General features: G+C 38.3%; 9 protein-coding genes across 20 annotated transcripts; 5 read left to right on the top strand and 4 right to left on the bottom strand.

The window, feature by feature from the left end:
• The first annotated feature begins 291 nt into the window (after positions 1–291).
• abcf1 (ATP-binding cassette, sub-family F (GCN20), member 1) lies at positions 292–17,343 on the top strand. Of its 2 annotated transcripts, none has more exons than XM_067509668.1 (26): positions 292–495; positions 1,687–1,733; positions 1,824–1,919; positions 2,277–2,403; positions 2,492–2,526; positions 2,611–2,703; positions 4,621–4,698; positions 5,087–5,143; positions 5,418–5,492; positions 5,606–5,701; positions 7,168–7,290; positions 7,415–7,515; positions 8,399–8,484; positions 8,570–8,709; positions 9,128–9,276; positions 9,358–9,441; positions 11,138–11,262; positions 11,438–11,550; positions 11,748–11,922; positions 12,150–12,224; positions 13,498–13,568; positions 14,431–14,463; positions 15,038–15,206; positions 15,294–15,358; positions 15,437–15,509; positions 16,936–17,343. In XM_067509668.1, exons 1-26 carry the CDS (start codon positions 435–437, stop codon positions 17,100–17,102), a joined length of 2,514 nt encoding a protein of 837 aa, XP_067365769.1. In that variant the 5' UTR covers positions 292–434; the 3' UTR covers positions 17,103–17,343. The 2 variants fall into 2 exon arrangements, with proteins under 2 accessions (XP_067365769.1, XP_067365758.1); XM_067509657.1 differs by having other exon boundaries at positions 293–495; positions 1,684–1,733.
• Positions 17,344–20,694: 3,351 nt separating this feature from the next.
• Positions 20,695–23,893, bottom strand: mrps18b (mitochondrial ribosomal protein S18B). The gene is made up of 7 exons (XM_067509721.1): positions 23,711–23,893; positions 22,993–23,161; positions 22,818–22,915; positions 22,656–22,724; positions 21,890–21,956; positions 21,746–21,805; positions 20,695–21,048 (listed from the first exon to the last, which is right to left on the bottom strand). The coding sequence occupies exons 1-7, from the start codon at positions 23,789–23,791 to the stop codon at positions 20,852–20,854; spliced, it is 741 nt and encodes a 246-aa protein (XP_067365822.1). The 5' UTR covers positions 23,792–23,893; the 3' UTR covers positions 20,695–20,851.
• A 467-nt stretch (positions 23,894–24,360) lies between these two features.
• ppp1r10 (protein phosphatase 1, regulatory subunit 10) lies at positions 24,361–34,409 on the top strand. 3 transcript variants are annotated; one of them, XM_067509694.1, is made up of 18 exons: positions 24,361–24,813; positions 27,951–28,071; positions 28,170–28,256; positions 28,654–28,789; positions 28,877–28,928; positions 29,016–29,105; positions 29,197–29,325; positions 29,415–29,520; positions 29,641–29,744; positions 29,838–29,965; positions 30,164–30,323; positions 30,464–30,607; positions 31,305–31,551; positions 31,687–31,762; positions 31,848–32,066; positions 32,267–32,396; positions 32,515–32,889; positions 33,041–34,409. In XM_067509694.1, exons 2-18 carry the CDS (start codon positions 27,965–27,967, stop codon positions 33,190–33,192), a joined length of 2,442 nt encoding a protein of 813 aa, XP_067365795.1. In that variant the 5' UTR covers positions 24,361–24,813; positions 27,951–27,964; the 3' UTR covers positions 33,193–34,409. The 3 variants fall into 3 exon arrangements, with proteins under 3 accessions (XP_067365795.1, XP_067365806.1, XP_067365784.1); XM_067509705.1 differs by having other exon boundaries at positions 24,362–24,608; positions 27,963–28,071; XM_067509683.1 differs by having other exon boundaries at positions 24,362–24,813; positions 27,963–28,071.
• Positions 34,410–40,233: 5,824 nt separating this feature from the next.
• Positions 40,234–43,556, top strand: agr2 (anterior gradient 2). The gene is made up of 8 exons (XM_067509643.1): positions 40,234–40,377; positions 41,038–41,158; positions 41,251–41,314; positions 41,396–41,448; positions 41,677–41,753; positions 42,362–42,425; positions 43,111–43,194; positions 43,298–43,556. The coding sequence occupies exons 2-8, from the start codon at positions 41,050–41,052 to the stop codon at positions 43,345–43,347; spliced, it is 501 nt and encodes a 166-aa protein (XP_067365744.1). The 5' UTR covers positions 40,234–40,377; positions 41,038–41,049; the 3' UTR covers positions 43,348–43,556.
• A 4,422-nt stretch (positions 43,557–47,978) lies between these two features.
• On the bottom strand, positions 47,979–57,760 carry tspan13b (tetraspanin 13b). 2 transcript variants are annotated; one of them, XM_067509621.1, is made up of 6 exons: positions 57,530–57,758; positions 55,956–56,123; positions 53,999–54,079; positions 50,926–51,039; positions 50,644–50,754; positions 47,979–48,728 (listed from the first exon to the last, which is right to left on the bottom strand). In XM_067509621.1, the coding sequence occupies exons 1-6, from the start codon at positions 57,590–57,592 to the stop codon at positions 48,654–48,656; spliced, it is 612 nt and encodes a 203-aa protein (XP_067365722.1). In that variant the 5' UTR covers positions 57,593–57,758; the 3' UTR covers positions 47,979–48,653. The 2 variants fall into 2 exon arrangements, with proteins under 2 accessions (XP_067365722.1, XP_067365730.1); XM_067509629.1 differs by lacking the exon at positions 53,999–54,079 and having other exon boundaries at positions 55,971–56,123; positions 57,530–57,760.
• Positions 57,761–61,042: 3,282 nt separating this feature from the next.
• bzw2 (basic leucine zipper and W2 domains 2) lies at positions 61,043–76,752 on the bottom strand. 2 transcript variants are annotated; one of them, XM_067509606.1, is made up of 11 exons: positions 75,022–75,480; positions 73,486–73,556; positions 70,348–70,524; positions 69,673–69,776; positions 69,478–69,543; positions 68,529–68,664; positions 67,468–67,577; positions 67,010–67,180; positions 65,608–65,754; positions 65,256–65,394; positions 61,043–65,161 (listed from the first exon to the last, which is right to left on the bottom strand). In XM_067509606.1, the coding sequence occupies exons 2-11, from the start codon at positions 73,547–73,549 to the stop codon at positions 64,998–65,000; spliced, it is 1,278 nt and encodes a 425-aa protein (XP_067365707.1). In that variant the 5' UTR covers positions 73,550–73,556; positions 75,022–75,480; the 3' UTR covers positions 61,043–64,997. The 2 variants fall into 2 exon arrangements, with proteins under 2 accessions (XP_067365707.1, XP_067365698.1); XM_067509597.1 differs by lacking the exon at positions 75,022–75,480 and adding an exon at positions 76,374–76,752 and having other exon boundaries at positions 64,061–65,161.
• A 12,075-nt stretch (positions 76,753–88,827) lies between these two features.
• LOC137130017 (sclerostin domain-containing protein 1-like) lies at positions 88,828–92,862 on the bottom strand. The gene is made up of 2 exons (XM_067509587.1): positions 92,634–92,862; positions 88,828–91,810 (listed from the first exon to the last, which is right to left on the bottom strand). The coding sequence occupies exons 1-2, from the start codon at positions 92,833–92,835 to the stop codon at positions 91,383–91,385; spliced, it is 630 nt and encodes a 209-aa protein (XP_067365688.1). The 5' UTR covers positions 92,836–92,862; the 3' UTR covers positions 88,828–91,382.
• A 1,627-nt stretch (positions 92,863–94,489) lies between these two features.
• ssr2 (signal sequence receptor, beta) lies at positions 94,490–97,777 on the top strand. Of its 3 annotated transcripts, none has more exons than XM_067509556.1 (6): positions 94,490–94,588; positions 95,243–95,403; positions 95,724–95,822; positions 96,570–96,678; positions 96,767–96,844; positions 97,332–97,777. In XM_067509556.1, exons 2-6 carry the CDS (start codon positions 95,243–95,245, stop codon positions 97,440–97,442), a joined length of 558 nt encoding a protein of 185 aa, XP_067365657.1. In that variant the 5' UTR covers positions 94,490–94,588; the 3' UTR covers positions 97,443–97,777. The 3 variants fall into 3 exon arrangements, with proteins under 3 accessions (XP_067365657.1, XP_067365666.1, XP_067365676.1); XM_067509565.1 differs by having other exon boundaries at positions 94,555–94,687; XM_067509575.1 differs by lacking the exon at positions 94,490–94,588 and adding an exon at positions 95,113–95,136.
• A 3,374-nt stretch (positions 97,778–101,151) lies between these two features.
• Positions 101,152–120,851, top strand: si:dkey-240h12.4 (death-associated protein kinase 2). 5 transcript variants are annotated; one of them, XM_067509518.1, is made up of 12 exons: positions 101,152–101,316; positions 112,224–112,382; positions 113,172–113,393; positions 114,818–114,956; positions 115,039–115,168; positions 116,158–116,206; positions 116,594–116,620; positions 116,948–117,100; positions 118,103–118,148; positions 118,262–118,351; positions 119,217–119,303; positions 119,931–120,851. In XM_067509518.1, exons 2-12 carry the CDS (start codon positions 112,321–112,323, stop codon positions 120,009–120,011), a joined length of 1,086 nt encoding a protein of 361 aa, XP_067365619.1. In that variant the 5' UTR covers positions 101,152–101,316; positions 112,224–112,320; the 3' UTR covers positions 120,012–120,851. The 5 variants fall into 5 exon arrangements, with proteins under 5 accessions (XP_067365619.1, XP_067365609.1, XP_067365636.1 ...); XM_067509508.1 differs by lacking the exon at positions 101,152–101,316 and adding an exon at positions 101,325–101,464; XM_067509535.1 differs by lacking the exon at positions 101,152–101,316 and adding an exon at positions 101,340–101,464 and having other exon boundaries at positions 112,207–112,382.
• The last annotated feature ends 1,045 nt before the right edge of the window (positions 120,852–121,896 follow it).

Genomic DNA, 121,896 nt, shown 5'->3' with positions numbered 1-121,896 from the left:
AAACGTTATGAAAAGGTACGTTATAACTTTGTAGTATTTGTAAAGCAATTTAAAAGAGAATTTTCGTATTTTATTAGTTAAAATATATTTAGAAGTTAGAGTCCAAAATTTGTCCTAAGCAAGTTATGGATGATACCATCACAGTAAAATTGTACATGAGGAAGATATAAGACCTTTGATGGGAATAATACAGGAAAACCTAGTTGGCCAGGGAAAAAAAAACACAAAAACCTTCTGTGTACATCCGGTCACCTGACCCAATTGCGTGTTTGTCGTAGCGGTCCTTCGAGAATCTCACCCCGGTATCTGCATTGTCACATAGTTTGGGGCCGCATGACATGTGTTTGGCTGATAAACGTTAGCGTTACTGTGTAAACTAAAAGGACATATTTTTGCCTATGCTGTTTTCATAAAGCTACACCTAAAGTAACACAATGCCCAAAAAAGTGAAAGAGGAAGCAGAGTGGGTGGATGATGAAGTCGCCCCAGCAGCTGGTAAGATAAAACTACTACTGTTCATAGAGGTGTTAGCTAACGGGCTAATGGTAGCATCACAGCTTAGCTAACCTTAATGTAGTTTGGCAGGCTACATATGTTGTCAGCTATGCCACAATTCGATATTCACAATTTACTTTAAACTGTTAACTGCTAATGATTTATATCTAGACATAAATTAACGTTAGCATTACTATAGTTCTATCAGGAATATAATACATTCCGCTTTTGCTTAAATAATTTTAACTGATGGAATTAAGCACAATAAAAGTCTAAGTTTTAACGTTAGAACAGAAGGACATTGCTCATAACGTTAACACTACTGAATAATAGGTAGGGCTAACTGTCTTTATGTAATGTCGTTGTAATGCACACGTTTTCTGCTAGCGTTAAGTGTCACTAAGAAGCGATTTATGTGTAAAGATGTTGTTTGTTTAAACGGTCCACATATGTTAGACGCTGAAGAGGTTTGGCCAGAAATTCGAACTATATCCGCATAACCAGTGACGTTGGAATACAAAAACATATTTAAGTGGTAAACAAACCTTATCACATTTCAGCTAGCACCTTAGCCACAACGCATGTGTTCATGTAAGTGACGTGATTTATTTAATGTCATTTAATGTTTTAGAACCTGACGTGTGGAAATTTAAAATCTCAGTAAGGCCACCAGATACTAGTTGGACTCCAGTTGGTATAATATAAGTCAGATTTACTTTAATTTTATTAAATGAAGCAGTGACTATAAGGGAGAAAAGTGCTGACTCCGGGTGGGGGTGCAGAAGCCTACAAAAAAGCTTCAGTGCTGCTTGTCATAGCACTGCTGGAGTTATGAACAGCATTCCCCCAGAAGACCTTTCTACATGTGGCGTTTTTAATGAAGGAGGTGGAGAGTGCAGGCAGTGTTAAGACTTAACCAACTTCACTCCCCCTTTTGAAAGCAATGGACATGTTGGCCTCCATAGTGAAACTATGTTCAACAAATACTACAATTCCTATGTTGTTTATCTATAGTTGACTGTGCCTTAAAATAAAGCCAGCAATTAGCTTGTAGTACATAATACTGGTGTACAAACTCAATATGAGAGATATTCATAGACTCCTAATTTTGTCAGGAACCAATAGGCTTGCCAGTTGCCTAGATTACGGATACCCTCATATATATTTGTGAAATTTGTTGTGTTCCAGCAGAAAAAACGGTGAAAAAGGGGAAGAAAGATAAAAAGGCCAAAAAGAGTGTGAGTACTTAAAATGGCAATTTTTTTATGTGTTAAAATGCTTCATAGCTGATGTTTTATCTCTGTGCCACAATTTGTCATATTCACCAGTTTTTTGAAGAACTCGCAACAGAAAAAAACCCTGAAAAGGCAGAGGACATGGCTGTGAAAGAGACTCATGGAAAACCAGTAATGGTGACTCAAAAGGTACTGAATAAGTCTGAATAGCTTTCTAGACTTGAACCAAGTGAAAGGGCCAGTTCTGTGCTATCTGTGGAAAGGCTGTAGCATAATTTTAACAACGCATTGAGACTGCCATTTAGCCTCTTTGGCTATGTACTGTATATACACAGGTAGCAGTCTCCAAACCACTTCTCATGAAGGCAAACAAGGTCAAATGGTTAGGGTGGGCTTTCAGAGACTTTCTTTTTTATCACTTAATGTCAGGTGTTCCATTGGTATATTTAAAAAAACTGGTGTCAGTATTAACTAGTCAAATGTTTTAGAATCAAATCTGAAATGTTTGCTTACTTGTGAGTTTTCATTTGAGCTCGTTTTTTTCAGCCTCAGAAAAAGAAGAAAGACCGTCGAAAAGATAAAGGTGGAGATGCAGATAGAGACATGGATGAGGATGTGATGCTGAAACTGAAAAAGCTCTCAGTGCAAGCAAGCGATGAGGAAGAAGAATTGGGTAAAATATTTCATGAATGATCTTCAGTGAAATCATTCTTATTCTCACATTTGTACACTGATAATAAGCTTACCTTTTCTTTTCACAGTCACTGCTCCCAGTAAAAGAAATAAGACTATTAAGGTTTGTCATCAATCCACAACATGCTTCACCTCTACCCTTCTAAACTTTATTGGCAGTGTTAAACATCTCTTTTGTCACTTTCAGGGTAGAAACATCTTTGCTGCTCTCAGCCAGGCCCAGAGTGATGAGGATGAGGAATCTGATGTGGACGAAGATGAAGATAAACCAGTGAAAAAGGTACAGTGGTGTAGTTTACATGGCTTACAAATGGCCACACAACAACTCAATGTGTAGTGTCATAGACCTCAGAGCAGAAACAAACCTTTTGGAGTGGCTTACATTAAAAAAAAATAGTTGGCATTAAAACTTTGATTTTCCTTTTGAAGGAAACAACAACAAAATGTTTTTTTGTTTTTGTTTTTGACTAACTCCTGCCACCATATTTGGAAAACAAAACAATGCCACAAATGTCCAAAACTATGAAAATTTTAAAATGCCCAAGTAAAAATAAATCAAAGAGAGGGAAATACATCTTTATTGCAATGTATGCATTTATTCCATAATGGTAAATTTTAAATGACAAAATTATTTTGTTATACCTGAATTATTTCTAATTTTATAAATCTAATTTATAGCAGATTGGGATAAACTGTTAAAACACAAACCTTTTCAATTAATTAATTAATTGATTAAGCAGCAAAGAATAAGCACTATATTACATAGTGTGCATTCTTGAAGTTCAATTAACATATTGAACATGTTTCCTTCCTTTGTCAGTGTATTAAATATACAGGCCTATGATAAAACAGACCTTTCTTACCTTTTTGTAGGTATCTCATAGTAAACTAGTTTAGATCCTCTAATGCACAAAAAAATGCAAGTTTTCAATGTTAACTGTAGCAAAAACACAATGTAATACTAACTAGGACTCTGGGGGAAAAAATATTCACCCACTTAGTTTGACAGGTTTTGGGATGTAGTAGGTAACGTCCATCAGCCTGGGAAGTGTTACAAAGGTGATCCTCATGCCCTGGGACTTGACAGATCTGCAGTAAGAGACACTACTGATGGAGAAGACTTAGACCAATAGTGAACTCCTCCAGATATAGCCCACCTTCCAAAAGTAGTCCAAAAGCACAATGACCATTTATTCAAGAAGTCACAAAAGATTCAGGGGCAACATCCAAGCAACGGCAGCCTCTTTCACTTAAAACAAAGTGGTAGAAATGGCCTCATTACTGAGTTGTTCAATGAAACATGAATTTTGCTCTGAATCCTGAAAAAGAATATCAGCATTGAGAGGATGTTGGACCTGAACTAGCTATTACATTCAAGGGGCGATTACTTATTTTTGATTACTTACCTTTTTGCTTCCATAAATACAATTATCATTTCAAACTTATGTTTTGTGTTTGCTCAGGTTAGCTTTGTTTTTGTTAGATTTTATCAGAAACAGATCAAGTCCAATACACAAAGAGAGAGGAGGAATGCAGCAGTTTCCCACCCCAGGCTTGCAGAAGATTTCCCTCTTCATATGCTGCATTCATGCACACATTGCACATGCACACAATTTCCTCACTGTTGTTAACACAAATGGCAAAAAATTGCACATGTTTATAGGGCCTTAGCAGTGATTAAACTGGTCAGTAAGGTTTGACATGAACATTTCTCCATTTCCTCCAATATGAGTCATTGTAACTATTTGAAATATGTGTAACTTCGGATACCAGTAACCTGAAATGTGTTCCTTTGGAATTGGACCCTGCAGCTGCAGCTTCTTTTAATGAAGGTGTGTGAATTCATCTTTTCCCAAAGTTTTAGTTCCATTTGTGCACGTCTATGATGCATAGATACAGGAGGTTGAGAAAGGCAAGAAAACAGAAATATCTTATTCCACAAAGGTGAAGGTGGTGCTCCTTCTCCTTTTTTCCCTTTAAACTTTTCATCCACTCACGATCTCAATTACAAAATATGACTCTCAAGCTCATATTCTTTTTACAATATATTGATTTGTTTTTACTATACATCTTCTCGTGTCCCCCATGCTAATGCACAGGTCTCATCCATACCGGGATCAGTCTCTAGACATTTATAAGCTGAACCAAACTTTGCTTTCAATAATGTGTGTATGTGTGTGTGCTTTTGAAATATCAGGCTGCATCTGATGAGGAGGAGGCAGAGAAAGATGATGCTGCAGAGAAAACTACAAAGAAGACAGAAAACAAGTCTAAGGTAAGTGCTGCTGATTTTAGCACTGAATTGTCAGTTAAGTTAACTGTCCTCAAACACCAACTGTCTAGTTGTAGATAAGCAACTGTGACAGAGCTCTGCCTAGCTTTGGGTTTGTGATGTGTGCATGGGGCCTAATATGATTGATACTCTGTATTTACACAATTTGGACAAAATATTTTGTGTGTTTTTCTTTTTTTGGGTGAGGGGGGGTTAAAGAAATGCTTAAACAGAAGTTTATCAAAAATATGAAAATCTATGATCCTCAGCCGATCCTAAATATATCTAAAATCAGCTCAGGTTTTGGCACATTCATGCATCTAAATGCAAACCTGCACTTAATAATACATCACAATTGTGTATGTTGAACTAATAATATTTAATCCTTCAGTCACAGGAACATCATGATGAAGAGAAGCCAAAGAAGGGAAAGAAAGAGCAGCATAAGGTAAGTAATACGGATTGATGTTGAGGAGTCATTTTCATTTTTAGGGGCAGTCCTATTAAATTAAGTTTTTAATTTTTTCATCCTGAGTTCTGTTCTAAAATTTGTATAAAACAGTATAGCCATTTTTAATGGAAGACGAAAACAAGCTTTCCCAGGTTGTGTGACATTTGTGCTGCCCCCCAAAGAAACCCCTGTGGAAAAGTCTAGAGCCTGCCATTGGTCATTTTTAGCACCTTCCAGGTAACCATGGTGGGATTTAACTGTTTTCATCTAGAAACAAAAGCCTGCAGAGCGATCACGCAGTGAAGATGAAGAGGAGGAGGACAGTGATGGAGGTGACATGATGATGGTATGTTTGCTCTCCTTAAAGCTACCATATCTCCTCGCATTGTCTAATTTGGATCAATGTGTTTAGTCCCCTTTCTCTTTTTTTTTTCTTTTTTTTTGGGCTGTAATTATCAGAGCGCTGAGGACACCATTGCACAACAAGCCAAGGAGCAGGAAGATGACCCATATGCTAATCTTACCAAAAAGGAGAAGAAGAAGAAAAAGAAACAGGTTAGCTAAATGATGTTATAGTGCAGTAATTGTAGATGCCGCCTCTATCTGTTTTAAATGTCAAAGCCATTAGCGGGTAGTGCTGCGGTTCTTGAGCTCCTTAAACAATGGCACTCAGGGTGACTGGAAGGTAGAGCAGGAAGGTAGGATGCAGGAAGGTAGAGTGGTTGTCCACCAATCTCACAGTTGTTGGTACAATTCCAACCACCTCCAGTCATATTTCGAAGTGTCCTTGAGAAAGACAACGAACCCTAACTTAGTTGCTGCCAGTGAGTGTTGGCCAGCTGCATAGCAGCTCCCCCTTCGGTGTATGACTGTGTGTGTGATTGTGAGTGTGAATGGGTGAACAAGAAGCAGTGTAAAGCGCTTTGAGAGTGCAGACCATTTAAGTGCAGACTATTCACTCTATCCTAAGGGGTGTGCTATCCAAATATAGTTAAATTATATCCTGATAATGATATATATCGAGACCTTTTTTTTTTTTTGTAAATTTAATGACAATATCATATGGGAAGGAGTTTTTCAGCACTCCTACTGTTGCCATCTCCTTCAGTTCTGAATTTAAAAATTAATTTATTTTGGAGGAAAGAAAAAGTATACTTCTTGAATGTGGTTTAAATACTATGTTAATATAATTCTTAAATTAACACCCTAAATAAGGTATTGGGACCCACTTCAATTATAATGGTGCATACAGGAAAGTAAATGTATAGAATTTTCAGGATGGAGGCCCTGTGGTTCCAAAATAACTAGAAAGAAAATAACACAACTGAAGAGATGCATCAAGCCTGACCCACTGTAATCAACCTTTGAATTTCTGGCTTGTTTTTATATTTAATCTATTCTTCTTTTAAATTAAATTATTGTTGATACAGTTTTAGGTTAAAAGTTCTGATGAAAATTAAAGTCTTTGTTTTCTTTAAATAAGACAAAACTGAAATGTTTTAGTCGACTAAGAACTGACTAAAAATAGAAAGTATAAGGTTGAGTAAACATGACTAATTGCAAACTGAATATTTTCTTTTGGTTGGAAATTTTAATATGTTAGATGTTAAATTGGGCATAAGTAAATTGTGATTAAAATTTTTTACTGTGTTCTAGCAAACTAATATTTGATTTATTAAAACAATCAGGAGATTATTGATTATTAAAAATAGTTGTTGGTTTTCAAATCCTATATATCCTATATATAGGTCATCTAAATGTCACCTAGTTTCCAATGTCGTGGAAAATCATTAAAATGTACAGTACAAGATGAAAATAATTTACATCATAGCTGTTAAAGGTTATCTTCAAGGCAATGTAGTGTGCTACAGGATTGTTTGGGATCTATTGGTTGATATCATAGTTATCCTGTGGATCAGGGGTGGCTTAGTTAAATCTCAATATAACCTTAGTGATGTCAATGGGGTTTTCTTTTGCATTCTTGGCTTCTTACTTCTCTGTGTTGCTGTGTATTGTTAAAGATGGAGTATGAGCGTCAGGTGGCCAGTGTTCGTGCTCAGAATGCCTTGGAGGGAGATTTCTCTATTTCCCAGGCTGAGATGTCCTCCAGGCAGGCAATGTTGGAGAATGCCTCTGACATCAAGGTTAGATATTCATCACACTGTTCTCAATAAATGGCTTAATTTGTCCAAATTATGTTTTGTTTGTGAAATTATTATTTCACGTAGTGTAGGAAAAGTCTCCTAAGATCTGTTTTGTGAACTTTAGCTGGAGAGATTCAGCATATCTGCTCATGGCAAGGAGTTGTTTGTCAACGCCGACCTCCTGATTGTAGCAGGAAGAAGATATGGTTTGGTTGGACCAAATGGGTAAATATTGTTTTATTACTGGGTCTTAATACAGACACAAAGACTTTTACTTCTTATTTGATAACATTAATAAAAGGGTCTTGATTTGAACATACAGTATAATATACTTGGAATAGACAGCATGATATATACAGTATTATACCAAAAACATTTTATAATGTGCAGTTAGTCCTTTGCACTAATACAGATGTAGTCTAGTTTGTAAATGTTGGTATGTTTTCACCTTTGCCAATGTGATAAGTGTATTCATATATTTAACTAATATACTTTGAGATTAACAGATATGTAGTGGACACATGACACATATCAGCATTTAATTGATTCATTGTTTAAAATGTTTACATTCAACTGTCAACAAAGAAGGGGTACAACACATAACTATAATTTGTGCTTTCTGGTTCTGAGGCTCTGGGTGTTGTAAAACTTTGGCATCACACCCATCCATAGGGCAAGAGGTGGGGTACACCCTAGACAGGTCACTAGTCTGTCTCAGGACTAACAAAGAGACCTACACAGACAGACAGCCATTCAGACTCACATCCACACCATCGCCAATTAACCTAAAATGAGTTTTTGTACTGTGGGAGACAATGCACGGGAGCATGAGAACATGCAAACTACACAGAAAAGCCAGTCGGCTGGGAACGCGAACTTACAACTTACAACTTTGTATATGTGTGCTGCTGGCTATCACAACCATTGCTTTCATAAATAACTCATGCTGGAATATTTTTTGTCCTGGGATAACTCTTCTTGCAGAGATTATTATAGTGACTAATATGGGTCCTGAAACATATTCTTACCTAAAAGGGGATTTAACCTGTAATCTGTAATGTTTGTCATTTTATTTAGCAAATATAATAAGTCTGCACCTCTTTCTCAGCAAAGGAAAAACCACATTACTGAAGCACATAGCCAACAGAGCTCTCAGTATTCCCCCCAACATTGATGTACTACTGTGTGAGCAGGGTAAGTGACCTGTGTCTCTAAATCATCTGTCATCCATTCTGATATCGTCCACTGATTGTGTCAAACTTGTGTGTTTGTGCATTAGAGGTGGTAGCTGATGACACGCCGGCGGTGCAGGCAGTGCTGAAGGCAGATACCCGCCGACTGAAACTTTTGGAGGAGGAGAAACGACTTCAGGCTCGCTTGGAGAAAGGAGAGGACAGTGTGGCTGAGAGGCTGGACAAGGTTAGTGAGAGTTTGTATATGTGTACCACCATTCTGTGGTCTTTGAAATCCAGAAATTGTCTGTAAACTGGCAGTTTCTAATAATGGTATAGCCTTTATTTATTTTTATCTATTGTGTAATCTGAATAAATTTTATATTGTACACCTTAGTGTTCATGTAGCCCATTTGGTTTTTGCGGAAATTTTACTTGGTTTTGTTATATTGCCAAATGTACATGCCGAATGAATGGCTGAGATCTGGGAATACAGTGACGTATGACAAGCCTCACAGATCAAGACATTTCAGTGGCCAAATAAGTAGGAGACAAAGCCCAGGTTTAAAAAAAAAACTTATTTGAAAGATTAAAAAAAAAAAACTGTAAAATTATTGTCCAAACTTGAGTTTATGTTTTTGTGTTTTGTTTCTCCTCTTTGATAGGTCTATGAAGAACTGAGAGCAATAGGAGCTGCAGCAGCTGAAGCCAAAGCCAGGAGGATCCTTGCTGGTCTCTCATTTACCCCTGAAATGCAAAACCGACCCACTAAGAGGTTCTCTGGAGGGTGGAGAATGAGAGTCTCCCTCGCCAGGTACACCACATGGATGAAGCATGTCCAGCCTTGACCTCAGTTAAGTCGTCTTTCATTAACTTTGACCTTGTGTACCCACAGAGCTCTATTTATGGAACCCACCCTGCTAATGCTGGATGAACCCACCAACCACCTGGACTTGAATGCTGTCATCTGGCTCAACAAGTATGAAGTAGCGTCTAATCTCATAGGTTTCCTTGAATCATTGTGTTCCCAAATCTAATGTCTGATAGTGCTAGGTTTTATTTAGAATTAAGAATGAAAAGGAACAATTACTGTTGATTTATGTATCATGGCCACTACCAAATGAGCGAGTCAAAAGATCAACAGTCTGGACATTGAACCTCAAGATATTAAAGTTCACAGTTCAGTCATATAAGTTAAAAACAGTGTGTCAATTTGCAACCGGAAACAAATCTGAATCGGCCCTTGTAGAAGCGATCTTACTCGTATTTGGTGGTCCAACAATTATCCATTTCAGAGATCGTTGTATGACGAACGCTGAACATTTATTGAATTCCACATTTCTCAACTGAGATGATAATGGAGTAACTCCACAATGCACATTTACGAATAGTAATTTTTGAACACGTTCACAAATCAATTCCACTGAACAAGGTTAGAAACTGTGTGCCTCCACAGCTACAAACTGAACCTCTCTCTTCTGCCTTTTTGGGCTCCCCACTACCTTGTAGTCCATTCTTTCTGTCTAATAGCTGAACTTAAATCTCTAGTAGCTGTACTTTGTAGCTCCTATAGCTCTGTCTGTTCTTTCCCAAAGCTGAGATGACCTACTTCTCTTGTTGTTCTCACGTTGTTTCTATGACAACTGGTTAAACAAACTTAATAAGTGAACTTCAAAGGCAGCCATGTGATGTCATTGATGACATCATCAGTAGATTTATACATGCTTATACATGCACATCTTAATCTGACTATCTTTACAATACACAACTTGGACAAAAACAGAAGAAACCCTAGTTGGCTCATACAAACGGCTGTACGTTGACGGAACGTAAATTTAAATCTGGTGTGACTGTATAATTATACAGTATCCTAGCAGTGACTGCTTTATATTTAGTCATGAAGATCTCTAGGTAAACAGTAGAAATATGGGACTCAGTAACATACACTTTTGAGTACAATGGAACATATTCACACAGCAGCCATTTTCTATGCTCAGGGTAGGACGTTTTTCTTTTAATTATGTTAATTCGGGAAAAAAAATAAAAATAATCTGATGATAGGAGATCTTAGAATTATTAGTAATACAACCTCGGACGTGGAACAAGATATAACATTTTTTACTGTCAAGCCAAAGGAAAATAACAGGTGGGCAATACTAAGTACCCCCTTACTGTTTCCAAAGGATTTAAGAGGGAAAGTTGCAGCCAGGTGCTGCTAATTATTATTATTATTATTATTATTATTATTATTATTGTTATTATGAAGTTCAATTATGAAGTCTGCAGACATCTATAAAAGCAGAGGTTTAGGCAATTTGCTCGTCTTAAGCATCAAGTGTGTGTTAACACAATGTCAAGAGGGAAAGACATAAACCACCTAAAGTTTACACATCATATTTCATTGACTTATTGGTACATGAATCACCCCACCACAAACTGCAGACTCTTGTGTTGTTTTAATATAGGGCTACACAAAATAAGCCCTGTGTATTTTGGGAACCTGTAGCACAAAATCAAGGAATGGCTTTTTTAGCCTTATTTTAATGGTGCGCTACAGAAATCAGTCATGCAGCTGTGACATTAATAAAGCGAGTGATTGATGAAGGTATAATGTTTACAGGACATGCCTATACTGGTCCTGGAGAAAGATTTGTGTACTCTCTTCCCACTTATAGCTATCTTCAAGGCTGGAAGAAGACTCTCCTCATAGTTTCCCATGACCAGAGCTTCCTTGATGATGTATGTACAGACATCATCCACTTGGACTACCAAAAACTTTATTACTACAGAGGAAACTACTGTAAGTATTCATTTAGATAAGCCTCTTACAGATCATGAATATTTAGAGCAGCACTGCTGTGATATTTGAAATATGGCAGTGCCTAGCAGGTGTTGGGTGGTTTTATTAGAGTAAAACATGCAGCTAAAAAGTACTAAGGACAGTACTTCACATTACATTACTCTTGTACTTTAAGTGACCTTCAAGAAGATGTATGTGCAGAAGCAGAAAGAGCTGCAGAAGCAGTATGACAAGCAGGAGAAGAAACTTAAAGATCTAAAGGCTGGTGGCAAGTCCACCAAACAGGCTGTGAGTATTTCATAAATCTGAATGGTAATCCTACACATCCTACATCTGTTTTGAAGCATGTCTATAAAGTCTGTATATCTTTATTACAGACTAATATACTACTTAAACTCTGTACTCAAGCTAAGCTATTATGTTCTTTATACTTCTTCCGGTATTCCCCGTTAACTCCTCCTATTGTGTCTCATGTTTCCTCACAGGAGAAGCAGACTAAAGAGGCTCTGACAAGAAAGCAGCAGAAAGGCAAAAAGAAGGGAGGTCAGGAGGAGGAAAGCCAAGAGGCCACAGAGCTCCTGAAGAGGCCTAAAGAATACACTGTCAAGTTTACCTTCCCCAACCCACCACCACTCTCACCCCCTATACTGGGACTACACAGTAAGAATATCTGCAGACTGCTTCTGCAGATCAAGGTCTTGAATGTTACTTCCACAACTCTGCAGTGCAGTTCCATATTTGTGTGTGTATGGAATAAACAGATTTTTTCAATACCCTTATCTGAGAAATAAAAAAAGCCATAAGATACCAGACTTATTCCTGTTTCACATTATCTTGGGTTTATTTGAAAAGAGTATATGATAATTAATGGTCACCCTCCTTTGCAGGTGTTGACTTTGGCTATGACAGTCAGAAGATTCTGTTTAAAAATGTCGACTTTGGAATTGACATGGACTCCAGGAGTAAGTATTGGCTCAGACTTTTTTTTTTTTTTTTTACATAGCCCAAAATGACAAATTACAAATTTGTCTTATGTGGCTTTACAGGCTGAACATCATGCATTCTCTGTCCTCAGATTATGGATTCAGAGAATGAATAACTCCTAAAACAAAATCTTGTATCTTTTGTGTAAAGCAGTAAAGTGTGTGTTTTTGCACCACAGGAAATTAACCGAAGCTAAATTTGAACAATCAAAAATCAAATATAAAAAATAAACATTTACATTGTTTATTAACAACATTTACAAACTATACATTTTCATTTTTAAAAAACTTTTATATGTTTCAAAACTGTAGAAACTGTTAGTAGTATTAACTGCTCTGAAACACTTAATGCATGTATAGTACAGGTGCTAAACCGATACCTGCCTTACTTCCTGACCATCCCCAATTCCATTGGCATTAGCAACTCAGTGGAGTTTTACTTTAATGTAGGAAATATCCTAAGTATGACTCAAGTGCATCATTGAGCCTTTCTGTTGTGCCAAAAAATTGTCAATGTCCATAGTGTAATAATACATTGTTCATTTGATAATGTATTTTACTGTTTTTTTTAAGGCGACCCTGAACTCATGGGATAAGCAGAAAGGACAAAAAAAAATATATATATTTTTTATTTTTCAACGTCATGTTTGGATAAAATCACGATTGTCCTTTACCTGGATTTTTACTGAAAAACAAAATAGCAGAAACAGAAAGTTGCAATGGTTTTCAGAATGTGTCCACTCATCTCATTGTCGGGACAATATGGATTGTGTTTTACGTGTAATAGAGTTGGTTAGACTCAGACCAAACCACCAGTGAAAGAAAGCTAACCAGTAAAAGGACTGAAGGAAGAGTAAAACTTAAACTGATGTTCAGGGTGTAAAGAAGAGTCTTTAGTTTAAATTTTAAAGCATCTTCATAGTCAAACTGTGAAATCTTATCATGGAGGTTATAACACATGAAAGAGGCACTATAGGAAGAGGCCCTGCAGTCAACTGACTTCTCTACATGAACAGGGAGCCGATAGTAGGAAGCTAAAATTGCTATAAAAATGGTCATAGTTAAAACTGTGCTACTTATAATATAACTGTAACTGGAAGATATTGATACGAATGGGAAGCAAAGAATATACCCACTAGAGGACACATCAGGACCAAGTCACTGTTGTGAAACCATATCCTGCCCGTGAATCCTTTCCCAATGTACTGTTTCACTGTTTACTTCAATTCTGACTCCTCTGTCTTTCTTCTAGTTTGTATAGTTGGACCCAATGGTGTCGGGAAGAGTACTCTGCTACTGCTGCTAACTGGGAAATTACATCCTGTAAGTGCAAGAATAACATATTGAAAATATCTGCATCTGGTTGAAACTATTCTATACGAACAGATACGACCTATTTGGAATTACTAACTCTGAAATCGTTATCTTGTACTTCACATTAAATACATCATTCAGACATTCAGTGTAGGCTGGGAATAGAGTGGGTACTGTGTCCATTAGTGAGTTTCCAGCTGTCATGACTGCAAATACAAAACTCAGAATGATCAGTGAGGTAAAGGAGAAGCTCAGAGTAACGTGCATTGTCTTTCATGACAAGCATGGTGTAAATTCCAGGACACCACGGACAAAACAGCTGCTCTCTAGAAATAAAAAAAAGTCTGAAATTTGCCAAGAAGCAGCTAGACACTCTACAGCACTACCAGGAAAATATTTTGTTGACTGAAGAAACTAAGTTTAAATTCATCAAGACGAAGACAAAGCACTTTATGTTTATGTGATACACAGTGTTGTAAAGGAACCAGGAGTGTAAAGAATGGCTTTAAACAAAGAAAATCTGCCTTTTGGACCCAAATGAGCTCAGAGAGCCATTTACACCAGAAATCCTAAGAATAGGAAGAAGGATTTGAAATTCCTCCTGAACACTGTGTATTTCTAATCCATAGCTACTGCATAGCTTGTGTGAGGTTATTGCTACCAAAGGAGATTCAACTCATACCCCTTTTTCATCCAACAGTTCATGCCTCGTTGTTTAACGGATTTGTTCAAGGAATTTGTTTGTTTTAGCTTAAGCACACTGGTCACATTATATAACCCATAATTGCAGTAAATCAGATCATTCCAAAGGGATTGGATACTTTTTCTCAACAATGTGTACTGCTGAGTTACTGTTTTCTTTTCTGTTTAGACTAAAGGTGAGATGAGGAAGAATCATCGTCTGGTGAGTAACTTGCTGTTAGGCTTACAGTAGATACAGTACACTGTCAAAGAGTAATTGTGTTTCACTCTGAACTGATTTTCTCTGACATGGCCAGAGACCTTTGACTTTCTTCTGTAGTGAAAAAGTTATGATTTGACAAAATAAATATTTAATTTTCTAGCACTTGTTTTAGTGTTTTATCATATATGAATTTGCGTAACACAACTTATCAGTTGAGATCTAAAGGTGGAATTAGCTATTCTTGTTTTTCAGACAGACAGGCACCAGATGAAACTAGTATTCATGAAACCACATGCATTGTTAATAAGAGCTCTAACCTGTTTACCTGAGTGTTGATAAAAAACACTCAGCTGTTGATGACATGGGGAGTGCTGTGGGTAATGATGAAGTAAACTCAAATAAATAAGATATTTGCATTCATAGAACTGAACATTTTAAGTGAAATCTAGTAAAACTTGACTGACTCCACTACTATGACATTTTCTGTTCCAGCTGCTATCTACAAATTTAGCTTTAGATTATCATTCTGTTAAAATGAGGAAAAGTTGTAACTCTAGTTTTTGTCTGCATACAGAAAGTGGGCTTCTTCAACCAGCAGTATGCTGATCAGCTGAACATGGAGGAGACTGCCACAGAGTATCTGATGAGGAACTTTAACCTCCCCTACCAGGATGCCAGAAAGTGCCTGGGACGTTTTGGTCTGGAGAGTCACGCACACACCATTCAGATCTCTAAACTCTCTGGTGAGAACACAGACAGTGGGACAATGTCTTGTTGCTGAACTGACAGAAACTATTTCTAACAGTGTTTCTGCACTTTATGTTCTACAGGTGGTCAGAAGGCAAGAGTGGTGTTTGCTGAACTGTCCTGTCGTCAGCCCGATGTACTAATCTTGGTAAGGAGCACGAGTCTCTTATCCACACTGCTGATGATTAAATTCCACAACTAACTGACATTTTCCTTTTTCTCTCAGGATGAACCCACTAACAATCTGGACATTGAGTCAATCGATGCCTTGTCAGATGCCATCAATGAATACAAAGGCGGTAAGATTCTGTGGAAATCTTTATTTGCAAATGATGAACTGAAAACCAACTACAAAGATATTATAGGATATGCAGTACTGAGAGCCCAACACGTTCTCAAAAAGGTGTTGATCATCATTATGGATGTAATTTGTGCTGCTGAACAATGCAGGATTATACAGAAATGTTTATTTTATTTAGCCAAGCCTCAGTGATACACACCCTGTGTAAGATGAGTGGGCAAATATAATTTAAATATCCAGAAAATTTATACATCAACATGAATCACCACATCTATCAAAAATTCATGGATGTACCATATTTTTAAAATGTATTTTCTCTATCCTGGAAATTGTCACGGTTGGAAGGGTTTATCGAGCCATGAAAAACTGCTAACATTGTTCACAACATAATTAATTGCTAATGTTAGTTATAACTTAAACTAGACCTTCTCGCCTGGTATCCTTATGTTAGGGAAACCGTTACCTTAGTCAATTACAACTGATGCACTGACGAATCAACAGGAAACCTCTTCATGTAGCTAGCTAGAACTTCAATATTTGGCAGTTGTGGCTTTGACTCTGCATTGTTTTTTTTATGTTAACTTTTAAGATATCTTACCACCCACTACTTGGCATTTAAAGCTTTAAATGTAAAGGGAAACATCTCAATGGTGGAAAAGACAAACAGAACAGGCTGGACTTCTTAATTTGGATTTCAAAAGCAGACACTTATGTGGACAAGCTATAGTTTTCCTCTTGGCATTTTTACTGACATTGTGAAACGTAATCCAAAAGATTTACCAGATTTAAACTATCCGGATGTGTAACATCCGACTAAACCCATCTCAACACACAAGTTAAGAATCAATCAAGAGCGTTAATATCCAACTATTACAAAGCAAGGTGGGTGACCTATTATTGACTGTTGTGACAGCTACACAATAAATTCCCTGCTGGGTGTGCTGTCCCTCAATATACATCCAATATAAAGATTTCTTTATCTCAGTACATAAGCTCTGAAAAAGAGCACAAACGGCAGAATGTCTGGACCAAAACTATAGGGACAAATAAGAAATATTAGAGGGCAAAACTTGATGTCATGTGAAAAACCTCAATGCATTATTTTCATAAACAACTCAGACCATTTTGCACACTTTCCTTTTTAGATTTTATTTTAAATGGATCAAATTGTCATTTCTGCTGATCAGTGTACTTTTCCTAAGCCATTTATTTCTGCTGTGACAATGACCGTCCATATCTATATTTAGCTAAAATTGTGTGATCATATTGGTCTAGAATGTATTGATTATACTCCATGTACGTGATTGAAAGAAATCATCAATTGTCAACACTTGGAACAAGTGACATGATCAATTGACAGATACATATGTCCATGTACTGCACTGGTTGGCGTCATCACTAACAGACTGTTCCTTCTCGTCTAGCTGTCATTATTGTGAGTCATGATGCCAGGCTCATCACAGAAACGCAATGCCATTTGTGGGTAGTGGAGGACTATTCTATCAACCAGATTGATGGAGACTTTGACGATTATAAGCGGGAGGTGTTGGAGTCCCTGGGAGAGACCATGGTAAACAAAGTCAACCCATGATTACACAGATCTGCCATCAGGAACCAACGCTGTGCTCCACCATGTCCCTCCATCATGTGCTACCTATTTGTGGGGTATCTGTTCCCTCTTTTCTGGACTTTAACATCTTTAACCGGTTGGACAGATACTGGAACATAAATCTACCATTTATTTCTATGAATATTGATAACAAAAAACCCTCCTGAACACTTCCATGCAGGAGATCAACTACAGCTAAACAATAAAATTAATACATTTTTCATCATGTGGTTTGTGTAATGTGTTTATGTGTGGGGAATAATCCTGAAAGAGGACACAGGACGTTAAAAGTGATACCTGCATAGTTCTGTTACTAAAAACACCAATTACGTTCACCATCTGAGGAGCCGTTTGAAGTAAACCATGTGACTGAAGTCTGAAGTAACAAACATCACTAATATTACACAATTATGCACTTTACTAAGTTCTGCTGCTAAACCAGAGATTTGTCACCTGGTGATCAACTCAGAGACCCATAATACATTAGATCATGTGCTCACTTGGTGACTTAACAATTTGAGTGTGATTATACACCATTCCAGTTTGGGGGATAACTGCTGCAACAGTTTTACGTTCTACAAGAGAAAGCATTTATCATTGTCAATGAGTGGACCTGAGACTGGTTAATAACTTAAACTCTTAATGCCCTTACACATTTTTTTTACAATGAAAATCAGATACAGTGCATCCAGAAGGTATTCACAGCGCTTAACTTTTTCCACATTTTCTTATGTTACATCCTTATAACAAAATTGATCAAATTCATCATTTTACTCAAAATTCTAGAAACAATACCCCATAATGAAAACGTGAAAGATGTTAGTTTTAAATGACGGCTGGGATTCTTGTCCGTGTTGCCCCTGTGATCATCTCCCCGCTGTGTTGCCTAATTAGCGTCAACTTAGTTCACCTGTTGCCATCCACTTTTATGCTCCGCTTACCTGCTCCTCTCTGTCAGATCGCCGTCCTCCATTCTCTGATTCAAGTTACCGGGTTCTCCCGTGAGTTCCGAGTTTCTGCTCAGAGTTAGGTTTCATTTAGGGTTATTTGTTAGGGTTTTTGTCTGGCCTCTGGATCTGAGTTTCTCGCAGGATGACTTTTGTTCTGCCTACCTGCAAGCAATACTGAATACTATTGTTTCTCTTCGGACACTTGTTTCTGTTTCGCTGCTACTTTGAATTTGATCCCCTCACACTTTCTCAGTTATCAGCTGTGACATCCCTCAACTCACGGGATAAGCCGAAAGAACAAACAAAACAAAATCTTTCTCCCTCATTAGATTTCCCTCACTACACTTGTGTCGCTGCGTTTTGCCTGTTACTTGCCACTTGTCTTCCGTCGATCCCCAGGCCATTACCTGTCCCTCCGGCTACCGCTGCACCGCACTGCTCCCCGCCTATTACTCAACTACATTTATATTCAATTAACCATATACTGCCTTCAAACTCTTCTGCTTGTACTGCATTTTTCTGGCTCTGATAAAACGCTATATTAACCCAACAAATTTTATGGTCTAATGGAACAAAGATTGAGCTCTTTGGCCTGAATGTCAGGCATCACGTATGGAGGAAACCAGGCACCGCTCGCCACCTGGCCAATACCATCCCTACAATTAATTGGTGATGCCAGGATCATGTTGTGGGGATGTTTTTCAGTGGCAGGAACTGAGACTAGTCAGAATGGGGGCTAAGACGATGTACAGCAATGTAGAGAGACATCCGTGATGAAAACCTGTTTCAGGGCACTCTGGACCTCAGACTGGGGCGACAGTTCATCTTTCAACAGGACAAGGATTCTGAGCACTATGTAAAATGAAATGTGGAAGAAGTTAAGCACTGAATACCTACTGGATGGACTGTATGGTTCCAACAGTTCAAACACTACATTAAGAAAATAGGAGTGGTACATGAACACATCAAGCCACACAACATAATCCTGGTTAACAATCAGTTGCAGCGCTTCAAGGTAAAGCTGATCTATTGGTATCATTTAGCAGGCGCTTTGGGTCCCTGCAGTCGTCCTGGATCTTGAGTTAAACGAGGCTGTAAATACATGTTGTCTTTGCAGTGATATGAGCTTCATGACCTTGTTATAACCATTACAGAAATTGTAGAGAAGCAGGGTCAGCTTATGGTCACTTGCCAGGTTCTGGAATTTTTAACAAGCGCTATCAGACTCCCCTAGCTGTTTATGGAGGCTTAGTACACATGATAAATACATGATCACAACAGACATCTTCACCTCTCTCAAGTCTTTCCAAGAGGAGTATTCCCTCAAACTCAAGTTTCTTATAATATCCATAGAAGTTAGAACAGAGGTGGACAAGCCACTTTCAGCTCATGTTATTGAACAAAGACACACTCTACTTGATGCATATGACTGGCAGCACAACAGTGCAGCGGCCGGTCTTTTCATTACAGAGTAAGATGGTTCTGGTTTTGGACCTGCCTTTCTGTGTGGAGAAGTCTCCCCATATCTGCATCTGGGTGCTTCGGTTTTCTTCCACAGTCTTAAGACATGCATAAAATACTTAATTTAGTAAGAGTTATACATTTATATCTTATCAAGCTGACTAATATAGGGAGGTTTTAGCTTTGCTTCAGAAATGCAAAGATAGGGCAGCAAAAGGATGGAGTGGTTAGTATTGCTGCCTACAGCTAGACAGTCTCAGGTTCAAATCCACCTGCTGTCTGTGGCCTTTCTTTCTGGAGTTTGCATGTTCTCCCTTTACTTGCATAGACTACCATGCAAGAATTCCCATGAATATGTAAATCTGTAGCTGTGCAAATGGCAAAAGCACTAAAACAAACTGATATAGGTAGTTAGGTGAGCTGAACTATAATCAACTCAGTAAATATCAGAAATATACATTGTAATTTCAGACCATGTTAGGCGTTATGAGGTAAACAAAAGTTGACTATTTATAAAAAAAATAATTGATAAGAAAAGCATTTACCACAAAAACATGAAACTAAAATACAGAAGCAAACAAAACCCTCAAACATCAGTCTGCCTACTAATCCGTTCAGATTACTCAGGTGTAGCCAGCCTTTGAATACTGGACCACAGCAGTCCACAATACAGGTATACCCCAAATCTCCCATGTGATTCATATCTGATCACTGAGACTGATCAGATTACACAATGTCTAATTTCTCTGCATGTATTAGTCAGCTCTTTTACTCACATTACAGATAAATACATACTGCACATGTCAAAAGTTTTTATAATAGAGTTGGGTACACTGAACCATCAACCTAGAAAAGATAAGTTCTAACTAAAACATGGGAATCTGGCTTTAGGCCTGTGATGTGAAAGCTTTAGGGGTTTAGATTCAGCTGTATTATCACTTTGGAGGCTATGGCTTTTTTTTTTTTACGTGGATCTAACAAACTGATATCTGAGCATACAGTGGCTTCATAAGGTATTCAAACCTCTCTACTTTTCCAAGTGTTGTAGATTTAATTTAAAATGGATAAAATTCTGTTCAATCCACTCAGTATTCCACTATAACAATTTGAGTATTGTGAATGATAATGTGTGGAGAAGACCCGCTAAAGAAATACAAAATGAATAAATTTTTATCATGTGGTTTATTGTGCAACTTTTATGTCCATTCTTGGAAGATATGAAAAAAAAAATAGTCCCAAATAATTATACATATTTCAAACTAATCAAAGAGAAGTGAGCTCATAGTTTCTGTATCAGCACCTCCGCTTCTGTACTCTCAATCACTTTAGGTAAGCCTTGTACATTTTCTTGACTTTAGCCACTTGATTCTCATCAGGTGTTATCTCACCGTACCATTTATACCAAGTGTCACCAGCAGTTAAGGATGGGGGAGGTGGTGTGCAACCCACAGCATCATGGGAATTGGAGAAGTCCTCTCCTGAAAATTCCACATATGGAATCTGGAAGGAAAGTAATCCTGAAAGAGGAGACAGGATATTAAAAATGATGCATAGTTCTGTTATTAAAAACACAAATTACTTTCTCAGTCTGAAATGAAGCAAACTAAAGGAATGATGATGTATGAAGCAACAAACATCACTTATACTACACACTAATGCAGTTTACTGAGAGATCTACTGTTAAACATTAGTGGAGTCGGGTGATAATCAGTACAAAACAGGCTGGTGTAGTATTTAGTCACACCAACAACGTTTAATATGTAGTCAGTCTGAACAATGTACTAATTAATAATGATACTGTCACATTAAAAGTCAAATCTAATATTAATGCAGCATGTTTGAAATATGCAAATATTTAATACTAAATGAAATACTAATTTAAATTAATTTAAATGTAATACTCATGAGTTTGAAAATGATTTAAGTCAGCAAGATGTTAGAGTTGCGAGTCATCTTAAAGACCTACTATGACTTTTACAAACTACCAGATCTGGCTGGACTTTTCTTTTAAACCCCACCACTTCAAATAGAAACAAAGCCCTGAAAGCTACATCCACCATCACAAACTAAGCAGTCAAAAATAAATGATAAAAATATCAATAATGTTTGGTTATACAGAAGACATCCTAAGATGGAACTACAGTCCCATTTACTGTATGTTGATTAAGAATATTAGGGCTAAAAAAAAAAAAAAAAACGTTTAGTATTGTTTACCGTGATCTTGTGCTGTGTTGATGGCCTCATTCAGCTTCTTCTGCTGTTTCATGCACACTCCTGAAGACAGGAGAACAGGGCTAAGCTGGTGATCAACTCAATGACTCTTAATACATTAGATCATGTGCCAACTTGGTGACTTACCAGTTCGAGTAGGATCATACACCATTCCAGTGTGGGGGCTAATAAACTGCTGCAACAATTTCACATTCTACAACAGAATGCATGTGATTTAACATTAAACAAGTGGACCTAAGACAAATCATTATTAACTGCCAATATTTTATTGGCTTAAAACGTTTCTGCCACTACACATACTACAAACCTTTTTCATAACATCTACATTTTTTTACATTGTTTTTATGATAAAGCTTCACATTCTAAGATCAATAATATTATCAAAGTTACTTTAGAAATACTGTTTTAGTAACTAAAAGTACTTCATGTATTTGAGAAAAGTAAATTTCTATTATTAAGTAGACACTTAGAGTCTTAGAGTATTACACTTAGAGTATTAACTAGAGTCTAGTAGACACACATACTTTACACTCCATTTATATGAAAAATTTCACCAGGGCACAAAGGCAATACTGTCAAGATGAAAATGACAAACGTATTACTATTAAATGTAATACTTCAGAAAGTAATACTGTACTTACTTTTAACAGTATTAAGTAATATGTAAAATACTGTTCTACAGATGACAAGTAACTACTCCCACACTGGTTGCAACTCTAGTTAGCTTGTCATAGATGTATTGCTAACTTACAGTCAATTCAGAAAGTAATCAAACCTATTGGATTTTTGCTTGCTTTGATTTCATTGTGTTGATGTATTAAGCGCTGGTTTTGTCCACAACCACTAACCATGTTGCTAAATTGAAAACAAGAACAATGAGATGCTGAACTACCTGATGGTGGATAATAAGGTTTGGATCCCGACAAATTGGACAGGGGTTTCCACAAATCTTGTCTCCTCTCTACAGAAACATCATCAAAGTTACTTTTAGTAACAAATACAATTTATGGAACTAATGTAGAGGATCTCAGATAGATTAAAATATAAGTCTTACAATGCAGGTCTTCCGTGTCTTTTGTGGGGGAATGCCTCCTTTATGATTCCTCCTGTAGCCAGTCCACACTGAATTGGTTCCATACCTCTCGATGTATTCTGTCAGGGGAAATCAATACTGCATTACAAAACTAAATACAAGGTCCAAAGATGAGACTTAATTTACCTTTAGTTACCTTCACTTTCCAGGTAATCCCAGGGCCTCTCCTTGTAGCGGGAGAGAGCCTCAGCGGCCTGTACTGCATCCTCATCCTGGACAGATGCTGCTTTGCAGAAAGAGTGACTCCGGGGGGCAAATGAGGAAAGAGCCGGGCATGTTCTTACAGGTAACCTCTGGAGACAAGACTAAATCCAAAGAATGATCGGTTCAGCCCTGTTATCACTCCAAACACTTGGTGTTTTCTTGATCTCATTAAAGCTGCACGTTATCATCAATTAGCTTAATGAAGTCTGGAACATCTTGAACATATTTACTATTTTCTCACAAATAACCTGCAAACGCGAAATACACGTCTCCTCATTGGTGACATTAAAACGGTTACAAGAAAACAAAAGAATAGTGCGATTTAATGCCATTAAGTCGATTAAATTACTGTTTGGTGGACTAAAGATTTGCCTATTAGCAAAGCGTACTGAGCCATGTTATATCTAGTCTATACTATCGCGCGTAATATATTAAATATAATCAATGTGAAGTTCATGAAAAAGTATTTCACTAAAACGGTCCACGACGGCGTACTGCTCCTCTTGTTTAGATAATAGCTATTTCACATAGCTAGCGGCACGGCTTAGCTCCCAGTGTTTAGTTTACCTTTAACCTATATAAACCCCAAGTGCAAAGTAGAGCAATTGTTCGGATGATGGCCAAACAAAGAGTGCAATTAAACCGAATACCTGATATTGGCGTAATGGATGTAAAATTGAAGGTGATATTCCGAGCAAAACCTTGGCGATGCGCTGTATGGAGGTAGCCATTTTCCTGACATAGTTGGGTTGTAGGTGAAAGGTTAAAGATCAAGCAACGTAATAGTAATATCAGGCGCATTAAATATTTAGGTTTATTACCAATGCATCTTATAGTGTGTATAAAGCCACACGTATTTGTTTTATCGTAGTTTAATTACATGGTCGGATTTAGATTATCGTCAAATTGTTACGTTGTTGCCGACGAGTGCACGTGACCACCACGGCCCTGGCCCTGAAAGGCAAACCAGTCGCCATTTTAAAAGAATGTTATTTATTGAATTTCTACATTTGAAATTACGTAAAACCTCGCAGATTCGACAGAATGCATTAGTGGTCATTTGCATCTCTTCTATTATAAACGTTTGTAACGTTTTGAATGTGAATCTAGGTAGTAATTCAAAATAATCGTTTCCCAATTTCGACATGCGCCATTATGCCCTTGGTTGTACGAGAAGGTCAGTAATCCACCATTTTGTTTCTACGAAAATCGACAAAAAACGCTGTCAGTGACGCAAAAATCGTCACGCAGTATAAAAGCGAAGTCCCTCCTCTTCGAGCTCATTCCGGGATTTAGTCAAAGGTAAGTAAAGTCAGAAAGGCTGCGAGTTTGTTTTCAACGTTTGATCAGTATTTAATGTGACATTCCTACGGATTGTACTCACAAACAACAAAAGACTTCGGAACAGACGAAGAACGACGACATTTGTTAGAACGTGGGAATTAAATGTGTATTTTTCTGTGTTTTACAGGTATGAATTTCCTTTGCCGAAGACTGAACCGTCGAGGACTTTGAACAACTCAACTCAAATTCATATTTTTTCTTCAAGTAATGGACATTTGATTACTATTTTTGCCTCCAGTTTGTTCCTGAAGGAAAGGCTAGCCTTTAGCTATCACAGCCCCACCCATAAGAAGCCTTGATATTAAAACCATGAAATTTAACGATTCAAAGTTTATGAAATAAGAGCTATAAGTGCTTGAAAGGCACACTATAATATACCCGAGTCGCTGAGGAGCCTATAGTACCAATAGTAAGTTGAATTTTTGAAGTTAAATTGAATCGATATTCACATGAAAATAGTCGTAGATAATAGTGTGGCTAGCAGGAATACGTCAGTTAGCTTGCTTCTTGGCAAACCATTTTAAACCAACTTAGTATGAGCTCACACAGGAAAGTGGACGGAAGCACAAGGCTCCGTTTCTTTGTGTGTGAGACGGAATTGACGAATTATACAAATAAAACTAAACGTAGTTAGCAGTTTTGCAAAAATAACCATAAGCAATCTATTCATAAAGATTGCCGTAGGCATAGGACATTTTCAGATCATTAACTCGGACTTTTTGCCTGCCAAACTTCTTTTATATGGGCTGCTCCACGGAACGAACACCCACCGCAATCTATACATAAAGATTGCATTAGCTTGAGGATTGTGGACATATTTTATGAAGCACACTGTGTGGTGAAATGTTTAATCATAGTACAGGGACTTCCCGAAAACCCGCACCATGTACTCGGCAATCTGTGGATAAAGATTGCAGGATGACTCAAGCGAAGTGGCTTTTCGAAGCACAAACAGTCGGGATTGGCAAATATGGTGGACTGGTTGTGGTTTACTTTCCGGACCGCTCCGGGGACTAGCCATGTTCTCGGTGCATCATATGGGACTCTCTTTTTTTTTTAAAACCGAAATGCAGAACAAAATACACTGAGGTCTATTGTACTGTCTGACTAGCATACGCTCACGGTTCGCTAGGTATTTGTTGCTCGTCGCTTTTTCTTTCACTGAACCAGCAGAGCCATTGTTGTTTGTGTACAGATTGTGTTGCCGTGGTCGAAGTGGTTAACAGGAGGGAGGGTTCTGCTTAGCAACCAGCCGCCAACTCCCTCCCCTTTGTTGAGCAGCTTAGCGGCCGAAGCCGAGGCCTGTTTACAGCTCTGACGGTTTAAGTGAGAGCCTTTAATAGGCTGCATGAGCTGCCCCTTACATAACTGAGGGCGTTTTAGATTGTTATTTGATTAATTCTCATTTCAATGAATCTACATTACTGTTTTGTTCATAGTCAAGTTTTGTTGCACATGGGTTACAGTAAATATTGTGGAGACTTGGTAATTGAATACAGTCAGATCGTTTTGACAGATATGCCAATGATAGGGTAATAATACCATGGTATGACCAGTATCTAACTTTTTCTAATCTTCCCCACTGAACCAGGAACCAGGGTCATGTTTAACACTAATGTTGTGTATATGTGTAACAATTGTGACATTTACAGGAATTGGGTTATTTGCAGTGTTGTGGAGGTCTGAGACTATATAAAACTTCTACTACAACAGTTTTACGGGTAAGACCTAACTGATTCCTCACATCATGACATTTCCAGTGAATTGAATTTCAACCAGAGTTTCAGGATCTATACATAAAATGACAAATTGTCACAAAGAACTTTTCATTATGGAAAAACAAATGCATGCTCATAGGACTCATCAAAACAGTTAACCTGTACAATAAATCCTTTTAGGTAATTCATAAGATCTTTTGACCTGATAATTAAAAACATTCAATCGAGGGCACCCAAAAGGCCATTTAACTTACTTTTTCTGTTGTTCAGATCACATTTCAAAACAATTTTCACAGATGCGTAGATTTGTTGAAACTTATGACATATCTAGCGACTTTTACGTAATATGTTTTACAGTCAGATGGGTGTGTGATAGTTCACACCATGGCAATGTGATTTTTCGCCAACAGTTGAATAGTGTTCAAATGTAGTACATCTCTGTGTTGTGGATCTACCACAGACAACATAACTAACCAGTAGGTGGCAGTAAGTGGCCTGATTGGCCAGAGCAGCTGACACTACAGTTATAGTCCAGTATAGTGATACCTTACAATCACATCTACAAGAAAAGAGGTTATGTAACAAAGTAATTCAGTAGTTTCAAGCATTTCATTCTTCAATCATGTTCTAATTTGATGGTGCATACAATCTGAATTTGTACCTCATCTTTCAATGAAGATAGCTTTTTGTTACAAGGGATTATTGATTTTTCTGTTTCTATTCTTTTTGATTTACATTTTTGCAAATGTGAATGAATGTGATAGATATGTTATTAAAAAGATTATGCATATTTATCAGTAACATTTCTTGCAAAATCCCTGTTTAAAAATGTTGACCTTTTACCTCATGTTGTATTTCATACATAAAAGTTATAAAACACATGTAAAAGTAATAGTACTAGATGATAAATATATAACTAAAGTTAATACCTAGAAAGAATATGTTTTATTTTTTATGTAACTAAGACATTTATTAAATAAAGCCAAAAGCTTCATAACTTTTATTAATGTGCAGTTTGCTGCCCCCTCTGTAATCATAGTTGGAGCTGATATAAACAGTATCCTTCACACACACAAATAAACCCTATATCAGACTTCATGATCTGCTGTGCAAGTCAAAACTCCAGAGGGAATTCAGATACAGTGTCCAGCGTATGTCCCTGCTGAGGTGGTGTCAAGTTGTCCCCATGAAAGATTCAACAAACATCTCAAGTATGATGCATCACGCTGAAGCCACCATGCACTGTTGACTGTCACAGCCACAAGAAAATTCTTCTGTCTGGGCTTGGAGTGATTGTGTATGTGACTAGACCACTGATTTGTATACTATTAGTTTTTATATGCATCATTTTTTCCTGAATGAATACTTTGTTAGTTGGTTTGTAGGCAGTGCTCTTTGGCAGCTTGATAAATATGCTGCTGTGTGTGAATCGGTGGACTTTGTTGTTCAGTTTGTGGTGTGGCTTTCTTTATTTGGGTTTTTTTTGGATTCTTTTAGATGAAAAACCGTGAGGCAAAAAGTTTGATGGTGTCAGGTTCGAAATGGACTGTACATGGTATTTGGTGGTGAGGTGCATCTGACTTATGTTCAGATTTGTGTTTTTGACACAAACCATCTTATGAGTCTGGATAAGATTGTTTCGGAACTAAACATCTCAGAGCGTTTGAATCCTAAAGACTGGGTGTAAAATGGAGCAGTCTTCCTTTTGACAGGCAAATAGTCCTCAATAAACAGCATCTAGTGTTTGCCAAGAACAATATAGTGTCTATTCATAACAGAAAATGTAGTACACGTGTGTCCTGTTGGTATGTGTATTGATTGTTTGAAGTATTTGTTTCAGATATGGCAGGGGGACCAGTGGACCCCAGAGAGATTTTGAAGGGTGTGGAGACTCTGCTGGGGAAGGATGGAGAGCTCCGCAGCCTTGAGGGCGTCCCAAAGGTGTTTAGGTGAGAAACAGAAATAGGACCTCAAGCATTTATTTGCATTAATAGTTAAAGCTCTATTTAAGGTGATGTCTTAACATATTTGCCCTATTTTATTGCAGCCTGATGAAAGCTTCTGCTAAGATGGTCAGTAGATGTATGTACCTGAACATCCTGCTGCAAACAAAGTCCCATGATGTTCTTAACCGGTAAGCTTTTCACTCCACTTTGTATGTTGCAACTCATGTAACCATTTAGTAAAAAATTCAGTAAGTAAAAAAAAATCATATATCATACTCTTGTAGTTAGGGCTGTACACACATTATAATTATTAATCCATATTTCTTGAGTTAGTCTGTAGTTAAAATTATTAGATGAAGTGTCTTCACTATACACTTTTATGTGTCCAATCGTGTATTCAATAATTAACATTTCGCTAGTTTAGAGAAAAACACAAGTGGCTCTATCTTCTGTTTGTTTGTCCTGAATTTCCCCACTAGGATCCCTAAATTAGCTAAAAAATTGTAAAAAAGAAAGTATATATTTTTTGCAGTCACAGACTATCTCCATCATTCATTATAAATCCCTCTTGCCCCCTATAACAAGGTTTATCAGAGTTGGAGGCTACAAGCTGCTCAACTCCTGGCTCACTTACTCGAAAACAACCAACAACACCCCTCTGCTGCAGCTCATCCTGCTTACACTTCAGAAGCTGCCTCTCAAAGTGGATCACCTCAAGCAGGTACCATCTTTGTTTAACCACTTAACCTACTTCCACTGCACTATACGGACAGCTTTAATAATTAAATCTTTTTTTATGTTCTCCCAGAATAACACAGCCAAGCTGGTTAAGCAGCTGAGTAAAAGCGCAGAGACTGAAGGTCAGTTTGCTTGTAAATCAGAAATCCAAACTCTTTTCTATACACAGCACTGTGTATATCACTAAAACTCTTGTCTTTTATTTTTAGAACTACGGAAGTTGGCTTCAGTGCTGGTAGATGGCTGGATGGCTACAATCCGCTCCCAGAGTGTTTCAAGCAGTGGCAGCTCTCCAGCTGGTACATACCAACCATTTCACTTTTAAACATGTCTCCGTTTAGTATGGTTCCTCCTCGCAACAGTCTGTAACACTCTTATTTTATCTTCTAGATAAGAAAAAGAAGAAAGAGGAGAGCAAAGTGCCGGTGCGGGATATTAAAGAAAAGAGTGTAGAAGAGGAGAAGAAGAAGGAGAAACCTAAAGCACATGCACCCAGTCACGCAAAGATTCGCTCCATAGGTAAACTTAACACGATGAGCAGTGATTTGTTAAACACTGTATGCTAGTTTTGACAGTTTTGTTTTTAACATGTTTTATGTTGTATGTAGGATTGGAGATGGACACTCCCAACCCAGCCCCTGCTAAGAAGGCACCCACTGCCCCACAGCTGGGTGACAAGTATAACATCAAGCCTCCAGTCCTCAAAAGGCCCAGGTACTGCACCCTCATTATGTTTGTAAGCACAACATGGTGTGTTTGTTCAACTAGCTTATCAATGCCCTCGACGGTGATAGTACTAACATATGATCTTTTATGTCATTTGTCTCAAATCAGCTCCGGTCCATCTGACCTTCCACCTCTGGAGAAAAAATACAAACCTCTTAACACCCCGTCAAACTCCGCCAAAGAGATCAAAGTCAAGATAATTCCAGCACAGCGTAAGTTCAGTAATATGTCTTGTTTTCACTGTATTTCAAAGAGGTCATAAAAGTGTGGTGGTTAATGTTGTTTCTGTTGTTTCCTCATTGCAGCGATGGAGGCCACAGGGTTTCTAGATGCTCTGAACTCTGCCCCAGTGCCTGGAATCAAGATAAAGAAGAAGAAACCCACTGCTAGTGCTACTGCTAATACCAAGGCTGTCTCCCCTACATCTAACAAGGTACTGACTACTCTTAGCAGATTTCACCTAATATTTAATATGCATTATAGTCATGTTCAGAACAAAATATTTTCATAATTGCTCCATACAATTATTTTCTATTTTACTTTTTTCAGATCACTAGAATATATCTGTTTCTGTACATAGAACTCTTTTCAACAGTTGTTCTCATCTCACATGTTCCTTTTTTGTTCCCAGGCAAGTCCGTTTGACAGCAAACCATCTACATATTCATCGTCTTCTACTAAACCATCATCTCCAGAAACTGCTACTTCCACCACCCCTGTTGACGAAAACCAGGAGCCAGAGCAGCCTGGGACCCCTGTTCCCTCTGAGGACCCTGATGCCTCAGATAATGGTAAGTCCCTTACAAATTCTCACCTCCGTGTTTGCTGAGAAGTGTTGTGTCAAACAAACTAAATTTTTTTGTAGTTTTATTGCAAATTAATTTTCAGTTTTCTAACACTTTTCTGTCTCTCACTCTATTGTTGTTTGTAGGTGAGAAGCCTAATTCTTTGGCAGAACCACGTGGAGAAGAAGAAAGTTTGACAAAGAAAGGCAAGAAGAAGAAGACAGTTCACTGGGCTGAGGAGGAGCAGCTGAAACACTACTTCTACTTTGATCTGGATGAGACAGAGAGAGGTAAGGCGTGTGCTTCTGTTAGGGTTGAGATATACTTGCTGTTTACCAATGCACATGTGTAGACAACAGCAGAAACATCGGCATCATTGTTCACATATACTCTTTGCAAATGTGAGATATATATATATATATATATATATATATATATATATATATATATATATATATATATATATGTGTGTGTGTATGTATGTATGTATGTATGTATGTGTATATATATATATATATATATGTGTGTGTGTGTGTGTGTATGTATATATATATATATATATATATATATATATATATATATATATATATATATATATATATATATATATATATATATATATATATATATATATATATATATATATCTGGAGGATGGCTACAAGGGTGCAGATTCGGGCCTAATCATCCCTGCCAAACAATTACATTTGCCCTGGAACATCCTCCTCTTTTCCACAACATTAGTCACGGTATCACTCAATTTAATTTTATGATCATGATAGATAAAATGACAACATAAATGGTGGGTATGTAGATGCAGGTAGTTGTAGATAGGCTCATTAAGTTTTTTTCCCCCCAAAACTTTGACTATTGTTGTGATTTAAAGCTGCTGCTGACATCAACTATAAATAAGCTGTTTATTGTGTTGAGACTGTCTGTAAACCAACGGAGAAATATAATTTCTTATCATATTATTACATTTACACAGTTAATGTCAACAAGATCAAGGACTTTGGAGAGGCAGCTAAACGAGAGCTGATGATGGACAGGCACACATTTGAGATGGCCCGTCGGCTCTCTCATGACACCATGGAAGAGAGGGTTCCTTGGACGCCTCCGAGGCCCTTGACACTGGCCGGGAGCTTGGTAATCCCAGGGGCAAACAGCACAGAGAAACTAACACAGAGAGACCGTGAGATGGGCATCTTACAGGAGATCTTCCTCAACAAAGAGAGGTAGGAAACTGGTAGCAGTTTGTGTTTTTGTAGGATCAAACATGGTACAAATGCTAAGATAGGATCATGGTGTTGCTAAGACATCAGAGCCTGTGCATTGTGTCTTAATGATTTACTGTCCTCTCTTATCACTAGTGTGCCTGACAGTCCACATGAGCCAGACCCAGAACCTTATGAACCTATGCCTCCTCGACTCATCCCTTTGGATGAGGTTTGTACACAAATAATCCCACACATGACTTTCTCTTAATAAATGCCTTTTATACATGACGGTAACAGTCTGCTCTCTCCCTCAGGACTCTTCCATGCTTGATGAGGGCTATGTTGAACCCATGGATACCACATCACAGCAAGACTCAGCCATGTCTCAGAACGAGGGCTCCAAGCTGCCGCCTGTCCTGGCCAACCTCATGGTGAACTTAAGCAACACCTCTCGCAGCCCACAAGCTACAAACACTGTCAACAACCCCGTGCCTCCAACAGTCAATGTACAGGAGCTGCTTTCCTCCATTATGGTAAATACATGAGTGCACAGTCAGCAGAAGTTTGTTATTAAATGGTTATTTTGAGATTGTGGGATTCTACTTTACTTTTTAAAATTTCTAATTTATTATTTTCTGTAAAATGTAATATGTTGGGTAAAATATCTCTGCTCATTGGTAAAAATGTGTGTTGCGGTCGGATTGTGTAGCTAATAACAGTTACATGTCACCAGGGTGCTACCGGTAACCAGTCTACTGAAGACTTGATCAAGCAGCCTGACTTCTCAGACAAGATTAAACAGCTTCTGGGCTCTCTGCAGCAGACCCAGAACCAGAACCAGAATCAAGGTGGACCTCCTCCAGGTACAGTCAAGTTCTTACACAATTCGATAGCTTCATGTCCCCCCTTGTTGTAGTATCATTTCCAGCTATTCTGGTCCTACTCTGTATCATTGTTTAAATCTTTTCTTCTCTCATGTAGTCAACCAGGGTTTACTAGGCCACGGTCCAGTCATGAACAACATGAACAACATGAACAACATGAACATGCACATGCAAATGCCCATGAATGGAGGCTACCCACCCAACAACCCTCCAGGCGGTCCCCGCTTTAACCACCCCCCACCTCCTCACAGTCATGGACCACCTTTCAATGCTGGTGGAGGCCCACGCATGATGGGGCCCCCTCCAGGCCAGGGCCGTGGAGACAATGGCAACTACTGGGGAGATGATTCCATGAGAGGGGGCCCCCACAGAGGGGGTCATTTCCACCGAGGAGGCCGGGGCAGAGGAGGAGAGCCGGGCTTCAGAGGGCGAGGACGGGGAGGCCCCAGAGGAGGGCACAACAACATGAATGGTACGTGTAACATAGAAGTTAGGTCTGTCAAAATATTGACCTGTCTCTAACAGAATGAAAGCCTCTCTCCAGTTGAGGCAATGATGAGACCAGTGTTTCAGACCAGTGTGCTCATCTGTGTAATATTAACACTGTTGTTTTCTCCCACCAGACATGTCCAAGAGGCCTGTGTGTCGTCACTTTATGATGAAGGGAAGCTGCAGGTACGAGAGCAACTGTGCTTTCTACCATCCTGGAGTAAATGGACCACCACTTCCACCCAACCATCCTGCTAACAACCAGCACCCTCAGCATGGACACTAGGTCAGGCTTGTCCCCCGCCTGGGACCAGCTGTGAACCGTGGGCCTCTGGAGGAGCCATTCTCTGTGATCAAACCACTGCAGGGTGTGGGGATGCTGTTTATGACAAAAACATTTAATAGAAGAGGATGTTTTGTCCTACACTCTTTTAGAGTGTGAACTTTTTCAGGGGACTGAGCAGTGAGCTTTCCTGACCTCAGAACAAAAATAGACAGAGGTGAGATGATCACTAATGGGACTGTGTTTTTATTGTGATCATTTTAACTGTAACACTGAAACAAGCCACCACACTTGACCACTCAAATGAGTTGCTGCAGCTGCCTGCCATTCTGCTCTGTCATCTGCCACACTACTAAGATGGTCGACCAAATGGAAGTTTCCCACTAAGCACAAAGCTTTTCACAGGACTGAATTTCCTTCCGGTTGTGGTTGTTGTGATACATATGAACATGCTTTCATATTCATATTTAGTTTTGCTACTTCATCAGTTAGCTTTGTACAGAAGAGTCCAAAATATTTTCTCTACTTACATGATTCTTAAATGTGAGATAAAGATTTAAAAAGCACTTTATAAAGTTAAAGGCCAACAGAATTTAAAAAAAGAACTCCATCATATTTATCCTGTTTTATTACAGCCAATCCTGAAAAGAAACTGGAAACAATTTCTGCTGAGCTGATGAGGAAGGGCTCACTTTTTTCTTTTCTTCCATCACTTGTTGAATATGAAAATATTGCAAAGAAGCAACAGTCGCGTGCGTTGTCATATGTAAGCTTCCCACATGTGTGTTCTGCCTCACCAGCTTGCAGTCAGACTGTCATCCTGATCTGTGTGGTGAGAAAATCATGAGCAGCAAACATGCTGTGGTCCTGTCAACAGCAGCTACTCCCTGGTCCCAGAGCTGCTGCCTATGTCTTCTGAACTCCCACTTTCATATTGTCAGTGTTACTAAGTCAGATGAACAATGGAGCACTCTGCAGATCAGTTACATTGAGTGTTTTCTGTGAAAACAATGACCTTTGCGTCTCTTGTGGGACTGTAAGAATGTAATGTGTTTTGTTGTTCCCTCCAACCTTTATTGTTTTTTTGATACAATCTTGAGAATGTTAGCCCTTTTTTCAAATGGGTTTTGATTTTCTGTCAGTATGAAAGGTCATATGTCATATTTTCAGTTGAATTCTTTTCTATACAGTGTATTGAATAAATGTCCAAATATAAATAATGCTGTGTTTTTATTTTCAAAAGTGAGTTCTGAGAACATCGAGCAGATTGCACTAAGTGACCACAGTGTAACCACCTGTTTAATACCTTTTTGTTATGTAATCCCCACATAACAACACTTTAGTCCTGCTGTCTATACTGAGCCATGAGGTGATAAAATCCAACCCACTGATAAATATACTGGGAAACTGGTGTTCATCAGTCCTATGGACATTTTGCATGGACATTTCTCTTTTTTTAGCCTTAACTTGACCGGAGTTAACTACCAAATACAGATATTGCAGCAGCTCAACACTGGATTTAGTTCTGGTGTATTAGGTGTTTGTGTTGTGTAAAATGTGCAAAACTATGCCAGTGAAGGAAATATTCAAAAGTAGAAAAGATGATGCCCTTAGAGCTAAATAAATAAATAAATAAAAATAAATATACGTAAAAAGAATTAACCACACTACCTGCATGATCCTGTGGGTGGCTCTGTCCGCCTGTTGCTCTACCACTGTGGTCCATACAGAAATATTTCAACAGTAATGGGATTTATTCTAATGTGGTCTCATCAAAGATACATTCATGTTCCATCAGGATGACTTGGAACAACTGTTGATTCCCAAATCCGTTATTTAGCAATTGATGGCTCCAGGTTTTTAGATGTCTAAAACTTTTCTGACCAAATCCTCACATCAATGTGTTTAATCTTAAAAGACCAGTGGTCTTGTTTCTTCTATTTTATCTGCCATCAGCTCACAAAATATTAGAAAAATAAGAAAAAGTGAAAATTGCTTAGTCAAAAACTGAAATGAAATGTGTATTAATTATTAAAGTTATGTAATTATGTTTATAGTGGTGGATCATTTACTTAAGTAAATGTAGCAGTACTACAGAGTATTCACAGCGCTTAACTTTTTCATTTTGTCATGTTACAACCTTATTCCAAAAAGGATCAAATTCATAATGACAATATGAAAGAAAAATGGAAATCTTTGGAAAATGTATTAAAAAAAATGAAATTAGTGATTGTTCATCACTTTAATGATGTAGCTGGTAATAATGAAGCTTATTTTAATCCCCCTATTGACTGTTTTCATGATACTATGTTTTGAATCATAATTTTTTTAAGATTTGAGTTGAACAAATTAATTTACATTAAAGTTTATACTGTTCTGTAGCTTGTAAATCTCACACAGGATGAATAAGGTCAGATCGTTATACTGTATTTTGTTTTTTCATTCAGGTAAAAATAAAGAAAGAAAGAAAAACCCATCGTTTTCTTCTTTTTTTGACAAATATCATGAAAGAAAGAAAAAATGTATCACATTTTTGATTTAAAAGAACATTTTAACTATTACCCGAAAGGCCGAACCAAACAACCGTTCTCCTATTTAAATAGACTTAATGACCGATTACAAGACGTTAGCCTGCAGGAAACAGTCTGAAATATAACTATAATCCAGTTTTTGTCAAAAAATTTGTATTTGTAGTAATTAAAATATTCTGTTGACTCAAATATCAAAAGCAAATTAAAATTTTTATTCATTTTGTTTTATTATTAACTTTCTTTAAGTACTTTTGTCAGTTTTTAATTATTTCAGACAATTAAAAAAAATTATATAAGGGTAGCAATAGGTTTGTCCAAGTCTTTATGATCTTTATAATTTGTGGTAAGCCATAGTAAAATACTAATTTGATAATTATTGTCCTGTTTGACATTGTTGGTCAATTTGACTTGTAGCACAACGTCATTTTTATTCTAACATAACAGGATTATGATGTTTGGGATCACGTGACTGTACCACTGATCTATTTTTGGGTTGTGATTTTGCTGCTCTGTGTCAGACACAAGCAGCATTATCGCCACATCATGGTTCAGCTCTAGATGGGGCCCTTTGTTGCATATTTGCTGCAAAACATGGATTATTAGCAATAAAAATGTTAAATATGGGTAAATAGTTACATTTTTAATATCATAGGCTTCCATACAAACTGTGTTGTACAAAAAAGTGTTGCTACTATGTTTTAAATATTGCTTCTGTTAACAGAGGTCTAATCATTTATCATCTACAATTTACAGTAAAAGCAAAAAAGAAAAAAGAAAAAGGAAAAATGCCATAAGTGACTAAAGTGAAGTAGTAAACACAGCGAATAGGTCTGGAAAGTAAAAGACTATTGAGTGTTGTGTTAGTTTTTCTCCACTTTATCTGAATTGAGTTCAGGTGGTCAATAGCTTCTACATTGTGCTTCACTATAAGCCAGATATTTGGATCCTATTCAAGCAGGATGACCAATTGCAGTGTGTGTGTGTGTGTGTGTGTGTGTGTGTGTGTGTGTGTGTATCTACATGTGTGTGTGTGTGTGTGTGTGCAGGTGTGTTTGTGCGTGTGTAAAGAGCGTCAGATCCGTGTTATCAGGGCAGGGCTGAGTTCAGCAATTAGTAGGAGCAGCCTTTCACCCTGCCCTTTAGTTTAAATATTGACTGTGGTGCTGTGACAACACACAGTGATGGAGTCAAAGAGACATGTGGTGAAAGCCAGTACAGAGAGAGCTGGGATTAAGGACACCTCAGCACTAAACTGTCCCACATCCTGGTTACAAGCCAAAATCAACACACAGCATCAGATACTATTATTTAAGCTATTTTGGCTCATCAAACACTTTACCAGGAGAAGACAACGTAAGCAATGCAGAAATACAATGCAATGCAGCAAAAGATGGCCAGAGGAAAAAAGGGACCAAAGTGAGATTAAATATGATATATAAAAATACATGGAGTTCCTGACAGCAATATAAGTTACATAAGCAATATAAGTCTGATCATAAAGTCTGATAAAAACAATTACACCTACACATTAGATGTCAATGGTTTCTGTTTGACTGTCTGACTCACAGCAATAACTACCACATGTCAACGGTTTGAGTCCTGGTTCTTCAGTCTGTTGAAGTGTTCCTGGGCAAGACACTAAACTCCAAGCTAGATAAGATAATTTTCTGCATTTGCAGTTACAAGTCTTGCTTTTAATTCTTTGTTTTCCTTGTTCTTCATGTTATGTATTTTTCATGTTATGTATTGTTCATCCTATGTATTTCTCCACCTTTGAGGCAAACTTGTCATTTGATTTTAGCAGCTCAAACTGTAGTTATTGAGAATCTCACTGCAGACAAAGATGATCAGCCTCAGCAGGAAACAAAAGATATTGGATGTTGTTAATTACAGGAGAAGATGGACAAAGGAGATGAAGATGGTGAAGAAGAGACAACATGGTAGAATGGGTAGCGTTAGGGAAAACCATTAGTCAAAGTGATAAGCTTCTAAAGTCTGAAAAGGCGAACATCTGCTCACTACATAGCCACCATTTTGTAGTAGTGTCAAAATGTTAAGTGTGTAAATTCATCCACTCTATAGTGCCCTCAAAGTATCCCACAATGCAACACTAATAGTAGTGTACTACTTTCTGCTAACAGAAAGAAATAAACACTCTTCGGTGTTAAATCATTTCTGCTAACTCACTAATGACTGAACTTCATAATGGATATTATACCGAAAGTAGGGACTGAGTGACTAGGGAGAAATTTCGGGCGCTGCCTTAGTCTGCACCTGGGTGCCGCTCTCAATCCGAACTGCTGGTCTGTATAAATAAAGTTTGATTAAATAAGATTTAATAAACCATCAACAAAACATAGTAAGTCATTAAAATTTTAACTTGATAACAAACAGCTCTTTGAAAAGACAATTTCTGTTGCCTTGTAAAGAAGTAATCATAAAAACAATTCTGTCCTTACACTGGAGTTTTTCAGAAGGTCAAAGGTCATATAGTCCATCAGAATGATCTACGGCTTTCAGCTTGTCCCTCTCAACATGTTCCACATGTTGATTTAGCATGTGTTTTTACGCTGGATTCCCTTCCTGCCGCAGTCCTCCCATTTTATCTGGGCTTGGGACCAGCACCTAAGTTGCCCTTGGTGGCTGGGTGGGGACACACCTGGTGATCCCTTTTGCATCCCAGCCCCATGTTCTACCACTGAGCTGCTAGGCCCACTTAAATAGTCCATTAGAGCACTGGATTAAAAACAAAAGCAAATGTCCTGCTGGAAGATTTCTTTCCACAACCTGTCTAATGATATATCTGAGCACCAAAAACAACAATACTGTAATGAAACAAATATAAAAGAATACAAAAATCCCAATTTAAACACAAAAGTGTTGTTAAATATAAACATTCTATTTGAAATTTTTCTTCTTCTTCTTCTTCCGGCTGTTCCCTTTCAGGGGTCACCACAGTGAATCATGTGCCTCCATCTAACCCTGTCCTCTGCATCCTCTTCTTTCACAACAACTAACTTCATGTCCTCTCTCACTACATCCATAAATCTCCTCTTTGATCTTCCTCTTGACTTCCTGCCTGGCAGCTCCAACCTCAGCATCCTTCTACCGATATATTCACAGTTTCTCCTCTGAACATGTCTAAACCACCTCAATCTGGCCTTTGACTTTATCTCCAAAACATCTAACATGAGCTGTCTCTCTGATGTCCTCCTTCCTGACCCTGTCCATCCTCGTCACTCCCAAAGAGGACCTCAACATCTTAAAACATGTTATTGGAAAATACAAATGCAAATTAAAATTTACAACACATAAAACAAGCATCATCTGCTTTAATATTATTTGTTTCTTGTTGATTGATTTAATCTTTTACTTTACTTAACTGCGGCTTCCCTTTGGAAATAACAGTTACTTTGTGAACCTCTGAAGAGCAGCAGTGCAGGCTGGGTGTGGGGCTGAAGGGGACTGGCGGAAGAAGCTGTTCTAGGATGCAGGCAGCTGAAAGGCAGATCGGTTGTCGGGGGGCCCACACTGGGCTGAGCCTCAACAAAGCTGCCATTGATAGCGGCTGGGGGCAGGACACAGGAGCCTGTTGAGATGACTCAAGATAAAGCTGAGGCAGAATACACACAGCACGTTTAATTTGGTTCATCTTCACAGATTATGCCAACTGAACTGTAGTTTGTTGAACATTTTCTGTAATGGTAGTCTAACTAAAAGACTGTGGAGCATGAATCATGTGAGATTTCACTCCAGATGTCTGCATCGGCTTCACTTTCTGTCTTTACGGCAGCAATTAAGAAACGTCATTCATTCGTTTCCGTGACTAAATTACTGTGTTGACTTTGCAGGTAAGACACGTTCATTTGCAGCTCTGTGCCAATCACATAAAGCCTCATCACCTTTATCCAAATGTTTTTTTTTCTTTGTTCAGTTTTATGCTGACCTGTCCTTGGTTCCGAGCCACACCTTTCATCTCACTGAGTACACATGGACCCAGGCTGGGAAGCTAAAGTATGCATATTGCAATTAATATGCTAGAATTATTATTTTTCTTATAGCCAAATCAAAACCCATGCAGTTACCATCAGTTCTTCTGGGCAAAGAAAGCTGCATGAAAAAAAACCTTTAAAGATTCCCTTTATATTAAGAATGTGGAAACAGAATACATATAACATATGACTATAACACATCCCAGTCTTCTGATTGCCTAATCATTGTCATAAAAAGAAAGCTCTTCCGCATAAGATGTGTTACTTATTAAATGATTTGACCTTTATTATCCTCCCATACAGTTTAGCTCAAGAAGCCTAACAATATGACTTTTTAAAAAAGGTTACATTAATTAAAATAGATTATGGGGTGTGCTGATTTAACGTATTTCCCTTTCTGGTCTTAAACCAGGATGCATATGGAAGTACACGCGCAAATCTTAAATTACTCATTTCTCCAACTGAGTTTGGTGAGCAAACAAAATCGTTAAGAAAGTCACTGTGACATTCCAGCACAAAGGCTACCTGTGTGTGTGTGTGGAGGGTTTTGTGTGTGAGTGAGGAGGGCGGGCTCATAAGGGAACAGGTGTTTAAATACAGGACAGGTGAGAGTAGAGGTACGGCAGATCCTCGAGCTGCGGTCCACCTACAGTCTCACCTGACAGGTAAGATAACAGGGACTGTTCTCACAGGCCATTGTACTCTTTCCATGTCCTTCTGCACTGTAAAGTCTTTTTAATTGATTTGCGGTGATAAAAGCAAAAAAGGGTAGAAGTCTCCACCTGAGTTTAGTCGGCTTTTTAACTCTTAGTCGGCTCTTTAACTATATTCCAGTATTTGATTGAACTCAGTGTATTGCAGAATTTCATGTTGCCTGATTTGTGAAGCATCAAATTGTTCATTGCATTAAATATCCAAAAAGTGATGTCAAATTCTAATGGTACGGTACTTTTTTAACACGTTGTAGAAACTGTTTTTAGTTTAGTATTAACTTGTTAATGAAGGCACAGATGCAGATCCTGGGAAAGCCGAAATGCTTACATTGTGCAGCACTTGAGTACAGTGGGGAAAATTAGATTCTAGACAGGAAGCTGCATTTCATGTAATTTCTGTCTGTCTCTTCACTTGTTTCCTCTCTTTGCAAAAATATCAATGACAGAATATTATTTTAAAAATGATACAGACTCTCTTGTGGTGAAAATCATCGGAGGAAACATTTTTTATGTCATTTTAATGCTGATAATCTCAAAGGGTAAAGGTCAAACTCTTCAGATTTTTTTCTCTTCTTCCCTCCTTCCCTAAGACTGTTCTTTTCTATGTTTCAGCAAACCTGAAAGATGATCAAAGCTGTGTTCTCAGCTCTCTTGGTCCTGGTGGCTGTGACTTCCACCTTTGGGAAATACATCCCCAAGACTGGCAAGAGGATTCCTCAGACTCTGTCCAGAGGTCTGTCTGAACCACCTGCTGCTTTAGATTATATGATTGACTGATGATTGAGAAGTAAAATGTTGATCCTTAATGTTTGACGTGTCTGTCAGGTTGGGGTGATCAGCTGATCTGGGCTCAGACTTACGAGGAGGCTCTTTACTGGTCCAGGTCTAGGTAAGAAATAATTCCAAGGAAGAAACTCAAGTGTCGCTTTACTGCTAAACAATGAATAAATGTGAGTCATTTGTCGTTTAGGAACAAGCCTTTGATGGTTCTCTTTCACCTGGAGGACTGCCCACACAGCCAAGGTAAGTCTAACTCCCGGAAAGGAAAAGAAATCCAGCTGCTATTATTTGAGTTGTATAGTTACTTCTGCAGAAATTTTTTTTCTTTTGAATTAAGAGCCAAACCTGTTTAAAGAGGGAGGAGTCATTTGTTTGCCCACTTGTGACACCATCACACACACATCATGTTGCTGTATTGCACAATCAATGCTGCGCTTAGTTTCAGAATTAAAAACATATTTCATCCTGCAGCTCTGAAGAAGGTTTTCTCTGAAAACAATGAGATCCAGAAGACTTTGGATGAGAAATTCATCGTACTCAACCTGATGGTAAGTTACAAGACCTTTCAGTATTTAAAGGTGCATACCACTAATTGTATAGTCACATTTAGGCTATAACACTTAAAAAACAAAACATTATAGTATAGGTTCACATATATTTGGTGAAATAACAGTCAGGTGCCCATATGAACACTAAAACAAGTTTCACTTGCTGTAACAATATTAATAGGGGAGTTAATACGTACATATAAGTGTAATAGAAGCCAGAATTCACTGTATTCACTTAAAAAATCTTTGAGGATGACAAAAGGCTTAATACTTTCAAATAAGTCCCATTAAGTCAATATATTCCACATAAATACAAAAGTTTAATACAAAATTCACTCTTTGTGTTGCTTTCCTTCTGAAACAATAACTGGGAAACATGCCAAAGAACATAAAAAACATACCTACGTAATTTAGTTATCTCAGTTTAAAATAATGTATTCAGGAGGCATAACTGTGGCTAATAAGACCTCTTTAATTGTTCATATGGACACCTGATTGTTTTAAGACACTTAAAAACATTTGATCTTGTCCTTTGAATATATTTTATTTGCTCTTCGGTGTTAAATCCTGGCATTGATGATTAAATGTTGTTTCTTTCTCATCCTCAGTATGAAACCACAGACAAACATCTCTCTCCTGATGGACAGTATGTCCCCAGAATCATTTTTGTTGGTAAGGGCTGTGTCTTTCTTTAAGCCTATTAGCAATTAATATTCTGTAAATGCTGCTGCTACTACTACTATGACTATTTACTTTTCCTTCTGGGATTCAATAGTGTATTATTGTTAGTTATTAAAGCTTTGATGTACATGGCAATACTTGCTTGCCCAGTAACAGGAGGGAGAAATATTCCAATCTTTTAAAAATAGCAATAAATTAAGGTAAATTTAGATGTCACAGCAGCAGAGTCATTAAGGACAACAGAACAGAATCAATCTAAAAGTATTTAACAAAAGTTAAATACTTTTATTTACTTCAAACTGCTTTTGAGAGGCTCCCCCTTCCAATAAATCAGATAATTTCAATTATTTCTCTGGATTAGTAGGCTATGCAGTTTCGTATTTATTCTAAATTCACAACAACTAACACCGGAAACACTGCGTGACAGAAGGTAGCAGATTGTGGCAGAGTGAAGAGGAAGGGCCTGGTGGATGGATTGGAGTGGATTTTCACTCTCATTTCTAGCACTAGCCTGATTCCCACAAGTTGCATACTTTGGCTTTGAAAGCTGACTTATTGAAAGTGCTGCAAAGATACTAACAATTCAAACTTAGCAAACTGTACAAAGCTCTTGGCTGATTAAAGAAGGTGTTTAAATTAAATCTAGTACTCACCACATCACAATATTTCTCCCCAGATCCCACAATGACAGTGAGAGCTGACATCACCGGTCGCTATGCCAACCGTATGTATGCCTACGAACCAGGTGACATCAAACTCTGTAAGTGCTGCTGCTAACACACTTTTACACACATCCTCCACCAGCATAGTGTTTGTGTCTTTCTGCACACAGACCGTTTAAATATTTCTCTTGTTTCCCTCAGTGTCTAGCAACATGGCGAAGGCTTTGAAGCTCCTAAAGTCTGAGCTCTAAGCATGAGAATGAGACACATCAACTCGTGACCCGGATCCTGAGTTTATCCCAATAACATGCTGTCACCACATTTTACACTTGGGAAACTAAGCACTGAAAAGTTTCTCCTTTTTCACCTCCTTGTTAAATGTTCCTGTCCTGACTCTTTATTATTATCACTGTACATGCAGAATGACTTTTAAATAAATATGCAACCATTCATACATACAGATGGACTGTGGGCCTTTTTTATTTCTCTACCACTACACATAAAAAATATGAAATAAGAAATTCAAAAGAAGAAATTAATAATAGATACAAGAGCCACTTGTTAATGCTGATACCGCTATTATCAGTGCTACATGACATGTTGGAGAACTCAGGGATTTCTAATTTATCAGCTTGGGCTGCAGGTTAAATCAGCCTCTTATTCATCTGCCGCTCAGACTCAAACTTTTGTCCATGTAGATGCAGGAGGTAAATGGCTAAAATGCTGTATTCACATTGCAGTAATCCAGCTGGACTGCACACATGCATATATGTGATTGGGCAGCATAACTGGCAATGGCATCAGGATGCAAGGATCTAACATTTTTGGCAAACTGCATTCTGCAATTATTGGTTTGTCAACTTAGCTAAATTAGAGCAGTTAACTACACAGCAGCTTATTCTTTTTTAAGACCATAACTACACATAACCATAACACATTCTAACTTGTAACTCATTTAAAATGTACAAAAACCACCTACTAGTATTCTCAGGGAATTTAGCATTTTTATCCAAGCTGCAGGAGAACTGTCTTAGAAAATCTTAGGGTGGCACACCAAATCAGTTGTCCTTGTGGTAACTAAGATTCAGCTCATCCCGTGGCTGTGCACTGCAGGCCCATTGACTCTTTTATTAAAAAGACAATAGGCATCTAACACATTTACCTCAATTTTGAGAAACACTAAAATATTTCAGAAAAACACGTTTCAAATTATTTTCAATACAGCTTGATTTATTGTAGCCGTTTCAACACCTTGGCTGAAAAAAACAAAAAACAAAAAAACTAATAATAATCCATTAATACAAATTAAACAACAGGGTGTTTTCTAAAACAGAAAAGTGAATTTCTTTCAAAATAAATAAAAAACTTTCTTAAATTTCAAATTAACAGCATTCTTTTTAGAACAGCTTAATTCACCTGTTGCTATGTCTTTTTCCAAAAACACACAAAATTATTAAGATTTATGCTCCTTGTGGCTTTTTTTCAATTTAACTATTACAGCTGGATGGTTGTTCTCCTGCTTCTTCCTCTGACTTTTCGGGCGACTGCACGCCTTTGGGCACATTATCGCCCCCACAGGTGGAGGATGGAATTTATCGTTTCTTATTATATTATTGTGCCAGTGCCTCTGTTGAAATTTGTAGGTGGCAGGGGTGTATATTTATTTTACTCATGATTTATTTATTTATTCATTTGTGTACTTTTTGCTTATTGGTTTTGAATGTATGTCTTCATTGAAGATAGCTGTATGGTTTTTATAAACTGAATATGATGTATTGAGGGGGGGGGGTCTTGTCCAGGGGGGTCACTAGGGTGGCCAGCAATTTTCCAGGGATGGCCACGGCCCCAAAGTACAATAATTTGGGTCAGGTTCAGGCAATTTTTTAATGTAAAACTTTGGGTTTGGATTAGGTTCAGGTAATTTCAAATGCAATTTATTATAAGATTCTTTCTTTCTGAGTCTGTTTATGTTTATTGTGTTAAAAGTGGACACATATCTTAATTCAGGATTTCATTTCATTGAATATTTACCAAAAATTTACAGACATAAGAGTTGTGTTCGCTTTAGGGGGGGCTGTAGCTCAGTTGGTAAAGGCATCCACAGACCACAGGGTCAGTGGTCGATCCCTGGCCCTGGTTATATGTCGAAGTGTCTCTGGGCAAGACACTAAACCCTTAACAACCCATTTCCATCCCCAACTGTGCAGTGCCGGTTCAAGCCCGGTAGAAATTGGGGAAGGGCATCCGGCGTAAAAAAAAAAAAAAAAAACTGTGCCAAATCAACATGTGGACAATGATCCGCTGTAGCAACCCTGAACTCACGGCAAAAGCCGAAAGGACAAAAAAATAAAAAGAACCAGAGTTGTGTTCACTTTCACAGGTACCGCAGGAAAGAGGAGCTCATAGAGAGTGAGCCATAGAAATGCCTGCAACTCATACTAACATGAAGCCTTAGTTGGAGAGGAGGGGACGACCAGAAGCAGGTTCACTTATTAATAATGAGCTCCCACGCCAAGCTCTGGCCTTTTCTGATTGGTTAAGGGCAAGTCTCTGCATATCTCTGCACTGCTGCTATTGGCCACATGGAGGCAGTGGAACAAGCTCCAAAAAGAATGGTTGATATTGTGCAGATAGAGAGTAAAGAGTAACATGAGCATGAATCTGGAGTGCTGATGAATCTAAGGCAGTGTATATCATTCTTGGAGACTGTCCAACATGTTTTCCATCTCTCCCTGTCCAACATGTGCTGTGACCTTCAGTTTCACTATATCAGCTATACCTGTGCCAGGTGAGACAGTGAGCCACTATACAACGTTCATAGGAGTGAATGAGTGCAGTGTTCTCATCTGGTATCCACTTCTCATGTTACATCCATGAAGTGAAAAACAGAGGGAAGCCACCTGACAGACCAGTGTGCTGAAGACCAGCTCTTCAGCACAGTTTTCTCAATTCCAAAGCTATCTGGGAAGTATGCCAAAAAGCTAATATGGCACTATAATCCAAGTAGGGAATGATTTTGGCCACAGCCACTTTGTTTCTTGTTCATTAGCTTTTGTTTAGCTTGTGATTGTCCTTTTATTGTAATAATGCCCAGGTTCATATGGAAACTGAGTTAGAAAATTATTTAAATGAGTGGATCATTTAAATGAGTTATGGATGACCTATTCATATTATGTCACCGGTAGTGTGTGTGTGTGTGTGAGTGTGTGCATGTGTTTAATATCCAGGCTGGGAATGTCCACACTGCCAGCGCTGTAAGCATTCCTGTTGCTGGGTTACTGAAGCTCAACTGAGACTATTCTGCTGTATAATTGTGCTCCACAAAGCAGGGAAAGTGTGGCACATGATGGTTGGTCAGGTTCTTGATCAACATCCTTGTTTCGGTGAGAATCAAATGAGAATGCAGAGGCCTGCAAACAGCATGAATTTACCTTGCATGACCTGATTTGATTCGTGTAGGGGAGAGAAAACAATGTTAAACCCCTTTTTCTTTTTAGGTCATGATTAGCTTTGTTGACAGATCAGTCCAAAATTCAGGATTGTTTATTTATTTACTCTGTAAATGAACAAAATAATGTTCTTTTCTCTTCCTAGATGCAGCTTAAAATACATTATGAAAGCTAAAATATGTTGATGAATCCAAACACCAAGCTATCACTATTCACTTAGAGCAATACTAAACATACAACACAACATGTGAAGATGACAAATCAGATTTATATGACTGGAATGAGATTTAGACATTGTAGCAATAAGAGGACAGGTCTTACTTTCAGCGGTCAGTTTGAGGGTTAACACTTTTTTTTAAGGTTTAAGGTAGAAATAACTGAAAATTGAATCATGTCAACTACACTTTTTCTTGGTTAGACACGTTCCACTACTGAATAAAGTGCCTGGGGAACCCAGTCATATCCTACAGAGTAGACTTTGTTACACCCTGGCTTCAATAGGCTCGTTAAGGTGGGAACACGGTGAAGTCATCGAGATGCAACGATTATGACCCAAACTCCCTACAGCTCCCTAAGATGGGGGTCGTTAGGTATGGCCCTCTTAGTGGATGTGTGAAGTGGTCTTAATCTTCCTGAGGATGGATGAAAGGGCAGCATGAAAAATGGGAGACAGGTTGTGCCTGAGGCCTCCTCCTCTGCCGAGAGAAGAGAGCATAAATGGCCTTGCACCATCTGTCTTCTCTGTCGAAAATGTGGACATTGTCCTCCTCAAACGAGTGTCCTACATCCTACAGGTGTAGGAACACTACTGATTCTGGTCCTGAGGAGTTGCTTCTCTTGCGCTGGGCATATTCCTCTTGTGCAGAGGCTGTTTGGTTTCTCCAATGTAGAGCTCTGAGCACTCTTCACTGCCCTTGACTGCATACACTACATACAATCTGTTCACTTCAAACCCACCAACACACTGGGACAAAGACTTGTCCACACAAAAGACCAAACACCTAAACACAAGAAGAGCAACATAGTATATGGAGTCCAGTCCAGTGCATTGCCCTGATTTTAATAAAAAGTAAGGAAGAGTCAAGTGCACATGTGTAATATCTGAAAGCATTTGTTTTATTATTTTTTAATTTCTCGAGCAAGAGTTTTGTAATGAAAAACGTGACCCACAGTGGAGCAAAGTGTCTGGTTGATGTCTTTTTTAATAGTCTTCTGGTAGGATTACAGCACAGATAAAATTCATAAAAAATTCATTCTTGGTTTTAATGTGGTGCTTGTTGGAATTAAGACTAATTTAGAAGATGACCAAAATAATGTTTTAAGGACTGAATGATGGACAGAAATCCCTTCTGTAGTGTTGAAAATTTTGGACACTCCTAAAAACCTGATGATTTTCTGAAGAAGAAACTAAAGAAATAAAGACAGAGACACAGTTGTCTTTGTCTTTCATTAGTGTTTTATTGTGGTTTACAGTACAAAGGGTTAGACAGGTGGATGACACAATCATCACTGCAGTTCTCGTACAGTAGCTTGCAGGAGTCATGCAAAAGGCCAAAATACACAGCACGCAGTCAGGATTATTAATCAGAAGTCAAACCGGTGAGACAACCAGACACACACACATGTATTCTCCTTAGACATTATTCATACTTTCACATATTGTCACAATTATTTATTCTATTACATCAGAATGCATACACGTGGTTGAGATTTTTGTGTTCAGTGGGATTGACTGTTTTAGAAAACCAAATAAAAACAACATGAAAAAACAGTTTTCAGGGTCAACATCAGACAGGCTGCATAAATACTGGAATACACAGTAGACTGCTCTAAATCATAATTCCTCTTTTCCTCTTTTTTATTCTGTCTTATGTATGTTATGCTGAGGGCAACGTGTGCACTGTTCCTTCAAACACACACACACACACACACACACAAACACACACACACACACACACACACACACACACACAACCTAAAAACCAAGCACTTCACATTCTAACAGCATCAATGCAGCAGTCAGTAGAAACACACAGGTCAGGCTTGTATTTACAGTAAAAGTCCAGAAATACAGTGGGTGGTGAGGTGACAGTACAGCTAGAGCTGGCTCACAGGAAAGCACTGGGATTTGCTCTGGGGTCTTTCTGATTCCTGTAGCGATACGTGAGCCACACTCCCAGAATCTGACACAAAAATGTAACAACAATCATTAAGTGACAGTGGGAAAGTGACAGAAAAGTGTTTGTAAGACTGGCAGTATGTTATCTCCTAATTTTGGTCAACAAAATTGTCTGACTGTCTGCTACTAAAGAGTACTGTGTGTGTGTGTATCTAGAAGTTATATGTTTTACTTATTAGTGACATAGATCTCTTTTGTCCAAAAACTAAATAAGCCACACTGCTGCATAGGAACAAGCCTTAGCCTAACCCTATCCTAAAGCTAAACTTAACCAGGTGTTAACCCTTAAACAGCCTTCTGAAGTTGTAAGGACTGGTCCTCATTCTGGTATGAAAATACTTTCTTGGTCCCAATTAAAAAAAAACACACAAACACACACACAGTTATTTTGGGTCTGTTCCATGTACAGTCACCACCCTGCTGCCAGAAATAATCACTATAGCAGCAAATATGTATTCCTCCCTCTCTGAAAGTAGTCCCAAACATTTTCTTAAAAGTAGTGAAGCGTGATCCTTTAAAAATAACTTGATCTTTTTTGGAAAATGTTAGTTTTTAGGGTAACTAGAGCTTAAATAATTTTGGTATACTGTACACACACTTACACAGAGTTAGTTTGTATATGATATCCATACAGGTGATTTTTTCCAACATAATTCATAATATGTAATAACATTTATGAGTTTTGTCAGTTCAGATTAGATATTCAGCTCTTCTACCCTGACAATATGTTCCAACCAATAATTGATAATCCAAGGCGAATTACTTGACTCTTATCCTTAGTTCATGTGTGAAAGGAGTTGCTAATGTAGGATTCTTGTGTGAATGTGATAATTAATTATTAATTCATTTTAAGATACCGGCAAGTACTCTGTAATAGTAGGATGTAATTACTCCCCACAGGATGGTGAATTACAGGTTTTACTGAAAAGAACAGAGTCTCTCTACCTCCCTCCTTACCGCTGTCCAAAGCTCTGTGGTGCTGAAACCTACAGTCTTAAAAAGTCTTACTTTTCAATCAAGAACTTTTTGATATAATGCAAATTAATGAGAATTTACATAACGCATTTAATAGTACCTGATTAAACAGAAAGCTGTCGATCTTGCTCTCCTGACATTTAATGATGATGCTAAGCTGAAGACAAGCCCAGAGGTTTTTAATATTAGCTACAACCTGGACGGTACAATCTGTTAAAACTGACGATGAGAAACAAATCAAAACAAAAAACAAAAAAACATGATTTGACTGTCAGTCCACCACAGAGAAGACTTAGACTCTTATCTGACTATGCTAATTCTTAGTCCTAACTGCTACTACTATTATTCCAACCCATATTATTTCTGCTTCTACTATTACCACTCTTTCTGCTAAATTACTTCTTCTACTGCTTATACTATTTCTGCTACTATTTCAAGTACTTCTACTAGTACTTCTGTTATTGATATAACTATTGATGCCATCAATACTACTATCTACTACTACTACTACTACTGATAGCAATGCTACTCCTCACTCTACAAATACAGTTACTATGAAGCAAGCAGTACTAGGTTGAAACTGGATTTAATCGTGGTCCCGGGAGTTACACAGAGCCAATGACCTATATCCAGTTAATAGTCTGCTATTTTAGTGCAGCAACCTGCTCCAGTTTATGTTCTCTCTGTTTCTCAGCACAAACATTTTCTGTTGGCTTTTTCATACCCACAAGTTCTTCAATGTTCAGGGTGAAGTAAGACTTTAACACTCTCATTTACAGTCCTGCTGGAGAGCAGTAATATTATTACTGTATCTACCAATATCTACGGTTATTGCTGCTATTACCGTTGCAACTCCTGTTACAGTTTCTAGTATTAACATGAGGACTATCAATAATCTGATAATAGCTGTGCACAGCAGCAGTGTTGTAGTTGCGATGACTCACCTCAGTGAAGCTGAAAAATAGCCCGATCCCTCCTACAAAGTGCAGGACCTCTCCAACATGTTCTTGGATCTTATCTGCACAGGGCAAACACGAGTGGTTGGGGAAACAGGACTGCAGGAGAGAACAAGACACACAAGACTTAGAACTGTCTAGCAAATGCTTCCACAGCAGGGTTAGTGATTTTAAGATTTTAAAAATAAACTTTGCTATGGTTCTTTAAAACCATCAATCTATTTTAACATGCTAAAATGTCACAGGTCAGGAAACATGAGTCAAACTCACAGCGTCACATGTGTCGTTCGGGTCCACCTGTTTGAAGCCGCAGCAGTTTAGACTCTTCTCCACATCCCTCTGAGTGCTCTGAGAGTTATTCCAGCCCACCTCCAGCAAGTGATCCTGCAGCACACACACAGGAGCAACAAAATATTACTGCTCATTTCGCTGAATTTTCACATTTAGTGGCTGTGTGTTAATGACTTAGTTCCTGCAGATGATTCCATGCTCTTAATGTGGAGATTGCCCACAGTCCCCAGGGGTTTTGAAACATTGCAGCATGTTGTACTAATCATCCTGTAAAACCCTGTGACCAGATATGACATGTTCAGTGATGGTTATAAAACAAAAAATAGTAAGAGACCATTCATCCATTATCTGTAACCACTTATCCTGTCAAGGCTCTTGGGGGACCTATCCCAGCTGTCACAGTGTGAAAGGCAGGGTCCACCCTGGACAGGTCTCCAGTCTATCTCGGGGCCAACAGAAAGAGACATACACAGACAGACAACCATTCACACTCACATTCACATCTACAGGCAATTTAGATCATTTAACCTAACATGCATGTCTTTGGACTGTGAGAGAAAATCAGAGTAACCAGAAGAAACCCATGTAAGCATGGGTAGAACATGCACCACACATGCAACTCCACACAGAAACGCTGCAGACAACAAAAAGGGGACATTCTAGCTGTGAGGGGGCAGCGTTAACCACTCCACCACTGTGCTGCAAGTAACTGATCATGTTCCAGATAAAAAAATAGGAACTTTTAGCCACTAAACTATTACAACATGATTTATGTTGAACCAAAATAATGTGAGACAGAGAGACATCTTATCTGTCCCACATTCATTCTGCAGCATGACAACAAATCCAACTGAAGAGACAAGATGAACTAAAAGTCTGGCAGCAGAGGATGTCGCTCCCATAGATTCAGGAATTCTACACAGTGGAGACAGTCTGGGACTACCTGACAGGACAGAGACACTGAGGTGAACCAAACCCTCAGAAGAACTGTGACAGATTTATTAATATACTGGAAGGCTCTACGTTCCACTCAGCTCTGAGGTAGCAGTATATTGTCGTAATTTAACTTTCTGCATGAGTAGTTGAAGCAATTCTGAATCAAAGATGCTTAGAGTTCCTTTCCACTTAAAAATATATTTCCCCATCTCGTTCCTTGACAACGATGTTTGAGTTTCACTGTGCCGCAATATGTGGTATAACTGGTAATGCTTGAAGGAATTTAAATCTCTATTCCCTACATCCGATTCTCAGTTAAGTAAGAGGCGGCTAAAATGAGGGTCAGCAAGGGTCGGCAAGGTGCCGGGTTCTCTGCTAGAAACAAAGTGCATTGCTCTCTCTGGGTTAGGAATGAGTTGCTGCAACAAGTAAAGGAATATCTCAGTAGCTTAGGATCTTGTTTACAAGTGAGCAAGAGATTGACAGGTGTATCGGTACAGTGTCAGCAGTAATGTGGATATTGCATTGAACCACTGTGGTGAAGAGGAAGCTGAGCTAGCAGTCTGGAAAACTATTAAGTTGCCAGTTAACCTTGGGTAGTGACTGAAAGGAAAAATTCACACATTCAAGCAGCTAATATTATGAGATATATGTAGAGACAGGGTACGCAGTGTGGACATCCAGAAGGAGCTAAATGGTAAATGTTCTGCACTTATATAGCACTTTTCTACCTATTGGCACTCAAAGCACTTTACACTGCTTCTTATTCACCCATTCACACACACACACACACACACACACACACCGATGGGGGAGCTGCTATGCAGCTCACCAGAAGCAACTAAGCTGGGGTTCAGTGTCTTGCTTAAGCACACTTCAACATGTAATTGGAGGAGCTGGGGATTGAACCAACAACATGGGATTGGTTGATGACTGCTCAACTTTCCTCCGCCACAGTCGCCCTCCTAGCTACTAGTGAAGCTGCTGCTTCTTTGCATCAAAAGTGGTTCAGTATCTGATCAGTATCCCTCCTGGACTGAGAGGTGTTCCAGGCTTGGATCTAGCATGGGTACATTTGGAAAACTTGGAGAGGGACTAAACTGCTGAACCTATTGCCACATGGTAATCCAGCCCTGAATAAGGAGCAAAAAATGGATGGATGGAATTTAAATCTGGAATCACAGTGACAGGGAGAACATGTTCATGAAAAAACAACTGTATCTGGAGCATGTCTGCTAGGTTATGTGATGTCCATTACCAGCAGTAGTAAGGTAGTCACAGTGCTGTGTATGTCATTGTCCACAAATCACATCTGCATTACTGACACCATAAATACCAGCAGAACCACTTTCCAAGTAGGGAACATGATATTCACCACTGTCAAGAGCTGTGCTGAATTAGTGGTAGGGGAGGTTCTCTGAGGATGCTGAGGTCTTTGTCTGTTTATTATTAATTTCTGTAAATAGTGACTTCTGGCTAATGCATCACTGCTCCTCTGGGACAGGAATAAAGGAGAGGAAAACTGCTTTCTTGGCTTCATTAAGTTCATTATTCCAAAGTAAATGTTTTTGTGGCAGTGGGGGAGGGGGGTTAGCGCTGCTGCCTCACAGCTTCAAATACTCTGACCCGCTTCGGCCTTTCTACCCTAGGGGGAGGTTCTTGGACTAAGTCTACCTTACTCACTGCTAATCACCTGCATCAGGTGTGTTCAGTCAATCAGAAGCTGAAAATAGATGAGGGTGGAGAGGGTGAGGACAAAGTGAATATGTATCTTCTGGCTTTCAATTAACTGAACACACCTGATTCAGGTTATCACCAATGACTAGTGCAGGGATAGCTGGAAAGCGTGCAGAGCAGGGGTCACTGAGGACCATGAGTGAAAATCTCTGACTTAGTCAAACTCCTGTGTACAGTGTATATCTGATGAATAAACCAATAATGATTCAGTCTAAATACACACCTTTGCAGTTGCATTACATGCAAATGTATCACAAACCGTTGTTTACTGTGGCCAGTTATTAGTGCACAATTGTATACACCTTATCAAACATCAGAATGGAAGAACAGAATCTCCTAATGGCTGCTTAAATAGAGAAACTTGTGATCTTGATCTTACCTGTTGCTCTCTGTTAATGGCCAAACATGCACTGGAAACAGAGAACTGCACAATAAACACCATGAACAGGATGATCATGTACTGAGCTTCTCTGTCAAGGAACAACAACAAATACACACATTGTCTATAGAAGGCATGATCCTGTTAACAGTGTTCTTAAAGCAGAGTACATCAGGAGAATCAGTTTGGTTGAGCGAAGGCAGAGCTGTGTGTTTCTTGTCTGTATGCCTTACTACTGTGTGAAACCCGATGCTGCTTTGGATCTCATTGCACATGCATACATGAATGGAAAATGGATTTTCCAAAACACTGAGATGAAGAGAGTGTAGAGCACGGTCATAAACAAGAGACACTTTACAGGCTCATGTAACATATCTACAGAGTAAATATTTTACATAGATACCACTACAATATTCCTGTTAAGCTGGAACAAAACAATTTTGTGAAAATATTTGATAATCTCGAGAAAGGTTAATTGGAGCACTTTCCAAAAAGTTCTCTATAACCTATATTAACTTGTATTACCTATTTACCTATATTGGCCACAATATCTTAATCTTCCCAGGGTTTGGTTGTACTTTGAAATTGTAAATCACAATTCCTTCGAAGACTTTAACTCAAAGGAAGGTTCCTGGATGTAGTTCCTGAGGAAACTACAAGGATCTTCCTGGTTAGATCACCATGGTAACAGATGCTGCACATTAACCTGTTCAAGAGCAGGTTAACTTCAGGTGAACAGATGAAAACTTATCAAAATCTCATTGGCCAATTAGGTGACTGTAAAAACTTATTTATCAGGATTCTACAGGGTCCTGAAATGGACAAAAGAGTTTAAGATGAAGTGGTAACTATTAAAGAGCTGAACATACTTTCATAGCCCAGTTAAAGAGATTTGCTTCTCCAGTCTTTCCATGGGTGTCATTGGGTTTTAAAAAGGAGGTTCAGGTGTCCTCGGCTTTGGAGCTGTGTATTTTCCAGTGTGCAGCTACTGGTCCTACCAACCTGCCCAGTTTTGTTTTTGCTTTTTGCTCTTTGCTCTTTTCTTTTCTCTCTCCACTTCTACTCACCCCAACCGGTCAAGGCAGATGGCCACCCACCCTGAGCCTGGTTTTGCTGTAGGTTCCTTCTGTTAATGGTGTTTTTTCCTCTCCACTGTTGCCTAGAACTTGTTGGGTTGTCTTTATACATCTTTATAATCTTGATTTTATTCTGTAAAGTACCTTGAGATGACTTTATTGTGAAGTGGTGCTATATAAATAAAGTTGAATTGAAATTGAAAAAATAAAAAGTAGTTATTTTTGACAGGGGATGTACTGTCACACTAAATAACAACATAGTTGTAATTATCGCTGCATTTTATTTGCACAAAGACTCTTTGTTTCTGACTGGATTCCTGACAGTACTGATGCTATTAAACTCTTATTCTATCACTGCAGCTCTAAGTAACATGGGATAGTATAGTATATAACAGTATATTCTTGCCCTATCTTTTATATTTGGAAATTATTTGTAGTCTTTCTACAGCTGCTGTTTTAGTTATGTGTATACACATGGACACTCAAGTTTCATGGTACTAGATATTCAGGAGGTCAAATGTTAGGCTTAGAGTGAATCCAGATTACTCCACATGAGCCAGACTGGCTTTGTGGTGCAGGCCTCTATATAAAAAATAATAGAATTATTTTAGCTTGATATCAGCATGTTAGTCTAGATTAGTGAAGATTAGGGCACTGGCTTGTGTGTAATTGTGAAAAATCAAATCAAGCTAACTAAATTATCCACACAACAGATCCTCAACAGTGATGTCACAGCAAGTGTTCTGTCATTTCTGCATTTTTTTGTCTGCAAATGCAGACAAAAAGACTGCACTCCACTGTGGAGTTGACAGTAACTTTTTCTTGGTGGTAATATCAGAAACCACATTGTGTTGTAAAATAAGTAGCAGTGTGAAGGATACAAAGAAGAGCAGGACCTGGTGATGCTTCATGGCCCCAATGAGGCCAACCAGGGCCACGAAGAAGAGGAACACCCCTACACCGATGACACCACCTACCACCTGGAAACTGGAGACCAGGCCGAACCACTTTCCCCATGCTGCGATGCCAATCATCAGCAGACTCACCATCTGCAGGAGGGACACACAGACCATCACACACAGAATCCAAATGCTCCACTAAGTAGAAAAGTGTGAAATATGTGTTAGATAAATAATTATCATTTAAAGCATAGTATCTGCAATTCTTAATGATTTTTGTAGTTTTTAAAGTCAAAAGATTTTTAAAGTCAATATTTCCTTCAGTTTTCTGAAAGGATGAACTCCTTTCAGGAAGACAGGCAGCTGCGTCAGTTACATCTCTATAATAAACTCTGTCCTGCCTTCACAGAGAAGCTTTATCATCATGTCTAATGTGTACATGTGGACATTGATCTGAGTGAGTCAGGAGCATGCTGCCTTCACCTGGAGCAGTGACTCACAGTCAGCTGGTGGGTGCAAAACGGATGTATACATTCTGATCTGTTCTCTGTTGCTTGTTTGCAATGTATCAATAGCTGTCAAAAAATGCAGTGAAGTAAAAGTATATGCTCTTACTATATTTAATTAACTAACTAAAAAGTTATTTGGCCTGAAGTGACAACTAAAGCTTAAGAAGGCCGTAGAGGGACAGCAACATAAGAGGGAGCTTTGTCCAAGGCGGACAGGAACTTTGGGAGATAACAGACTTTGTTTGTTGAACTTATGCTAGCCTCATGCTTTTAATGTAATTTGGCACTGAATCAATAACATGGTCTGTTTTTCCTGTGTCCCTTATTTTGAAGTGGCATATATAAGGAGTCTCTTCATAGTCATTATGAACAGGATGAACTAGTAGAGTCAACAGCAACTCTGTCCTTTGACACAGTAAAACAACACTTTATCTGCGAGGATGTTGGTGCACAGATTAAAAAAACATTTTTTTAAGGATTGTCTGGAAGTGAAGGAGAACGGAAGGCTAAGTTATCAAACTGTTTGATAAATGGGCTGCATGTCTGAGATAAGTAATGATATCATAATGACATCATGCGTTATTTTCATATTACACAACACAGGCTCAATAACGTGCGAAATCAGCGGATTCCGCCTCAGAAAACGCTTTGTATCCGGTACCTTCTGAGGCCCTGCATGTGTACAGTGCCAAACGCTTGCTGGAACCTGCAAGGGTCAAACACACACCTAGTGTATAGTTGGAGCTGAGATAAGAGCTATCAGAGGCTTGAACAGATGCCAGCGTCATCAACAATGGCATAAAATGTTAAAGGAAAAATAACATTTAAAGCCGTAAAGCTAGATATTTAAATAAATAAATAAAAATAAAGGCTGCTTTTTAAATAGAGGTATTTCTCAATGGACAAAGTGAGAATCTGATCCGGTACCACAGTGAATGGACTCATTGATTAAAGCGGTGTCAGTGAGCAGAGGAATAAAACAGTGTGTCTGGGCAGAAAAGCGCAGCTCGAAGGAACCATATGGTAAATTCTGCTATGGATACTCACAACATAGAGGATGTTTAGCGCGCACAAGGAGTGTTTGGAACAGGTGAATCCAGCGCAGCCCATCTTCAAAAAATATATGTAATAATTCCTTTTTTACAAAAATGTTTAAATAAATATCACGGCTCCAGAAACCAAATCCAGATCAACAAAAGCCCGCTGGAATAGATGATCTCTCAGGTGCAGGTCTATCATGGGAAGAACGGAGCTCTGTGCGACAACAACAAGCAATAAAAGTGGAGTAAAGAGGATGTTAGTTATCGAGCCTTCAACATAAAAGTATAGACATGTCACTTCCGGAGTGTCACATCAGAGGGGAAAGTTTCTGTCTTAGCAGATTTAATGGATCAACAAAATCAATTAAAAGTCGTATATGTACGGAGATAAAGTATTAAATATCTGCATTTATTAACTGGTTTCTGAGAAATTATATTTGTATTATATTTCATGCAGGGAACTAATTAAAGCTGATGCTAGTAATTCTGAGCTAGCATCAGCTTTAGTGTTTTTATTTAACTGTGAATTTCATGACTTGTAAAAGAGATTCTTTATTTAAATCATACTTGCAGAAAATAAAGAAAATACAGTAGCGCATAATTCCTAACATTAGTAAAAAACACACTGACTGATCTGGTTTACTGTATGTGGCTATAAGAAGGGACTTTATTAAACTGTTTGATGGAGTAAGAATCCAGCGATATTTTATAGAAAAAAAGTTCTAACTCAATTAATTGTTAAATTGCATAAAAAAATCTTTTCCAACTTTGGGTGAGGAGTCTGACCAGATGGTTATATTTTGTTATTACCAAGCCAAGGTGTCTCTTCTCATTAAGTCATCATTAAAGTAAAGCCACTTTGGATCACGGAGCACTGTTCCTGTGACTTCTTATACCTTTAGGATCATGTGATCATTTCAATTTAATGACTGAATGGAAAGAGTTACAGAAATTTGATTGTATTGCTTAGTACTATGACACTGTAGAAATAGTATTGTAGCAACCCACGGTTTATGGGAGCTAACTGTGGGAGGCGGTGAAGCTAAAGCTAAGGCTAACCCTAACTGACTTAGCTAATCTAATCGGCTAGCTTGGGTGGTAGCAGGCTAACGTCAACGAACAGTTCAAAACGGCAGGCGGAAGGGAGAACACTTGCGCCCCATACACCGCACGACCCCAAGTGCCTCCAGCTGTTTGACATAAGCAATCACAACACAACTCTTGCCTTTTTACAGCTACCTCTCACAACAGAGATAGCTGAGCTTTATTTTGAACACATTTACCCATAATTCCCCCGGGGCAGATTGCATCCGCCCCCACACTAACCCACTTGCTGGGCCGTTACAGTATGTTACAAGTAAAGGTCTTGCATTTTAAATTTTACTTCAGGAAAAGTGGAAAACAATTAGCTCAAAAAAACCTTAAAGTCCCAAAACCAAAAGTTGGTCTTTGAATTTGAATTGCTTTGAATTGAATGAATCTGTACGAAAAGTGCTATATAAATAAAGATGGAAATTTGGACTTATGCAGAATGGCTCATTTTACATGAATTAATATGATATTTGATGTTATTATAGATGCATTGACATTTTCTTCATTTTGATGTTGCAATTAATACAATGGAGCTGTTTTTAATTACCTAAAATGTTGCAACCTTTGGTCACCTGACCCACCCGAACCCCAAAGACACTTCAATATTAGCCATGAGAAGTTAAGACACCTGCCTTACCAACTGATATACAGCAGCCCTAATGTACTAATGAGTAGCTTGCACACTTAACACCAGGGATCAATAAAAAATGCCACTTTTTAATCTGATTCTGAAAAGCAATTCTAGTTATTAAACAAATGTAGTGGAGTAAAAGTAAAATATCTGCCTCTGAAATGCAGGTAAGTTAAAGTATGAAGGAGCAGAAAACGGAAATAGCCAAGTAAATTATAAATATCTTAAAATTTCACTTAAGCACACTATGCCTAGCTAAGTAAATGAAGTTACTTTACAGCATTTTGTATATCTTTGACTGAGTCTAGTTACAGCACATTTGTTAAGATGTAGCTGCAGTTACAGTCTATTGTTTTAAGAACAAGTATAACATCTTGTGATATTAACAAAAGGGATCTCAGTAAAGCATTAATTATTAATTCTGATTTAATTATAAACTCAAATTATTTCCACGTTGCGGTAGTAAAATGTGCATGAGCAGATTTCACACATGTGAGCTTGTGTTGTTTCTCGGGCAATAATCTTTACTTGTAACAAAGAGGTTTGTGATGAATTTAACTAAGTTAAAAACTACCTAGATTCAGACATGGATTCTTTAATTTTAAAGGGTTTAACGAATTCATGTCCACTGAAATCGCATGCTTTTATTTTGAAGACCAATGGACATGAGTGCTGGTCTTTGCGTGGTGGCCTGTTTTACCTTGATGCCTGTTCGGTATATGACTCAGGGAGGGAGGGGCTGCAGGGCATCCAGCTTGCTGATTGGTTATCAGAGACGACCAGTTATTTCCTCTGAAATCTTCCAAAAAGAATCATGAACGGGAGGAACTTCCTGTTCCCTGCTACATAGACATGCAGTCAGGCTTAATTAGAGAAACTGAGCTGAGTCTGCTCATGTTACCCTCACACTTCATTTATGATTCATCAGTGGTTCTGGTCTGCGTCACATCACTTCTCAGCACACAGCTGCACACGAACATGTACAGAACTACAATGTGCAGGACTGGATTGTGAGGTAAAAACGAGTTCACTTGTTGTCTGGCACCAAAAACATACATATAAGTGTGTGATACTTAGGTTTTGTTGACTATTGTACATTTTCAAATGCAGATGTCAGGTTACCCCAAACTCACAAGCATCACTGACAGTATCAATCTCAGTTTCAGCCCTGGGAACCTGAATCTGATGCTACAAGAAAAGGACGGGGCTTGTGGAAAAGTCAGACCGAGAAAACTCAACATTTCCTGAATTACAAAGCTGCTATATTTTAACCCAGCAATTCATTTTATATTATTCTTCTGGGATTTCAGTGCCTCTGTGCAGGAAGAGCACAGTAACACACACTTATGTAATATTGCCTCATGCACTATCACTGGAAAAATCTTTCAAGAACAACTTAGTGCTGCAGTGAGGATAACTGTCATATGATGAGGTTTGCATGCAAATAAAAGTTCTTTGTTTGGGTAGTGGATAAATGTTTGATGTTGTTATTACTCAGACGTCCTTCCTCCCTTTATTTCCTTCCTGAGTCAAAATGCTCTGCATGTCACACAACAATGAAGGAAAATCAGTGGAGTCTGGTATCTCACAGTCTATTGTACAGAGAAACAACCGCAATGACAAGAAAAGTGTGTGAACTGCGTGAGTGAATTAATTGGTTTTCTGCAATAAATAGTCATAACATTCAATTAAATTCAATTCAACTTTATTTATATAGCACCAATTCACAACAAAGTCATCTCAAGGCACTTTACAGAATAAAGTCAACGCTATACAGACGTATAGAGAAAACCCAACAATTCCCCCTTGTGTCAGCACTAAGTCCTAGGCAACAGTGGAGAGGAAAAAATCCCTTTAACGGAAGAAACGTCCAGCAGAACGAGGTTCAGGGTGGGCAGCCATCTGCCTTGACCGGTTGGGGTGAGTGGAAAGTGGACAGAGAAAAGAAAGAGAGTAACAAGAAGCATCAACAACAAAACATCGGGCAGGTTGATAGGACCAGTAGCTGCAAACTGGAAAACACACAGCTCTAAAGCTGGACAGAGAGAGGGATACAGAGAAGGAGAAAGACAACTACTGGAGAAAACACACAGAGTTAATGTCATACAGTGGTGACAATTGTAGGGTGAGAGGAGTGGAGAGAGAGAAAAGAGGAGGAATAAGCTCAGAGCATCAGGGGGTGGGTCCCCCAGCAGTCTAAGCCTATAGCAGCATGACTATAACTAACTATAAACTTTATCAAAGAAGAAGATTTTAAGCCTAGACGTAAAAGTAGAGAGGGTGTCTGCTTCCTGAGTCTGAACTGGGAGCTGATTCCACAGGAGAGGAGCTTGAAAGCTAAAGGCTCTGCCTCCCATTCTACCTTTGGAAATTCTGGGAACCAAAAGCAGGCTTGCATTCTGAGATCGAAGTGGTCTACTGGGATGGTATGTGACATGTGGTAGGATCTCTGTTTATGTCAAAAGTATAGACAAACACAATGTGGTAATATTTAAAACTAATATATGCTTTTATTTCTTAATTAAACAAACTTATTGAACATTCACATTTTTATTGGGAAAATTTGTCTTTGTGTTATCCACAGTGCTGTGTGTTTTGCTTTGCCGAAGAGCAGCTTCACAGTCCACAACACAATGGGAAAATTATTTTGTGAACTGAGAAAGTTAAGGTTGAACACGCAAGAACCACAACTTTAAAACATCCTAATTGTGAATTAAGACGGAGGGAGCATCAAGATTTGGGGCTTTGCTGCCTGGACAACTTCATTGTGTTTAGAAAATGAATGTTTCACTAAATTATCATCATTGGTGACACAATTTCCTTATGGAATCAATAAAGTTGTTTGAATCTTGACACGTGAACCACCTGTCAGCATATAAAGTGGTTAAAATCAGTTCCATCTTTATCAATAGTGACCTCTGACCCTTAGTAGTGTGCATTTTTTGCCATAATTAGCATAAACCAAATTGTTTAAAAAACATTGGTAGTACAGAGAATAGGCTTCTAATTATTATATAAATTATTAATTATAGTATTTCCAATTCAATATTAAAGATATAGTAAATGTGAACCCCAAACAAGCTTAGTTTTTGAAATAGCATCACTATGTAAATTTTGACCCATGTTGGTGTCGAGGGACGCGATCCAGTCTGAATGAGTCTGTATTTGTGTGGGGGAAAACAACAGTGTCCACATAAATATATAAAAACATTTTATTCATAAAAACAAAGAGAGCATTGCTGAGTTAAACATGTGTGTTTCTTCCAAAATGTGTGTATGTGTATTGACTACAAATGCCATGTTCTGCCTGTGCTGAGGTGGCTGAATGTCAGTAAAACCATCCACAAATACATTTAAGTGAAAATCTTTGCATCCCCTTAAATAGCAAAAAGAAAATAAAGATTTTTAATTCATATAGTTAATAGTTAATGCATGTTCCTTCATCATCAGAGTGATCATCAAGGAGTGTATAAAAATACCTCAAAAAAAAAAAAAAGAAAAAAGAAAAAAAGAAAATTAGTAAACCATCATAGCAATCATTGTCTCCACAAGTCTGGATTGTCAAGTTGGAGTTTGCTAAGAAGCATGTGAACAAAGTAAATGAGTTTTGAAACATTATTATGTGGTGTGATGGTGAGTAATGTTAACAAGAAAAAAACTCTGCCTATGAGGAAAGGGAACACCATTATTACAGTTAACATGTTGCCTGTGTGCATCAGGCACTGGAGCTCTGCAGTGGAAGGAAGAATGAATGCTGCTCAGTATCAGCAGATTTTGATGCAAAGCATCCTCCGTCAGTGAGAAAGCTAAAAATTAAGAGGTGGTGGATCCTTCGCCAAGACAACGATCTAAAGGACAAAGCAAAGCCACATCGGGAATGGTTTAAAAGGAATATGATGACTGTTACCATAACCTTCCCTGTCTCCAGACTTAAATATTGTTGAAATATCATTTTATTACTACTGGTGATGAAGGAGCATTTGTACTAGATGAATGTGTGCTACACATTATGTTGATGAAAAAAAAAACTCTTTGTTTTTACTAGTAAAGAGATGCCAAGTTTTGCAATGTGTGACTCGTGATCCAGCATTCAGAGACCTGCTGGTCATCTATAGGGCTAGGCCTGTCATAGTAGTGGTTGGAGGGCCATCCACCTCAGCTCAGATCAATTCTACTCTAAATGTTAACTACAGCAGGTGGTGCACTGTCTGGCCACAGGATGCAGACCACAGCAACTGTTGCTGCTCCTCCACTATCCCTCTTCTCCTTCTGATTCCGACTCTGTGAGCAGAAAAAAAAAAAAAAGAAAGTCTGAGTTAACTACTCCAGCTGCTGGTTGAACTAAGAACTACAACTTATTTTGGTAGCCTACATCAGGGGTTCATAATGCCCTGCTTTGCTTGTTTTCCAACAATACCTCTCCTACAGTCTGCTCATATCCAGAATGAGGTATGTTCAGTCAATCAGAAGCTGGAAAATACTATTTCAGATGAGGGTGACATGGGGCAAGATAAAGTGATTTGGTATCAGCAGTGGGCAGTGCAGCGGTCCTTGAGAATCAGGACTGAGAACACCTCAATCCTGATTAGGATTCTCAAGACAGAATCCTAATCAGGGATTCCATTGTCAGGGATGTCTGGTTGAGCTGACAATTTAATTAAATCCTTTTTTTCTTTTTCTGATAAAATCCTATTGCAGGAGTATCCTACAGCCACAATGGCACATGTCAGTGTAGTCTAAACAAGTGAAGCATTGCCTTTTCTTTCAGTTTTAGTACAGTACACTAGTACACTATAAACATAGTTAGAAACACAGCTACAAACAAGACCTCATTGTGCCGCTGATATATAAATAACTTGCATTCTGTTGAGACTCGACATTTAAGGCACAGGTTCACATTTTTTTAAAGTTGTTCTAAAACCAACATTCGAATGTCCATATGAACAAGGAAACAGGTTTTACTTGCTGTAATCATTCCTCCTGGTCATATCGCTCATGACTAAAGACGATTTTTCGGTGCAAACATTTATTAACCGTGTCTCCAAAGCTAAAATGAGGCCTAAGTTTGTTAAATCATGTTAATATATTTCAAAGTAAAGTGTCTTTAATTCAAAACTCCCTCTTTGTGTTAAGTTGTGCTAAGTTGAAGTGACAGGGTATTAACAACTAAAAAGAAAACACTGCAACATTAAGAAGATATAAGATGTCATTTGTAACGTTGAAGCTTTTAGTTGTCTTTTTGAAACTTCTTAATACATATTTGTACAGACTGAGGAGTGGAGTTACAGCAGATAAAAGCTGTTTGAGTTTTCATTTGGGCACTGGAGAGACAACTACACACAACTACTACTGTCCTGTAAAAGTTGAGATGAGGGGGCAACAGACTGAGTAAAGCCTTTGTCAAAACACCCAGATGATCAAATTAAGTCTGGATACTATTACCATTAACAACAAAAACTCAATAACAGTGTTAGTACTGGGAAACACAGGCCTAAATATTAAACAAATGTACTTATGCTTGATGCTAAATTATAAACAATCATGAAAATAACTAAGACCTATTTAGTCTTACACTTTTAGTCCTGTTATTATCTCAGTTAAGTCATTAATATTGTCAGTATTGTGAATATTCAAATGAGGATAACAAATACAGAAAAAAACATCAACATACAATGTACGCATGATGAAATGAAAACGTATTTTTCTGCATTAAATGCATGAAATAAATATCTTTGCAGTTATTAGCAGTGCATTAAAAATGAAGTGAAATGAGGGAAGTAACATTTTTATTGCCTTCTTCAGCATTCTGGAGCCACTCAACAAACTGCTTCATCTGTTCCAAGAAGACACTCTTCCCTTTGGCAGAGTGAGCATCTTTGTACCACTTCAGGATGGCCTGCTCACTCAGGACATCCGCTGAGATGAGAGAGAGCAACATTTAGCACTGGCAGCTAAAAACATCTCATGTGTCATGCAAATGTGATGCAATATGAACGTGTGCGATGCCGACCTTTGTAGAAAAGCACCACTATCTTGGAGAATGACTTCATGAAGTGGATGTTGTCGTAGCAGTACTCTTGGATCTTCAGCAGCAGCACCAGCTCAGACTGACCACTAGTGCTGAAGACTGCGAGCAGAGGAGCATAGTGCTGCGAGGGGGAACACACGCCATTACATAGGGACCACCTGATGCTTAATAGTAGCAATATTCGTGTTAAGTCCTGTTGTAATGTCGAGGCTAATAGTAAAATAAAAATACTAGGAATATTTGTTTGGGTGGCAACAGTTCAGCTTTCAGGAGATGGAGCTGATGAGGGATGCTGTGTTGTACCTTGCAGTGTGAGACTGAGTGTGGGACGTACTTTGAGATGTTTGAGTGCCTGCTCTGTGACCAGCTCCTCCTTCTTGTTCCACTCAACAGCATTCATTAGGCAGGTCCACAACAAGCCAATGACAGCCGACTCCTGCAGCTCATTCCTCTTCATCTCCTCCTTCACATACACCACCATCTAAACCACCACACACACAGAGGGTCAATAAACTGGACTAACAACAGCTGCGATTAATTTCATCAAAACCACAAAGGGCTCAATGAAAATGATGGCTTGAGTAGAGAAAAATTATGATATTGTTAAACAGAATGTGGTGCACTGTGGTGGATTTACAGATGTATTTATACCTAAATAGTTAATTTAGTTAAATAACCTCAAGATCATTACATACAAAAATAATACAGTTGCCACCAGGACAAACACATCTGTATTACCAGCAGTGTAAAGTAACTAACTACATTACTGTACTTATGTACTGCTTTTATCTTTATCTTTGCTTTTGCTTTGCTTTCACTGCTTTTTATCTTTATCTTTATTATCTTTGAGGTATTTCTACTTTACTTGAGTATTTCCAGTTATGCCAGTTGAAATAAGCTCCATCATTACCAGCTACAACCTTAAAGTGATGAACATCAATAATTATCAAAAAACAAAACAAACAATATTAGTCATAGAGTGAATATGAAATTATATACAGTATACACATTACAATGGTGGAGTTGGAGTGTTTGTGGTGTGTTTTATGTAAATATGTATTATTGTTTATACAGTGCACAGATCATGTTGTGCAGCCATAACGGCCATGACGGTCTCTGTCTTACTTTTTACTGGATGTCAGAGCAAGTGGGAATTAGCTTGATTTTGCTCAGACCTGGCTCACGTGAGCAGATCCTCTATTACTGTATTTCCTGCATACTCTTGTTGACTAGCTGCAGGCTGTTATAGTAACAGTGATAGAGTGGCTTTTTTAACCACTTATAGTTTATCAATTTGTAGTTCAACCACTTTAAACATCACAGATATAAAAATGTCTTCACTCAACAAAATGAACATCAGTTCATATTATATTTCTGTTTTAGTGGTGAATGGGTGCTACTGGACAATTTGTGATCACTGCTCAGAAATCATTCAGAAATCAATGATTTTATGGAACCTCATATTACTGAACCTTATGATTCTAGTAAAAATTGAAGCCCTCCTGTCCACTTGTGAAGGACACTTAAAAAAATGAGGAAGCATAATAGTGTTTAGTTTCCCAAAAGTGTCTCTGATCTGACTTTTGGAACTTACTGGAATATTTAAAAAATGAACAGTAGGAGGAAACAGACCAATACCACACATCCCCAGAAGCACAGATTGATAGAAGGGTAGAAAAATGGGAAATAAAAATCTAATCCGGTAGCACAAATAGCTTTGTCTCTACTGTTTGTACCTCACTGATGGAGCACTGCTGGGATAGGCGTTCCTGCATTTCTTTCTGCAGCTCTTTGCGGGTTCCCAGGCTCTGCTGCATGCGCAGGAATTCAGAGAGCTCTTTGAGTCCGGCTTCGTTGAAGTACTTAGAGAAATGCTCCACATTCTGCTTGTTGGCAGGAAACAGCTCCTGAGGTCCACATGGTGGAAAAACACAACTGCTTATCTATGAGGAACTCAGTAAATGTAGGTATAATATAATAGCCTATTCTACCAAAGGAAGGTGCTCTGACCTGTTGTTATCACACTCGATGCACATCATGTTAAACAGCATATTATATACTGTAAATACAAATATGGTATTTCCCTTGATACGTCTACACTGCTTTCCTGAACCCTTTGTGGTTACTCTAGATGGCTTTACTAGAGAAACAAAGTTGCAGTTGAAGTACCAGTTAAGTTTAGTTGTTTTTTTACCAGAAGTCTTTTATCCATGTTTGCCTTCCTCAAGGATGAGGATACTGAATTGGAATCTTTCTCTGCAATCCATGCTTTGAACATCTTCACAGCAAATGATGCAGAGATCCCTGAAAAATGTCAAAAACATAGTTGTTGTTTGACTAGTGAAAATATTTTACTATATTATATATATATATATATATATATATATATATATATATATATATATATATATATATATATATATATATATATATATATATATATATATATATATATATATATATATATATATATATATATATATATATATACATAAAAAACTACACATACATAAAAAACTGCACATGGTGCAAGAGACAGATTGGAAGCAAATGTTCAAGATCAATAGCTTTTGACTTGTCCCTTCCCCCTTGTGTTCCACACGTAGATTGGGCATGAGTTTTTATGCTGGATGCCATTCCTGCTGCAGACCTCCCATTTTATCAAGGCAGGATGGCCCTTGATTGCAGGGTGGGGCCACACCCATTGGGATGGGATTCAAACCCACCGCCTTCTGCAACTCAGCCCAATGCTCTACAGCTGAGCCACCAGGCCCTCTTCTTTTGGCACATGTTCTTCTGTACTATTCCACACACATGTCATCAGTATCTTTAAGTAGTCGTTACAAAGTGAATCAAACAGTCCTGCGTGGTATTACTCTACACTTTACACACTTTACACTTTATTTACAACGAATTCCACTTTTCAGTTTTTTAATACGTGTTGTCATACCCCATTGTGCAAAATGTTCACAATAAAATCATGATGATTTAAAAGTGCAGTTTTTTAAATGTAAAATGTAAAATGACGGATCAGTGAAATGCAGTTCTGGTGGTCCCACCCTGATAGATCCTTGACCTTCAGAAGGTTCTACTCCTCAACCAAGGACTATTTGTGTTTAGAACTACAGCAACAACCCTCTAGTTAAAATGCAAGTAGAGTAAGTAAGTTCATCAAAGGATCCTGGTCCCCCGAAATAGGTCCACCAGTGCAGAAAAGCTTTAGGTTCAGCAGACAGCAGGGTTGTCTCAACTCACCTTCTTTGACCACACTGTCATTGAAAAGACTGGTGATGATGGGAGGTGGAAGTGTGCTGTTGGCAAGCAGGATGCCAGTCAGCACAGCTAGCTTAGTCTGCTCCGAGTCACTGAAGGCCTTCAGGAAGAGCAGCAGCTACACAACGACAGACAGCACACATTACAACCTGAATAAACCAAAAAAGAAAAAAAAACAGTAAATGTGAAAGACGGCTGCTTTGAAACAAAAGCAGTCTTTCATGCTTTATGTCCCTTTGACAAACCCAGCCTTATACAAATGATAGGAATTAGAAAATAGATTTAAGGTTGCAGCAGTCATCCTGCTGATTTATTTACATATATAATCAACAAAAAAGCAGTCTGATAGTTTAACATGTGGCCAATAATCTTTTATTAGAAGTCAATACCTGATTCAATAATGGCCCTAAAGCTGCAGCTGTTTTGCTTTGATTAACTCACAGTTTGTGAAGATGCTATTACCAAAACATTATTTCAGACCCAAACCACCATCGTCCACACACATTCTACTGTCATGGTAACAATTTAAGAAGATGTTCAAAAAGCAGGTTTGAATCCATACAAAAATGTAGTCTACTGTGTATTTTTCTCTTGGGGCATCAAGTTTGTTCAGTAAAAGTCAACTGCTCCTATTAGAGCGCTGTGTGTAAATGAAAGACATCATGACTATTCATTTAATTACATGAACTCAAAATAAAGCTGGGACCATTCTGATAGGATTGTACTTGACACATTGTTAAAGGACGGTTACAGTAGCCCTGGTGCCAAACTGTGTATCATTTTGTTGTGTTACATAATTGCAGTATTTCATCACCAAATGAAACCAGATACAAACAGTATGAAGCTGTTATGAAATTAACTGAATGGGTTGTAAGAACAGAATTGTGGATTAAAGTACATCATAAATCACTGCTTATTATAAAGTCTTCACCTTTTTAATTTCCTCCTCAAAGGCCTTCTCTAGATATTTGTATCTCCTGATGAGTTTACTGAAAACCTGCAAATATAAAGTACACACTGACATCATTAACCGAAGAAAAATGTATATGTTTACATGACAATAACAGAACTATGTCCTCTCTCCTGTTGTATGGTGCAGTAATTTTAAAGGGGAATGTGGGCGTACCTGACCATATAGGCGTAAAGCGGCATGGCTTTCCTCTGTGGTAAACACACAGTAGGTTGTCACCTTGGTCTTGTCACCCTCATCGATACGAGTACCTCCAGGAGCTGAGAGATGACGCAGGGAGTTAAATCATGAGAGTCATGTTTTTAGGTTTAGGGCCACATTATGGTCCAGTTTAGCTGTATATACTTTGCTTCCACTTAATTTAATTTCTGTTCAGTTTTCATTGTACACTGGTTTGATGTTGCCGGCTTTAATGAAGTGCACTGAAAACACATAAGTGTTATATGCAGAAACAGATTTATGATGATCTTTGGATCATTAGCAATTTGTAACTTACAAATCAAAATTCTAACAATTATGTTTCGGTACGACAGCAAACACAAATTTGTTTTGTGAGGAAAGAAACTGCAACTAGATGCAATTTTCTTTAAATATTGTGGCAATACGTTGATGGGCATTTTGGGCAATTTTTTTTTCACACTGGATTTCATGAACTTTTCCAACCCTCTTTGTAGGACTAAACTACCATCATACTACATGTTATCTACTGCTCTACCTGAAGTAATACAAATCTGTCTTTTCATGGTATTCTATTAAAATGTGAAGTTAAAGAGAAAAATTTTTTAAACTAAGGAAGAGCCACGAATAATTAACAGTCACAGTGTCTCTCACCAAGCATACTTCCTGCAATGAGGATGTCGAAGAGAGTGTCAGCATAGCGTCTGTAGTCCAGTCGTGACCCTGAGACATCCAGAAACTTGGCTACAGCATCCAGGTCACTACCTGCTTCATTAAGGCCTGCAACAATCGTGTCTCGAAAAACAGTTGGCTCAAACTTCTCCTTTTCATCTAAGACAGAGAATCTCATGGTCACTGAAATGTCTAATGATATCACACATGAACAAGAATGCTTTGACTATACAAATCAAAATGTAATCTAATGGCACATCTACACAGACACAGACAGCCTTCCAGCCACATTTATATAATCTGTCCCATGCTTGTCCCATGGAATATACACTGGCCAGCCACCATGTTAGGTACACCAATACAATCTAATCCTAATACAACAGCTCTGCCAATTCTACTTGGCTTAACCTGCTAATGTTGCAGTATGTTACAGCTGGATCTACAGTGCAGCATTCAACTGCAAGTATGAGAGAATATTTGAGTGTGCGAATGTCAAAAACAATCTCTCCAGCAAGTAAGCCCAATAAAAGACTGGCAACTTGTCTGTTGCCTTGCACCGAGTCTCACTTTGGACTGGCTTTAGCCTGCCTGCAATCTTCTACAAGATAATTAGGCTAATGGATGGGTGGATAGACATCAGCCAGTGACTTAGTGCAAGTACTGACATTGGAAAAGTGCAAAGAACAAACAAAACCTCACCTTGAAAAATAAATGTTCCAATTAAGTAGATCAAATCTGATATGTTTATGTGTCAGACACATTTTTAATAAACATTTACTGTAGGTTAATATAATAATATAATATCTATTTTCTGTCACCGCCCTGCTATCATCGGGCGAGAGACGGGGTACACCCTGGACAGATTGGCAGTCTATCTATTGGTTCACCTAACATGCATGATTTTTGGACCGTGGGAGGAAAAGGGAGTACCCGGAGGAAACCCACGCAAGCACAGGGAAAACATGCAAACTCCACACAGAAAGGCCAGCCTTCCAACTGTGAGGCGGCCGTGCAAACCACTCCACCACCTTGCTGTCCTAATAATATAATATAAGTGTCATTTTTGGCTTGTTACCAGCTAATTGTATACATTAAAGAGGCTGTATTATACTTTTCATGATCTAGTGTGACATGCACTACTTACAAAAAGTTAGGGATGTTCGACTTTCGGGGGAAATTTCAGAATGCACCTAAAATGCATTAGAATCCAGGTTTGGTTATTCGAAGATTGAATCATGTCAACTGTTCTTCTTTTCAAGGTATAACCTCAGGTCAGGTGAACTTAATTTGACCATCTCTAAACTTTTAAATGCGCATGTCCAACTGTTAAATGTTTCTGTACTTGCATAACATGCTGTTCTCAAACGAGGTGATTAACCACAAAAATAACAAGTGTCTGATCCATAAATGCACCACTAAATGTTCTTGTTCAATAACAACTTGGTGAGAGGCACCCGAGTGTCATGTCAGACCATTCGAAATTGCTTACATCAGCATGGTCTGCATGCTAGATAACCTGCAAGGGTACCTGACCACACCACCACAGGTGTCATCATCTTGCATGGGCCAGAAAGCATTTGGGCTGTTCTAAGAGCTGTTCTCTAATGAAAGTCTATTCACACTTAGCAGAAATGATGGCCCCCAACGCTGTTGGAGATGTGAAGGAGGATGCTCTGCATCAGCCACTGTTTTCTCTAGATGTGCCTTTGCAGACCTGAATCCTATAGAAAACCTATGGGATTAGCTGAGTCTTCATGTAGAGGTTCGTAACCCTGCACCCCAAAACCCCAATGACCCGAGGGCAGCCCTTCAATAGGAGCAGAATGCCATGCCTGAGCAGACAATAAGTCGACTTATGAACAGCATAAGATGTCATTGTGAAGCTGTAATTAATGCTCAAGGACATATGAAAAGTTATTGGGACATTGAGATTTTTTGATGTGGTATACCCACCACTGATAGCTTTTGTTTCAATAAGTTGTTTGAGATGAAGAATCATCTGCACAGAAGCTCCCCCATCGGTGTATGAGTGTCTGTGATTGTGAGTGTGAATGGGTGAATGAGAAACAGTGTAAGGAGCTTTGAGTACCAATAGCTATAAAAGTGCAGAACTTTTACCATTTGCCAACTACAAAGTCTTGCAAATTCACAGATAATTTCTAATGAACAACTTTGTATCATCTGCATGTTATGTTATTGTATTTGAACGCTCCAACAGACAGAGGAGAAATACAATGTAGGACAGAGTACTGGCAGACAAACCATCTAAGTAGAAGCACTGGCAACACAGACTCACTTGTCTTTGGAGTGAGGTGATCTGTTATATATTCTGCAATAAACACATATGTTTATACACGCGTAGAAGCTAACTTGGACTCCTATTAATATTTCTTTGGTTTGGGTATCTGTATAAAAACCCATAATCCCCTAAGATGGGGGTTGTTAGGTAGGGACTTCTTGGTGGATATGTTACGGTGTCTTAATCTTCCTAAAAAAATGGGAGACATGTTGTGTCTGAGGCCTCCTCCTCCCTTGTGAGAGGGACCCTGTATGTGAACTTAAATGGTTTCACGTACTCCTCTCTAATGCCATCGGTCTCCTCTGTCCAAAATGTAGAAATTATTATCATCCAATGAGTGTCCTTCAGGTGGATGTACATTGCTGATTCTGGCCCTGAGGTGTTCTTCTGTGTAGAGACTGTTTCGTTTTCAAAATGTAGAGCTCTGAAAACTCTTCACTGCACTGGAGCTAATACATTATGTTGCTCTACTTGTGGTTAGGTGTTCAGTCTTTCAGTCTAAAAAATCCTATTTAACTTTACTGATCCTCCAGCCATGTAAGGAATCCCCAGGCTTTTCATTTGAATCTAATTTCCTTCAGACTGAAGCAGCTGCTTTAATGAGAAGCAAAACGTTTCCAACCAAGAAGAAAGGATTCCAGTTAACATGACTCCACCTTCAGATAACCAAACCTTAACAACTGAGAATCTTCACAGAGATCACTCTGTATGCGTTTCAGAATTTGCAGAAAGAAACTAAATTTTCTTCTTAAGATTTGTCATAAGAGGATTTAGTGCAAATGTCATTTTTAAATAGTAAACAAATACTATGTTGTACTCACCCCTTTTCCTGGTCTTAAACCTCTGGCCTGTGAGCACTGGCTTCTGCTGCTTGCCGGTATTCATACAAATCCTGAAAGATGCCAACAAATATACAGTACTAAAACTAATAAATATACTATACATTGGCCACTTGGGTTAGAATCACTGTTGGAACTTTTGAACATGCCTCCCCTTCACCTTTATGGTACAGCTACTCATTTATTACTGTGCCATGTCATCGTATTTTGACTATTTAAGACTTTAATCAGCTTGAGCTTCTGGTAATTCTAAGTGAGATATTATGGGTCCTTGTTTTTTGATTTTCAATCTATTTGTGATTTTCATAGACAAAATTTCAAGGTTTGAGGATGAGAGTCACTGGTTTGGAGAACTCAAAGTTGGTTCTCTGCTTTTTTGCAGACGATATAGTTCTGTTAATTTCATCTGTGACTGTCATCATGCACTAGGGCAGTTTGCAGCTTGAAGCAGTGGGAAAAATACCAGTACCTCCAAGTCTGAGACCATGAAAGGCTGGTGGGGAAAGAGATGTTTGAATTTCTCTGACTAACCTTAAATGTATTAAACTAACAGTATAATTGACATTACACTACAATATTTAAGTTTAATCATAGCATTTAAATGTGGAGTAATAAGTACACACTATCAACTGCCTAATAACACTGGCAGCTGGAGTAATTTACAGAAGAACATTATCAGATCATTTATGGGATAATCCTAAAATTATTATACAATATGTTTAAAACTTCAAGCTTCCACTGCGTGCTTTGGGCCTTCTGTTGGTAAGTAATTTTCAGCAGCTACTAAGCTACCTGCCAGCTGCCTGTCTGAAACTGATGTGATGCAATTAGTTTAGATTAGTTTATCTATGGAAAGACTGTTGGTGTTTCTAAGCAACAAAAACACACGGAGAAACATATTTTGTTGAATTGAAATACTGCAGAAACCTGCATGCAGAAATATAAAGTAACTTGACAACAGCCAAGTATTTTTTTATGGTTTGGACAACTCACAGAATTAACTAATTACTGTACCACAGCTGAGTACACAATGACTGTAGAATGACAGCAACTAAGGCAGGAGGTACAATTTGTTTCATTAAATATGTACATATTTGTTTCCATTGGTCTCACACAATTTACCGAACCTAGGCAGGAATTTAAAACAGAAAAGAACATTATTGTAACAGCACATTTTTACACCTATGCAAACCTTGTTCACCACACCTAAGCCCAAAGAGTCACGTCCTAGGTTAAGTTATTCTTAAAAAGCGTTTTTGATCCAAAAAGCTTTTAAATGTTAAATGAATATGAAGCAAAGGTGAAACAATGGAAATAAAAAATTCTTTCAGACTCCTCCTAGCAACAGCACCCGATCAAGCAGCTTAGAGCATATAGCTGTTTGACGGGAGTTAAATAGCATCGATAAAACATTAATATGAATTTCTGACTACACCTGCCTCAGAAACTCTTTTACTCTTAGCCCTTACCCCCTTTTATAAAAAATAAAAAAACAGAGTTTTACATCTGCATGCTTACCAGCAGAGAGTTCCTTGTGTTGCCTGGAAATGAGTTGGACTGTTTTGACTGTCTGAGTGTGGTTCTGCCAACTAACCTGCTCTGTTCTATATATAGTGGGCTCATCCCTGCAGTTTAAAGCTGCCTCTTTCTCATAGGCACAGGATATGTGTCATATTACTTAGAGAGTGTGTCTCTAGTATGCTCTCTCAGTGTCTGTCTATTCACACAATCATATAAACATATGGTTTGTTGGAAAGATTTGAAAGACACAAGTTATATTACCAAAAGAAGCAGCCATGTCTGCTGCAGGGCTTAAAGAAGTTCACTGTGTCTGGCAGACATGCTGCAAGATGGCCAAGACAGGCTGGGTCATGGATTACAGCACTTTCTAATCCACACTATCAATCTCCGTTGTCTGGTTGTTGTCTGTGATGCTATCTCACACACACAGACAAAAGCACACACACACACACACACACACACACACACACACACACACACACACACACACACACACACACACACACCAAGGCACACACACACACGCATACACACAGAGAGACACCATCTTTCTTTCTTCTTCTAACTTCAGTGAGATTTATCTGGTTAAATAAAGGTTAAATAAATAAATAAACATATGTTAGATTTAAGATTCAAGATTTAAACCAATTTTTGTTGCCTTGTTACAGCTTCTCTCCACGTGGAAATTACCAAACTACCACCAAACCAAGAAAATTAACAAGTAAAAGTGCAAACGACTGATCAATAAGTAAGAAAAAACCCAGCTAGAGGAGTATATATAAATGAAATAATAATAATAAATGAAAAAAAAATACTATTTGTCCATTTTGACCATTTAGTCCCCCTCCTTTTTACAGAAGCAGGATGAGTTTAACAGTTTAATGGCCACTAGGAGAAAGGATGCGCTGTGGTGTTCTGTGCAGCACTTGACTGTGATCAGTCTCTGACCGAAAGTTCTCCTCTGTGCAGCCAACAGGCAGTGGAGTGGGTGGGGGGGATTGTCCAGGATTGAGAGGAGTTTGGACAACATTCTCCTCTCAGCCACAAAACGCAGAGGGTCCAGCTCCTCCCCAGAACAGAACCAGGCCTCCTTATTAGTTTATGTAGTCTGTTACTGTCTGACACCTTCATATTGCTGCCTCAGTAAACCACAGCATAGAACATGGCACTGCCTACCATGGACTCATAAAACATCTGCAGTTGAAGGGCCTTAGTCTCCATAGAAAATACAGCCTGCTCTGTGTTTTCCTGTATATTGATGCTGCATTAACTGACCAGTCCAGTTTATTATGAGGCATATAAAATCGTTTGAAAAAGGTGTTAAAATCATTAGCTCTGTCCACACTCACCTCTGTCCTCTGGCTGCTGGTCTTATATCCAGTGATGCTTTTCATGGCACTCCACAATGCTCTGGTATCCTTCTGTTGGAGCCTCCGTTCTCCTTCCCCTCTATGATGTTTACTGACAGCCGTCTCTGGACCCCCCTCACTACTTCCCTGTCACCTGACATGAACACTGCCTTCTTCTCATTTAGGATTACCCATGGCTTGTTGACAGGTTTTGTTGGTATACAGATGTCAACACAGACGTTGATGTAATCTTTAATGCAGCCTCAATGTCTTCACCATGTGTCTCACAGAGTTTTTTTTAATTCATGGCCTTAAAAAAATCCCTGCAGGGCATTTGTGGCCCCCTCAGACCTTCTTTTTACTGTTTTGGTGATGAGGGGCTGCCTTTTCTTCTCCCCTTCCCCCCCTCCCTCGTTTGTTCTCTTTTCCACCCCCCTTCTTACCAGATTTGCGACCTCTCGCTGTTTTCTTCCTTATTTTAAAGTCTTAAAGTTTAAAGTCGGAACAAAACTTAAATTCACGGTGCCGGTCTGCTGCAGCCCGATCAGCTGATTCCCAACTGTAAACAAATGCTCTATACGGCCGTTGCGCGCTGGTCACAGCTTGAAGCAGAAAAACAAAGATTAAAAACTCACTAAAACCTCATGATCAGAGAGGGTAAGCTTTACACAGCAAACTGAATACTTTACTACACTAAAAATATGAAAAGGCAAGAAACAAAGAAAAGAAAGGAGAGCAGCTGCAACAGGCTGCGGCTTGTACCGCGCATGCGCATTCAAAGTTATGCGAGATGACAATATCTTAATGTTGTATTGTGAGCTTGTTGCGCTGTATCCAAGTGGTCAAACAAATCCTAGTTAATGTTTAAAGTATAGGCAGCATGAGTATGGACACACTGACAGGTTCACTGGCACATCATTTCAAAAGTACACTCAGCTCCATATTTTACATCTCATCATTTTACATTTGTGAACCCCCTTTTAGTGGCTCATAAATATTTGGACAGTTGGGTGCTCTGCTGTTTCACGGCCATGTCACTTATATAGCACTTTTATCCAAAGCGTGTGTTTTATTATTCGTTTCATTATCATCCTGATTATTATTATTATTTAGTTTATTTACATGTAAAACAGATCAGCCATTTTTAAGCAGCCTTTTTCTATGGGAATTAATGAAATATGTAAGAAGCATTGGTAAATCTGAAAAACAGGAAGACCATATTAGAGTTTGTTAAAGACATGTTAAAAGGTCTGTGAAGGTCTAGAACAACCTTGTTTGGCAGGTGAAAACAACTTGCATCAAGGGAGAGAATGAAGAGAAGGGTTTGGGGAAGGGAAGGAGCTTCTCATGAGCGGAATTTACCACTTCATGGAAGCCTGGTGGTGGTTATGTTATGGTGTGGTGTATTTATGTGACTGCTGACAAAATGAGAGGAACGACTTCTAGTAATTCAGAATTCTGAATAAAGTGTTTAGAGATACAGTATATCTGGTGGGATTCAGAAATTCTTTAAAACTCACTGTGTTTCACAGTAGATGAATCATGTCATGAGCTGTATTGCGAAAGCAATATTTTCTATTTAATGTTGTTGTAATGATGTTTAATGTCTGCAATTGCCAAGTCTGTCACCTGATTCCAGCTGAGCAGTGCTTTTACTTGCTGAGGGTAAAACTAAAGGCAGAGGCGAGGCAGTAATAGACTGCCTGTAAATAATCAGCAAACTCAAATGGACTGATTCCATTTAAGATTATATTTTATCTCCAATTATTTTGGGGACAACCAAATTGGGGGTCTATGAATAAAAATGGCTATAGTTCATTAAGTATTTTCATTCAGAACAAAACCTGACAGTCAACACTTTAGGCACATATTGATTGTGTCATTTCAAATCCATTTTTCTGGCAGTCAGAGCAAAAGTGCTGATAACGGTGTCACTGTCCAATAATATATGTACCTGACTGCTTGTTTTTAAATTTACATTTTATTTTCACTATATTAAAATAATAATGAACATTGCTATGGGGAGTGCTCTAAACAGGTTTTTGCCATGCCTGCCATACAGCATCACCAAAGCTCTAAGATAATTACTGTATGTATAACATGAGTTCCATCTAAGGTTTGTGTACATTTTTAAAGAAAATCAATCTGTAGGTGGTACTAGGTAGAAAATAATTTTTTTGGGGGGTGAGATACAGAAGAAGTTTCCTTGTCTTCCTACAACCATAATAATCAGTAACCCAAGAGATTAATAGAAATGATGGCTATAACCCTAAACACAATAAGAATTCCTCTTAATGGCAGTAGTATGTGATATTTAGTGCTAAAGATTTTTTTCACAGTAGGGCCTGGATAGCCCAGTGTCCTTTTTTAATTCCATAAATGACTGTTGGCTTTGCCTTAGTTTACAGCTGCCACTGCAGCACCCGTCATCTAAATATATCTGACTGGGAGTCAGTTAGATATATTAGGTAGCACTTGCATGTTTTTATTATTAGAGTTTGTATAGCAGATAGCAGTGTATGTAGAAATACATCTTCTCTGTAGACAGATCAAACAGACTTTAATAATACCTTGCAGAGCTCCTAGCATGGCTGTAAACTCTCAAGTCTTTTTAAGGCTAAGTTGTTGGCTCAGCTCATTCAAACCCTCAGCAAATGCCAAGACTTTCAGCTATCAGCCTTGTATTCCGCTTTTATTGTTTTTGAATAATCATAGTTTTAGTCTTATGCAGTTTTTAGAAATTGATGCTCTCCTCCAGCAGAGTGGTGATGACGTCACACCCTCTACCTTATACTCTTCTGTTCTCCAACCTTTTCTTTGTTTTCCCCTTCTGTAGTCTTAGTTTTCAGCTTTTGCAGACTACTTGTACAATACAAATTGCCAGCTTTCAGAAAATATGTTTCGCATTTCAATGAGAGTTACAGTTTTCAAAGGATTTGGCCTAAAGCACAGTGCCAACTAATTCCCCCATTAAAAACTATGGTAAGAGGGTTCCAGAATTTTCTGAGCAGACCCAGATGACTCACAATCATAGCACTATTTTTTGTAATTTTTTCACATAAAGTATATCACTTTGTTAGGTGAAGCCTAGACTTGTAGTCTTTTACTTTATTGCACTGTTTCTAAGGCAAAGTTTTGAATCTTTTCTGACAGTTTCTTTATATAAACAAAGGTGTCTCCCACCCATCTCTCCCCCCTCTCTCTCTTTCCTCTATGGAATCAGTATTAAACAAGCAGAAACAAAGCACAAGACAGAGAGAAGAATACTGGACTGATTTGAATGATGACAAGTAATTCGTGCCTTAATCTACCCCTTGTGCCCTCTTTAGGCATTTTTGTACATTTTTCTTAACTTTTGTTTTGGATTTTAGCTGTGTTAAAGCTTAAGGCATAATTTTATTTCTTTTCTTTTTAGTAAAATTTTTTAAATCTAGTGTGTTTTCCTCTTACATGTCATTTATAATCTATTTATGCACTTGGCACTCTCTGGACACCTGTGTGGCTTTTTTACAGTTTTATAGTAAGTTTCAACTATTTCAGCAAAAACAGTTCAGCTTTTTTCAGCATTGTTTGGTAAATCCTTTTAGTGGTGAAGCATTCACAGTGCATTTTCTTTTGGAAATGCTCTTTCTAGTTCTCATATAGGTTTGATACACCTCTGCATCTTGTTTCCAAGGAAACAACCCAACAGTGTTCTTATTGTTGACCCTCCCACAGGTCACACAGGTCAGGTGGCAATTGTAGGTACCGACTATTTGACATGTGGGGCAGATAGGAAGCACCCACTTTTGAAAGAAGTAAGTTGAAATCATCACATTAGAAATCATCAGTTTAAAATAACATTTTTTTAAAAGACTATCGATCAAATGTCCTTGCTCCCTTTGTGTGTTTCTTAGTTGTAGATATCTGTCAAATAATTAAACGTAAATAAAACGTACCTAGAACATGGACAGATCATGAGAAATGGGCATCTGCAGTTTTGTGCATATGTGCACGCTTTTTTGGGTAGTTTTCTGTATATTTATGGTGATTTATGTTATGTGTCATTTTGCTCTTTTCCTGGATCATTTCAGTTTATTGCAGGCCATTAATAATCTGCATTAATAATTAGCTGTGGCCAGGCTGATAAATGACCACCTGAGTCATCATCCATTGGCTTTAAAGACACAGAAGAGGAAATATTGAAAATGTGAAAAATCTTGGGAAGTGTGGACTTAAAATAAAATGAGCTGACCAGCCCTTTCTTCTTTTCTGTGCAGCAGGATGTTACAACAGTGCTCCCTTGTGTTAGCTATATGTAACTAAGCTGTGTATATTTGCTCCTTGTTAGATGATGAAAAGGTCCTTAAGAATAGAGACAGCCAACTTCCTGTGGAGGAAAAGGTGGCTGGCTTGTCCCTCAATTAGGGGACCATCCTTTACCTCAGGGTGAGGCAAGGACCAAGGATCCTGAATCACAGTATGATTGATGACGCAAAAGTTACATATGAAGACAAGTGGCTGAACAAAAGCCCTGTAGCTCATGTTTGCAGTAAACTATTCTCAAACCCTCGTCTCCTGTATAAAAGTCTTGTTTTATTCCTCAGAAGGAGTTTTAAGCAGCTGAGAACAGTCTAAAATAAGGCTGATATTATCCTCCTTAATATTTTAGTCTTACTTAAGTTACAGCACTAGATGGCAGCTTTTTGCTATGCTTATGTTCAGACTGAACATTAGTATGAGGTAAAAAGGGGTTGAGAGTGACAAACCTGCAATAGCAAAGAGTTAGAAAAGATGTGGAAGGCAGAGACACAATAGGGGTAAAAGGAAAACTGGGGGCGGTGACCCCCAGACATCAGAGATCTCTGTCCAGAAGAAGTCCTTTACTTTACCTTTAGTGCACTAAATATTGTTAACTAACAGTCTAGATGTTAGGGGTAGGACAGTGTGAATACAAATCTTCAATGTGATGACAGAAAAGTGACCATGATAACAAAGAGGCTTCTCCTCAGCCCTACTTTCTCACACGATGAACATCCTTCGGCGATGCATTTGATTTCTATAGAGCTCTGTCTTTCTGACTGTATTGTTATCCATTTTCCACAGGTCTGCTCCCATGAGAGCACACTGACACTGACAGTAAATGCTCAGCATGCAGCAAGCATGGCCACTGTCACCCTGTCATTCCTACCATATTATCCTCTCTCTCATCATCTGTTTGTGTCACACTCACTCACACACTCAAGCATAAAAGTTCAATCTCAAATTTCCGGTTTCTGACATCTAAAAATTTACAAATACTCTGTGGGATCAAATAACTTTCATGCTCTTCTAACAAGCCCCCCAGGATCTTTTTTCTCAGCCTCCCCTCATCAATTCCACCATCATGATGATGTGATGTCACAAACACAGCCTTTTGGGGTAACTGGAGATCATCTTGAGAGCAAAAGGCGAGAAAAAACCCTCCTCACCTCTGTGTAACAATAATGGCATGAGCTGGACAGTTTTGGAGTGGATTTATTTTCAGTGGTATCAAAGAGGAGACAAGGAGAGCTGGAGTAAAGGCATTGTCAGGGAGCCCTGGGAAAGTCTTGTAAGAGGACACCTCGGGTCTTAGGGGCAAAGTTTCGGCAGGATGAATGCAGAGAGGAGGCTTTGTTTGGCTAATGTATGATTGGGATAATGGACATCTACATACATCAAGATGGTGAGGTCACCCACACAGCAACAGCACATGAAACTATATTTCACGTAATGTTTGTTGGAGGCTCTGCATGAAATTGTAGGTCTGTCCCTCCACATGTAATGCAGTACTGGAATCGACTTGTATCCCATACACACAGGCACACACTTCAAAACATATCCACATTGTAGGCTATTTAAACAGGGCTCACAAGATATCTGGTTAGAGAATATTGTCCCATTTAAATGTGCATAAAATTCAAAAAGTCTTTCAGCCATAATGTTCAAATGGACTGTTTCTCCAAACCTTGTTTAAAGAGTGCTCCCATGTATGGAGACAGGCAAGGGTGGGGGTCATCCTTTTGTTATCATTTTAGTACCAAAATGGTAGCTGCTTTTTAACAGGAGACATAGTTGTTTCACACTGGACTCAAACTGCAGTCTCATTGGGAAAATCCTTTGCTTTTCTTACCTGTCCACCCACCTCAAAATCCTCCTTACAAATGTTTCTGTGCGTACATACTAGGTGAGTCATCTGCAAAAACAAAATTGGAACAGAAAGAAATTTTGACATTTTATGCCTAGAACTACATCATTCAACACGTTGCTGTTATTTGGTTAAAGTAAAAAAGGTTAACGTGGTCCCACCAACTTGCTCAATGCTTTTCTCTCTCCACTATCCACTTACCCCAACCGGTCAAGGCAGATGGCTGCCCACCATGAGCCTGGTTCTGCTGGAGGTTTCTTCCGTTAAAGGGAGTTTTTCCTCTCTACTGTTGCCTAGGGCTTGTTCGAGGGGGAATTGTTGGGTTCTCTATACATCTTTATAGTCTTTATTATGACTTAATTATGTAAAGTGCCTAAAGATAACTTTGTTTTGAAGTGGCGCTATATAAATAAAGTTGAATTTAATTTAATTTAATGTTATTTATTGCAGAAAACCAATTAATTCACTCACGCAGTTCACACACTTTTCTTGTCACTGCGGTTGGTTCTCTTTACAAGTTGAGTTGAATTGAATTGAATTGAATCTGTTTACTGGAGGAAAGGTGAATGTTTCATCTAGTTACATTGTAATAGAAGAGGACTCATCCAATAGAAAATGCAGGTCCTAAACAAAAGCTGGAAGCATTATCAATGCTTTGAAACGTAATTTAAGAGCATGTCGGTGGTAATGCATGTTTCCATGAGGATGAGATCATCAAGAAAGCAACAAGGCTATCAAGTGGTCCTCAAGCATTCTGTGTTGTCACCTGATACCTGATGAGGAACAAACAGCACAAATTTTACCCTCCTGTCTGCAGGGGTTGTGCATGTGTGCGCGCACATATGTGTGTGTGTGTGTGTGTGTGTGTGTGTGTGTGTGTGTGTGTGTGTGTGTGTGTGTGTGCGTGCATGTGTGTGTTACAAAAAGACATCCTTGTATATAGGGAACCAAGTGTCATTTATGTGAACTGTAAATGATCTAAGTTTGTAATTTGGGAAATGAGAGCCTGTGCTGGAGTTTACTTAGAGTTTGTAAGAGAATCCACATTTCACAAAACCACTTTGAAAACCATTTCTGTCATTAAAGCACATTTCTGGAAACTAACCAGCTTATGTTGTCAAAAGACACATAAAATGCCTGAATTTCTGAAAGCTGCAGAAAAGAGCTTGAGGTGTCTATTTTGTATATCTACAGCCACTGCTCATTTTGTTAGTGGCAGTTGTGATCTTCCCATGTCTACAAATTGCTGAAAAAAGCTTTGAAACATTGTATAAGAAAATCACAGATGCAGCCATAGTGATCAGATTTAAACGGCCTTTTTTGTCACACCATCACAAAGCTACATTGTGTAACTTTTTACAAATATTCTTTTTGGAGAGAAACGCCCCAGAACTTATGTTGTTCACGGTGTCACATTCAGCCATACACAAACACACACACAGATACAGATGATGGCAGCTCCTATGCAAGGTACTTCCCTGAACCACTGGGAGCATCTTCGGATTTAGTGTTCTGTGTAAACCAGGTTTAGATTCAACTTTGATTTTTAAAATAATTTTTTATTAATTATACTATTTAATTTACCATTATCTTTTATCTCTTATTTGTGTGCTTAAGTCTTACTCTTAAAGACTTTTATGTGTTTATGAGTTGACAAGGCATCTCATTTAACATGCCTTGTCAACTTTGCTTTTTTAAAATATATTCTTGTTCTGAGGCACTATTATCACTGTTTTGAGTTTTTCTCTTTAATTGTTTTTTTTTTGTGCATCTTTCATCAACTTTTCAATTATCTGTAAAGGTCTTTGAATTGCATTAATTTGTATAAAAGATGCTATATTAATAAAGTTATGATGGATTGATTGATTGATATGTTTGTATATTTTTAATCCTGTGTGTTTAGAGCCAAAAAATAGGGTGAATGTGGCCGTCATTTTGGTGCCATTCTAAGTGACGGTGGTGGCAAAAGATTTTTCTGGTGCCAAAGATGTGCAATATTAACAAAAAAATCAAAATGTAAAGACCTGATTAATTTAATTCATACAGGCAGTTGTGGATTCATTGAGAAGATCCTGGAGTGTTTTGACACTTAGTGTGGCATGCTGGATATGTTTGATCCCACAACAGTCTTCTGGTGAATCTGGAATCGCAACCCCGAAACTTAAATACACAAGGAGGAAGCAATTCCGTGCAGAACTGCTGCTGAGTTCTCTGGGCCTAAGCTCATGTCAAATGGCCCAAAAGAGAGCAGAAACATGTTCTGTGATCTGATGAGTCCACATTTCAGCTTGATTTCAGGAAAAATCTATGTTTAAAAAAATCTAAGACTTTTGTCAGTGAAATGTGCAAAATCCGACATCTACGATGGTATAAGAGTGCATCAGTGACCCTGACATGGATTCGTAAATATGTGTGAAGGTACCATTGACAGGAGGCCTTTTGGAATTTTAGAGAGAATTATGCTGCCATCAAACCAACATCAAGGAAGTCATTAGATATGTCATCCAGGATTCATTCTGGACAAGCCACAACAGTGTGGCTTCATATACGAAGAGTGTATGTGTGTGTTTGTGTGTGTGTGTCTGTCTGCCTGCACTTCATATTGCCCTCCTATATTTTAAATGTGTAAAGCATCACAAAGAAGAGAATCAGACAGTGGAGACCAAAAATTTGAAATCATTAATAGCAAAGTGTCATTAAAAATAAATATTACTGTGGTAATATGTCTCTGTTCCAATGTTTTTAAAGTGTCTACTCTACAATAGCTCATATTTATAAAATGCAATTAAGTTAGTCAGTGAAACACTGAAAATCTTTTGTTTTTGCTCACTAAACTAAAGTTTCTACCAATACAGCAAACTAAAGAGTTAAGTTTTTATTGCATTTTAGAAAAGACTTAACTTTAAAGAAACAGGGTTTGTAATTTATTGGAAATGTTGCACAATACAAACAAGCAAATGTAAATTTGTAAAATTTTATCTTATCGAGTTATGTTAACGACATTTATCAGATGCCATTCATGCCCCTTCACTGTCTTTTGTCTTTACTTTTCTGAGCTACTTAGCAGTTTCAACAAGATTATAATTGGATCTAGTAAAGGGGAAGGGCCTGTGATCCCTGTGTGGCTGTGAAATACTGTGTGTCTTTGTCTAGTAAGGATTGGTTTGTGGCTATGAGGGCATCCTTCACTAACATCCTGCCTGAATGAGGAACAGGTGTGTCTGCAGCAGAGAGATTAAACTCTCTTTGACTATTTGAGGCTATTGAGTGCAGAACACACATGTAGACAGACATCCAGCAGCAGCACCTTTCACAGCTCTAGGCCTCAGGACACTCAACAAAATGGACCATTGTATGATTCTATTTTGGTCTTTTTAGTATGTTTGCAGAAGATGAATTTTTGCAGCTTTTGATGTGGCTCTCACCCTTTCTTAGATGTATAATTCTGAAATGATTCATATTATAAGAAAGAGGAAGTTCAATACTTAAAGTAGAGGTACACTTGTAGCGGCTGTTAAGCAGTTAAGCAGCAGTGACACAATATTATCCAATGATTAATTGCTGCTTGTTGTTGTCTGGATTGTTGCCACATGGCTTTCTGGCTCCCAGGTGTGAACTTTGAGAAGCCAGCAGCATTGCTGTAATCCTCCCATTCAGCCATGTGTGAACATTGCAGGGAAATTGTGTGTTGTTGTAAGAATGACAGAGGGTATGTAGGATACCCAGGATGTGCAGGATAAGAAGTCTGTTCTGATGCATTATTGATAGCCTTAAGAAAAGCATCAATAGACACTTAATTGGAGCTTAAAGTGGATGTTTTGTTGCTGATAAAAGAGGCTGAATATACTGCAAACCATTTGTTCTACTTCCATTAACCATCTGCACAACATCTGAAAAAGGGACTTCCTTTACACTGCATTTTACACAGAAAATCCCTTATTATTCCGTTGTCCTGTCATAGGTCTTTTTAAAGCATTTGGGTATAGATGATTGAGTCATGTCCCTGAGAATATAATGGAACAACTGGATTTCCTTTACCCTTCTTGTCATTGAGACCCCCTCATGTGTTGCTGTTGTCTGAAAATATCAGCTGATGATTTGGAAAGCTTCTATGTCTGCAGCCTTTACACACTGTAAAACATTATTTTTTGAGACTTGAGTTTCTTTGACTTGAAATTTTGAGAGAATTGAGTTCAGGGAATGAAATTTAGAGAGTTCACCTAATCTGATAAAATGTTAAAAACAATGTTAGAACATAGAAAAAAGATAGACAATAAAAATAAAATGACAAAGATAAACATTTACATATACATGTTTAATGTAATGATGTTGTACTACAAGTTTGGACATTTACAATAATTATCAATATATCCTTATCAAGTTAATAGAATATATAATATGGTTGCAGTTATGTTCTACAAAAATGCATTGGTGGTTCCAGTTTAGTTGTAAAGAAACATAATTTTTAACAAATAGAGTTGACATTAGTCCTTTTAAGATACATTTTACCAGTCAAATTTGGAATATAGTTTAATAAATAAAGTTTGTTGATCTGAATATTGATACGAGTGATGATCGTTTCATCTCAGAATCCAGACAACAAATAAAGTCTACAAATAGAGCAAGCGATTGTGTGTATACATCTGGATAGAATCATAAAATGGGAAAGAACTGGGAATCATCAAAGTTTGGTACATTAGCCAGTAAAGTTGGCCAACAACCGTAAACTCTATAATCCACAGAGTAACATCTATTGTTTTTGTCTGAACTGTTGAGCAGGGAACTGTAATTTATACAGTAGATCAGATGAGATCCTTCCTTGCTTGATTTGTTAGGCTGGTTTGTTTAAGTTGTTAACACATTGAGGTAGCAATTGATCCGACTCATATGACCTTTAATAAAGCATAACAACAGTCAGCGTGGTTCTTATTATGGGCTTTTTATTAAGAGCAGAGATTAAAACTCAAAAAGAAGGAAGAGGATAGATAGACAGTTGTACCACAGCCAGGAAGGTGGAGCAAAACCAACACTTCAAATAAATACACCAGACTAATAAAAACGTGCCACCACAAACCACATCCCCATCAATACCTGGACACTACAGTATTTAGTAGAGTTTCAAGTGGAGGAAGCAGCTGGTTCCTGGAGTATCTCTTTATAATAATATCCTTTAGAACACTCTCACTTTTATCCTTTCAACTTTATCCTGTGCCATCAGTTTGATATGTTTTTTTTTCATACTACCAGCTGCCATAGAAGCCAGTGAGAGCAGTGAATCAGAGCCATAGTGAAATAAAAACATCATGTCCAAGCTTTTGTCAACAAAATACATTATATATTTTGTATAGCAATTCCAAAGGTTGTAGAACTGTAATTGCAGGATTTATCCCAGAAATCCTCACTGACAAAGGTTTATGGTCCATCCCCTCTCCATCTCTAAAGCATGCAGATTTGCCCTCTGCAACATCAGAGCAAACCTTTCTGAATATGCTATGCAACTTCTAAGACAGGCACTGGTCATATCTCTAATGTCCTACTAACAGGTCTACAGAGGATCCAGGTCAAAAAATCCAAAGCAAAGCTCCTTTGCTCAGTGGTCCAATGATGGTGGCATGAGTTACCTGTACACTTCTAATATTAAGAAAACTGTTGAAGACAGAAATCTCTGATGCACATAAAATAAAAACTCTATTTTTTCTTGTCTGGCACTTACGTCAGACATTTTCTCTCATAAGGTTTTCACCCTGAACTAACTTTGCACTTTTTAATTATAAAGTGATAAATACCTAAATAAATGTAAATGTAATCAATTCATATACTTTATAAACCACAATGGGATCATATGATCAGCAAGTTTCCTTTTGCTTTATTAAACATGTGAATCCATTCAAGATCACTGATTTGGTTGTAGCCCGCAAGAATCATTGTCATCATGCTGGTTTCCAGCAGCAGCACAAGCTAGAGACTCAAAATATATCCTCTCTACTCCACGCAGCCCATCCTCTCCCTGCTGCACTATGCTCTTCTATCCTTAGTTACACTTGTCAATGCCCGTACCCTTCAGTTATTTACCAACATGGTACAACCATGGTTTTTAGGTCCTTGGGTAGCACTGCATTATAAACAGACATTAATCTGTAGTGGAAATTACTGCATAGGCTCATGCAGTTTGTCTCTACATCCACAAATCAATGGCTAAAAACTAGTAACCATATAGTGACTTTCCATTTACAAAATATATTAACATATCCTCTTTAAGTTAATAGAACCTTAAAGAGGATATATGCTTGTTTATATGCTTAATAACTTCCTACTCCTGGTTGTCATCTTGTTAGTCTTTAATGGGTTTGTGTTTGGGGCATATTTCAGGGTCATGGCTCCTGTACTGTATATAAAACAATGAAAACATTAGAATACATTAACAAGTTTAAGTTTGTTTGCTTTCTTATGCTGAAACCACAGCTTAAATACAGCCAGCTTGCTATGAAGTTATTATGCAATGAAGCCTGTTTTTATTTGCATATTAATAAATGTATTTTACATGTATTTATTTTGAACTTTAACATTAGCTTCTGCTACCAACCACACAAATGCTGCTGAGAGATTTCCCCCACCTGCTAATCAACATTCCTAGACTTTACTCTGTGGTGATGGCCCTTCACTGTACCTACAGGATACCACTGACAATAGGACATCAATCCTTTTTCCTCTGCAGGTAACACAAGTTAAACATCCTGTTGTCATCCAGTCCAGGTGATTCTATTCACTGCCTGATTTAGCCCACAGCTTTCAGAGTGAAAAAAAAAAGAACGGATACATGAGACAAAAAAGCATCTTAACATGTCGCCGCAGCTGGAACAAGCCCTATAGCCTGGAGGTGAAGGTATCCCTTCACAATAAAACAAAGTATAGCGTCTACTGAAAAGACCATTTCATCACTGACTAATGCATCTGTTGTTCAGCAGTTCCTGTCTGCAGTGAGCCCGTCTGGCATGGCTGTAGCATTATGTCAGAAACACAAGCTTGTCAACATTTTTACAATTTATTTCAGATAATGACAAAAAATCCATAAAAAAGAAGTTCAACTGTTTTGGTACAAAAATAAATTACATACTATTCACTCTGAAAAAAAAACCCATACAATTTTAAACCCACATATTGTGCATTCACACTTTAGGCAATCTAAGCATCACTGTGTTTTATAAATCTAACTTCACATTTGAAACTTTTACTAATAGATAAAATGATGATTTACATGTGTTGAATTCAGAGTCTGTTGAGCTTTTGACTCATGTTACACAGTTGGTTATTATTTGAATTATGTTTTACGTGACAGTATCTATAGCATTATTTTCAGAGGCAAGCTAAATCCCCTTTACTGACAAACTGTTATTATTACTATAATACACTGTGCCTTTATCAGCAGAACCTCTGTCAAAATTACTCTTGTATTAAGGCAGTCATTTGTGAGTCCTTGTGTGTGTTCGGGGCTCTCGGGTGACATAATACACCTGGCTGCAGTGCTGGAAGCTCACAGTAACAGTAGCGTAATGTACATATCTGACAGCAGTTTTAGACAAAACAACAACAGTGATTAGTTTGAGAAAAGACAAAAAACAAGGAGCAAAACTCACCAAACAACTATCCAGATTGGATGCTGCAGACTATCACTATTATCAAAATTTAAATGACTCAAAACGTTTTTCTTACATACAACTAGTCTGCAACCGCAAAAAGGTTTAATTAAAAAATAGAACACCAAGCCATGTTTTTATTAGGTTGACAAATGTCAAACTATAACTGAAAGTATGAGTAACTGTTCACCAACAAACAGCAGGGCAATATCTGTTGTTGTGACTACAACATTAGAAACCCAAACTCCTGCACATCTTCAGTCAGCATAGTGTGCACTGCTGGCCATGAAAGTTCAGCTGCTCTTCTATGGAAATAATGGTGTGGTTCTGAACACTGTCAACACGTGATCATTCTGTACTCAGATGCTGTAATGTCAGGTTGATTTGTAGATGTTTTGGAATATCAGATGAACACATCGAGCTCATTCCTCTGACAGACCTATGTTTTATAAATGTCCTTGTAAGATCTACATCACTAGCTTTAATGGGCTACATAGCAGTTAATTCATGTCAGAGCAACATTTTCAGTCAGGATGTAACTAGCGTAGCTTTGCCTGTCTCTGTACAAGAGGGAAATGTTGACTAGTTAAAATGTCATATGTTGTGTTTATTTGAACTGCACAGAAACTGAAATGACATCACATAGGAGTTAGATGCTCGAAACTACTGGCGAAACTGATTAGTTGAGTGCCATCTAGCTCATACAGAGACCAAACCTCAACCCTCACTGATCATATCTGGCAACCTGCACTGTAGTGAGATGCTACATCATTTTATTTGTCTTTGCCCACTGATAAAACAAACATACCTGTTTTTATGTCTATTCTTGAACTTAGGGCTGTTAAAGAAAGGCAGGCTACTGGTTCTCCCTTCTGTCTATATGTTAAGCTATACTATCCACATCCTGATTCCAGCTCAGTACTTTACACAGACATAAAACTTATCCCATCTGAAGGCTCACTGTTTGATAGAAGGCAGACAAGCATAGAATATTTTCTCAAAAATGTAAACTATTCATCTTGAAAAGCTATGTGGCTATGGACATATGTTGAAACTGCTTCTTTGTCACAGTAATGTACACCTGCTGACAAATCTAAACTATTCACTTTTAACTTTATCTGCCATGGCTCTTAAATATTTGCTTATTATTTGCACACTTGTTATTAATTCACATCACGAAGACAGGAGTGGCTGGTTTTCCACTGTAACTGGAAGACTACATTGGTTTTAGTTGTCAGCCTGTATCTCCTCTACCTCCATAGGGGGTCCAGCCTTTTTCTGATTTTTCCTCTGTTTACCACTGTGGCCAGACGTGTCCTTGTTTTCTGAGTCATTCTGCTGTCGGGTGTAGCGCTTGCACCTGCAGGAAGTCACCACAGTTATCTTGTAGGTCCTGGAGCTACCGTCTTGGCACTGCAGTTGGATCCGCTGGGTCCTGGTTCGGTCAATGACGCAGCGCCACTCCTGGGTGTCACGGCGGCTCCAGTACCTCCCAGTGTAACCCCCGCCCCCGATCCAGTTGGGCAGCAGGTGTGACGGCAGACACTCCCCAGCACACACCAGCTCCTTAATGGGGTTGACACTGGTGCACTGGCCATCAGAGATGTACTTTGTGGACCTCAGCTCCCTGCAGCCCACCTGGCTCTGGTCTGGGCCTGAAAGATGACAACATAGTTTTGTATATGCCACTTTATTTTTATGTGGTACTACATGTTCATATCTGCATAAATGAAATGTCACAGCTAGAGGTGACAGACCTCTTTCTTTATCAACTCTAAAGTCTAAGCCATGGCAATTTGTATTCAAACTGTATTACACACTGTTAGATTTATTATTTTTATTTTCCCACTATCCATTTTGTTTGATGTATTTTGTTGTATCCTATAGAAACTGGGCACCACTGCTCCTATACCTGCTTTAAACAACAGGTAAAGGAGCAGCAGAATCCTGGGAGGGACCGGTAGCTGTGATTTCTCCCTCATTGTTTGCTTGTTTGCCAAGAAAAAACAAACCACAATAAAACCACAAAAATGTCTGTATGGACAAAAGCATTTTTATGGACAACAGATCCTAGTCAGAGCTCTTTCAATACCATGTCACAAGCATTATTACGTGTATGCACCCTGCCTCTGAACTCCACGACCCTCAGGAAACCAATGCACTGGTAGATGGAAGTTGCTCATTGACTTGCCACATTGCTAATCAATTTACTGATCTTATCCTATTGCGTTCAGTTTTGCCCCTTATACTCTGTTTTTTACTGTCTTTCCCAAACTTTTAATGCTTTCTTCAGATAGCAGCCTATTGTGCAGCCCCATGAACTCACTGCTGTCATTTTTAAATGATTGTGACAAGTGTCATCCTGCAGGTCACGTTTACAATCTTGCAAACTGTTGAGATTCCTTTGGACATTTGAAAACGCACACAATAGCAACAGTAACATTGTACTATTAGTAGTCAAATGCATAATGGACTCACCATTATGCGCGTTGTCAGTCTGCCGGCGACCACCGTTCCTCGCCTGGTTTGTGTCTTCAGTGACTGGCTCGTCCGGAGTGTCCTGGACTGGCTGCGTACTGAAGGACTCTGTGGCGTCGTTGTGCACAGCTGGGCTGCTCCTGCTCAGCAACAGCAGGAGCAGGAGCGTGAGGAGCTGGAGGCCGCTGGCACGACGGAACATGACTGCACCTGGCTGATCTGAGCACTGCTGTCACAGACTATGTTCCACCTGATGGATGGCAGACCTGCTGCGATGCAGGTTTATATATCACACGGTGTAGTGACACTTTACAAATGGACAGGGCACACCCACCTAAACAACAGCGTGCATTCGGCGCCAGGAACCCCTGCTGCTCCAAATGAACGCGCACTGTGGTGCGGACCGGGGAGTCGACAAAGCAATAATCCTTTAGGCAACACAATAAGATCTACAAACAACTTTACATTGTTTCCATGATTTCTGCCTCTGCATCCACGTGTGTTGTAATCATTTGAATCATTCTGCAGGATGTTTCAGTTACAGGTGCATGGCCGTAGGCTGCCGCACAACTTTATTGTCAGCTCACGTTCTCCTTTTTAGAAAATAAAATGTAAATGCTCTTCTTACAATGTAAATACACTTGCACCAGCCCCTTCGAGCTTTATTTTAAAATATACCAGTAAAACAAACAAATAAACAAAATCCTATTCCAAGCACACTCACACACAGTAAAGTGGTTTGAACGAAAAAAAATGTTAGTTTCTTAAAAAGAAAGAGAAAAAGAACAAAAAGAACAACTGCCACGGGGAAATAAATCTATGTCATAATTGTGCATACACTTCAGCTTTTCTGAGGCACGTTGCACTGGAGAGAATTTTCTTATTTTGAATGGTGAATGAATTAAATTCAATTTTATAGTGAAAATTCACAACAAAGTCATCTCAAGGCACTTTACAGAATAAAGTCCAGACTGTGAATGAATGACACTGATATTTTCTTGGAGGTTTTATGTGACTCACTAAAGGCTACACTAGGAACTGATGGAATTATTTGAGGGAACTTTGCAGGCTACAAAGAAGGCTTTGTCTCCACCGAGTGGTTGAATGTGAAATGGCAAAACACATATTAGGGCAAATATAGTGATGGATCCCAAGTTGATCAATACGGAGGCGCTTCTCGTAATTATGAGATAAGGTCTCTAAGATTTTTTTTATTTGATGAATGCAATGCGCAATCCGTAGATCAAGATCAGCGACTACGTGAACTCTTATTGATACAGATTGGATGTTGGAGCTAAACCAAGTTTGATAGCATAGAAGTAGATCTTGAATTCATTAGGGGACATTTCACTTTAGGCGATTTCTACTATGTCATTTTTGACTAGAACTGAGCTTCAGGTGAGTTTGACAGAGTATCAATCTTTACATTGTTGATTTCAATATTCTGGACATTTTATGGACACATTAGTCACTTTATTTTATAATAAACAGCTTTAGAAAAGTTGGAACATTTTTGTTTATTTTTATTTTTTTGTTCTTTCGGCTTATCCCGTGAGTTTAGGGTCGCCACAGCGGATCATTGCCTGTGTTTGATGTTTATATCATCATGCAGTGCCACTTTACGAATGGACAAGGCCTGCCCTTACTGACGGAACCCCTCCCCAATTTCTGCAGATCTGGGGATGGGAATGGGCTGTTAGGGGTTTAGTGTCTTGCCCGGGGACACTTGGACATTTAGGGGATGATGACCGGGGATGAAACCACTGACCCTGTGTTCCATAAACCTGGAAAAAGTTAAACTAGCAGCAGCACCTCCAGGACACCAGGGGCGCTGGTCTTTTTAAAACGTTCTGTCTGTTCCACTTCGGTACACGTCAGGCAAACGGCAGCCGTACGTCTGCGCATGCGCTGCCCTTACTCCTCCAGTTTTGCTGTTCTAAGAGGTTGGTTGAAAGGTAACAGTATTTTCTTCTTTTAGCATTTATCACGGCACTAATCTGATTATATTTGGAGCAGATATACCAGCAAAAGTGACTGCAAACGAGTAGTACAAGGTTAGACATTGAAGGTTGTTGTTTCTAACTATAAAATGTTTTTATCTTGGATGTGTCTCATCTGGTCCACGTAAGCGTCTGTAACAGTCGGTGTTACCGAGTGTTGAGCATTTTGCGTTTTAATTGGCCCAATATCGAAACCTTTGTAATGCTACAAGCCGGTTCTTCATTAACGTTGTCGACTGTTTGAACAGGAATACTGTTTTTTTAAGCAAGCTCAAAAGAAACAGCTGTGACGCTAAATATAGGCTAATTTTGTAGCTAACTGTTAGCCATGCACGTATTACATCAAATCAGTCGACCGTTAAATTTTCAGGATTTTCTGGAAATCTAATTGTATGTGTAAACCCAGACATTTACAGTCAGATGAAGACGGCGTGCTGTAATTAAAAGCCTTCACTCTTCTTTAAAGGCACCACAGGATTTTGCAACTGGCTGGACTGACCAAGGTTCCCACAAACTCATAGACCGTGTAGACTATGTCACTTTATACATTATGTCCCCAGTAGTTTGTCAGATTTTAATTGGATCATTGTGTCCTGTTTTTCTTTCCAGATGACTAAGATGCTTCATGTATTAATGGTCCTGGCTCTTATTGGTCTGGGCTCAGGAGAAGAGGGAGCCCGTTTGCTGGCCTCTAAATCCCTGCTGAACCGCTATGCTGTTGAGGGCCGTGACCTCACACTGCAGTACAATATCTACAATGTGGGCTCCAGGTCAGACTTGTGCTACCTGTGATACAATACTGTCATGCAACTACTATGATTAATTGTCTGTGATTCATGCCCCTTGATGGCTAAATTTTGACTCCAAATGAAGACGATGAAAGACATTTATCTTTATAGCATAAATATGGCTTATTTACTTAAATCTTGGCCAATTATGGATGTTTACATTATATAATGTCACACATCACAATTAAAGTTCAATGGAACTAAAAGAAATGGGCCAAAACTGATGCATAAATACACAGATGACCTTCGGTAGCCACAGAGCAAATGTGTAATTGATGATGTCTGCTTATCTGTGTCTATAGTGCTGCTCTGGAGGTGGAACTTTCAGATGACTCTTTCCCCCCTGAAGACTTTGGAATTGTTTCAGGAATGTTGAACGTTAAATGGGACAGGATTGCACCGTATCCTTGAACCTCAAAATTTCAACTGTTAGTGCATAGATTCGCAGACTTCCACACTGAGGCAAACACACCTTCTTGTCTCAGTTTACCCAATGATATGATCATCTATCAATTTGCATTTACTGTCAGAAATGGCAAAACAAGTAGTGATGGTCAGACTACTGAACTACACAGTAGAAGTGATACAGTTGTTCACAAACTAAAGGAGAATCATTATAATCTGGTATTTTTTGACAAACGTGAACAGTAAGATAAGATCTGCCACTTGTAAACAGCACTTGTAAACAAGAAACAAGATTGTAGTGGGCATTAGAAACAACTGATTTTTTTCAGGTTGATTTATCCTAGAGCATGCAGATTTATGCGTCTTGTATACACTTAACCAGTTTTCTAATCTCATTTACAAATACACATATGCAGAAAAGTCAGTAGATGGGGAACGAAGTAGATCACTACATAATACAGTTAAAGTCTGCAAGTCATTTATCTGTAACAAATCTGAAGTACAGGAGTATTCATTAAGCAACTTCTGCAGCGATGCATTGATTTACAGTAACCTGGTTACTTAGGAGCATGTCAATACATGATTCTTTCAAAACCCAACTGGCCTTTGAACAATCAAATATTACCAACATGGCTGAAAAACTAGAGAGAAGATCAGCCTGCAGGAGATAAAAGTTGTTGAATTTCAAATGTATGCACTCTTCATTTTTTTCAAGTTGTTAGATTTAACTCTGGTACTTTCAGAGCCAGCAATGTCTCTCACACAGTTGTGCTACGCCCCCTCAAGGCTGGATACTTTAATTTCACCTCTGCTTCTGTCAGCTACCTGGCCCAAGAAGGAGGACAAGTCGTGGTAAAACCAGTTGGTTTATCTTCACAGATGAAAGCATTTAAAGTGAGTAATGAAGTGAAGGAAGCTTACGTGTCTGTCCAATCTGCAGGTTGGCTACACCAGTGCCCCAGGCCAGGGAGGCATCTTGGCTCAAAGGGAGTTTGACCGCCGCTTCTCCCCACATTATGTAAGTGCTCCATTCACAAATTGTTTTTCTTTGCTCAGCGAGCCTCTTTATTGAATAGGCTCAACTGCAGTGATACAAGTAGAAGCAAAAAAGATGAGCTGCATAAATAACTTATCAATACATACATTTGTATAGGGATGCACTACAATTCTGGCCAGTCCCCACCATTTTTGCCAGAGAAGCAAAAATCTGATATAGATTTTGATCATTTAATTTATGAAACATCCTTTTTAATATAACCTTTTTACGTACATTTACTTAAAAAAAAATAGCAAAAGGCCCCACACCTACAACAAATGGGCCAGTGGTTTGTTGAATACCATACTATTTACTGATACCAATCAACAAGGCAAATATCAACTGACACTCGTGTGACAAATATATCACTGAATCCCTACATTTGTATATGGCCCTTCGTCTCACATTATGAACGTTTCTGTAATTTGTTGGCCTGTCCATTGACTTTTAAATGTCTCCCCTTTACTAGCTGGACTGGGCTGCATTTGGCGTGATGACTCTTCCCTCCATAGGCATCCCTCTGCTCCTCTGGTACTCTAGCAAGAGGAAGTATGACTCCCCGAAGGCCAAGAAGAACTGAAAAAGTACTGCTATGGGGTGTGGGGAGGCCAGACACAGGATCTATTGAGTAATTTAATAACCCATATTGGGGGTGAAAGTTGAAAGAAACGTAAAGTGACCAAGAAAGGTGATTGTGACATAATACAAGTAGAACAACAACAACAGCAGGAGTGAGATGAAAAGTTTAAATGTGGTAGGCTGCTGGTCATTCCTTCAGTTACAGGGGTAGTTATTAATGTAATAGACTTGAGGGTTTTTCTAATTGTGTCTGTAATAAATTGAATTCAGATTAGAAGTTCATAGCCTGTTTGTTAAATTGCAGCATAAATTAATAAACACGCTGGGTTTTTCTAATGATGTGTGATTGGTTTCTGTGATTCTACATTCCTGCTTTTCAGTTTACATTATTGGAAGCACAAAAACAATGGATTGTAAGCTTCTGTGATTTGAAACAACAGATGTGGAGGCATAGAGTCCGGCTGTTTTAATTCAATATGAAGACACGTGACTGACCAAAATCCGCCATTGTTCTGTCAGAGATGAAAGATAAAATAAATAAATGGTAAATACTTTGTGTTAATAACAGACTGGTAAACTGCATTAACACTGGAACATATAATGCAGTATCCTAAAGAGCTGAAATGCCTGGAAAATAAGAATGGCAAGTCTGTTTTATTTATATAGCATCATTAATACACAAAGGTAATTCAAGGTGCTTCACCTCACTTTAAAAGATAATCAGTTTTAGCAAATCAATTTTGCCTCAGTGGGCTTTACAATCAGCTCCACAATGACTTCCTCTGTCCTTAATCGGATAAGACAATGTTCTCACAAAAACCCTTTAACGGAGAAAATGGTAAAGGGAACCCTCTCAGGACGGACAGCGTGATGTGTGTACAGGGCAAATTTCTTTACAGAAAAAAATGCCAAATAATACAAAAAAATGTCAAAACCACATCTTTTGAAATCTAAACACATACTGTATAAATCAGTCAAACCCCTAATAAAATAAAAGTTGTTAGCTTTCTTTCATTTATAGAAACAGTAGTGACAGGTCTCTGGCATTCCAGTAACTAAAAACTCTCTCTGAAGACCTGCATTTTACTTTAGGTGCAGTTAGAAGATGACTGCCTGATGACCGAAGGTCTGACTGCCTGGTCTGTAGTGAGTAGGCAGGCATGTAAAAGTGCTTTAAAAATCAGCATCAGTATTTGGAAGTTAATTCTCTGTTATACTAGGAGGCGATGATATTTACCAACCAGAGTAATATGTTGGTACTTGTGTGTTGGTACATTCCTATTGCAATGCTCAGAGAAACCTGGACAAGACCGAAGCATCAACCACACAGTTACAGAACATTGCAAAACACAGTCATGCATTCAACTTGGTGTTATTGAGACAAATAATTATAGTTAATACATCATCTGCTAGCTGCTATGGGGAGTGAAAGTTTCTACACCTGAATACACGGCCCCTGTTGGCTAAAGCCACTAAACAATTCAAACAACTCTATTAGTGTTGCCTTAACTTACTTATTTTCACTTTAACTCACAACGTTGTTGAGAGGCTGGTGTATTAAAAGCAAGTTCAGCTCTAAACTGCCTTGTTCAGGGGAATAGTCTCCCATCTTTGTATCTGTTGATGTTCTACTAAACATATTGGTCCATGATATTTAACCACTCCTGCTAGGTGACTATCAACTGTCGTGGCTCTTTTACTTCTGGCTCTGTTGAAAACTGTACCAGTGACAGCTCTGCAGTCTCCTTGATTCTTTTGCAGGTCTACACTTTGGTTTGCTAAAGAAAAATGCTCTTAAAGTCTTAGGCCTGCAGGAGACTGGAGCTCCTTCTCCCTCAGGGACTTTGCACTGAATAAGAGATCTTTGCCGCCGCCCAAGCGGGGTTTTCCTTGCCCTTTACACTGTAACCAAAGTTTCTTAAAGGCAGCCGTCTCTTATCTCCTCCTTCTTTACTTCCCGTGATGCAGCAAAATATGAGGTTAAATACAAAATTAGTTAGTTCCGGATGAGCTTCCTAAATGAGCTAAGCCAATAAGTGTCTCCCCTGGCCTTTAGCAGCTAAACCTTCCAAGGGTCTTTGTTCAGTCTCTGAACCAACTTGTAGTGTACCCTATCAGCTTCAAAAGTGCTACACTTACTTAAACAATGACACCTTCATATCCAGACTCCTTTATCATTAACCAGTAACCCCCCAACCCCCCCTTTTTCCCGGATTAAAGTCAGAACAGCTGTTGTCCCACATATCTAACAGCATTCTGTTTAAACCTGTCAGTCTTCTCTCAGGGCTTGTTGCTCCACTGAATCTGCACTTTTTAAAGCTATGAACGATCTTGTGCTTATTACAGTATGTGTTCACATTCCGCCTCTGTGCTTCTCTCTCTTGATTTCGGTCCAGCTTTGAAAACTGTAGATCATCAAACTGAAACCATCAAACCTAAACCCAATTTTCCTGTGGTTAATGTTGAAAAAACACATAACACACTTCCTCCAATGTGTGTGAATACTGTGTTTGCCACTTGTATGTTAGTGTCTACACACTTTCAAAGTATTCATCATGGAGATAAGGTCTTGTGGCTCTACCCTGTTGGCATTTCCTAGAGGTTGCTTAATGTCCTCCTGGATCATAGTCTTTACTGTGAATATACTGTATAATTTAGCATCTCATTGATAATAATGTAAATGGGGTTTTGTATCTGTCTCAGCTGAAAGAGGGATCTTTCCATGGTTGACTTCCCGAGGTTGCTATGTTTTGGCGGGAGGTTTTTGCCCTTTTCAGTCTAAGGACAGAGGGTGTTTTAAAGATTGTATAGCACTTACGGACAAGTTTTGATAATACTGGGTAATGTAAATAAACTTTGATCACACCAAAAAGTCTAAATGAAACGATTTAACCATGTTTTTACTGTGTCATTATGAGATAAATTGCATTATTTTCCATTTAAAATTAAATTAACAACACAAAGTGTGCAAAAGGTTAAGGGTTCTGAAATATTTCTGACATGATTGTACCTGGAATGGAACATAGATTACTCAAGAGATCCTGTGTCTGCCAAACCCCACACCCCACAGCAGTACTTTTCAGTTCTTCTTGGCCTTAGGGGAGTCAAGGACAGTTTTATATTTTTTCAAGTGTGTCTGAAAACAACATTCAGATATCCACATGAACACTGAAACTGGCTTTACGTGGCGTCCTTGTCTTCTCATCCCCCGCATCATACTTAAAGTGAAAGTTTAGACGTGAAGAAGTGAAAAATTGCATTCCACTGTGTCTCTAAATGTCAAGTTAATGTAGATAATTTGGAATGTGAAACTTTCAGTGAAACTTTTGAATGGTTACAGTTAGTAAAGTATTTAGTTTAGTTAGTAAAGTATTTCAGTGCCTATATTGGCACCTGACAGATCTGGAAAAGTTTACTGACTTCTTTATTAATTATTTATCCCATGGCTTCTTGGACTATTTTCTGGGATTTACAATGTTGTATAAAGTGTGACGTCTGTAGGGTTTTCTCTAGATACTTACTGGATTAAAAACAGTAACACACGTGAAACTGGCTTTACGTGCCGTCCTTGTCTTCTCATCACCTGTATCATACTTATACTTATACATACCGATAAATAGTCTGGTTTTGTCTTTTCTGCTTTTATTTTGAAAAGGGAAGTGTTGGTTTCACACCACGTATCAGCGTATCGCATCCGTTTTTGATAAGAAGTGAAAAAGATAAGCCCGAATGTTGGATGTGTTAACCTGTAGGAGTGGCACTGAACGCCTCACCAGGTTGCTAAACTCGTATTTACGGTAAATCGGACGTGACATCAACCTGCGAATATGGGTGTTTTCCGCATTTCCCAACTGCAAGTGAGCGTGAGGGCCCAGGCGAGTATACACATACACACTCACTCACTCACTCACTTACTCTCTCTCTCACACACACACACTCACACGCACATTCCAGGACATTTCTCCGGAGCAGGGCAGGCACACATATGGGCTAGACGACGGTTCATGGGAACATCTGAACTGGGTGAGTACGCTCGGTTTCACGGCCTCTGGGGTTGAGGCTACTTCTACATTTATGTCGATGGTCAGTCTAGAAAAAATATGTCTAATATATTGAACTTAATTATACTGTGTGAAATGTTGGAAGGTACCAGCTGTTTTGGGATGAGAAAGTTTAGGATGTGAACGTTTTCCCTAAATAAACAGCTATCAAACATAGAGGCGGTGAGTGTCCAAAGCACAGACATATTAATATTTATCTCTAAACTAATGAAGGTAGAAGGAACATGGTGGGATTTCTATTCCTGTTTATTTGCAATACTTTGCAATGCTCATAATTTCCTCTTGTCCACACGCTAAGTTATTGTGTTTGTCCAGTCCAGTTATAATACACTGACTCTAGGAAATACCCTTTCTTTTACTTTACTTGTACTTGTACTTTACATAATACCTTTATTGACCATTCCTTCACCCAAAAGGAGCTGCTGTGAAATTCTACAGCCACGCTCAGAGTACAGATCCACCTCTATATATTTGTGGTACTGTGATTAGTAGTACATGTGTACTATCATTGTGACTACTTTTTACTGCTCCTGTTAAGAAAAGTACAGCCACACCATGCTGCAGAAATTAGTTTTTTATTTTAGCAGATAGCACACACTCCATGTGTGTAGCAAGTGTTTCATTCAACATTAACCAATGTAAAGCAGAAGACCCAAGCTGAGGCTGAGTAGTTATTGCATAATACTGCATTTCAGAGAGTGCAAAAGGAAACACAAAACTTGCAAATGTACAGTCCACCCCACTCCTTTGCATAAAAGTTTAGATGCTTTTTAAAGTCTAAATAAAACGAGAATGCAATGATTTGTAACTCATTTGAAACTTATTACTGATTGTGAATAGTACAAAACAACATAATGTAGCAAATGCTGAAACTTTGAATTTTGATTGCTTTTGAAAAAAACTGGGGCTCATTTTGAATTTGATGCCAGCAACATGGACTGGTGATAACAGTAAAATAAAAAAATCCAGTTTTTCCTTAATCTTGCTTGATACAGTATTTTTCCCTTTGAGACCCCCTTTCAGAGCTCTTCAGACATGTTGTTTTAATTTAGAGACTGTTTTTTTCCCCTGGTTTGAATACCTGTCAACTGTGGCCTTTCTGTGTGGAGTTTGCATGTTCTCTCTGTGCTTGTGTGGATTTCCTACAAGTTCTCCAGTTTCCTTCCACAGTCAACAGACATGCAGTTTAGGTTAATAGGTGACTCTAAATTGCTCGTAGGTGTGAGTGTGAATGTGTTGTCTGTCTGTGTATGTCTCTCTGTGTTGTCCCATGCATACAGACATTTGCGAAATGTGTTATTTCAACAGAACACAAAATATTAGTTTTCTTATATTTTTAAAAAGGTTTTTATAGCTGTGAATCAATAAAATATGATTTTTCTTATAGACCACAAAGATCCCAGTCTATATTGAATAGTAAGTCTTAACATTCTTGGACACAAAGGCAGTAACGGAAATCATGTGGAATGTGTTGTTGCAGAACTGCACATCTCCCAACTCCAACCTAGTAACAGTGAAGAGAGGTGGACTTTTAAAATACTTTTGTTACAACAGCACAAGTACCATGGACACTCAGGGTACCATGGACAGTGTATTGCCGGCTCTTACATTGTGTGGCACATTCAGTGTCTCTATGTCCCTGTACGACAACTCGTTCTCTGCAAACAAGAGCCAGCTTGTGCAGTGAACTTTTCAGTGTGATCTCACTTGAAAATTGCTGAAGGAATGCAAAGAAGTGGTGTTGTGGTTCAACAGTCACAGCTCTGTAGAGCTGCAGCTCTTCTAGTATAAAACCACTGATGTGTATTGTGAAAATCTGTAGTATCGTAAATTCAAATGTAAAAGTGCAAACATGTTTTGAGATTGGCAGCATTAACATGCCAATTTACTGGACAAGTTCTTACTAGCTTTTTCTCAACACAGTGGCTCCTATTATCAGCTAATCTCATGTTACATACACATAACACTGAATAGAAACTATTCCTTGCCTTCGAGTGACTACCCCCTATAGCAAAAGACACCATAGGGGTCATTCCTATATTGTTACAGCCAAAGCATTAATACTACCTGACCTGTCTCCTCAACAACTTTGGCTAAGTGGTGTAAATGTTAATATTTTAAGTGGTATAGTTTGTTTACACAGTTGTAACTGTGGTCATGCCTCTGGATGAGGGTTCAAGTGGCTGTATAATTATGTATGTTGGTCCTTAGTGTGGTTTGTTTAGCCTTTAATTAGTTGTATTGTCCCTGCACATGGTGACCCACTGTGTGGGGGTGTCTGCATTGTGCTTCACAGCAGGGAAAACATTAAATTAACTAGTTTTATTCAGTAAATCCTAGTTCATGTTTTAGGCCATGTGGGAAAAACACCTCAGGTTCTGCTGCTCAGCTGGTGGCCCAGACTCACATGCTACTGCTGCATAATTTATAAGACATTCGGTGTCTCAGTCTGTGGTGAGTCCACATACTGTTCCTGTTTTATCACTGGAGAGGCAACAAGCGCATATGAAAAGTCTCTTGGTCTCACCAGTGCCTGAGCAGCAACTACACTTCTGGCCCTTTTGCTTTTCCTTTTGCTATGATGGTTGATAACCTCCACCTGAGAGACAGGTTTCCCGACCAGGGTGTACTCTCACCTAAGTAAAACTGGGATCAGCTGCAGGCCCCCCAGCTACCCCTAACCGTATATGCGAAATGGATAGATGGATGGAAGCATTTGAGGCCTACGTGACACCTCTATCACATTCTGACAACTACCTATGCTGTATGTGAAAACAAGATTTTTAAATATTAATTTGGGGGAATTGTACTTTTTTTAAACTAATGCATCTTCTTTTCTTACCAAACAACCAAACATATTTATTAAAAGGATAGAAGAATAGACAGGGTTTGCATTTAGTACAGGTTTGAGGTTTGTTATAATGCTGCTGGACCAGTAGCTGTACATCTGCCTCCTAGGAGAGCTGCAGGCCATTTAGCAGAGTGGGCTTGCAACCAACTCTACCACATTCCAGGAAGCCCCTGTTTTCAGCCTTGATGACTTTAATCTCACTAGACATGAGCTCACACTACTTGCATTGGACTAACATGCTATATATAGAACAAGTAACAATAGAGTTTCAGATAAATATTTTGGACTGATGTGACCCACCTAACTAGTAAACATTTACAGGACCACAGAGCCCTTGCATGTGTTGATTTCAGTTGATCCATTTTAGCCACACTTGTTTATATTGAAACAAAAATCATTTTTTAAGAGGCTCAATTACTTCAGCAAGTGAAGGCCATAAAGTTTACGGGAGCAGCAAAAGGCTGTGTTTTTTCACTTGTCTTCTTCATACACGAACACAGAAGCAGTCAGTCATATAATTATATGATCAGTTACTCTAATAAGCATGCTGCACAATGCACATACTGATGACTTTGCAGACTGGTGTGGCAACCACTGCCTTACTTCAACAGTAAACCAAACAGAGGAGATATTTAACCATAGGAAGGTGAGGGACCATTATCCTGTCATCACCAGGTATGAGTACACACACAAGTATAAACATTGACAGCACGTTAAACTGATGTGCTAACTCTGAAAACCTGTGTGCCATGCTGGCACCGAGATTGCACTAGCTGTGCTGTGCTTGAAAAGCATGGACATTGTTGGCATGGTATGGCTGCGATTATCTTTTTTAAATAATAATTTTTGATTCTCTAGCAATTCTTTAAATGTTTTTTAGTCAATTAATCCTTATGATGCTATTCATCACAAAAGTTCAATATTAATGTCCATCATAATGTCCACCATCATCTACATTAATGGTATTGTCCACAATCAACATACAGATGCTAAAACCAACAATGAACCTTCTCTACTAATGTATAGTTAGTTGATCAGCTTGTTTGTTTGTGCCATACACTTCCATTGTTCTCCCAAAACTATTAAGACCACATCAGCCAGACACACCGCTCGTCTCGGTGACACATTTATTAATTTTAAAAGTTGTGATTCTTTTAAAATATTGCCTAAACGGTTTTGAGTCTACAGGTGATGTCAGGCATGGTCAGTTGACTGGTAAAATTTTGCATGATGTGGGCCAACATTTGTTGACTTTTGTTAAAACTAGAATGTCCAGCACTTTTGAAATGAAAAAAATATGTCAGACACTCTGGCAGTGTTCTTTTTTTAAGTTATTGGACAACAAAAGAGGTTTATAGCAAAGTCAAACAAGCTAATCAAGCTAAGAAGATTTAATGATGGGTGTAACGTATGTATGGTGATTGTAGACAATATGATTAATTTAGACAATTAAAATTAAATAACAAAGTTATGTTTTAAAATTTAGTAACCTAATTCGGTGAGTACTGGGGGGTGCATATGTCATTGGGCACTGACTGCAAAACACAAATTATCTACACTCTCTATAACGCCGCATGAGAGCTGCAGCTGATGATGTGTTACAATGACTGATGCTGTTTGTAACCAGAAACACATTTGTATCGTCTGCAAAAGGCTCCTTACATTGACTTACAGTGAAACATTAATAGGAATATATCATTTAGTTTGTATAGGCCTATATTTGCATAGCTTTTTTTCCCCTTTTAGCTTATCTCCTATGTTTGGGGTCACCACAGTGTATCAATTGTCCAGACATTGATTTGGCACATTTTTACAGTGGGTGCCCTTCCCGAAGCAACCCTCCCCTCTTTTTACTAGCTTGGGACCAGCACTCAGATACACTGCAAATTTGGGGTTAGGTGGTTCGGGGGTTTTGTGTTTTGCCCACTGAACCTACAGTCAATAAGCGGCCACTCTACCAGCTAAGCTACTGCCACCCTTAAGGATAAACTTCAACAACTTGCATATGCGCTGGAAAGCTTTGCTGCTAGCTTGTCTTTTAGCATCTGCTCTAAGGAGCTTTCTGTTGAGTTGTCTGAAACACAGCAGATAAGAATGGAATGACTGCTTCACGGCACTGACACTAACCAGCAATCAGACAACACTCACTGCATGAACTGCTGCCCTCCTGTCAGGTTGAAGTCAGAGAGCCGGCATGTTTTCTTTTGAGATACTTGTGCAAAGCAGTTGTGGTAATTTTAGACAAATTAAGTTTTACAAAGCATGCAGAGCATAATTTTATTCGGTATCTGATTAAAGATTTCCCACAGTTTTCTACTGTGCTTTGTGTTTGGACACATTTTCAGCATGTCCATGAGTGGGAGCTACCACTGTGTATAAACATTATGTCACATTTCACACAAATCGTCATATTCAACTAATCAAAACATTTAAATGGTAAATGCCTATTGGTACTCGAAGCACTTTATACTGCTTCTCATTCACCCATTTCCATTAAAAATCACAAACATACTCACACACTGATGGAGGAGCTGCTAAGCTCCTAAGAGCAACTAAGTTGGGATTCAGTGTCTTGCTCAAGGACACTTCAACATGTGACCAGAGGAGCAAGAGATTGAACCAACAACCATGGGATTGGGGGATGACCGCCACAGTCGGCCCAAGGGGAGCGAATAACTGTTATAAAAAGGCACAGGTTGGGGGCAAGTGCACTGGAGTTGATTCCAGCTGATTCTGGGCAAGAATTGGACCAGCACTGCACAGCTGGGGAGGAGAATGGGCTGTTCAGTGTCTTGCCCAAAGACACTTTGACATATGGCCAGGGCTCGGGATTGAACCACTGACCCTGTGGTCCGTGGATGACTGCCTTTACCGACTGAGCTACAGACAATGACACACAATGGCAATTAATTAATTACATCAGCCAAGCATTAAACCAAATGAAGAACTGGTCTGGGGTGTAACCTGCTTTATTTGCATTAGCTGTACAACTGGTGTTCTGCTTCTTTTACAATATGTGTGTAGTTGACTATGTTGTGTGAATAAGACTTGCTTTAAATAATGTTGGAGTTAATGTAAAAAAAATGATAAAAAGCAGTGGATAGATGTAACAACAGGAACTACAGTTTGGTGTTTGCTTGTGTTTGTCTTATTGTGAAACTCCCAGTGAGGGTGTGGCTGAGCTTAATCTGCATTGTAGTCACAAGACTCAATGAAAGCTAAAGTGAAAACTACAGTCGTGAGACTGGTCAGAGTGACGTGGGTTTAATTAGTACAAGGGGATGGTCTCTACGTAGAATGACTAAATAAGAACTTATTTAAGAATGGGCAGGAAAAACAAATATAGGAATGTACGAGGAAAAGATAATTAACCATAGGAGGAAACAGCCGTAATATTGTAGTAGGAAGAGGAAAAGAGTGAGTGGCACAAGAGAGGAACAAAGCGGCAGATTCTGTTAAACTGCCCGTGGACATTCTGTATAAAGGAAGTGCTGATATATATGCTGAAACTGTACACTGTCAGGTGACAGTGCTGCTCTGTATCTGCGTATTATCATGTTCTCCATGCTGGAGGTAAATAATCTGGTCATTACTAAACATTTTAAGATGGCACTAACTGACTTATAGGCAACCATTATGTGTGTTAGCAACATTTATTGTCAACCTAAATTGAATGAATATGTCAGTGTCCTGGTAACTGATTTTTGTAAATGTACCATCACCGTTGGACCTCTGGTACTCATTTAGTCACACTACCTTTCCTGTACTTTTATGCCAGGTTTCACACAGTGCATTACAAAACTTTTTTTTTTACTAATTTTTCTTCAAAAGTGTCTTAATGTGCAAATGTGCTGCTGATAACCAGACTCCTGAATAGCACCATTAACAGATATCCATCCATTTTCTGTCACCCCTTGTCGTTTAGGGTCGTGGTTGGTGGGGTGGTTTAACCTAACCCAATTAATCTAACAATATTTTTGTTTTATTTTAAAATGTTTTTATATTTTAAAGTATTACAGTAACTAATATGTAATATAGATAAAAATGGTCTATTTAAAAGACTCTAAATGTTTATCACATGTTGTTCAAAAGTCTGAAGTCACACCTTAAGTCCAGTTTATGACTTGCATCGAGTGCATTGACCATCGAGTTCACTGACCAGTTTGAATGTCGATCTCTGGAAACTAAGTTAAAAAGGCAATATTATGCACAATTTGTGGTTTAATTTATTTATGGTATTATTTTTTGTGGTTACAAAGTAAATTAATGCAGTTCTTCTTCATCTCAGTGTAAAATGGCTGTTTTAGCTCCTGTCTCACTCTGTTCTAATTGGCTGTCTTGCAGCCTGTTACTGTGCTGAGCAGAGAGGTCATTGATTTTATGTGAAAGTGGCTTAGTCTTTCACATAAATTTGGGTGTGGGCATTCATATATAGGACTGTTGGTGAACTTTTTGGGAGAGTCTAGAAAAAGTCTCTGAAGAGCATAATGAGGAAGTAAACAGAACAGACAAAGATTTAGTTAGTATGTGATTTCTTCTACATATATTCAGCTCACATTTTAGACCTTTAACATTCTTTAAAAAAGGCCCCTTTCATTAATTCAATTAAATTACAACTAAAAATGCACAAATAAAACAGATAGTAGGGCCCAACCCTGCCTTTATGTACTCAGATACAACTTATCAGATACAGTGCCTGATACCATGTTGGTCTTCACAGATAAGCTGAAGTGGAAAAACGTCTGTGGTTTCAGAGCTGGTTTAAGACAAAAGTGAAGCTGAATGCAAGCTCTTCAAACTCATGTTTCTCAAGAGTATATAAAAAAGTTTAATATTTCCACAGACCTTGGCAACAACAATAACAACAATATATAGGGTAACTGGGTAATGTACCTTAAGTTCACTTAAGTTATTTTCCCTTCATATTCATGGTGTCTGCTTCTCTATCCAGGATCTCACACTAAATCTGCTTTGTTCATCTTTTTCCTTTCTTTCCTTTTAGCAAATGTTGCTCTATTTCCGCCATATTTGTTTTGGCAGAATAACAAGCCCGAATTTCCTTTTTCACGGGATTTGCTTAACTGCAACAGATTGATGAGGGCTTTAGTGTCCAGCAACTCATGCTAGTAGCCAACAGTCTAACTCTGTGTCGGTAAGGACTCAAATGGAAGTACTTGTACTTATTCGGGAAAAAGTGGTATTGGGACTTTTATTTTGCAGTACAGCATTCTCTGCCTGATAAGGCATTTAATAGCTGCAGAAACAAATAGCATTTATAACACTTGCCCAGGAGACCTTAATGCATGTGGTTTCCATTGTCAGGAGTTGTTTCACCACTAAGGAGGCTAAAACATGTGGACTGAGATTTCTTCACAGTAATGGTAGGACTACACTAGGTTTATTTGCAGATTGTAGTGAACAAGAAGGCCCCTAAACCTTAAAGCGTATTTAGGTAAGTGGGTGCTAGTGGCCTCTCTTTAGGCGAGCATTAATGATGTAACTAAAATTGAGCAACATTAGAAAGATTTTCTGCAGAGACAGATGTTTTAAAGCACTGGGCCAAACTAATAAACTGTTAACTTGTTATTCCCACCCACATTGTTTTCAGATAGTATCATATAGGGAATTCAGATGTAGACAGGGAAGATATATATAGGGGATGTCAGCCTTTTGAGTTAGGGGCGAGATATGATGAAAGAATCATCAGTGAGGGGGGGGATTGGGGGAAACCTGTAGGACATAGCCATAGAACATAGCTCCATATCTTTGTAAATGTTTTTGTAAAATTTGATAACTGGGAGAGAAAATTATTTGACAGATGTTTGATACAAATGTATTTTGAATTTACATTTTATACACTTTATAAACAGACTTAAAAAAGGGAATGGGAACTTGAATTAGAATCCCTTATTTGAATAATAAGCGAGAGTGGGCAGGGCTGATAAAAAAGGCCAGGTTAGAAGCAGAAAAGCGAATGTCCAGTTCTATTAACAGTATAGATTAGGGTAATCAATCACGTAGTGATCTAGCAGCACACACAGAAAATCATAGGTCAAACAGTACAGTATTAGACCCTGAAAAGAGGAAGTACAACTCCTGCATAAGGTGTCAATTCTGTAGAACACATAAACAACTGACCCTCTCATTCTAGAGAAGAGCCCTTTTTTAAAACTGGAAGTGTACAGATGGAAAGATACAAATACATTAAAATAATATCAAGATTTTGGAAAGTATGTGCAAATTAACTCAATGATTTCATGCAGATTAAGGGTACATCATATCGCATAAAATGATCATGTATGTATTTTGGGGGTTTGCACTGCTCATTTTAATCGTAGTAATTGTAGTTATTGTTTTCATGTATTTAAAATAATATTTGTGAGTTCAGCTGCTCTGACACCAACTTTTAGCCCTAAGTAAATAAAGAGAGTACCGCAGGAGGACCAACACACCCCTTTCAGTAAAAAAGCTGTACCTGACTGATTTTACTAGTGTAACATCATCTAACAGTGGACACACACACACACACACACACACACACACACACACACACACACACACACACACACACACATTTAAAACCATTCAGATTCAGACTACTTTTGTTCTATTGCTCTAAATTTTAGTAGCATTGCTTCTGTTGCTGTGGGTGTGGAATTTTTCTAGAATTGGGTTTAACCCCATATCAAAAGAGTTAACTCTTTTGTTCAATTTCCTTTTTTCCTGTTTTTTAGATATTTAGGTAAGACGTGTATTTCTCTTTGGTATGTTTGATCAGGTAAGATTAGGATGATAAGTGAAGGTTTGTTTTGTTAGTTTTTTTGCTAGGCACACCCTGAGTGTCTTTGTTTAAAAAGAAAGCTAAGTAGTAAATACTTTAAGGGCTGGAACCTGTTTTGCTGGTGCATCCTGGACGCACCGAAGAGGGGAGTCTCATGTCATACCTCATTATTTGGCTTGGTGTGTCCTGGACCTAAAACAGTTGCATACTCTTTGTTTACAGTGTTATTTTACCATCCTTAGTTGAGTTCTGAACTCACCTGAATTTAGCTTAGTTTTAGCTCAATTTAGCCCAATTTAGCTGTCTTGTAAGTTAACTATAGTGCTACTGAGTTTGCAAAAATTCTCTCTTCAGCATACAGCTGTGTCCCCATTTTCTTGCGTTCATGCTGAAAATCCAAAATACTTTCACACAGCAGATTTAAATTCTAAAGGAGCTTCCTCAGCCCCCTCCCCCTTCCAAATTCTCAGCTAACAAGTGAAAGGAAACAAGTCAGGTCAAAACCTGTTTGGTCTATTGCACCCTGGGAGTCTCGATTTCATTGACATGATATTGCCATCCATTCTCTGCTGCACATTATCACATTATTTAATCTTGAAATATTGTGCCACGGTACATTGTTACACCCCTATTATACACCCTGTTGTGTGGTCTGATGAGTCCAAATCTGAAATTATTTTTGCTTATTATTATAATGGTCCTTGCTAAGAAACAGAGGGGCCATCTGACTTGTTTTTAGAGCACATTTAAAAAGCCAGAATCTGTGATGGTGTAGGGGCATTAATGCATTAATGCTCCAACAATATGTTTCTTTCTAGATTAAAGCAACTGGTCTCTTCAATTGCATCTTGGTACTATTTTAAATCATAATAAGGTTTCAAATCATTGTCTTATTACCTGTTTAAACAACTTTCCAGCTTTCCAGTAAGTTGGGTTTTTACCTGTATTTTTTGAGGCCAGATTTCAGAATTAAAAAAATGTATGGGTAGATCAGCAGTTTGTCTCTTTCCCCCTCTTTTCTACTCTTAACACACACAGTTAACTCTTCTGTAGCCCATTAATGCTTTGACAGCTGTTTCTCATACCCAGGTCAATTAAGAATTTGGGGAACCATGACCCTTTTGATGCTGAATGTGAATTAACTGGAGTGGATTGGAAAAGAACCAGGGGCTTGAAGCGAATCAACATGGCAGTTTTCAAGCCTGAAAATGTAGAAGATTTCTATGAGATTGGAGAAGTTTTGGGAAGGTATGGCTATTTGACAGTGTTGAATACATTGAATTTATTAGATATGTCCATATTTTAGTTTATTCTGTAATCCAGATCATTGTATTTGAGATGTAACGCTGACTAAAGTCAGGATGTTTATGTACCCACAAGCATCCTGTGGGTTATATAGAAAAGAGAATAGATAGTTCAACTTTGTGCATGGTGGGCCTGCTAATACCACACCTACAGTGAAGCATGGTAAATTTCTTGCCCTTACCTACCACCTAGTTTCAGAGCCCAAAATATGGTATCTGGTATCTTTTCATCAGATGCATCATGTAAACAGCGTATATACACTTAGTTGTTTGTCTCAGTCACTTTTAAAGCTACGCTGATGTCTAGTTTCACTTCCCTAGGTAACTATAAATGGGCATGCACCTAATCATCTTTACTCAGAAATACTTGTCTGCTTCAGTGGAGGAAAAAAAATGCAGTTGCAATTATTGTGCCATGGCTATTAGTTTTTTTGTGTCTGTTAATGGCACATGTAGTAACAGTCGTTTATTAAATATATAGTAGGTGGGGACTCTTTAGCAGTGATCATGTCTCAGTCAACCTCATCAACAAGTAAATTGGACATTTAGTCATTTAGCACCCCATTGTGTACTTTATATTGTGTTTTACAATAAGGTAACATAAAAACGTTTTGTTGCTTTATCAGATATAGGGTCTTTAAATGTATTCAGTAAATTGTCAAACAAACACATACACATTTTCCTACATCTCAAGTTTGGTGTTAACAGTGAATTATGTCCTTGCCCCATCCAGTGGGCATTTTGGTCAGGTTCGACAGGTTCGCGAGAGGGCCTCTGGGACTCTTTGGGCAGGCAAGTTCCTAAAGATTCGGAAGAATGCGTACAGTCGTCTGGGTCTGGAAAGGAGCAGTGTGGAGCGGGAGGTGGAGATTCTCCAGACTGTTCAGCATGCATGCATTGTGACTCTAAAAGACGTTTTTGAAAGCCGAGCTGAGGTGGTTCTAATTCTGGAGCTGTGAGTTGACAACAGTGTGTGTGTGTGTGTGTGTGTGTGTGTGTGTGTGTGTGTGTGTGTGTGTGTGTGTGTGTTCGTATGTCTTTTTGACTTCTACCTGTGATTGTTGTATGTTTTCTAATTCAAAAGTTTGCATGCATGTGTGCGAACATTGGAGTTTAGTCAGTGCAAAGATAGAATGACCTCTGAATGAGACATTTTGTCTTATTAGGAAATGAAAAGTACAAAACACAGCAGTCACTTGTGTTGGCTCTGTGAGATGTTTCACTAAACCCTACCACTGGAACTCTTTTTATCCAATCACTGCCCCTTTTAGTGTCACCATTATATTATAAAGCCACATCCTGGCTGACGTCAGGCTCACCACTGCAGTTAGGCCCTAAAACCAACCTAGGAGTTTAATATAAACCTTAAATGTTACATACAGTATATGTTATGGTGATGATGGGTATGGTAAGTAATAATGAAGTAATATGTTTAAGTAATAAAAGATTTAAACTGCAAGGCATTTAATGAACCGCACTGTAACATGATCCAGTCTATTCACATTCAGGCATTATTCTGAATTCAGTCTGTTATACACAAAGATATAGAGACTAAAACGAAGAAATATGTAAAGTACTAGTTTTAGGGTTGGACCCAATAAGGCGCTTGACACAACTACTCAGTTTAAATAAGGTTTATTATAAAATACATTAGTTGTCAAAACAGAATGTACATGTAGTAAGTGGTGCCATGCTATTTAAAATAATTGAGGTGGCCAAAACATTAGAACCACCTCTTCTTAAAATGTAGTCTAGTACAACTCCACTAACCACTGCAATCTATTCTGTCAAATATCTGAACATACAGTACAGTAAAGGAATCACTATTGGTGAATAATAAAGCCTACTACAGTCCACAGAGAAGTGGGTACCTGTAAGGGCAACTTAATCCCACACTGTGCCAGGAGAACATTCTTGTTGTACATACTATGCCATTTGGTTCGATGTTAAAAGTGATATATACCAATCCATCGGGGGTGGACAGTGGTTAGCATGAGTACTCTGACAGCTATGTGGGCTGCACTGTGCATTCTGACACCTGTTTAGCCAGTCTATTCACATTCACCAGCAATATATTTCTCCCATGGTGGCCGTTGCCAACCCCAACATTAAAACTACTAAGTAGCAATAATATTGTCGATGATCGATTTATGTAAACACACCTGTGCCTTTACAATATGGAGCTAAGCTTCAATCATCAGTAACTCTTTTATTGTGACGATGAAGGAGAAGTACTGATATAGAAAAAGGATTGTTGTTCTCCACATAGGCAGTAATATGTCTATAGTCCTATAAACACTGGCAAAAGTATTTACTTTACTTCAGATAATTTGCATGAAAAGATGTCATTGTTACACATCCATTTGTTTGATGCTTCAGTGTGAGTGGAGGGGAGCTGTTTGACTTCATTGCTGCGAAGGAGAACCTGTTGGAGACTGAGGCCATTGAGTTTATGAAGCAGATCCTGGATGGACTGAAATTCATGCACAGCAAGAATGTTGCACACTTTGACCTCAAGGTAAGAGCAAACTGACCTTACTGACTTGTCTGCTGGCTGTGAATTATGTATACATCCATATAACAGCAATATTCTTTTATAGCCAGAAAACATCATGCTGTCAGACAAAATGTCACCACATCCCAACATCAAACTAATTGACTTTGGTCTGGCCCACTTTCTTCTTCCGGGAGAGGAATACAGGAGCACAAGCGGAACCCCTCAATACATTGGTGAGGAAGAATAAATCGTTCTGTTTTTTCCATCTGTGATAATAAATAGTGAACTAACTTTAGGTGTAATGTTTTTTTTATATATATATATATATATATATATATATATATATATAGAGAGAGAGAGAGAGAGAGAGAGAGAGAGAGAGAGAGAGAGAGAGAGAGAGAGATCTATATCTATATCTATATAGATATATATAGATATAGATAGATAGATAGATATAGATATACATATACATACATACATACATAATGTATGTGTGTGATAAAGGTGACTTTATCACTTGTCACAGCCCAGAAAAAGAATTTCTTGTGGTCACAGACTTAAAGACTGGCGCATTAAAAAGATTTCATCATGTCACACCAGTCTTTAATTCTGTGGGCAAAGTGCAGGCAGTAAGTTGGAAAGTGACAGATGTGGGCTGGAGCCTATATCAGCTTTTATTGGGTGAGAGGTAGGGTCAACACGTTTTTTTTTTTTTTTTTTTTTTGTAACAGTACACCAACTTTTCCATTCTTTAGTTGCCCCTGCCCCAACTGTTTTGACATGTGTTGCTGGAATCAAATTCAGAATAACTTTAAATGTTTTATTTATTTATATTGAGGTATTCTGTGTACTATTTCAATCAAAAATAGGTTATAAATTTGTTTAGATTTTACACACTGTTCAAACTTCCTTGGTAAAGCACTTTGTCACTTGTGTGTATTTTCACAGAATGAAACTTACAGGTCGGAAGAAGATGAAATATGAAGTTGATATTTCCGTATTAGAATCAGAATCAGATTTCACCTAGTTTTTTCAAGTAGACAAATTATTCTTTTATAATTCTGCTGTGTCTTGGTCATGGAGCGTCTCCATATTCTCTTATTATTATCATACTTATCATACACTTATCATATTCCCTTGGCATATTTCAGCACACTAAGCAGTGCGCTGAAATATGCCATGCTCACAGGCTTCCAGTGTAATGAGACTTTCTTTCTTTCAGCCCCTGAGGTGATCAACAATGAACCTCTGACCACAGCAGCAGATATGTGGTGAGCATTCTTTACTAAGTGTTCTGTAAAGATTTGCACGTTTTAACATCTACAACAGATACAGTTGTGGTTTGTAATTGCTAACACATCCACTTGGTATTTCCAAGCATTTCAGGCCAATTTTTCTATGCTTTAATTTCTGTTTTCCCCATAAGGGAGAGCACAGTCCATTGTTAGAAGCATGTTGTGGCCTGTTCTGAGCCCCACTTACTGCCCTCAATCTCACGCCAGGTGATAGAATTCTCAGACTGTTGGCAAACAACAAGCAGATAATACTGATATACAGCTAGTGAAATACTGTATTTGTCTTTTGTTGTTCGTGTAGTAGTGAAAAAGTTTAAACTGCACCACATGACATTTTGCATCTTGCCTTTCTTTATCCTCCAGGAGTATTGGAGTTATTACCTTCATACTGTAAGTTTACTCTCTGTGTGTTGAGTGGCATGTGTGTACTTGTAGCCATTAAATATGTAAGGAAATATCTGCTGAGTGCTGGCACACACTAACTACTATGTTAATTCACAAACAGAAGTCTAAACTCAATGATTTGCAGCTCATTTTACATCATGGGTATTATGGCCTTTAGCTTTCAGGTTTAGCTTGTCTTATTCTATTAGAATATGATTGACTTTTTAATCTTCTGAGCTTTTTAGCAGTGGCATCACTAAAAGCTTTCTGTGTCCAGATAGATTGAAATGTGGACTGTGTATTTCTTACACTTGCTGTGCACTCTGTCCCCAGATTGAGTGGTTTGTCACCATTCCAAGGTGATACTGATGAAGAGACTCTCAAGAATATTATTGGCATGATCTACGAGTTTGATGCCCAGCATTTCAGCATGACCAGCTCCATGGCCAAAGATTTTATCCAAAAACTCTTGGTGAAAAATGCTGAGTATGTAGTTTGGTTCTGTACATCTTAATTAACCCATTTGTGTTTAAAAACACATGTCAATGAAATTAATTCCCAACAAAACTATATTATTAAACCCGACTCTGTGGTGAAGCCAAAGCCGCTGTAATGTGAAATGATTGTTTCTCTGACCTGGCTTTCTGACCTCACTGAGGTGTTGTTGGACAAGATATACACTGACATAGTCTATACATACAAATTAGTTTAACTGTAAAACCTTAATAATTACAGTTTTTATTTTGGGAAAATTTTAGATTAATTTAAAATATCAAATATTGTTTTATGGTAAAAGTTAAATACCATCTGTATAAGAATGACCCAAAGTCAGTGGACTAGACATCACTAAGTAATTTATTTTATTAGTAGGGCTAAGGTACTGGTGACTACTCACAAAAGCAGGAAGAAGAATTGTCAGTGTTTAGGGTTATATTGTCTCTTCAGACTGAAAATGCTTCAAAACTGACTTGATGGATCTTCGCAGTGCACACACTATGGCCTGACGTATACTGTGAAAACTACCCAAAATTTTTAATCACTATTCCAATTAGAGAGAGCTTCATTAAAGGCCTGGAAGAGCATCAGCGGGGAGAAAACCATCATCTTGTGATGTCTGTGGGTTACAGACTTCAGGCAGTCATTGACTATAAAGGCTTAGCAACCAAACAAATCTAAATATTTTATTTAAGTATGTATTTGAAAATTACTAAATTTTCTCCAAAGTTTATCCAATATTTCCAAACAAGCTATTAAAGCTGACAGTCTACACCTAAGGCACATCCTGGTTGCTTCCTTTCAAATCCACTGATCCAAAATGACCACAACTATGTTGTTGTTCCCATACCTATGGACCTAACAGTTAGTTGTCTATGACATTTAAAAACAAGGCTCTGGTTGTGAAAGGCATATCTAATCACATGAATAAAGTTTGGTAGTATTTGTTATTACTACTCTGTTTATCTGTTTGTGTGTTGATGTATATTGCAGTGAAAGAATGACAGCTGAGGAGTGTCTTCTTCATCCATGGATTAAGGTTACTACAAGTCTTCTAGCATTTTCAAACCAAGGAACCGGAATTAGTAATTTCATGTTTCATGCTGCTCATTGTTCCTATGTGTAGCTTATATTGTGTTCTGTATTTTTCAGCCCCTTACACGCACACAGGTGGTCAATAGGTATCGATCCTCAATCAATATGAAGAACTTTAAGAAGTTCAACGCCAGAAGAAAATGGAAGGTGAGACTGGATTTGGGTGCTGTCTCCTGTATGCTGTATGGCAGCAAGGGGCCCCATGTCATGAGTGGTGATTCAAAATCAAACAAGAACCATCAGCTGCATGTTAACACATATTAACTAAACAACACTCACTCTATTGTTAATTTAAATTTATATCCCATAGAAGATTTATACTCATTTAGGTACATTCTAATGCAGAATTTAGTGTTATTGCAAAATCTTTAGACCATATCGAGGGAAATGTATTGTATGAAAATTCACTTTGCAGTCAGCCAACTTGTAATTTTAATTAGCACGCATATTTTGTCCAGTTTGTATATGCAAAATATATTAAATATATGTAAAATATAAAAAAAATACTGCAGAATGGGAAAAGATTTTATCCTCTGTAAAGATTCCTGCACATTTGCAATCTTGCAGGCCCACCACACACTTTCAAAGCTCTGTGTCAGAGCTGACGCATTTCCTGCAACTACCTTTACTTCGGCTTTTCTGACAAATCTTTGTATGACAGTTGACATTGAGATCATTTTTATTATGGCCAGATTTGTGGACAACAGCAATAAGGCTTTTCAAATATGGAGAGGTGTAATTACAAAGTTCAAAAATGTGTAGATTACAACACCTGCCTGTTGAACATCATCACCTTTCAATATTTAAACATAGAAATTCATTTTACACTATAGACAAATAGAAAATTAGCTTAATTTTGACATCCTAGCTACTACTGATTTTTATGATGTCATGTTCCAAAAGTAAATGAAAAATAAACTTTAGTTGATACAAAGCTGCTTCAGTTTCATAGTATGGCAAGTTTTACTGAACACTGTGAAATGGTTTCTTCACTGCACCTGGCCCCCTCTAGATGTCCTACAACATGGTGTGGATGTGTAACCGGTTGGGCCATATGAAAATACTGTGTAAAGGCAGCTCAGATCCAGATCCACTAGAGGTGAGACCATGTTATTTTACTCAACTCACATATTCTACATACAAACAATGAGTTTATAAAATCAAGAAATCTTTTTTACTTGACACTTAACAGGATAAATGTGTAAGATAATGGATGGATTTAAAGAAAGCTAAATCAATTGTATTCAATCCATTTTGGGGGTCCTTTGGTCTCTTTATTCAGCTGTGCCATAGAGGCAGTGCCCCTAGTCCATAGCATTTACATCAGCTTCTTATCAAATTGTGTTTGATGTTGATGTTAAAATGAAAATGCAGTCTGTTAGTTATTTCATCAGGGTGGATCTTAACCTGCACCTGATTGTCTTTACTCTGCCTTTGATTGGTTAGGTTAGCCTTGTAGGGGTTTAAAACAATTTAATTCAAAGTGAATTGAAGATTTAATTGTCACTTTGCATATTGAATTGATAATTACAAAGTTAACTGCCTAAAAAAATAGACACCTAAAAGCTTCAATACTGGATGGCATGACAATCAATGTGTTAAATGTGTTAAAACCAAATGTGTTTGGATGGTCACATTCCAATCTTTTTGGTAAAGTTTTGCAAGATACAGTTGTGTATTTGTGTGAATTGAATTCAAATCCAGCTGTTGTGATCCTTTCCCCCAGAGGCAATGTGAAAGCGATGTTGAGGACACAGAAAGTAAGCCTGCATCTCTTCTGCGTAGAAGGCTCAGCAGCAGTTCATAGAATTGACCAGAGGGAGGAGGCATCAGAGCATCAAGTTCCTGGTTGGAGAGAAATGCTTCCAATAAAACAGACGACTAGAAGTTTTCTACATGGTCTTAGAATTGCCTGGCGATAGAGCACTGTCTGATGAATATTATGAAAGACCTTCAGAATATAAAGCTTACACTTCTGGTGAGTGTCACTGTGGACACATGGCTTTTTTGATGACGGTTTGAAAGCTTGTAGTGTATTTGGATGGTTAATAGTTTGGGAAAATATTTTAATAGCACAAAGTTGTGAAGAATTATATATTTGTTAATTGTAAAACAATTCTTTGCTCCATGTCTTCCATGACTTTTACAGTGACAACAATGTTTTCGTTATCAGCCAAATGCAAATACTAAAAACTATATTATTGCTTGAATTGTTGTCCTATGATGTAAACAATTAAACATATTTAACAGAGAAGCTTAAAACTTGAGTTTTGAGTTGTTGAACTAAAGGTAAAAACCTGACAACACTGATCTAATGAAGTGAATAGCACTCAGAAGATGGGGAGGAGGTGGGGTTTTCTGGGTGCTCTGACACAATCAGCAACGTTTAACTTTTCTTCCAGTATTTCATGCTGCAGAAGATATGATATTTACCCTATGTATTGCCTCCAACAATTTGCTGTCTTTTGTATTCTAATGTATTATATCACTGGTCATGGTCATTGTCAATGGCACAATCATACTTGTTTTGTAAGTAACATTATTATGTACAGCTAATACTGTATAGTTTTTGTCATTTGGTTTCATCCAAGACTTGTACAATCATAACAGTAACCTTTTTTTTTGTTTTAAAAGACTGCCAAACCTGTCACTCTGTATTAGTTTTTAATGTTTGCATGGGCCCTTTTGGTAAAACAACTTGTATTTGCCTTTTACCATTTCGGTTTGTTTTTAAAACTCAATGTCAATTCACTTGGCACATGGCAGTAAATCTAAGCTAGTGTGACTGCATTGACTTTTATCAATGAGCTACATGTGAGTCACAATATACAGAGAATTAACACATTGTCCATTAAAAACTGGTCTGGTTCAAATAAAAGATATTTTTGTCAAATTGATATAAGCACACACAGCAACATCATGTCACCAAAGGTCAGATCGCACCTCTTTCTTGTGAACAAGTACTAAACCTTATCCTATTAGGAACAAATTATTTTAGATAAATTCCAGCAAACTTTCCTTGTACTTCTCTAAGAATAAGGTGCTATTTACAGTTCATTGCAAAACTCTGCATTCACTAACTTTGAAAGTGCAAAGAGCTTAAAAGATTTAAACATATTTAATGCACATTTAGCTAGTATAATGTTCCTTCATTATTAGAAGTAGCAAAAATGGTCAAGGAGTGTATAACCAGAAAGGTATAGTAAAATAATGACATATCATTCCAAAAATGTTGAATCCCCCTTATGAAATGTTCTCTAAAACTTCTTATGTTCTCCCTTTGCCTTTATAACCTCCACCAACCCTGGACAGGTCTCCAGTCTATCTCAGGGCCAATACAGAGAGACATACAACCATTCACACTCATATTCACAGATACGGGAAATTTAGAGTCAACAATTGCATGTCTTGGGACAGTGGGAGGAAACTGGAGTACCTGGAGGAAACCCACACAAGCACAGGGAGAACATGCAAACTCCACACAGAAAGGCCGCAGATGGCAAGGGAGAGAACCTGAAACCTTCTAACTGAACCGGCAGCGCTAACCACAGAAAAAAACAAAGTCCTTTTAAAGCTCCTTAAGCTCTCACACAGCTTTATAAGAAGCAGCATGTATTCCATGGACAGCGTAAACAGAAGCTGTGCAGAGGAGTTCTGGACTCCAGTTTTCTGATGTCTCTGTTGAACATGGC

This window comes from Channa argus, chromosome 1, assembly GCF_033026475.1.
Source record: "Channa argus isolate prfri chromosome 1, Channa argus male v1.0, whole genome shotgun sequence".
Lineage (NCBI taxonomy): Eukaryota > Metazoa > Chordata > Actinopteri > Anabantiformes > Channidae > Channa > Channa argus.
Note: the sequence above shows the minus strand (reverse complement) of the source record. Positions and strands in the feature narration are given on the sequence as shown.

Bases quoted from the DNA above. Each gene is read 5' to 3' on its own strand.
- agr2 (XM_067509643.1), top strand. From the start codon at position 41,050: ATGATCAAAGCTGTGTTCTCAGCTCTCTTGGTCCTGGTGGCTGTGACT. The intron at 41,315-41,395 runs GTAAGAAATAAT...TTTGTCGTTTAG, and splicing joins CTTTACTGGTCCAGGTCTAG to GAACAAGCCTTTGATGGTTC. The intron at 41,449-41,676 runs GTAAGTCTAACT...TTCATCCTGCAG, and splicing joins GGACTGCCCACACAGCCAAG to CTCTGAAGAAGGTTTTCTCT.
- ppp1r10 (XM_067509694.1), top strand. From the start codon at position 27,965: ATGGCAGGGGGACCAGTGGACCCCAGAGAGATTTTGAAGGGTGTGGAG. The intron at 28,790-28,876 runs GTACCATCTTTG...ATGTTCTCCCAG, and splicing joins AAGTGGATCACCTCAAGCAG to AATAACACAGCCAAGCTGGT. The intron at 32,890-33,040 runs GTACGTGTAACA...TTCTCCCACCAG, and splicing joins AGGGCACAACAACATGAATG to ACATGTCCAAGAGGCCTGTG.
- si:dkey-240h12.4 (XM_067509499.1), top strand. The intron at 113,394-114,817 runs GTGAGTTGACAA...TTGATGCTTCAG, and splicing joins GTGGTTCTAATTCTGGAGCT to TGTGAGTGGAGGGGAGCTGT. The intron at 115,169-116,157 runs GTGAGGAAGAAT...TCTTTCTTTCAG, and splicing joins CGGAACCCCTCAATACATTG to CCCCTGAGGTGATCAACAAT.
- mrps18b (XM_067509721.1), bottom strand. From the start codon at position 23,791: ATGGCTACCTCCATACAGCGCATCGCCAAGGTTTTGCTCGGAATATCA. The intron at 21,957-22,655 runs GTAGTTCAGCAT...ATTCTGTTGTAG, and splicing joins ACCTTATTATCCACCATCAG to AATGTGAAATTGTTGCAGCA. The intron at 21,049-21,745 runs GTAAACAATACT...CTCCTCTTTCAG, and splicing joins CAACACAGCACAAGATCACG to GATTACTTTCCTTCCAGATT.
- LOC137130017 (XM_067509587.1), bottom strand. From the start codon at position 92,835: ATGTTCCGTCGTGCCAGCGGCCTCCAGCTCCTCACGCTCCTGCTCCTG. The intron at 91,811-92,633 runs GTGAGTCCATTA...GTCATCTTTCAG, and splicing joins GACTGACAACGCGCATAATG to GCCCAGACCAGAGCCAGGTG.
- bzw2 (XM_067509597.1), bottom strand. From the start codon at position 73,549: ATGAATACCGGCAAGCAGCAGAAGCCAGTGCTCACAGGCCAGAGGTTT. The intron at 70,525-73,485 runs GTGAGTACAACA...TCTCTGTCTTAG, and splicing joins GTTTAAGACCAGGAAAAGGG to ATGAAAAGGAGAAGTTTGAG. The intron at 68,665-69,477 runs GTGAAGACTTTA...GTCGTTGTGTAG, and splicing joins TTGAGGAGGAAATTAAAAAG to CTGCTGCTCTTCCTGAAGGC.
- ssr2 (XM_067509556.1), top strand. From the start codon at position 95,243: ATGACTAAGATGCTTCATGTATTAATGGTCCTGGCTCTTATTGGTCTG. The intron at 95,404-95,723 runs GTCAGACTTGTG...CTGTGTCTATAG, and splicing joins ATCTACAATGTGGGCTCCAG to TGCTGCTCTGGAGGTGGAAC. The intron at 95,823-96,569 runs GTATCCTTGAAC...TGGTACTTTCAG, and splicing joins AAATGGGACAGGATTGCACC to AGCCAGCAATGTCTCTCACA.
- tspan13b (XM_067509621.1), bottom strand. From the start codon at position 57,592: ATGGGCTGCGCTGGATTCACCTGTTCCAAACACTCCTTGTGCGCGCTA. The intron at 56,124-57,529 runs GTGAGTATCCAT...TCCCTCCTGCAG, and splicing joins CGCTAAACATCCTCTATGTT to ATGGTGAGTCTGCTGATGAT. The intron at 54,080-55,955 runs GTATCCTTCACA...AGAGAAGCTCAG, and splicing joins ACCAGGTCCTGCTCTTCTTT to TACATGATCATCCTGTTCAT.
- abcf1 (XM_067509657.1), top strand. From the start codon at position 435: ATGCCCAAAAAAGTGAAAGAGGAAGCAGAGTGGGTGGATGATGAAGTC. The intron at 1,734-1,823 runs GTGAGTACTTAA...CATATTCACCAG, and splicing joins ATAAAAAGGCCAAAAAGAGT to TTTTTTGAAGAACTCGCAAC. The intron at 5,493-5,605 runs GTATGTTTGCTC...TGTAATTATCAG, and splicing joins ATGGAGGTGACATGATGATG to AGCGCTGAGGACACCATTGC.